Source organism: Neolamprologus multifasciatus, chromosome 13, assembly GCF_963576455.1.
Source record: "Neolamprologus multifasciatus chromosome 13, fNeoMul1.2, whole genome shotgun sequence".
NCBI classification, from domain to species: domain Eukaryota; kingdom Metazoa; phylum Chordata; class Actinopteri; order Cichliformes; family Cichlidae; genus Neolamprologus; species Neolamprologus multifasciatus.
The window spans coordinates 18,692,814-18,808,209 of NC_140451.1; the positions used below are offsets into that span (position 1 = coordinate 18,692,814).

General features: G+C 40.2%; 8 protein-coding genes and 1 long non-coding RNA gene across 13 annotated transcripts; 6 read left to right on the top strand and 3 right to left on the bottom strand.

The window, feature by feature from the left end:
• Positions 1–932: 932 nt before the first annotated feature.
• stox1 (storkhead box 1) lies at positions 933–27,059 on the top strand. The gene is made up of 4 exons (XM_085183083.1): positions 933–2,077; positions 20,508–20,660; positions 22,014–24,648; positions 25,193–27,059. The coding sequence occupies exons 1-4, from the start codon at positions 1,747–1,749 to the stop codon at positions 25,344–25,346; spliced, it is 3,273 nt and encodes a 1,090-aa protein (XP_085039209.1). The 5' UTR covers positions 933–1,746; the 3' UTR covers positions 25,347–27,059.
• Positions 26,834–30,323, bottom strand: LOC146505417 (uncharacterized). The gene has a single exon (XM_085183096.1). The coding sequence runs from the start codon at positions 30,321–30,323 to the stop codon at positions 28,668–28,670; it is 1,656 nt and encodes a 551-aa protein (XP_085039222.1). The 3' UTR covers positions 26,834–28,667.
• A 5,927-nt stretch (positions 30,324–36,250) lies between these two features.
• On the top strand, positions 36,251–40,623 carry ftr14l (finTRIM family, member 14-like). The gene is made up of 7 exons (XM_085183097.1): positions 36,251–36,891; positions 36,984–37,079; positions 37,208–37,441; positions 37,574–37,733; positions 37,843–37,959; positions 39,693–39,829; positions 39,953–40,623. The coding sequence occupies exons 1-7, from the start codon at positions 36,493–36,495 to the stop codon at positions 40,334–40,336; spliced, it is 1,527 nt and encodes a 508-aa protein (XP_085039223.1). The 5' UTR covers positions 36,251–36,492; the 3' UTR covers positions 40,337–40,623.
• Positions 40,624–43,260: 2,637 nt separating this feature from the next.
• LOC146505419 (transmembrane protein 150A) lies at positions 43,261–65,177 on the top strand. 2 transcript variants are annotated; one of them, XM_085183105.1, is made up of 8 exons: positions 43,261–43,741; positions 44,085–44,310; positions 49,028–49,075; positions 49,951–50,037; positions 51,058–51,125; positions 56,438–56,565; positions 60,534–60,711; positions 61,351–65,177. In XM_085183105.1, exons 2-8 carry the CDS (start codon positions 44,246–44,248, stop codon positions 61,611–61,613), a joined length of 837 nt encoding a protein of 278 aa, XP_085039231.1. In that variant the 5' UTR covers positions 43,261–43,741; positions 44,085–44,245; the 3' UTR covers positions 61,614–65,177. The 2 variants fall into 2 exon arrangements, with proteins under 2 accessions (XP_085039231.1, XP_085039232.1); XM_085183106.1 differs by having other exon boundaries at positions 43,261–43,597.
• Positions 64,330–71,936, bottom strand: mat1a (methionine adenosyltransferase 1A). Its single transcript, XM_085183098.1, has 10 exons — positions 71,711–71,936; positions 70,133–70,210; positions 69,755–69,877; positions 69,550–69,662; positions 68,335–68,478; positions 68,013–68,138; positions 67,822–67,914; positions 67,550–67,732; positions 67,325–67,458; positions 64,330–65,390 (listed from the first exon to the last, which is right to left on the bottom strand). The coding sequence occupies exons 1-10, from the start codon at positions 71,775–71,777 to the stop codon at positions 65,288–65,290; spliced, it is 1,164 nt and encodes a 387-aa protein (XP_085039224.1). The 5' UTR covers positions 71,778–71,936; the 3' UTR covers positions 64,330–65,287.
• Positions 71,937–80,719: 8,783 nt separating this feature from the next.
• LOC146505421 (peroxiredoxin-like 2A) lies at positions 80,720–81,980 on the top strand. The gene is made up of 5 exons (XM_085182459.1): positions 80,720–80,864; positions 81,237–81,295; positions 81,447–81,536; positions 81,632–81,796; positions 81,879–81,980. Exons 1-5 carry the CDS (start codon positions 80,720–80,722, stop codon positions 81,978–81,980), a joined length of 561 nt encoding a protein of 186 aa, XP_085038585.1.
• A 2,154-nt stretch (positions 81,981–84,134) lies between these two features.
• Positions 84,135–110,298, bottom strand: sfxn3 (sideroflexin 3). Of its 3 annotated transcripts, XM_085183100.1 has the most exons (12): positions 110,206–110,297; positions 109,714–109,868; positions 98,400–98,617; positions 97,234–97,404; positions 95,975–96,073; positions 95,334–95,409; positions 95,134–95,219; positions 94,908–95,035; positions 94,461–94,510; positions 94,206–94,255; positions 94,037–94,084; positions 84,135–93,942 (listed from the first exon to the last, which is right to left on the bottom strand). In XM_085183100.1, the coding sequence occupies exons 3-12, from the start codon at positions 98,561–98,563 to the stop codon at positions 93,846–93,848; spliced, it is 969 nt and encodes a 322-aa protein (XP_085039226.1). In that variant the 5' UTR covers positions 98,564–98,617; positions 109,714–109,868; positions 110,206–110,297; the 3' UTR covers positions 84,135–93,845. The 3 variants fall into 3 exon arrangements, with proteins under 3 accessions (XP_085039226.1, XP_085039225.1, XP_085039227.1); XM_085183099.1 differs by lacking the exon at positions 109,714–109,868 and having other exon boundaries at positions 110,206–110,298; XM_085183101.1 differs by lacking the exons at positions 109,714–109,868; positions 110,206–110,297 and adding an exon at positions 110,031–110,157.
• LOC146505423 (peroxiredoxin-like 2A) lies at positions 84,225–92,968 on the top strand. 2 transcript variants are annotated; one of them, XM_085183104.1, is made up of 6 exons: positions 84,225–84,355; positions 85,754–85,939; positions 86,383–86,474; positions 86,582–86,722; positions 88,183–88,347; positions 88,425–92,968. In XM_085183104.1, exons 1-6 carry the CDS (start codon positions 84,346–84,348, stop codon positions 88,518–88,520), a joined length of 690 nt encoding a protein of 229 aa, XP_085039230.1. In that variant the 5' UTR covers positions 84,225–84,345; the 3' UTR covers positions 88,521–92,968. The 2 variants fall into 2 exon arrangements, with proteins under 2 accessions (XP_085039230.1, XP_085039229.1); XM_085183103.1 differs by lacking the exon at positions 84,225–84,355 and adding an exon at positions 84,876–85,071.
• A 70-nt stretch (positions 110,299–110,368) lies between the features above and the next one.
• LOC146505424 (uncharacterized) lies at positions 110,369–111,933 on the top strand. The gene is made up of 2 exons (XR_014877649.1): positions 110,369–111,363; positions 111,404–111,933. It is a non-coding gene; the product is annotated as an uncharacterized LOC146505424 (long non-coding RNA).
• Positions 111,934–115,396: the final 3,463 nt, after the last annotated feature.

Consider the following 115,396-nt stretch of genomic DNA (forward strand, 5'->3'; position numbering starts at 1 on the left):
TTTTTGTCTAAATGCAGTTACACGTGGCTCAGAAAACCTCAGATGGTGAGGGCTAAAATCAGAAATTCAAGCTTTCAAAATGGGCAAGGTGACTATCTTTTATATACAGTCTAATGAGTGGAATATCTAAACCAAAGATTTTCAACGTTTTTATGGCATTAAATGTAGACGTTTTTCACATTTTTCCACAACAATCAGCCTCACACATTTTGTATTGTAAGGATTTCTACTAGAATTTAAAAGTTGGAAATAGACTGGTTTACATGGTGCCATTCTAGTCTTATTAACCCGTCAAAGTGCTTTATACAACAAGCCACATACACCCATGTGTTTGGACTGTGGGAGGAAGTTGGAGGAACAAGCACAGGGACCACATGCAAACTCCACACAGCCGACCAGGGGATTTAAACCACGAACCTTCCAGCTGTGAGGCGACAGTGTGTTTGAGCACACCTTTGCTGCATGTAATGACAGCAGAACCAAATCCAAACTACAAATGTTCAAACGATTATTAAGCTTGATTTCCCTCTGCTCTATTAGTTTCTTACTGAACGACATAAATCTTTAATCCCACACATAATTTAATAATTTGCTCGTTTGCTCTTCTAGCCTCCGACTTCACTCAACTCGGTTTCACCGAGACAGACTGCATATAATTCATCCTGTGCTGGCTGAGGCCATGTATTCTTTTCATGTACAGAGGAAGTGTAATATCCTGTTCCTGCATGAGCTCTAATACCACACTGAGGCAGAGTGGCCCCCGGCCTTTCAGGGGCCTGAATGCTCCTGAAAACTAAACTACAAGCCTTTTGAGACTGTGATATATGAGGTGGCTCTCTGTCTTAGAGCTTCAGTAAAAGTTGAGCCTAATGGGGTTTTTTTTTAGAGCACGGGAGGATATGGTTCTCGTTTCAGTGGCAAATGTACCCTGCAGCAGAGGCTCACGCACTTTAATCGGAGTCATTGTTATGAAACTCCGCTTTCAGTGAGAGCCACAGATTGTCTGCCAGTGTGCTCTGGGATCAGCGTCAGAGCTGTCTGTGTCACCAACTTGCAGTGAGGATGAAATTAAAGTAATGTAATACCAATAAGTAAGAAATCACACGGGATTTATCAAAACGCGTTCAAATTGTTTGCAAGTTTGTGAGCAGGAGACGACTCTGGCTTTCCGGGGAGGCTTTGTGCATGTTTTAAAGATGAAATAATAAAAAAAAATCTTGGTTGTTTAGGAATCACCAACTTTAACAATGAAAAACCAGAAAGTCAAATGGAAAGGTGAGGATAGAAAAACCCGCAAAGGTACAATGTAAAATAGCCCACACAGGGTTTTTGCAGGGGTGCCTCTGATACCCTGAGCTTCTTTCTCGTTGTAGGACTGCAGGTAAATCTTCCTCCTGCATAAATCTTGGGAGCACTCTGACGTATTATTTTGGTAAACTCTGTTTGGCAAGCAAAACACACGCACACACCTGCGAACAGTCGGTGGGAGGTCCACCTGTAGGTCCCAGCAGCGGCGGCGGAGGCAGGCTGATGAGTCCTCCTCCTTCTGCCACCGTCACCGAAGCCGAGAGAAACCAGTCGGACGTCCTCTGCGCCTCCGGTTCACACATTGCAGGATTCAGACGCGCAACCGGAGGAATGCGAGGCAAAAATCTGTGTTTATTTGGACTTTTGGATGAGAGAACTTCCTTTTAACGCGTGCGTTTTGGTTTCGAGAGTCTCCGGAGCCCATAAAAAGGCTTTAAAATGTCTCACCAGCAGCGACTTGTTCAGCTCTCAGCAGCTTCGCTGGCTGTAGTTTTCGGCCCGGACGAGGAGAGTGTGCGCGCCGGCGGAGGGAAACTCGGCGGCACCGGTGCGAGCGGTCAGGAGATTTTCGAAGACTTTAAAGCGCAAAACTCGCGAAGTTTCTGGAATAAGAGACTGGTCAAGGCTATAGCTGAGGTGTACTTTCACGGATGGATGGAAAACTTCGTGCTTTTCATTCAAGGCAACGCCAGCAACTTGGAGGTGCTGAGGGAAGCGTGGATGCGCAGGGCTTTGAGGTCACCGAAGGGATTTATCATTAAAGCTGTCGGTATGTGAGCGAAATGTCCACAAAACACACTTGAAAGTATTAAAGTAGAAGCAGCAGAACGTGTGTATACGCCACTGTCCCGTTTGCAATGCAAATAAGGTGATAGGACTCATTCAGCGCAGTGAACAGCTTCTATTCATGTAATGGCACAAGGTGTTTTTTCTTTAAAGGGGCTCTTTATTGTAATCACACCAACAACAACACGTTTACCACCCTGAGACAAATGTGTGAAAGCTGTAAAGTGTGACTGACAGAGCGGGCACAGTGGAACTCCACAAGTTGTAGAAGTTGTAGCAGTAAAAGTGGAGTTTACATTATTTTAGGTTTATTATTGTAGGTAGGAGGTAGGATCTCTAAAGAGACAACGTGTTGCCTGCTTCATCACTTTGATCTGTTCAGTTTGCTTGGAAGACTATGTTTCTAACTAGACCCCCACCCCACCCATCAAACCCCTCAAATGTCTGGTGTGTTTGGGAGAACTGCATCCCAAATCAGTCCTTCCTCTGTTACTGACACAGTCATATGTTTACCCTATCTTGTTAACAAACCTCCCTGTAATTGCTCCTGATTGCCCCCCTCTTCTCCGGCTGTGCTTTAAAGCAGCATATAGCGACACAGAAACAATGGAAATGGGGCAGAAACCTTTATGCAGCCTCCTATAGCATGATCTCACAGGCTGTAAATGTCTGACAGCACTGACCCCTGGAGAAAACGACAACCTTGTGTGGATTTTAAAGCTAATGACCTTATTCTTAACAGATACGTTCTTTTTTCCCTCCTTATTTTAATCTGTAGGTTTTTACAAATAAATGTGTAGGGACTAATACTTGTCCACTTTTAAAATGACACAATTATGACATGAAAGTTAAAATCTCCAAAGGGTGTAGAAGGTGTTTTTCCAAATCTTGGGTGTTCGGGCAGTGTCCCAGAGAGTTGCAGCTGCCTTCCAACGGCTTCCCGGCTGCTTGCAGTACTGACGTTTGTCTCCAGAGTAGTGCCTTTTGTCTGGATGTGTGCCTTCTGCTGTCTTACCTGCTGACTTTGTGTCAGTGTGTCAGCTCTGCGAGACTGAGCAGTTCACAGACAAGCAAATGAAGGAATGTGAAGGGGAGGAAGAGACCACACAGAGGGGGACCCCGGGAGGGCGTGGACTGACTGAGAGAGGGAGAGGGTGGAGGCTGACATGCCATCCCACTGAGCAACCCCTCCTGGCCCTGACAAACAAACACCACATGGGCCAAAGGTGATGTTGCACCTATTGTTATGCACGGCCCAAAAGGTGTGCACGTTCATGCGTGAGCTCGTGTTCGAATGTGTTCTCCACAGCAGAAGCAAACACATCTGCGTGTGGAAATACCACCTCCTTCTCATCCTTAACAAATCCTTCTCCTCACACCGCAAAAATTTGTATGGAAATAAGCTCTGGCAGGTTGTCAGAGCCTGGTTTACAGTCTTCTCGCTGAGAGCTGGTCAGCAGTGAATCACTGAGCGACTGCCTGCCGACCGCAGCCGCTTTTCTGTTACCCAGGATTAATGTCCCTCCGTTTCATGGCCAGTGTGGGACTGTGGAAGTCAGACTCGTAGATTGATATCAGACATGGACTTAAGGCCTTGACATTGTCTGATATAAATATGTCATCTCGAAAACACAAAATGTTATAAGTTATGGGCTACAGTGAATTTCAAATAGCCCTATTTCCTTTCTCAGGTCAGAGGAAGGTTCAGACTTTACTGCAGTGTGGAAGTTTTTTTGTGTGTAAGGAACTCCTAATTTAAGAGATCCTCAGCTGAAGCTAACCAGATGTAGGCAAAGTTAGTTACGATTGTCTAAAAAGAGACAAAGAAAGAGAGACGCAGGTGACATAGATGGTCCATCCATCCATCATCCATCCATCTTCATCCGCTTTATCCGGGGCCGGGTCGCGGGGGCAGCAGCCTAAGCAAAGAGGCCCAGACCTCCCTCTCCCCAGCCACCTCCTCCAGCTCATCCGGGGGAACACCAAGGCGTTCCCAGGCCAGCCGAGAGATATAATCTCTCCAGCGTGTCCTGGGTCTGCCCCGGGGCCTCCTCCCGGTGGGACATGCCTGGAACACCTCACCCAGGAGGCGCCCAGGGGGCATCCTTACCAGATGCCCAAACCACCTCAGCTGGCTCCTTTCGATGTGGAGAAGCAGCGGCTCTACTCTGAGCCCCTCCCGGATGGCCGAACTTCTCACCCTATCTCTAAGGGAGATGCCAGCCACCCTTCGGAGGAAGCTCATTTCCGCCGCTTGTATCCGCGATCTTGTCCTTTTGGTCACTACCCACAGCTCGTGGCCATAGGTGAGGGTAGGGACGTAGATCGACCGGTAAATTGAGAGCTTCGCTTTTACACTCAGCTCCCTCTTCACCACGACGGACCGGTGCAGCGTCTGCATTACTGCAGCTGCAGCCCCAATCCGTCTGTCGACCTCCGGCTCCCTTCTCCCATCACTCGCGAACAAGACCCCGAGATACTTGAACTCCTCCACTTGGGGCAGGACCTCATCCCCGACCCGGAGTGGGCACTCCACCCTTTTCCGGCTGAGAACCATGGCCTCAGATTTGGAGGTGCTGATCCTCATTCCCGCTGCTTCACACTCGGCTGCGAACCGCTCCAGTGCGAGCTGGAGGCCCTCACCCGATGAAGCCAACAGAACCACATCATCCGCAAAAATCAGAGATGAGATCCTGAGGCCACCAAAGCGAAAGCCCTCCGCCACTTGGCTGCGCCTAGAAATCCTGTCCATAAAAATTATGAACAGAACCGGTGACAAAGGGCAGCCCTGGCGGAGCCCATCACCCACCGGGAACGAGTCCGACTTATTGCCGGCAATGCGAACCAAGCTCTTGCAACGGTTGTATAGGGATCGAATGGCCCGTAGCAATGGGCCAGACACCCCATACTCCCGCAACACCTCCCACAGGACACCCCGAGGGACACGGTCGAATGCCTTCTCCAAGTCCACAAAACACATGTAGACTGGTTGGGCAAACTCCCATGCACCCTCAAGTATCCTCGAGAGGATGAAGAGCTGGTCCAGTGTTCCGCGACCAGGACGAAAACCGCATTGTTCCTCCTGCATCAGAGGTTCGACTAGCGGACGAACTCTCCTTTCCAGCACCCTGGCATAGACTTTCCCGGGGAGGCTGAGGAGTGTGATCCCCCTGTAGTTGGAACACACCCTCCGGTCCCCCTTCTTAAAGATGGGGACCACCACCCCGGTCTGCCAATCCACGGGTACTGCCCCTGATCTCCACGCAACATTGCAGAGGCGTGTCAACCAGGACAGCCCTACAACGTCCAGAGCCTTCAGGAACTCGGGGCGGACCTCATCAACACCAGGGGCTCTGCCACCAAGGAGTTGTTTAACTGCCTCAGTGACCTCGCCCCCAGAAATTGGCGGGTCATTCCCCTCATCCCCAGACTCTGCTTCCTCCTTGGAAGACGCGTCAGTGGGATTAAGGAGGTCCTCGAAGTATTCCTTCCACCGCCTGACAATTTTCTCAGTCGACGTCAGCAGCGCTCCGCCAGCACTATACACAGACATAGATGGTCCTGTCTGGTTATCTCTGCTGATAGTCTCAGAGTAGAGAGATTGGCTTGTGGTCCCATCACCCACTCACCCACTCCCAGGCTTCTTCTGAAGGAAGACACACTGGAAAGGTGGGGTTGAGGACGGGGATCGTGGTGAGGTTTGACTGAGGTAAACAATCAGTGTGAGAAGTTGGTATGGAGTGTTATTAACGTGGACAATGGACCCGGTGAAACTGAGGATCCCTGATTAAACTAACTCTTGTCTGCAGGGCATTCTCTCATTCTTCATCCAGTGTCCTTCTGCAGGATAATGGCACTGTAAAACCATCTCACTTATGACTAGTGTGAGGATTTAGTTTACTGGAAATGCAGCGCAGTTACAGTACCTCAAATTATCACCCATTTATGACATGTGCTATATTTACTACAATTTGTGTGGATAACATCTATTGAAATGGCTGCAGGTATTATGATGCTTAATATGTGGAGCTGGATAAAGCACCACAGCTGTAGTTTTTAAAGACTATTCCAGTAAAGGGTGAACTGGAACTACATCAAAATGGAGTTGTAATCAAGAGGGAAAAAAACAAGACTGTGGGATCTGGAGATTTTTTACACCACCTTAACAGCTTGTTTTTTTGTTAAAGGGACGGTTTATTTGCAATCTGTGATTTGCCTTAACGGAAAATGCCTGTTGTGGGTTAAACGTGCTTGAGCAAAGCATTCGATAATTAGCTCTATACTTTAACTGTGGAGCTAGAGTGGTTTATCTAGACTTGCATAAAGACTTAAAGCCTAAAACAGTCCAGATGAAACAAACAAGCACATCAGTTTGTGGGTACTTTTAAGAATCTTTTCAAACTTCAGGATGAGCAGGCTTGCTTGTCCTTACTCTTTCTCCATAATTAAATGAAAGTCAGTGTCATGAAATTCTCAGTAAGAGGGTAAAAAAAGTTTTTTTTTACTCCCCTAAAAAGTACAACTCTTAACTTAATCCAATTGTAGCTTCTTATTGCTCATTAAAATGCTCCAAACACTTTGTTGGCTTTGTTTAAATTTAAAAACACATAAAAAACAAAACAAAGAACCACAAATTTCCCCAAAGGCTTAATTCTCAGTGGTAAACCACTCCAGCTGTCCCTTTGAAACCAGAGGCTCGGTAATGACTTTTAGCTGGTTCTGCATTATTTAGCGTGTCACTATTGTCCCCCGCAGCAGGATGAGTGTGGAGACACAGGCTTAAACATTTATATGGAGTAAGCCACCGGTGTAATGAGGTGTTCTGTATCCTTTCTACTGTCAGTCTCTGCAAACCTTCTTTCCTTTGAACGCAGGCGTAAACAAGTCTTCTCACCTTTGTCAGTGAAATCGCTACTTTTCAGCACATCTGTGTCATTTTCTGAGCACTGTAAGGCATGACTAAGCTGCTCTTTTTAAGCCAAGTTTCTTTTTTTAAATGATATGTTTCATTTAACTTGCCAAACCATGAGGTGGTGATGCATTCCTGAAATGCTTCATTTACTCTTGAGATCATTTCCTGAGCTTGCAGCTATGCAAGTCTCATTTCTGCCCTTTACTTTTCACTTGAAAGTGTTGTATTTTCACACCAGGGGTTTCTCCTTTCATGGGGGTATTTTGTCAGAGTCTCAAAGCGCTCCACTAATAGTCATAACTCTTCCAGATGTTAGCTTATTAACCATGACACCCCCTTGCCCGCCCCTAAATGGCCCACCCTGTCCTAACTAAGCAGCACAGGTCAAAGTTTACAGCCTTCTTGCTAACAAGGTACCTCGGGGTTATTTAGTTTCAGAGGGTTTTATAGAAAGAAACATACATTTAAACAGTATCCAGGTGTTCTTTGCTCACTGCGTTTCTGCTTACGTCTCAGTATTTTACCCACCGGGTTACAAATGTGCACTTGTGAATGGACATGTCAGGCCTGCATTGATCAATATTACTGGTAACATTATTGCTATTCATTCACTATATTTTGCAGTTTAACGGTCTACTTTTAGATAACAATTTCAACCTCTTATTTAAGTTTATTCCTTTTTTTTTTTTAAATTAAAACTATTACTTTAAGCTTGCTATTTCAGTGTCAGGTGATCATTATTACTTCTATCCAGCGATTTAGTTTTTTATCCCTTCCTGCAACAGTGTCAATCATTGCCATAAGTTAACCATTAGTGTTGGCTAAAGCAAACTTCCTTTTGACCACCTATTGAAATTTGATCAGCTTATAACGAATAATCACATTTATCTTTGTTTTTCAAACTCAGTTTTATGACAGCGGCTGTGCTTTCAAAGAGGTCCTAAGGTATGAATTTAAAACTATTTGTATACCAATCAGCTGTGTGAATGTTTTAACATCTACCATAAATGTTGGTTTGGTAGGTCAGAAAACATCTCATTGCACTGCCAAGATGAGAGATGAGGCATGTTGTAGATGCAGTTTGCAGGATCTGTAACAAGTGCTGAACTGGAGTGTTAAGAAAGGAAAATTCCATTAAATTCTAGTGTTAAACTGAATCTTTTTCCCTAAAATTGCAAAATAGGGCAACGGTTTAGGTAGTATTTGCATGTTTGAAGTGCCTTCTTGCCTCGTTCATATCTATAAATAACCAGTTTAAAGGGAAATGAATTAAATTGTAACTTGAAAGGAGTCTCTGTGATTTTTGTGCATATTATTTAAGTTTCAAATTGCTTTTCAAATTGCATTATTAGTGTAAGATGATTAGGATGCAGCCTTTTACAATCACTTTTACTGTATTTTGCTTTTGGCAAGATATTTTTCTGCATTTATCTACAACATTTTTTTTAGTTCCTGTGGCTGCAAAAATAGCTTAGCAAATAATTCAAAAACCTTGACCTGTATTCTCAGATGTGACCCTCCGTGTGTGTGTATGAAGGACTCTGCATGTGCATGCAGTCCTGCCACATCATTTGTTTGCCACATCCTTTCCCATTAAGCAGGAAGCTAACCCCGGTGCGAATCAGGCATGTCGGCCTCTGCTTTGACCCAAACACTGGGCTCACCCGCAGCGGCTGAGTGGACCAATGCCAACAATAACAGTTAAGGAGTTTCCTCTTCATCCCTGAGCTTATGCACCCTGTCAGTAACAGCTTAGGTTTCCCTTGGTGGAGTTATCTTTATTCAGTCTCCGGTCAGACAAATGGGTCAGACTACATTGCATTAAACTCTGCATCACTATTAATGTTCAGTTTCCTGACAGGATGTTTTCTTTGCTTCATGTAGCAGTAATAAATGCAAAGGTATGCTAACATTGGTTCAGTAATAGCAAGGTGCTGTGTTATTGAATTTCAAGAGTGGAAGATACTTCCAAGAAACTACGACAGAGCTGATGATTTTAAGGGCATTGTGGAGTGATGGATCACATGGCGGATAGCGGATGGGAGCTGTGCTCCAAACGCTGGGATAATAAACACTGGAATCTGCTGCACCTTCAGCTCAGTTTAAACGAGAGGAAATGGGTTTCATCTGCAACCAATGACTACTATCACTCATGATTAATGTGTGGATCTGCTGAAAATACTCCTCGATGCTGGGTGTATATGTTTTTGTGGTGGGGTGTCAGTGGGGAAATGTCACATGTATGGAGTAGGAGTGAAAATACCCAGATCTTTCAGGAAGACAAGCTGGAGATTTAGGGCCTCCTGTCTTTGTCTGAGCTCCAAGCTTGGCAAAGTGTCAGAAAAATGCATAGCAATATACTGTACAGGTCTTTAAAACGGGCTATTAAGAGCAAATGCTGAATATAGAGGAATCCTAAGAAAGAACCTTGGGGTACACCATTTGTTAAACACACAAAAGACCTCATGTGGAACACTTCTTTCCACAGTGATAGTTGTATGCAAAATAGTTGCGAAACCATCCCCACACAGCTGGATCACAGTCTGAAAGTCTTGAAAACATCTGTGAATCAGTGACTGAATCAGTTGCTAGTTAAGTATCCGGAAACATCACAGCAGTGTCTTTGATTTTTTCCAGCAGAGGTCCAACATAAGGTAATGGGTGAGATGGTGCTATGTTTGTCTTGATCTGAAGCCAGACTGATACACCAAGAGGTTAGGATTTCCTTTCTGGATGCATGCCCTCGAATGCTGAACAAAAAATGTTAAATGATGTTATAAAATTTTGGAAATTGAACTGCCTCTTAGTTACATTACTACTTTAGGGTTAAACATGAAGTATTATTTAAACGTATCCTTATGCGTTCCTCACTGAGTGCATTTACTTTGAGGCCAAACATCTGGCTAAACCGTGACTTTTTGTCTTATCTTGAAGAAATCAGCTCTTTCATTGAAATATATGCATATATTTATCTTTTTTTATCAGTCTCAGAATTAAATTACAAAGTGATGCAATATTTTTTTTTCTTCCTTTTTGCACAAAGGCGTATTCAGTCAAGTGTTTTACATTTGCTTGTATTGTTTTGTGCTAGTCCTTATGGGTAACCTAATAACCATCAGGCTTAACAGGTTCATACTGAATACCAGGAGCACCAAGAGAATCAGTTGGGTACTTGATGCTAATCTTTTAACATAAAGAAATTAAAGCCTTTAAGGCTTTCGTGCCAAAAAATAGATCATAAACAAAAAACTAGAAAAAGTTGCATTAACTGCAAAAATGCCGGGTGAATGCCATGTAGTGGAAATCATGTGCTGAAAACAGCTGAAAAAGCGTAATTATCTGCTGAAAAAAGAAAACTGTCTGCTGAAGATGGCTTTATTTGAAAGGGTACACTAAAGAGTGTCAAGAAAGCAAAGGCAGCACGAGCAGGGAAGACATGAAGTAACAGCCATAGGTAGGATTCGAACCGGCGTTACTCGTTCTCAGGGAACTTGCTCATCTCAGTGAGGCAAACCGGCAGTCATCCCAGAGAGAGACATGATGAGAGAAAAATGTCTTCAATTACAGAGTTTGAAATCTGAGAGAAGGACAGATTTCTGAAACAAACGTAATTAATGGGAAAACGGTAAACTTAAAAAAAAAATTCTTTCACCGTGAGCATCAGGAGTGTCTGAAGATATATTGGCACAAGACTCATGTGTCTGGAGTCCATGGTTTAGGAGATATGACCAGTTGAAATGTTAAAAAGCATAATATTTTAAAAAGTATAAACGTCATGAGCACCAAAGGATATAGCTGGCATTAGCAGAAATAGCAGAACAGTTTAAAACTTGAGTGGTGAAAATAGCACCAAAACTGTGGGCATAGTTAAGCAGCAAAGAATAAAGAAACAAACTCAATAGGTTGCCTTCAGCATTCACCCAATAAAATTTGCAACAAGACGCAGTATAGGTATTTTTCTTTTTAAGTAAAATGGCTCTGCTCTAGTGCTTCAACTCTGGTGGTGTCATTTGCACCAGTGAGTATGTTAGCTTATGTGTAAATAATTGTAACCCTTCTTTTGAAATGGAAAAAAGTCCCCCTGAAAGTGCAACAATAATCTCTGGTATGCGTCTTTAACTGTGCATTTTCGGTAAAGAGGAAATATAATAGTTTTGCCTTGAACACTGCAGATGTGGGCTGGAACAAAGCCGAGATGAATAGTTTCTCAGGGTAATGGGACCAATTTGGCCAGAGACACTGCAGAGGACTAGTTTTTATACATTAAAGAACAAAGGAAAGGTACTGTGGCACAGAAATGGATCCGGCAGACTCAGAGGTAATGTTCAAGTTCATCAAAGCAGATGAGAACCAGAAACGTCGCGGTGTGGTCCACTTAGTCTGAAGAGGTATGAAGTGAAAGATTGAGAAAATAAATTGTCGGTAAAGCTGTGCTTTAACTCTGTCTGATGGCATTGGCATAAATTGAAATCATGCTACACTTAAGATGTTTTTGGTATAAAATACAGCCCTGTTTACCTGAGGTCTGCTGTTAAACACCTGGTCAGGTGTGTTTCCTATTTCACCAGGACGTGATGACGGGGTTCCTGCTCACTAGTTTAGTGCCAGGTCACTTTTATGAGCGGGATTGCTTTTCCAATTGTTCTTCTTGTGAATCAGACGGTAAAAGCATTATTTTATGCCATTACAGCTGCAGGGATTTGCAAGCAAGATTTGCGGTGACCCACTATAAACCACTAGATCTTTTGAGCTCGGTGAATGACAGTTTGAGAAGCTTAGTCACAGGCTCTTTGTGCTTACTTGCCAACATACATTAAATATCAAAGGCCCGCTTTGGCAAACTTTGTCTCGAGACTGTGGCTGTTACAGAAACGACACTTTTGCTGCTGTTTCTTCTTTTTCTTTGTTTTCGTATTGGACGTGGCAGGTCGTTGCCACAGTAAAGGTTTCTATGGTGATGTGGGACAACACAAACCCAGCCTGGGTTTTTCTTCGTTGCTCATGGTTTTAGCTCATAAATTTTCTTTAGTCGAGATGTTTTGACTTTTATCAGCTTTTATTCAGCTGTTTATTTTAAGATGTTGCAGTGCTTGTATGCCGATGAAGGGGCTAAATTGCCATTTTAATGTACCAACCCCCCCTCCCAAAGAAAACAAGCAAACACAGTCCAGATTTGACCTTTTTTCTCCCACCTTGATTCCTCTCTTGCACTGCACTCTCTGATTCTAAACCATGAATAGGTCAGATTAAATATTTACCTAATGCAGCTAAATGTTTGGGCTAAAATGCAGGTTTTATTGTGAGGAATCAATCAATAAAGCTGTAAAATGCCCAGTGGCTCAGGATTTATAGCTTATTGGTTATTGACGTGTTAGACACAGGAAGTTCATGGATGGTAGTTTTACGGCAAATTCTATAATAGATATTTATTTCATTGACGTTTTTGCTTAATGCTAGGCTTTTGGGGTGAAAGAGCAGTGTCGCCACACTGGGAGAGGTTTCATTGCTGGGATATTTGCTCTGTGATTGCTTTCTGAAGGGATCTTTTCACTCAGTTTATTGGGCCATTTAACTGCAACGCCCACGTCTGTGTTCTTATGTGAGTTAAAGACACAAACTCATAAAGCACTTTTAAAAAGTGCAGCACAGACACATGTATAGGAAGGCAAGGCAAGGGCGGGGTCACGGAGCCCTGCTTGTCCAAAATACCAAGGACAGAGGGACGGGTCGGAATTTAGCACATAAATTAGAAATCTGACAAAATGTTTGACATTGTGTCACCAAGGTTGACTGAATCTTGCATGTACAGTTAGCAGATTTACTGTAGCACATAGTTAAACTGACTTAGTGAGGAAGAGATAAGGAATGACTTTAGTCTGTTTGGGCAGGCTTTGAGATCTCGCTGAATGCCATGCTGTGTGTCTTTAATGAGGGAGAGAGAAGATTATCCTGTTTGCCTCCTGGAGCCTACAAGATTAGACGATAGCAGGATGAGATAAGACGGTGGGCATCTTTGAGTGGTATGTGTTCCTAGAGGGCTACTGAATGAGGGACTGTCTAAATCATACCTAAAATGTGAGTTAAATTTTACCTGCAGCAGTGCAAAGATGAAAGGTCAATAGTAGATTGCGTACAACACAGCTCTGAGTCAGGTGCTTCTCGGCTCAAGGACAGAAAACATTCAGGAAGCAAGGGACTGGTGCACACTGAGCAGCCTTCAATGATCCAAACTATGGGGTCATTCATTAAAGGCTGTATATAAAAGATTCATGTAGTAACTGTTATGTAACTCATTGGTGTGAATTGGTCAATTTGACATTTTTGGCTTTTGAAATCTTGATTTTTGAGCCAAAAGTTACCAAGAGGTTGGAGTGCTAAGTTAAGAGCTAATGCTTTCGAGCCTGGTTATAGGAAAACGGTAGTTGCGGTGCAACCAAAATGATTGCAAGTTCACTGCACACAGTTGCAGTCTTGTTGCCTCGAAATGGTTGCATCCACAGGGGATAGGAATCAGGTGTGTGACCTCTGGTACTCAGTTACCATCTTCAAAGTGACTTTGTGATAGCGATAGGACTGAGTTGGTCTGTTATCAGTTTGCAGTTGAGTCAACTTGGTAATTACATATGCTCTGTTTTCACATGAAAGAGTGACTGACTTTGATAAATCGCTAAAATCACAAATCTGTTGTCTTCTGTTCCATCTACATTCAAAGAAATTCACATTCATTACATACAATCAAAGTCCAACCAGAATCTCTGATGGAGAAATTCACAAATTCCTCAACAAACGTGCTCAGTAACCTTGCTTTCACGTAGGAATATAACCAGAGTACAGCCAGTTAAGTCCAGTCCTCTAATGGGAAGAGATGCTTTGCAGATGAGTAGCACTCATCTGCACTAACTCAAATTGATTGCAATGTACTGGCCAGCTGTTTGTGATTGTTAAATAGATGCAACAACTACTTGAAACAGAAAATTCAATTAGCAAGCTATAACTGTATGGCATATGATAGCATTGCGCAGAAACAGATAACAGTTTATTTACTATTTAAGTGCCAATGAAATTCAGACAAATTTTATTGTTTCAATTAAAGGTCAAATATATTTCTTTTACAAGGCTGTAAACACATTTAATTTCAGTGAAAATAATTGACATGCTAGGCTCTCAATACAGCTTTAAGTGGCCATTCAAGGGTTTACAGTTTTAGTGAATTTCAGGTTGTCTTTATTTTATTTTTGTGTTTGAGGTTAAACAAAGACCCTATGAGCCAGCTCTGTGAGGCAGAGCTAAATGTTATCAGTAGAAGTAGTACAGTAGAAAACAAAGCTTACGTGTTAATGTTAGCTAGCTGTTAGCTAGTTTAACTTACATGCTAACAACTACACATTAGCAGAAAACATAAAAATACCTGAGGCTGATTGGACTGCGGTTAGTTTTCGGGTATTTGGGCAAATAAAGACATGGACAAGCTAAAGTTTTAGTGTTGGAAGAAAAATTGTTGCTGTGACATTGTCTAACAAACCATCCAGTTGTTATTCAGACATTTTAGTAAAAGCTCCAGACTTTTGCTAAATGATGACACTAGAGAAAAATTCTCATAGTAAATGGTAAATGGCCTGTATTTATATAGCGCTTTACTAGTCCCTAAGCACCCCAAAGCGCTTTACATATCCAGTCATCCACCCATTCACGCACACATTCACACACTGGTGATGGCAAGCTACATTGTAGCCACAGCCACCCTGGGGCGCACTGACAGAGGCGAGGCATGCACTTTTAGCCTCAAATGTCATGGCAATCCATACAAATATTATTAAGATATTTCATATATTTATTGGTAGTCCAATAAACATTTCCATCATTACAACAGTGTGACTAATGGGCATACAGGATAATAACCAATATTTCACATTAATGCGCAGTCTGTTTATATTTACAGGAATCTTGTTGTACTTCTTCCAAGGCGTAACTTAAAGCCAGTACATCACATGTTTTTTGTTATCGAGGGCTGGTGATGATCAGGAACGGAAGACTTTGCTAGAGTTTCACTTCTTGCCAAAATATCATTAAATATCAAAATGTCAGCTAAATGGTTGAAATGTTAAATGATATACAAGCTGTTGTGAGACTTTTTTTTTTAATTAATTGTTTTAATTTTTCCTCTGTGTGTCTGAAAATGTATGGGCTCTATTGTCTGTGCATACTTGTGATGTTTTCTTTCTGCATTGTGCAGAAACTAACATGTTTGATCATATTAGTGAGTTTCATAAAGTTAGAGACTTCTAGTCTTTGAATATTGCTATTAATTTATGGCACGTCCACTGATTGAGAAGTCCATAAACAGAAGATTTTTGCCTTCTCTGCATTGAGTAAAGATCATTTAGAGATAGTTTGACAGTGGTGCAATTTATGGCAGGTCTGCAGCATGTGCTTTACGGTGTGGTGCAGTATTTTACTCCAAGAGACTTAAGGTAATGCAATCACGTATGAAATGAGACTCAAGAGGCTCTAAGGTCTGCTAACACCATGTGAGCCATGTGAATACATGTGGTATTGATTAGTGTCAGCAGCCAAAAGTATCTCAGTGGGGATCGAGGAGAGAAGGTCTCTGTCAGTCATTGCTGCAATATGAACAGTCGGCTTTAGATATTTTTCATTTTGTTCCCCAGGCAGCAGTTTATTCTCACATGGAAAACTTATGACACTGGAAGAATGTTTTTTAGGTCTGCAAGGGGCAGAAATCATAGTGTGGACTTTGTCGCTTTATTTTAATGTTGCGGTTAATGCTGTTCATGAAACAAAAATCAGGCTAGTTATATAAAATCACAATGATCTTTTAATTTCAAGTTATTTTAATACAAACCAGCATGTGATTTAAGCATTGCACCCCTGAGAAAGAAACTCATGCTCCTATTCCTGTAGGAACAAGATGGAAAGGATAACTATAACATTGCTTAAACTTTTTCTTTCTGCATAAATATATATGAGTATGTATCATAGCTCATTTCAATAAAATGGCAAGACGTAAGTATCACAGAGACTCCAGTGTCATGACCTGTAAGCCTTTAGTATGAGTCAAGCACCAAGTGCAGTGGAGCCAACTTTTGCCATATGCAATCTGGAAATCCTTTGGCTAGTCTGCTGACTTGCTCTTTTGCGGGTTAACCCAGCAGACCTCTATGGACTTTCTGTGCTGCCAGTGTAGTAAGTGGTCAAAGATTTCCATTTCAGCAGATAATGCAGATAAATTAAAGAGACTGCGAGGTGATGCATTTCAGCAGATTCTTACCCTCCTTTGTTCTCAGTTGTTTTCTTGCCTGTGGCTGGACTTCAAATGGAAATCAGAAAGTTTCCAGTACCAAAAACCCACTGCTTATAGATTGTGTATCGGCATGAACAATCGTGTGAAAAAGAGCTTTCTCAAGACTGTAAACATTCGAATAAATACATATTTTTTTCTGTCCGACTTTATCAGGCTCACGTTTTTATGGAGGAATTTTAGCATACTCTTCTTTCAATTCATTAATGTTTGCAGGCATTTGTTTATGCAAAGCTCTCTTAAGGTGTCAATCAAGTTGAGCTCCAGAGTTTAACTGGACTTTGACGGGACCATTGTGATTCTTTGTTTTGTTGTTGTTGTTGATTTCCTGCTGTGCTTGGGATCATTGTCCTACTAAACAATCAACAGCTCAACTGCTGGCAAGTTTCAGCCAGGTCAGCTTAAGCTGTCAGACATTACTTTGATATCCACAGGAGTTTATGTTACATCAGATTCTCAAGTCCTGTGGCTGCAAAACAAACCCAAATAATCACGCCACCACCTCCGCACATGACAACTGGTATTACGTGTTTGTGTTGATATGCTGTGTTTGGATTTTCACCAGATGGAATCCAGTTCATTATGGCCAAACATCTCCACTTTGGTCTAATCTGTTTAAATGTCTGTCTAAAGTCTTGTGGTTTGTTCAGATGCAACAAGCCTAAGTCATGCTGCCATGTTAATTTTTAGAAAGAAGAAGCTTTCTCCTGGCAAACTTCACAAACACACACCTGAATGCTGCAGCAAACTTTGAGGGCATTCGTATAGGTGCTCCATCCATAAATCAAGTGCATTTGATTAGTAGCACCTGGCTGCTATTTACCCTTTTAATGTATATGAAAACAGTGAGGGTGTTTTTCACAGGCATCTCTGCAGGTATGTGAAAACTTTCATTTTCACAGAAAAAGAATTAGCTCAGATTAGCTCAATTTAATTCATTCCCCCCCGAAAAAAATGTTTTTAAACTTGAAGGTTGCAGAGAGCTGCACAAACCAATATTCCATGTTTTATACAAGCTGAGAGCAGATAACCCTTTTACAAGGTTATATCGACTTGCTACTCCTTCTGTCCCTCCTGGCATTAACACAATGCTCGTCCCCGTTTTGATTCTCAAGCTGCTATTTTCCCTGTCTCGCCCTTATGACACAGGGTTCGGTTGCCATGGTGCCCAGCCGGGTATTCATGCTGTGTATGACAAAGGGTTTAATGTCGGTGGCCTGGTCTTGGATTACAGCAACACAGAGATCCGTTCCCCCTGGAGAGGAGGCGGTTACAACGCTGAACCTTTCCGACAGTCACGCCTGCTAATGTTAGACTCAATAAACACGGATCCTCAGCCGGCCCCATCCTTCCATTACAGCAATATTTCCCACATCTGAACTTCTACAGGTGTTTTTTGTCATGTCTTGCACCAACATTTCAATGTAGTTGGAATTCATTGCATGTAACAAACCTATTGCATGAATATATTTGCATTTAGCCTCTTTAGAAGAACAAATCGTAATAGCATGGGTCCTACAGGATATCATGCATTAAACCAGGACACGATCGAAGAGGATAACAATCAATCCACTGAAATTACCTCTGTGCAAAGAGAAGATTAGTTTGTCGATTCCCTCTGATTAGGATGTTAATTATTTGCCTCCCACTCTAACCTTGCTGACATTTTCACTGTTGACTGTGTTTGTATGTGGTTTCTATGCAGACAGCCTGCCAGACATTCCTATAGGAAGTTAACGACAATGAAGAGCTAAGTCAGCAGCACTAATTCACTGCCAGGGAGACCACTGTTGAGATATCCGCTCTGAGGTTTAGACAGCTTAATGTCTTGTCTCAGCTGGGGGAAGGCAGCTTTTATTTTCTTTTACAATCCCTCATAGGATCAGTTTTGCAAAGAAAGACCTCTGCCTGTGAACCTTACGAGCATTAAGTGAACCCCATGTGCTGATAATTGTTTTGTTACTTTTTTAGGTTCACATATTCCTTCCATTTATTTTGAATTAACTGAAATGCAGGACCATTTGTAGTGATTAAAATATTTAAAGCAGCACAGTTTTTAGTGTTAACAGTGCTTTTAGGCTACTTATTATTCATTTGTGTGGCTAAAAGCTGTTATGCAGAGTCTTTTTCCAACTTCTTTCCCTTTTTGTAAAAAGTTTAAGTCTTAACCCGATCTTAACCTTAGTTTTCATGTTTATATATGCAAAGAAGCCAAAATGTTTTAATTGTACCAATATGTAATTTCATATGACATATTTTAACACTGGATTACATTTATGGTCATGTGGTAGATTGTACACACTGATTAAGTCATTTTTTCCCATATAAAATTTGTCAAAACATTCTGTGGTTGTAATGTAAGCGCTGAGATGAAAAATAAGTGATTTTGACTAATGACACGTTGCTCTTGAAAGAATAGTTTTTTTTGCAAACTTGCCTGCATCTGTCATCATGTGTGTGATACGTATGCATGTTCTCATTCTTTACTATAGCAGATATTTGATTAGCTGTATATTTTCCCTGCCTCAGACAAAAGTGGTTCAAGTGTGAGGGTTGTAAATGTTTAGCTTACATCAAGTGGTGAGCTTGGCAGTGCTTTTGAATGAATGCCCCAGGGCTGATGAGGAAATCACTCACAGTCATACAAGTGGGACATTTATACACAAAACACTGTTGTCAACACAAGCAGTCTCCAAAAGTTCCAAGTGGTCACGTAGCTGAATTTAATTAGTTGTGTGTGTGTGTGTTTGTGTGTGTTAACTTTACACTCAAGTTTTCATGTTAGGACTCAAGTAGCATTTTTGATGGATTGCATTTTTTTCTTCCTGTTTATCATCTTTTGCACGCCTTTCTCTTGTGTGGTGTAGATGATTAACTAAAACCAATTTTCCACTCTGATGGGTAAGGTTCTGTCCATGACTTTGTACGTCTAATCATTCATCAGCAGTGGGTTTGAGACCCTTGGTCAGCTGGCTGATTGTAAGCTGTATGTTGGGATAACATTGTTGTTAGCATGTCAACATTGTAGATTATATTGCAAGCATTTCTTTCCCCCCTTTTATGTTAGTTTGCAAGACACAAGTTATCCACTGCAGCAAAACCCACATTCTCCTCGTAATCATTACTACATCAAATCCACCCACCACTACTGTTAACCTAACATATATATGTGAACTCTACTCTGTAATATATGCTCAGCACCCTCTAAAAGTAAACATTGCCAATATTATGCTATGTCTTCTGGTTTTGGCTGGCCTTTGCACCCTCTTTGGAGAAATCTTCTAGAAATTTTGCTGCTTTCCTTCCTGGAACCCAGATCAAGCTGCAAATGTCTGTCCCTATGATGTCCTCACTTTGTAGGAAAAAGAAGATTGCGTGTCGTGACACTGGTACTAGTAACTGCCTCTTGTCTCTGAACACAGTAACACATTAACCAAATGAGAAACTTTCATGTAACCAGCGAGGTGACCAATCTCCATTCATTTCCCCTTCATTCAGTCCACTCTTATAAATATGGTGTTAAAGAGTTCCCTCAATATGATCCCAACCCTCTAATCCCTGCTTCTCCGTGTGTGAAAGTTCATGTTGGTCTAAAGTTTCCTAAAATGCCTGGTTAGCTTCAGGTTTTATGATTGAAAGCTTTGTGGCTTTTTAATAGGCTCCCACAGTTTGTTTGCACGATAAACGAAGGTCTGTAAAGTTGTGCAGATTGCTGGGATATTGTGATATGAAGTGCACATTTAAAGAATCAATTTCATACTATTTTTGCAGAGACAAATGTTTCCAAGAGCCCTTTTCATAGTGTCTCTCAGGTTTAGTAACATGTTTGTCTAGGGGCAGCTCCTAGATGTGTAGGTCTCTATGGTATGGGGGCAGGATATCTGATCTGCCCAGCAGGCAGAGCTGTGGTCATTTCTGTGGGAGTAATGGAATTCTGTGGTCAGTCCCAGTACCCATGGAATTCCAAAAGCAGTCAGGCATGGTTCATATAACTCACATAAATAGACCACCTTGGTCATGATTTAGGAGGTGGTTGGGACAGGAATGTCAACTTCAGTACTTTGAGTTGTTTTCACTGGCAGCGCAAGTCAGAGAGAGACCCTCTGTCCCAGGTGTGTTTATATCTCCTGCAGCAGGCCCACCTGTTCCACGCAGTAATCTGCTGGTGTGTGTGTTTTTCAGGTGACCTGTCCCCAGTGCAGATGTCGCCTGTTCCTCAGTCCCAGTTCATTCCCCTGGCTGAGGTGTTATGCTCAGTCATCTCAGACATGAACTCTTCCCAGATCACCGTCAGTCAAGACTCACTTGTCAACTACATGAGCAAAGCTCATCCAGGTAATCCATGAAATACTGCCACAGCTTACTTGAGAAATGAATAGTTAGGCAAGAACATTGGACCTCGTTGTCTAACAGTGCACACACAAATCTGTGCGTATAAAAATTTCATGCACAAATGAGTGATTTATCAGTATTTTTGTAGCGGAGTTTGTTTGTACTCTATGAAAAAATGAGAAGTGCCTCTGACCGTGTGTAGAAATAATGAAGACTATAGAAAATGCTTAGAAAACGTTAAAACACACCTTTAAACTGAATATCAATACTACTACTACCAATAATAATAATAACAACAACAATAATAATAATAATGATAATGTTGCCTTTTGGTCATTATTTGCAGTTTTCCAAAAACACTGTGTTACAAAATGCACAGAATCACAATTAAATAAAAAATTGAATTAAAAAAAAAAAAACTATTTCAAGAAAACAAAAATTAAAAAATTATTAAGTTAATGGAAAAATCTAGGGTTTAACTTATAATCATATTTCAGTATTTTCTTATCTCATAATTAAATGATCTTGTATTTCATTAAAAGGGATTATATCATTGCTAGATGTCAACACTTATAGTCTTAATTTTTTTACCAGCTGAGTAGAAAGGCACTATATAAGTGGCAGTCCTTGAGCCACAGTGAGTGTTTAAGGGGAAATTATATTAAGAACCTCTGTTACTTCAGCTGAAGCATTACTTTATTTAGTTTTTCTTATTTTTTTCACCACTCTGGTGGAAACACAATTGTTTCTGCAGCGTTTCTGGCTTAGGAAAGCCGCAGCAACACCGTCACCACTTTCACATGGAGGTATATAGAAATGCAGCAGATTTTGTGTAGATTTATAAACCTGTTGGTTCAGCATGATTCTGTTTTACTAACATAGAAAAGATGGCAAGAACAAAATAGGCCAGTGCGCATGTTTCATAAATCTCATATACTAATATGGGAGCAGTATTTTCTTTTCTTTACAAGCAGTTAATTTTTTCATTTTATCGAGCATTTTATGACATATGCTGTTTTTGGACAGCGAGGCCTACATTTGTTTGTACGCTTGGTCAGTGGCACTACTAAATGTATTTGTATTTGTGAATTAAAAAATAATAATAAACCACTGATTTATGCGTGAAATGTTCACATGCACAATTAGTGCACAGATCAGCAGGTATGCACTATTGATCCTCAAGGTACTTATTGGCCAGAACAAAGAAAGCCATAGAACTGTTTTCAGCATTTGTTCGGGGCTAAGCTAAACAGCTGCTGGCTGTAGCTTCATAGTTTTCAGTTATGCATTAGAGATTTGTAATTATAAGTATTTCATCTCTTTTGGCCTTAATCGCATTCCCTTTTTGTGTCTCAGGGATAACCATCCCCACTCAGGACATCCTCTATAACGCTTTAGGCAATCTGATCAAGGAACGCAAGATTTACCACACAGGCGAGGGCTACTTCATCGTCACTCCACAGACTTATTTCATCACCAACAACATGGTCAGAGAGAAGAACTGGTTGACTTCTTCTTCGGCAGATGACGCTCCTTTACCTCCTCCCGTTACTTACCTGCTAAGTAACGACATCTGCGTCGAGAGCACACAAACGCCCCCAGTCGCCCACTGCAAGTCCTGTAGCTGTTTTAGCCCCCTCCAAATTTCCACTAATGCCATGACTGCTCCAGCAACTGTCCCTCCCTCCACCGTCCCAGATCAGCATTCCGTGTCCGTGTCCATAAGCGAATGCACGGGGAAAAGCTTAAAGTGGCCGCGACCTTTAGATCACAAACCCACCGTGCAACATCAGTCCACCTCCACTGCAGCAGATTGTCAGGCAAGCGAGATCAGCAAGACTACAGCCACTACTAACGCCACCAGCCGCAAAGAAAAAGATAAACCAGGGAGGAGGTTTGGGCTCAGTTTGTTCCGGAGGAATGGAGGAAAAAAGGAGAAACCGAAGAAGGAGTACACATCTTTTTCAGGCCAGTTCCCTCCAGAAGAGTGGCCTGTAAGAGACGAGGATGACCTGAACAACTTACCCCGTGATCTGGAGCATGCAATCATCAAACGCATCAACCCTGAGCTAACTGTGGACAATCTGACACGCCATACCGTCCTCATGAAGAAGCTGGAGGAGAGAAGGGAGAGAGGGATAGAAAAAGTGCTGGACAAGGGTGTTGATAAAGATGATAAGGGAGTTGACAAGGGAATGTCTACTGAGGTATTGGCATCTTCAAAACTGAGGCATCATCACTCATCCAAGGCAGGAGCAGGCAAAAGATCTGCTCAGAAAGCCTCTCGCAGCAAGAGGAGGAGCCACTCGTCCAAAGAGAAGCACAGGGAAAAGGAGAAGGACAAGGTTAAGAACAAAGCTTCCATATGTGCGGACAATTATCCAGAGGGGGAGGATTTGATCCCTACGCGGCTCAGAGTGGAAATCGCTGTTGATGAACCAGTTCAAGTGGAAGAATGTGGAACTGCTGAGGGAAAGTCTCTTTATAAGAAACGCATTGAAAACCCTTTCCAGACACATCCGCTGAAAGAAGCCGAGAACAGAATTCCCACTGCCAGAGAGCACAGAAGACGAGAGGTGAAAGAGCACAAGACTTCGGGATCAGGGAGGAAGGACCGAACGAGTCATCGCTCCAAATCTTGGGACCCACACCGAGCCAGACTGATGGCAGCAGATGGAGAGAATGAAGTGAAATTCACTACATCTGAAGAACAATACAACTGCAACCCTGAGAGGGACTTTACTGCTGATCTTCTTTTCCAATCGGACACGAAGCCCAGCAGAGAGCTGCCACTAAACTACAGCTCAGTCTACCCACAGAGCAGTACGCTTCGCATAGATGACAAGGTCAGACAGAGAGAGGACAGAGAGAGCAAACATTTTCAGGATGCCCCAGAATATGACAGTGTGCCAGATCGCAGCCAAAATATAGTTGGAAGTCTTCCTAACATCCAGCAGTATTCCAGTGCTAATGCCTCTCTCTCCACCCATCCCTATGAGCTTGCCATAATAAACAATGCATATGATCCAAATCTGCCATGGCCCAAGCCCTCTTTACAGCGGAAACATTCCCTCAGACTCTCCAACCCACAAAAAGACAGCACACAGAGGCCTAATGAACTCTCTGAAACTATAGACACCCAGAACCTGCAAGAGATCAGACTTGTCACTGTCAATAACAGAGAGCAAAGAGCCATGAGCCTGGGAGAAAGGCTGGAACTGACATCTAACAGCACTGCCTTGGTAACAGACACTGATGGCTTTACAGAGGACGACTGCAGACTCTATCAGAGAGCAGCCGATCAGGAGGATGATGATGCCTGCAGCTCATTGTGCCTGAATGACGATGAGGTTACAGAGGATGCAAGTAAGTACACAGCAGGTGGTGCGGACTATCAGGGTCACCAGCTGGTTTACCAAAACCTCGACTCTAATCTGAAGTATCAGGGACCTCACAGTCGCCATTTTAAATCCAACTTTCACCAGCCAGAAATCACCTTAATGCAGGCGTCAGCAGATCGAATTTCTCTGGCAGTCCAGAGGGAAGATTCCCTCAGCCCGTCCAGACTTGAAGACACCAGCTGGAGACTCCATCGTCAACACCAGAAGATCAGATCACCAAGAACCGAAAGCGAATCCAGCCCAAAACGGGATGCAGCATTCCAGGGAGAAAGACGGCACAAAGATGACCTTGATTTGGACTGTTCAGAAGCATGTGAAGTTGGAGACAGTAGCATCTTTGACTACTGCCAGACTAGCGAGATCGAATCGGACACAGAGACTGTGAGGAAGTCGGCTGATGAAGGTGACGGTGAGTCTGCTCACTGGGCAGCTGAGGTGGAGAAGAAGGAGGAGGAAGAGAAGCATGTACCCCAGGCCCACAGGGCTGCTCTGAGCATGCCCGATGGAGCTAGAGGGCCAGACGTTAGGGAAGCTGTGGAAACGGGAGAGAATCAGAGCATTACGGGAGACAGCGGTATAGATTCTCCAAGGTGAGTCTCTCTCTTTAAATAGTTTTTTATAAATAAGATAATGAGGTGATATTGAATCTTAACAAATCCACTGATCCCAACCCAGATGCACGATCTCTTGTGGTCAGAGTTTTGACTACTTTTCACACCTCTGACTCTTTCCTATTGTGAGCCCACACAAGACTGCATCCTCCACATATTTCTGGAGGGGTATGGGCAGAATAAACACCATACTGCGGTTAGTTAACCTCTGGGTTACGTGTCTGCGGTTGGCCATGCTCTCAAGTTGATGTTTTTTCTTATAGAGTAAATTGCAATAAAGCTGAACAAACACCTTGTGGCCACTTATAGCATCCAGTATTTGAACAGAAGGGAGTCATTTATGATAATTATGTATAATTGCTGTTCGGTACTTAAACACTGATGTTATAATCAAAGAGGAAGAAAGGAGTTTTTTTTTTTTTTTTGCCATTGAACTCGCTGTGCACCCTGGTGTGTAGGTACAAGCAGGGAGTGCACGACCACGTCACATACGTTACTGAAGTGGTGTATTTTTCCTCCACAGGACCCGGGTCAGCTTGGCGTCTAGCAACACCGTCATTCTTGAAGGCCTCAAGAGAAGAGGCTTTTTGCAGAACCTGGAGAAACTGCATTCGAAGAGCAGTGCCATTCGACCACAGAGCTCACTGCTGCAGCTGACTCCTGTCATGAACGTATAGCAGGCTTGAGCTTCACGTTGGACCTTCACAGGCCTCATCTGGAAGAGGCCTCAAACCTCGTAGTTATATACGACTGTAAGTAATATATCCGATATCACAGTTTTATGCATATCTTCACATAATGATAGCCATTGCTAAAGAGGTATGTGTACAGGTGTACAGTATATATTTTGTGTTTTTGTAAATAACTTTGTGATATGCCATGGTGCATGGTGTATTAGCAGCACTGTGTGTCATTTAAGTGTACAGTTTTCCTTCTCTACAGCTCTAATGTTGCCCTTTTTCTTTCTTATCATGTAGAAATTACTACAAATAAAACTGTATATATAAACCCACATTGTCTTGAAATGGATGTCTCCATATGAAACGTTTTACCAACACAATATGAGTGCCTGCAAGAATTCTTTTACGCTATGCTATCAGTGTAACTGGCCCCAATTCATCCATTCGTTTCTTCTACCTTTCCAACTCAGGATCGTGGGGCAGCTGGAGTTGGGTGAAACTGGGCTGGTTACCAGTCTGTGGCAGGGCTAACACAAAAGGAGAGACAAGCATTCACACACACGTTCACACATACAGCCAATTAACAACTAATTAGCCTAACATGCTTGTCCCTCAAATGTGGGAGGAAGCTGGAGAGACCGACGGCATGCACGTAAACTTCATACAGAAATACCCTCGGATTCAAAGCTAATCTTCTTGCTATCAGGCAATGGCACTGAGCAGCTCTGCTTTTATTAAACTGGTAGATATTGCTTAAAACAGACCGATTCTAATTTATTTTATTTTTGTGAATAAATGCATTAAAAAATATGTTGTTGGGTTTTAAGCAAGTAAATTTCGGGGGTTCACTATCTTGTCTAAGGATGGTTCAACCTGCAGGTTGGAGGAGCCGACGATCAAACCACCAATCTTCATAACAACGGATACCCTACTCTTCCTCTTGAACCACAGCCACCCCAGTCCAAATATCCATGTCTGCATAACCTCAGTATTTCTGAGGGTTACGTGACAATGAGTCCTCAGCCTTGAACGTCTGCCTCAGCAGACTTGGGTCACCCTGCAGTTGTGAATGAATATAAACCAGTGTAGTGGTGAGCGTGGGAGACATTGCGTGGATGTTTTTACAGAGGTCACAGGAAATTCCCAAAAGCTTTCTTTGTATAGCTTCAAAAGGGCTGTTCCTAGCCTTGAAGGCCAAACCAGTTTAGGTGAGGTTTCAGTTAAAAATGTTCAGCTGCAGGAAGGATAAAACTACTATTTAAACAGATGTTAAACTGAAGACAAGGACCTGCTTCACAGCAGGAATCTCCCTGTTCTTGGAGATGTTTCAAGGTGAAAGAGTGACACCATGTGGAGACACTGTGGAAATGCAACCTGAACCTTGTCTTGAGGTAAACATGCCAACACATTAAGCCACATAAACCCATCTAGAAAATAATGGACTTTGTCATAAATCTCTGTACTCCATTGACTGAACACCACAAGGTAGTCAACAACCTTTATTTATCCATATATGTGCCACTCAGAAACTGGGAAGAGGTGTTACAGGATTTGCCCTTAAGAGAAGTCTATATGGATCTTTTACATGTTTTCTCTCTACAGTGAGGCCATTGACAAAAATGAAGGGGCAAAAAAAATAGACAATATGGTAGTAACAGTGTAAACACATGGTAATATACACAAAAGCAAAAAAAAGCATAAAAATAGGTATCAGTGACATCAAATTAAAATGTAGGGTAAAGTTAGTATGAATAAGAACAAAAGACTCCTGGAACCCCTAACTTTTTTTTCTCAACAGCTCGGCATACATTTCTACATAGCATGCAATAAGGCACCTATCTAACACAAGGAAGAAACCTATGCTACAGTGAAGCACAACTGTTATTGAAATAAAAAGAAAATATTGCTCACCAAAATGTTCACTCTGATAAAAACTGTATCTCTCTCATTCCCTTTCATATAGCCCAAGCCGTATCTAAAAAAATACATCAGTTTGTAAAAGATATTTTACACAGAACAGTAAATAGAGCGCTATCCATTGGACATTGGAAAATCTTGTAAAAGTGAGATTTTCTCATGTAGTCTTTTAGTATACACAATCTTTTTTTCTCTCTCCATTTAGATCAAATTGTGATAGTTCGCAGATCAACATGAGTAAGAGTTACCTATATGCTATACACAGGTAATTGAATTAGTCTCCAAAGGAATAAAGTGTGATGTTGCATTTAATGTACATTTGGTGCTTGGGTACAGAGGAAACCGCACGGTAAATAATTAGGACACGGCTCATGTTGGAATATGCTACCCATTAGGTTTTTATTTTCTATTATGCATTTCTTTATGGCTAAACCGCAGGTCATAATAGACAGTGTTGTCAGCCAGCCAGTATTGCTCTCTGTACAGTCTATGCAGCAACGCTAACTCAACATAGACATACAAAATAACAACCTTATAAATATACAGGATGGCTCAAGTCTGGTGGAGCCCAATGTCAAGAACAAGCTGCAACTGAACACCTGCAACAATTTGATCTCCAGCACTTTAAAAAAAAAAAAAGTCATAAAAGAAAAAAAAAGTGGAGACAAAGTGGAGCTTACTATCAAAAATGTAATCTTTTGGAACATCACACTAGTCACCTATACATATATATAAAAGAAAATCAATAATATTTACATTGGATTTCTGATATTTGCTTCACATGGGTTGTGTGAGAGAAAACGAAATAGCTATTTAAATCGAAACAGTTCTCGTTCACCAATTGTGTCGGTAACCTTGGATAAAGTTGCAGCTGAAAAGCTTATTTGCCCACCTGAAGGTGCATGACTGAAAAACCAACCAGTGGGCGAAACACATTTCCCCCCCACCGCTCCCCCAGGTAACAAATTTATCATGTAGATCTTCAAATCACATTTTGTTTTCTTTAAAAGTGTTCAAAAAGAGGTCCTGGAGCATGTGAAGCATAATCACAAACAAGAATAGAGACTTCTTCAAGAATCTATTATTATACCCTCTTTAAACTGAGCACAAAGCCCCGGGTTCAGCTCTGAATTATAGGTTGCAGTCTTTCAGGCCAAGCCACGTCCTTTTGAAGACTTGTGTGTTACTGTCCATCCATTCTCAGCTGCTCCACTTCAGCGTCGTGTGCTTACCTGACCTCTCCTGTCTATAGAAGCCGGGCCTGGCATTTCCTGTCATGTGGTAATATCAATGAAGAGAACATTGGTAGAACATAAATGGAAGATAGGATAAGGGAGGGTTTCTTGGGGGCAGGGGGAGCCGCGTTGCATGGGACCACATATGAGGGTGGGAATAGGGTGCTCACTGGTCTACGTGGATCCTATGATGTCTGGAGAGGGAAGAAGAATGGTTAAAGCCTTTTCCACATTGGGAGCATCTGTATGGCTTTTCAACCGTCAGGATGCGCTGCTTTGGGAAGGTATTGTTGGGGAATCCCTTCCCTGTGGGGATGGTGGTGTACTGCTGCTGTTGTGCCTGCGGTGGTTGCGGCTGCTGCTGTTGTTGCTTGTTCTCCAAGTGAACTCTCTGATGCCTTGCAAGCGAGGAGGAGTGATTGAATCTTTTGCCACAGTGAGCACAGGTGTAGCTCTTTCCCTCAGAGTGGACTCTTTGGTGCCGCGACAAGGAAGAGGAATGATTGAAGCCCTTATCGCAGTGGTGACACATGTAGGGCTTTTCTCCCTGCTGGTGCACTCTCTGCTTTGGGGGAGTGCCGTAGGTCATAGGTTTCCCAGGCTGAGGTGGAGAAAACACTGGATTCTGCAGGTGTGTCTTGTGATGGCGGGAGAGCGAAGAGGAGTGATTAAAGCCCTTGTTGCAGTGTCTGCAGGTGTAGGGCTTGCCTCCGGCATGGACTTGCTGGTGCTTCTTCAGATGGCGCTTGCGGACAAAACTCTTCCTGCACATGTTGCATTTGTACGGCTTTTCGCCCGAGTGGATCCTCTGGTGCTCTCTCAGAGTGGCGGCTGCAGCAAAACACTTCCCGCACTGTGCGCATCGGTGGGGTTTGTCTCCAAGCACGACCGCAGCGTGGGTCTTCTGGTGCTGCTTCAGGTTTGAAGAAGTAGCAAAGCCTTTGCCACACTGCCCACAGGTATATGGCTTCTCACGTGCGTGCACCTCCTGGTGTTTTTTCAGATGCCTTCTGCGGACAAAGCTCTTCCGACACTGAGTGCACTTGTAGGGTTTGTCCTCTGAATGCATCTTCATGTGTTCCCTTAGGGTGATTGCAGCTGCAAAGCTCTTACCACACTCTGAGCATCTGTGGGGCTTGTCTGGCAAATGAATCATCTGATGAGACTTAAGGCTGAAGGCATCAATAACATCTTTGCCCATCATCTCAACTCCTGGGGAGACATAGGGCTTCTCTTTCATGTGAATCTTCATATGCTGCTTGAGACTGGCCTCTACAGCAAAGCTCTCACCACAGTGGACGCAGATGTAAGGGTTGAGGTCCTTGTGGATCTCAAAGTGCTGGTGAAGATCAGCTATGCTGCCAAAAATTTCCCCGCACTCATTGCACTGCAGGCCATGGGCTTCATGTATGATTACACCATTTTCAGACTCAACTGTCAGCTCCCCGCCATGATCAGACTCCACTTTTACCACATGTTCACTTTCCGTCTTAAGCAGCACCTCTCCCAGCAGAGCCTCGTTTCCCGTTGTCTTGATTTCAGCTCCAGTGAAACAGTGCATGTCACCATGTTCCACTTTAATGTAATCATGGTCTGTCTCGGCTACAATTGCATCCACACAGGCTACAGCTCCGAGCTCTGTCCCCAGTCCCTGGATCTTTAAGTCTGAACCGTGGATTTCCAGCTCTAATCCACGCTTTTCTTCTGTCATAATCTCAGTTTCTGCTCCATAGTGAAGGTCGACATGGCTGTGGGCTATGACACACTCCGACCCAAGTGTGTCAAGGCCGGGTGTGTCACATTCAGTCTCTGACTCGGCCATGAGAACACACTCCAACCCCACGACCTCCGTTTTCTTGCCGGATGATGACCTACTAAAGAATCGGGGGGAAAGACCTTTGTCTTGTGTTGTGCCGCGCTGTTGCTCTTGTTGTCAAGCAGACCTGTGAGAGTGGAAAATAAACAATTTTAGATAACTGTTCACAGCCAAAAGCATTTGGTAAAGAAAAACTTTTGCTTGACTGTCACTTATAAATGTAATGAAATTGTAAGTAGGAGTGCAAGTCTGGCTGACAGATCATTGCAAAGTTTACTAACTTTGGTAAAATCGTAGATTTGCTGAACTTGAAAACGGAGTCCTTAAAATGGTGGGTTTTCTGGAAACTTTTGGGCTTTCAGGGAGCACCAAAAGTTGGACTGAAAGACAAAATTAGAGCAATATTAATCAAAACATGGCGTTTGACCTTGATTACCTCGTTTTCATAATAACAACTGAAATCCAAAACAGTAACTGACACTAAAATTCAGTTAATTACACAGCACTAGCCCAGTTTCAGCCAACATAGTCGAGTCATTTGAGAAAAGAAAAAAACAAAACAAAAACAGGATAATTGAATAAAAGGAATATCAGCACTCACTAATAAGTATACTCTAAGTATTAATTGTTGAGCAAGACGTATACACTATGGGCAGACATCAGATCTATTATTTAACAAATAAAACAAGAGTAAAGTGAATAATTCATCCAGTTATTACAAGCACATGGCAATCACATGGGAAGTGTGAAAGTATGACCACTGTTCAGTTCTGTCCCTTCTACAAAAACGTGTTTTCTGTTACAGTTTACATTGGATAAGTGGAAGAAAATTGATGGATCCATCATTGGGAGGATTTAAAGCCATACCAAAAAAAAAAAAAAAGATTTAATACTGAATCAAACACAGACAGCCTCTCCACATTATAAGTTAAATAAGACAGTTTTCACACCAACAGTCAGGTTTAATCTAGTTAGACAAGGTAAGCAAAAGCAAATCTTGGTGAACATAATTTTGCCACCTAGTCTCCAGGTAAAGATCACTGTATGTCCAGGATATACAGTCATGACCTCCACAAACACAAAAAGAAGCACAAACAAACGATGGTGACTCGTTTGTTTAACCGATGATCGCAAGACAAGAAGGGCCACAATTGGATTTAACTGTATTTGTATACTGTACAACCACTGGCCTAAGGTAATAGGTTTTAAAACGGCTCATTCTTTAGCATTATGCTCAGAAACTGCATGAATAAAGTGGTGGGACAGGAGTATTATAAGGTTTTCATGCCTGCACTCATCTCACATAACCTGATCATTTCAAATACTACTAAGAAAGGTTTACCAACAATTTGCTAGCCAAGTTAGCGCAGACTTCCTCAGCTAACAAATGTTAAAATCCAACTGAACATCATAATCAGACTCGCAATTCTATCTTAATCCGCAAGCAAAAAACTTGGCTGGCCTACACTTGTCGCTTATCTGCGCAGTTCATTATGAGTCATAAATGAATACATCTCGAAATAAAAACGGGGCATCTAAACAGCAGGGTTTTGCTATTAAACATTTAACTGCTGGTTGCTAGCCTTCCAAATAAGCTACAAATAGCCAATATAGCCGCTAGTTAGCTGGCTACGGTCGATGGGAGACTGGTTAACGATAAAACAGCATTGTGTTAGCTGCTAATGTGTTCACGATTTAGCCAGCTAACTAGCTTCAAGGAAAACCTCACCAGAGTAATTGTAGTGAGAAGTCCATAAACAGCGAAATACTTACACCAAACCAGCACTGAATTTTGCGCTCAAGTGCAATTTATGACAACGACCGACGCGGAAATTCTCCTTGTGCGAGTATTAACAGGCCATCTTGTTGTGCCACACCAGCACTTCCAGGCTAGCCAAGATTACACACTCGCCTAAGATGGCTGCCGCTTGCTAATGGTAGCTGCACTAGCTTCCGCCATTCTAAACATTAAAATTAGAGCGATCTCGACAGCACTATGTTCACAAAGATTAACCAAGAGTGCTCAGGAAACCACAGAGACAACCATAAATCATAGTTTGAGCGCTAGTAACGTTATCGCACAACACCAACGCCGACGACGAGTTGGTTAGCACGCTAAGCGCCACACCGTGATTTCCAGTCAGGAGTGGGCTAGCTGAAACAAAGATGGCTAACCATGAAAGCCCGAAACGGTGTGCGAAAAGCCCGGGAAAGGACGTCTTTTAAGCAAACAAGAACTTCTCGAAACACAAATCCGCCACCATGTGCAGCTTGAAATGAATTATACGGACAAAAACAACCAAGAAAAGCAGTTTAATCACTACTTGAAAGGACACGATGAGTCTTGGCTACAAACCCGAAGCACTCCTTCACTGCGGCAGCAGTCGACAAACCGCACGCACGACTCCAATGGCGGCCTTGCTGATGTTAGCAGCTATCCAGCCGAGACATTATTAGCGTGCTGGCTAGATAGCCACGATGCCAAGCTAACCCCCAGCTAATCCAGTCTGCTAACACAGTTAGAGCCTGCACTCCAGTTTAGTTCTATAGCCTGTAGACAGTAAAACACTGGAGCGGAAGCTTTACTAAACCGCCCATCCGACCATGTTTAAGTGTGGTTTGGCATGCAAAGACAAACTGCAAGCAAATAGAAAGAAATACAGACGAGTTGAGTCTGCAGCAATCGCAAACAGCAATCAAAAAATAGCCTGGATAGGACTCGAACCTAAAATAGTCTTTTATACCAGTGTGTTGCTGTGCTTGCCTGCTGTTCTAGCAGCACATAATGTCACAAGCAGTGCCAGCCCGGGCCTGTATTTTTCCATCTCAAAGTTCAGAACCCGAGGCGCACAAGACACACCGCTGACTCAAATAACGATAAAAACTACGATGATATATTAAGCTGAACACAAACGACCCTCTGTGCCTCTCTGCCGCTGCTGCTATTGATGCCAGAGTATGCTGAATTTAAACGATATAACACATCATTAGGAATAAAGGATCACGGCTGTTTAAACGTGTAAATTCTTGCAGGCCCGCACCCACCTTTCTGTCCGCTTACTTTGTGACTGCTGAAAAGAGAATTTTAAAAAGAGAGAAGCGTTGCAAGCTGTATGTAGTAAGCCTGGGTAGACTGCTCAGTATCTTCCTCCCTCTCTAGCCCTCTCTCTCTCTTTCTCTATGCCTGTGTGTGTAGCTGGCGCCACAGCTCATCTGGCGCCAACGTTGGACAACCGACGCACTTTAGCGAAAGCAACCATTGTCCTTTCAACGCAGCACGGAAACCACAATCACCCCCTACAGGCTGGGAGTCGACAATGCACCACAGACACAAGCCTGGAGATTTCCATTACGGTTTTTAGTTTGCAGTGTTTATCCATAACAGTGGCTCTGACGTTATTTTACTGTATTGTAACAAAGGTGAATATGAGGTTTATATCAGTTCACCCGCTAATGTTCCTGCTTCTTATGCCCCCCCCAAAAAAGGCAGGCAGATCAATAAAATAAAATATAATGTGAAAAAAATTCTAACATGGCAAAAAACGTGCAATAAGTATAAATTCAAAAAAGTTTTTTTTTAAGCCTAAATAAATAATTGAATATATAAAGCTGTATTTGTGTGGTCCTCAAGCTCAGGGCCTTTACCATTGGCCTGAGAGTTTTATGCAGTATATTAGCTGTTCCTAGCACTGGACTCCTTTGGACAGATGCTGGAATCTGCTGCAGCCACTTTTCCAGTTTCCAGCTCCTTCCACATCTGCTCCAGTTGTTCCTTCAGTTCCTGGTCCCTGCTTTGTAATCATATTATGTGGATAGTGTAGTGGCAGCTTTACAGTCTCTGAAACAACAGGTTGGAGACCAAATTCTGGTCAGGGCATGTATCCAGTAAAGGTCCCCAGAGTAGATCCTCAATTATCCTAAATTCCCTCAGGGCACAAGCAAGGGACACATAACTAACAAGGTCAGAAGAACCACTGCAAACTAATAAGAAAAAGGCTACTGCTACACTGATAATATAGCACCGATTGAATGCTACTATGTCAGTCAACCAATATACAGACCAAAATGAGGGCAGGTGTTGGACTGAAAGCAAGCAAATGCAGATACATCTGTGTCTGGACGATATCTGCTCATAATTCTCGGTCTACCAGTTAAGGCTGTAATAGCTTCTTTGTAGGTGATCATATTCACTCAAAAACATAATCAGGACATAATACAGGGGGAAGAGTGGGCAGCTATGAAGAGAAAGAAGAGTTTAAAGGCAGTTGGTCCAGATGACTTACCTGTGGAGGTTGGAGGTGTACAGGAGAGAGGGTGGTGGACTTTGTAAACAGACTGTTTTGCACAGTATTGGAGAGTAAGAGGATGTCTGAGGAATGGAGAAGAACTGTGGTGGCACTAATTTTCAATACAGGTGATGTGTAGAGCTGTAGTAATTACAATAACTAAATTACTAATAACTAAATGAGTAAATTATTATTACTTTCTTATGGGTTTTATTAACATTTCCTTGTAATTTTTTGCAGCCAATCATTGCAACAGACATAAAGTAGCAAGACTTCAGGCAGCTATTTGATGCATAAAGTGACAAAGAAAAAAACCTAATTTACAGAGATGAGTCAGGACAAAATCATTTTCCCCATAAAAATGTCTGAAAATAATAATTAATTAGAAAATCAATCAGAGATAAAAAATCAATCAAACAAACAAAAACGAAATGGAGAAGTTTAAAAGGTTAATATAATATAAACATCATCATCAGGTCAGCAAGGTTCTTTAAGTCATCTGTGAATTGTAAATTATAATAGTCACCAATGACCCCTTTTGGACTTTTACATAGAAATGATTGTATGTATTCTGTCACTGATTACAACTGTTATTGCCAACATATTCCTAAACGATTATAATTCTTATTTGAATGTTCAATTTGCTGACTTCTACATTTACAAATATTTGCTTAAAACATACTGAATTAGTTTGTCACAGTGAAAAGATGATGGGTGGGGGAGTTGTTAGGCAAATTTAGCCTGAATATTAGCGCAAAATTCTGTAGGGAAAATATCAAAGCGAACACTTTCTTGCAAACTGTAGGAGATGTGAGACTACACTGTATACCTGTCACTCAAAAAATGCAGAAAGATGACAAAGGGTTAAAAAAATCAAAATGGCTTTTTGTTTATTTTTTTGTATGACACTAGTCTTTTTTTTAATGTAAATCCATCAACTTTGGGGGGAATTATCAACTACTGGCACAGCAGTCTAGATGCTTCTATTATATTTTCACAATGCACATGTCTTTAAATGGTAAATGGCCTGTATTTGTATAGTGCTTTTCTAGTCCCTAAGGACCCCAAAGCGCTTTACGCTACATTCAGTCTTCCACCCATTCACACACTGGTGATGGCAAGCTACATTGTAGCCATTGGGGCGCACTGACACCCTGAGGCTGCCGGACACTGGAGCCACCGGGCCCTCTGACCACCACCATTAGGCAATGGGTGAAGTGTCTTGCCCAAGGACACAAGGACCAAGCCTGTCCAAGCCGGGGCGCGAACCGGCAACCTTACGATTACAAGGCGAACTCCCAACTCTTGAGCCACGATCGCCACTTAAAGGTGTAAGCTATGTAGATTTGGTGTAGTAAAGAAGGAATCCCACAAGATGATGCTGTTGTCCCCTTCACATTGTTGATGAATGTTCTGTTAGTGAGAGTGGCATTAAGTATGGTTACATATAGAGGTCTATAAAACACAACCATAACAAATGAATTCTTCAACAGTCTAGCTAGTAATTCTGACACTTTTATGACATTTAGTTATTAAGTTCATCAGTAAGTACTCCTTTTTTTATTTCCTTTTCTCCATCTCACTTGTCTTTATTTCAGGCACCACCCATTCTTTGATTATTTAAAGTCCAACTAGGAATACTGGTTTTACGAAGAGAGCGTATTACATAGCAGACATTCTGTTACTCACAGCTTTTGTCACGCAGTTTCAGTGTAGCGATCAACTTCAGGAGCTCCTCGTAGATTCCTTGACTTGCTTACTTTCAATCAAGTCTTTTCTTTAGCTGCTCATCTCATCAGATTTCCTAAAAACTTCCCACAGCTGCTGAACTTTAATCACCTGTGGATTGTTTTTTTTTCTAAATATATTTTTTATCTCCTGGTAAGAAAATGTCTCACAGCGGGAGCCTGGATTTGGACAGATACACCAGCTTGGATAAATCTCGTCGACCCAACAGTCGCAGCCAAGCCAGGACCCTGGCCAGGAGCGGGGACGTCCTTTGCGACTTCTGCACAACAAAGAAGCAGAAAGCTGAGAAGTCCTGCTTGGTGTGCCTGGCATCCTACTGTGAGACTCACGTCCAGTCTCACTACAACTACCCTACCCTGATGAAGCACAAGCTGGTCAAAGCTACGGGTCAGATGAGAGAGAAGCTCTGCGCACAGCATGACAAGCTGCTGGAGGCTTTCTGTCGCACTGATGAGACATCGGTGTGCGTTTTGTGCATGATGGATGAACACAAACACCATGACATCGTCCCGGCTGGCACTGAGAGGACTGAGAAACAAGTAAGTGGCGAAACACTGTGAACACAGCAAATAAGTTATCGACAATCCACTAATGACTAGTGATGGCTTCTTTCTTGTCTTTGCTGCTATAGAAACAACTTAGTGTTACGCTGCACAAATCTCAACAAAGGATTGATCAGAGGGTTAAAAAGTGGCAAGACCTCCGACAGGCCGTCGAATCACTTAAAGTAAGCCAGAAAGTTGCCTCATGCAAGTCACACTAATCTAACTATAACAATTAAAATATTCTTTTTAAAAGTAACTGTTTTTAAATCATGATGTGAAAAAAATCTTCCTCTCCTTTGTATCTCACCAGCATTCTGCTCAAACAGTCTTAGAGGAAAATGAGCGCATATTCACTGAGCTTCTGCTTTCCATCGAGAGAAAGTATATTGAAGTCAAGGAAATGATCCGCACCCATGAAAGGACCACCGTGACCCAGGCCGAAACACTGCTGGATCGTTTAGAAGAGGAGATTACTCTACTGAAGAAGAAGCACAATGACCTGGAGTTGCTTTCACACACTGATGATCACATACACTTCCTACAGGTGAGGCTGGCGACCCCAACCAAGATAACATATGGTGCGAAAGTCAGGGGTCTTTGGAGAAAAGAGTAAAAACATTCACTGTCTAGGCTATTATGTCTCATGTGTCTTCTTCTTCTTTTTTTTTCCCGCCAGAGTTGGCAGTCCCTGTCAGGCCCCTCGGGATATGAAGATCTCAACAAAATCAGCGTCGCACCCTATTACTCCTTTGATGCTACCAAGAGAGCCATCTCTGCACTGAAATTACAAGTGGAAGAAGTCAGCAAAGTTGAAATGAGCAAAATCTCAGGAGCAGGTGAATAGACTTGCCTTTTTTCATCTCAGATAGCGCAGATGATATGTGCTTTTTTCTGTTGTTTCTTAATCTGCTGTTGTGTATGTGCATTTTTAATTTGCCTTCACAGTGAAGGAAGTCCACATCACAGAAGAAAATGAAGAAAGAAAGTCAAGAAGAGAATCCGTTCTGAGGGAGGAACCAAAGATAAGAGATGAACCAAGAGCAAGAGAAGATTTCTTGAGATGTGAGTTATTTATTTTTTGATATATTTTTGTCACCTTCCTTCAGCCTATCTGTAAACCTTCAGCACCAGCATTGCATTTACAGAAAATCCTACTTACATACTGTCATGGGAAGCACATTTTGTATTTTATCTAATGTTAAATAGCTCCAGTTACTGTTTTATGCATGGATATGCAGCTCTGTGTGTGAAATGACCGAAACTTGCAGTGGGAGGTATGCTGGTGGCAGAACTGGTTTGGTGAAACATAAGGAAGCAAAGTTACTTATGTAAATACAGGTGTTCCTGCTTTTATGGCACCTATAAAAACCTTTGAATGAGCTGATTCATGGGAGCTAGAAACCTTTTTTAAAGGTATAATCACAATTGTTACCATACTCAGGCACATATCTCTCAGGCACATATCTCTCATAGAGATATAACAAACAATAGATGCAAATATATGAAAAATAGGAAAGAATAATTAGATTATATGTAGTGAAACATTCTATATATGAGCTATAAATCGTAATATTTCTAAAGTATAGCCGGAGCACAAGGTTTTGAAGTTTTCATACTCTAACAGTATCTGAGGACAAAGGCCGGTATATCAACATATGTTACAGACCTGATGAACTGGTGTGTGTAGTGCTATGTGTGTGTGTGTGTCACCGCTTATAGGTCTTTGAAACTGTGCTTTGACGTGGCAAGGAGGAGTAAGATGTAGTCCAGGGAAAAAAGCTGTTCCTCAGTCAGTTGCTGTGATGATGTATTGTCCTGAACTATCCACAGGGAGTGTCAAGGGTGTGGTAGGACTTTGAAAATACTGCTGGCCTTCTTTGTCAGATAGCTAGCATAGATGTTATCCAGGATTGAGAGCTCTGTTCAGGTAGCTGCACAGGGTGGCACAGCTGGTGAGGATACTCTCCATGGTCCTCTTTAGTTAACTGTTTTAAAACAGAGACTCTGGCGAACTTTACTTTGCCTTTTCCACTGATTCTCCTTGTATGTGTTTTTGGAGATACTTTATTTCTTTTGTTCTCTTTAATGATCTCCTTCTTCTTCAATGGAGCTCCAGGTGATTGTCTATACATCACTCATCCACATTAACACTGTAGGCTGTCTCCTCATTGTTAGACATCAGCTAGAAGCACAGAATACTAATCATCTGCTAATCACTTAAATCTAAATAGTTTCCTGAAATAACATAAACATATCAAATGCTCAATCTGAGAATGCTGTTTGACACATTTTTAGATAGGATAGGGGAATATTAACTACTGTCCGCATCACCTATGGTTTTGTTAGCACTCTTTAAGCATTTGCTAAGTGAAGACAATTACTTTTGAAAGTGAAATGTTTTCCCATTCATGCTTCAGTCGTTCAGCAATTCAATGATATAAGGAAAACCTTGCCTGCGTAGACACTGTAGATATCAGCATATTTATCTATAGATGTTGTTTATGTCCCCTAGCATGCCTTTACCAATGTGCAGGTCACCTATGCTATGCACACTACTACTCTCATACTATGTCAGATGCTGGATTTTGAAGTGTGAGGTGGTAAAAAAACTACTATTGCATTTAATCCTAGAACATGCATCCATGATTTCCAAGAAGAATTTTTTATTTTGATCATCAGACCTGATGATAGTTTTCCACGTTGCTTGGGCCCAGAGAAGAGAAGAGTGTTCCAGTTCATCAAGTATTTTTTCTTTGCAGAATAGAGTTTTTGACTTGTTTTTCTGCCGTGTTCAGATGCTGGTCAGCTGATTCTGGATGTCAACACTGTTCACCCCAACCTTCACTTGTCTGAGGGTAACAGAGCTGCCACGATGAAGAATGAACCCAAGAACTACCCTGACCACCCTGACCGATTTGACCACTGGCAGCAGGTGAGGTTTCACATTAAACAGGATGAAAGAGAGAGTTGATCAAATTATTAGGGTAAAAAAAGTCATTTCTATAGTTTGTGAAATCATGCCTTTTAAGCTTTCATTTCATCCTTTCTCTTCCAGGTGTTGTGCAGGGATAGTGTGATTGGGACTCGTTGCTACTGGGAGGTGGACTGGAAGGGAACAGAGATAGATGTGGCCGTTACCTACAGAGGAATCCGTCGTAAAGGGAATGCCAATGAATGCAGCTTGGGCTGGAATGACAAGTCCTGGAGTCTGTACTGCTCTGACTCCAAATTCTCTTTTGTGCACAACAACAAAAGCACAGACATCACAGCTCCGGTGTCTTCTCGTATTGGTGTGTACCTGGACCATGCAGCAGGAACACTGGCATTTTACAGTGTCTCTGATGGCATGCGTCTTTTGCACAAGATCCAGACCACATTTAAAGAGCCACTGTACCCTGCATTCAGTGTGTGGGGCTTTGGTACGACTGTAAGACTGTAAGATATGCTTCAGACTTACATTCTCCTTAAATCTGTGACATCTAGCACGTGGTGTTTGAGTAATTTTTGCTGGTTTTATCTTCTTTTATTTAACTTTTTCCTGATAAGTCTTTTTATGAGTGTTTTGGTTACAGCTTGCTCTTTTAAGGGAAATTAAGATATAACGGGTGCCATTAGTAAGTAGAAAAACATTAAATCATTGATCAGGATGCTTTCTCACGTTTTCTTTTTTAATGTATTATATATTTACATCACTGACATGTTGCACATGTCTGTAAAATACATTTTTTTTAAATATTGCTACTGATTAATTTGTCATTTTCTGTAATCTTATTAAAAACACAATAAATAGAAAGTGACTCACATTACTGGGAATGACGTTGCTGTTGTTGTAAGGGCTGATGTTAATCAGTCTATTAGTACGTTATTCCTTCAACAACTTAGATTCAACAGTTTCTTTTCTTGTTCAAGTAAGTGACTAAAAAAATGTAATATAATAATACCATGTGATATTACTGACTATTTTAACTAATACTGGCCACTTATTAAACACTTTTGAATTTCATCGGCAATAACCAGGAATTGATGGGTCATCTAATCAGCTGATAACAGAGACATTTTAAAGCAGCCAAAATGGAATAAAGTTTCTACCCAGTTGATTTTTTAAATGTATAATAACTTTAGTATAAATTCATTCATGGTATGCTTGGTATAAAAATGTAGGTAAACATGTGACCTTCTATATGCTAAAACCAGGGGCTAAGTGGAGTTTTGTAGTTAAATCAGGTGTTGCAGTGCAATGTGGGGATGTGAATTACTTAAAAACAAGTCACATATGAATTTAGTTTGCAAGCTGCAGTAGATTTTTCTTAATGTACAGGCTGTGATCAGCTGATCTGTGTTGCTACTGTGTTTTCTGTTTTACTTGATGTAACTTAACACATCATGTACTGATCCAACATCTGACTGAAGAACTCTGATTAAAAAAAAATTTGGACATTAATGCAAGATTTAAATTTCCAGTTTATAAAATTGGAAAATTTTTCTTATTTTTAATTTATTCTGTATCTTAACTTTGTTTTGATTTATTTTTTACAACATTTCATTTTGTCATTTATTTTACTCTAATTTGTGTAAAATGCTTTTTGAGCATATGAAAGGTGCTTTATAAATAAGCATTACTTACCTACTTTTGAAAAAACGCTCTCATTTTCCTCTCCTCTCTTTCTTACATTTTTCACTACCTCTGTGTTGCACACTGATGTTTTTTCTTGCCCTGGGAAATAAAGCAACTGTACATTAGCTATTAGATACATTTTGTGATGCACTGCTTGAGTTGTGTGTGTGCTGATGTTTGTTGAACTTTGAAATTACCTGCAAAAAAAAATTACTCCATTTATGGTTGGGCCTCTTCTGTAACGTGAGCTAGATATCGAATATGCTCACATTTGCACCTTGAAGCCATCAAAGGGATGAGAAAAAAACAATGTGCTGAAAGGTGTAGTAAATGGACGGGGGGGGGGGGGGGGGGGGGGGGGGGGCGACATTATTTTCTTATTAATGAGAAAGCATCACTGGAGGTAGCAAAATCAAAAGAAACTCATTTGACAGCAATTTGCATTAATGTGCCGTTGTGGCGTTGTTCTGAGTTGTTCAACCCCAGTTGAAGCCGTTTCCAGGATTTTTTTACATGGAGGCCAAAGGGGAATCAAGAATATAGCAGGAAAACCAGAAAATTAATAAAAAAAACAAATCAATCAGAAATAGAAAAGTGATGTCGAAAACATAATTTCAGGTTTATGAAAATTGTGGCCTATTACACATTTTTTGTGAAATTATTAGGAACTGCCCAAGAATTTAAATATAGTCATCTATTGGACACTTGCAAAGTGGAAGAAAGTATTTAGATTTTTAACTCATTTAAAACATATAATCCTACCTTAAATAACTTAACAGCGAAAAGGTTGAACAATCAAAATTTAATTAAAGAACCTTAAGTAAACATATTCAGACATTTTTATGTCTATATGTTTATGATGTTGCAAAGAACGCCAATTTCACCGGTAGTGTTCTGTGGCTTGATCTACAATAATAAGTAGCTAAAGCTGTCAAATAAATACTATAGTGTGTGTCCTATCCATGCCCTCACATGTTGCTCATGTGTTGTACACCTCTGATTGAACCACTGGCTGTGATAAATTTTAACCAGCCATCTATTCCACGTGGTCATATAAGTCTGGAAAGCTCCAGTGAATGATCAGAAAACAGATAAAACATTTAGGGCACTGGTTCTCTTACTCTGTGTCATAGACATTATAATGGTGCAGTTTTTGCAATCTAAACTATGATATCACATTATATGAATATATTACATTATTGCTGTTTTAGATGGAAAGATACGTGGAGACGGTGTAAAAAGGATTTGTCTGCTGTTTTTAAAGGCGCTTTGATATGTTTTTTGGCCTTGATAAATTCCACGCGTCTATCTTTTGTACTAATGAAGTTATAGGAACTGATCAGAAAAGAATGGGGAAAAAGGTTTTGCATATTTTATTAAATATGCTGATTCGTAATTGATTTTTTTCACAGAAGGACCCACCACAGATTATTTATAGCTGACAAATGAAAATATTAATTCGTTAAAGCTGCAGAGGGCAGCAGAAACAAGTTTTGTTTAAGGGGCTCGGTGTCTCACGCTCATTCACACATGTTGTATATAAACAGAGAGTTACACGGTGCTGACGTAAAGACGAAGACGTGTGTCTTTACAATGAGATGAGAAAGCACGGGAGAAAAACACACACATGCACACAAAAAAGAAGAAATGCGAAAGCTTCCAGGTTGTACTCAGAGCCCTCTATTCTGGCCGTACCCTCTTCCTACCATTAACAGCGAAACAGTTCCGTTGCTAGGAAACGGACAGGTTCCAAGTGTAGTAGACCTACTCTCAGGGTCTCACGGTGAAAGGAACTGATTTAAAACAGTAATATTCAAATTACAACATGGTGTGGATGTAATTACTATTTTATAATTTAAAACTTTGTCCAAATACGGTAGGACAAACTTGTCTTCATGAGCTTCCTCCGCGCTATCCCGCCCACACGTGCGTAACCAAATGTGGGCGGAGTCAAACAGCTGGATACTCGTGGCGGCTGAGATACAGAGGGACTGGCTGCTGTGAAGCCAGCCTTACCCCCACTCATTTCAATGCGAACACGGCTAACCGAGGTCCCATATGCTCTGGAAAAATCTACATACTCAAGTAAAATTAAAGCTAAGTCGTGATAGGTTTTGGGGGGGGTTGGGGGTGCCAGAGTTGTGGAGGACACGCCGGCGTACTCAAAGTTTTCATTTTCCTAAAAAGAAAAAAACAATCTGTATATGCTAGCTTACAAGGAGGCAGAAGGTGAGTTGTCACAGATTTACCTTTGATGCTTGTTGTTGCTAGCTAGAAACAGGAAGGTGGACAAAAAAACCCGTCGCATTTGAAGTGTAAGCGATTAATGTGTCCACCCCGAACCCCCCCCCCCCCAAACTTATAAAATGTTGTTGAACATTTAAGAAAAGCAGAAAACTAAAGCTTTACGAAAGCAGGATTATGTAAGGTAATGCACCCTGCTGATCGATGTAAATTAAATTGCTGTGGTCACTTGTTCTTGATAGTTTACTTAACCATTTAATGCTGATCAGTAGGTGAATGCTCCTAATCAACCTCACGGAACAACCCTATCGATCCTCTCATTCACTAGCTGAAAAGAGACATCTGTCCTGCCGCTGTCCCATCTACCGTCCTCCATCTTCAGGAAAATGAATCGGTGCACATGTCAGTCACACTCAGATAAATGTTAATCCTACTTGAGAAGACATTGCTCAGCTGGCTGGAGAGGAAAAAGAAGAAAGGTGCTGGAAGATGTCTCTGTGGATGATACTACCTGTTAGCCTCCCTGTCCTGACCATCACTGGGATATGGGTTGTGTAAGTATTGTCTGTTTTTTCCCCTTTCTTTCTTTTTTTTTTTTTGACATCAGAAAAGTTTAAAATCTATGTAAATGTTCTAAGGTTTCACATCTGGATCTATACCCTGTCCATAACTTTAAAAATTACAAAATACAAATTAAGAATTGGAATCATGTTGTAATAAAAATACTCTTCGATACCCCGGCCTCCTCTCCTGCCTACAGGAGCACAGCACTACATATTTACCCTGAATTCCTGGGAGCCATGGCAATCGCATGTGGATTAACTCTTTCCAGTAATGATCTGGGATTATCACCATTTACCTAAAAATCAGACATGCAAGTTTGCAGTAAATCTTAATTATCTGTAGTACAGTGTCTGAGCAGATGTGCCGGAGAGAAACCCTCCTGGTTATACTTGGGCTGACAGCTCTTCTCTCTGTTCTATTATTTCGTTGGGACAAGGAATGCAAACCCCAGGGGGGAGAGAGACAGATGGCCCAATTCCAAATTGTTGTAGTTCTGAATCAAGGCTATGTGCTGCATCACTGATAAGTTGCATGGAGACTAAACAGCCTAATCAAGCACCAAACTTGAGACCATATGGCAATTAATGTTGTGGTGTGCGTGGCTACTCAACAGTCCAATCAGTAGAGTGTATCCAGGTATAGCGGCTTAATGTTTCCATGCTGATTTGAGAACATGAAGGTGAAAACCAATCTGTCTAGTTTGGGCATTTTTTTCTGAGCAGAAAGCTGATCTGAGTTCAGATGCTGAGAGCTGCAGACTGCCAGCCCCTTTACACCCATTTCCTTCCTGTTACCTTGACAAGGGCGCCTTGTTTCTAAGAGCAGTCAAGGGTCTTTTTCAGACTTGGGGAATGTCACAGAATGTGGCATGTTACATAACTCCTGCTTCCCAGTGTGGATGACTGGGTGGGAGTAAGGTAAATACTGGAAAGGGGTGGGAAAGAACGTAAGCAGAATTTTCACTCAGCATCTGGCGCCCATGCCAAGTGTTTTCTGTATCAAGTAGGACCACCAAGAAGTCTTGGCTTCTGTTTCTCAACTTTTATCAGTCAGTCAGTGTATTTGCATATGTGTCTTTTATGTTATCCAGCAACCATGCTGTAGAAGCAATGGGAGTTTAACTAGTACTTGCCAAATGTATCTATAGTTTATTGGCTCACACTTTTTTCTGAGGTTATTTTTGTAGAGCTTTTGGGACTTTTCATTGTTAAAAAAACACACAAAACCCCGACAAAAAAAAGATTTTTCCATCTAAGTCTTTCTTTATGTAGGACTTGCTCCTAAATAAAAAACAGGGTCTGTTCCATTTAAACATTGCTTAAAGGCACATGCAATTACAGCCATTGCTGAGCTTTGATAGGGGTCTAATTATATAAACAAACCTATTATTACTTAGCCTCTGCTGAGCACATAAAGCGCTGGTTTAGTTCCAGCTACAGCTAAATAAGTTCACTTTTAGAAGCACCCCAGAGCTGCAGATGCTGTTCTAGCTTTAGAAGCTGGCCAGATGTATAAAATACACCCCCAAATCAGGGAAAAATATAACGACCTAAGCTTTCTTTTTCCTGCATTTGTCAAATGTGGTCTAATGATTTTTTTCCCTAGATTTTTGATTTTTGTGTTGTTGGTACCATTTGTAGTGTTCAGCACATATGGAAAGGAAGCAGACAAAAATGAAAGGTGTGTGTTTGTTACTGTGTTTCTCAAAAGGCTTAAATGTCTATCACCGTCATTTACGCCTGAAGGTACACATTGGCACATTTTCCTTTGTAAGATAATCACAAGTTAATGTGGTATCGGAGAAGAAATTCTCGAGTAAATCGTAGCATTCATAGCAAGACTTTTAAGTCTTATCACACACTCAATAGATAAAAGGGAGGACATGGTGCACTTTTGTTTCTGTTCCTTTATCATAATCAAAAGCTGGAAGTCTTCTTTCACTCACAGTGATGATTTCCTCAGTGCTAGAGCAGCACTCTTTACACGGTGATTGATGTATTGATTTAACCCTCTGTGGTCTCTCTTGTTCTGTATACCTGGAATATACCTAAATGAGTCATTTGTTTGTTAGCTGAAATCTCGGCCTGCAATTTTGAAAGAAACGGTCAGACCTACATAGTTTTTGTGTGTTGTAGCTTGCTGACTTTCATCTACAGTGAGAGATCCATGGGAACAGTAAGATGCAACCAATGGAAAAAATCCCAGAGGGTTATTGCCCCCATCTAACCAGCCAGCCAAGTGTTGACAGCCTTTACAGCAGTCAAAACCAACTGTGCATTTCACTAAGCAAATGCAGTGTTAAAAAGCTGGTAGCAGGATTAATTTCACACTTGAAAGTTAACTAAAAATAGATTCTCCAGGCTTTCTTTTCTAACAACAGCTGGTGCCCTCAGATTATTTTTTAATGTTGTAGAAATTAATAGACACATTGTTTTAATAGTAATGATAGCTATGCTCAGACTAATATTTTTGCCTGTTATCTTGACCTTTTGGACAGTCACACCTACCTTGCGTGTGATCATTGGATAGGAGATGCTAGCTGGCGATTTCCAAGACAAAGATGTAAACAGACACTGGTGACAGAACTGCCATGTATGATACTGGGTTTCACTCTATGTCCAAGTTCTACATAGCTGTGCGTGCACACCCTGCATAAGAAAAAAACTGTCCACCTGCTCAGGTTGAACAGCCCGTGTTTTCTGAATCTGATATTGTGTCGACACATGAAATTGTAGCAGATACTGTGTAGTGGAAATAATTTAATACCGCTATTTTTAACGTTGTGAAATATGTCTTGCTTCTGATTTCTTGCTTGTGTCTTTGGGAAATATCTCTGTCCTTTAAAGACTGGCCTGTGAGTAGGATATTATCAGCCATGGAAACATTCCTGATTGATGCTTAACCTCTTGCTGAACTAGGACTGCATGCAAAAATGAGGAAAGACACTCTGTCTGTATGACTCTGTCTTCCTGTGGTTTTCTGGCTGTTACAAATAGTGTTTTCACTGTTGCATGTGAATAACAAGGTTATATGTGATTGTTGCACGTCCTTCCTGAAATGCCCACATAGAAATGTGGCTAAAACGATGCTTCAAAATTATACTATAGTTACAAGTAAAAATAAAGATGATGTGGGATATGTAAACACCTCAGAAACCTGAGTTTCCCATAATTTCTTTCTGCATGTGCATATTCGTCCTATCTGCATATGCAGTTGTGTAGGACTTGAGCAACAGAGCAGACACAGTTGAGCTGCACATGTTCGTGGTGAGGACTTAATCACAGGACTCACAGTTAAATAGCGTTTTCTTCAGCCATTCAAAACCACACGCTGGACATCTGGCCTTTTAATGTGGCCTCTGTATCATTAGCTGAAAATGGTTTGTTATGTGAAAAATATGTGTTTTAAGTATTCTCTTGCAGGGTCACAATGTCAGGTATAATAATGCAAGAGGTCAGTGCAGCCTAATTGAAGATGTTCAAGTTATAGAGTTTATCTGTAGCCTGTGCAAAAGGGGATTTTTGTGGCCAGCACTGGTCTCAATATTTTAAAATCTTAATTAGAAGATAATATAAAGTAAACGGTTAGCACTGTTGCCTCACATGAAGAAGGTCCTGGGTTCAAAGCAAGCTTTCTTTTTGGAGTTTGCAGATTCTCTTTGGGTACTTCTGACACCTCCTCCAACTTCCTCATACAGTCCAGTTGGGTTAACTGGTGATTCTAAATTGCCCACATGTGTGAATGTCAGTTCAAACGATTGTCTGTCTGTGTTGCCCCACAACAGACAGGCGGTCTGACCAGGGTCTACCCTGCTTCTCCTTTCACATCTCCTCCTGCATCCCTGAATTGATGACAAGCGGAAGAAAATGGATGGATCAATATATTTAACACTGGTGTTTGTGTTTAGTGCTGACATATACAGATATTATGTTACTTATGTTAGATTGTTGACCTCTGTATGGCCGCTGCTGGTCAGTATCCTCACCATAGTCATACCACTTTGACAAAAATGAGCCATCTGAGGTAAATGGTAAATGGAGGTTCTTTAATACTGCTTTTCTACTCTACATGAGCACCCAAAGTGCTTTATACAGCAGTTTCAGATAAAGGGTAAGAAATGGTGAAAAGTCAGCTCAACTGTTCCTGAAAGTTAAACAGGTGCAGGTACAGGATTTTAGGTCACCCTGAAAGTTCAATAAATGAAAAGACCTGAAATCATATGTAGGTCATTTTCAGTCATATAAAATCATCACTGTAAATAAGCGACCACACGAGAAATGCTACTGCAAAGACATGACAGATATGCAAAAGGGTTTTAGTAAGCTTAATAGTTGATGGCTACGTGGTTTTTTACATAAATCTGTTTAGGATTCATGTTACGTTTCCTTGCCTTTGTGGTCTGTCTCACCTCCTGACAGTCTAGCGTCACAGTAGTGTCAGGTTATTATGTTAGCTGTGGCTTTTGCATTGAACTCCCCTCTGCTTTTCACTTGAATTCAATGACCTAAAAAAACTTCCTATTCTGAGGCTGCATGTGAGAAGTATCTTTTTTTCCTACAACTACCACTCTAACGGCTTTTGCCGTATGAATGCTCATTGAGTCAGTTTAAAGTGACAGTGTATGCTAAAAATATAAAATAACCGTTTCCAAAAAAAAAAGTAACTGTTCCCTTTGATTTTGGCTGATCATTTCCTTTTCCTTTTTAGCTATGCCATGGCCCTTTACAACCAGCACGTCTGCCCTGTGGAAAACTGGTATGTTGACATCTATTCTGTATTTTGCTGATCCCTACAGTCAGTCTTGACCTTTGTAACCTTCCTTGCACCTCTTTTGCAACAAGAGCCAGTGAGAATAATTTCCTGCTCAGTTGGCTGAAAAATGTTTGAGAGACTCATTAAAATCCACTCACAGTTCAGTTCAATTCAGTGTTATTTACTTAGTGACAAGTCACAACAACAGTTACTGCAAGGCACTTTATATTGTAAAGTAAAGACCACTACAATAATACAGAGAAAACCCCAACAATCAGACAAACCCCCATGAGCAAGCACTTGATGACCGTGGGAAGAAAAAAACTCCCTTTTAATAAGAAGAAACCTCCAGCATAACCAGGCTCAGGGAGGGGCAGGCACCTGCTGCAACCAGATGTGGTTGAGGGGAGGGAGGTGGGAGAAAGACACACTGTAAGGCAGAGCCAGAGATGAATATTAATCTAGAAAATCAGCACAAATCTAAAGCTGTGATGCTTTGCTGCTCTGGATGCTGGGCTTGTTTCGGACAAGCTGAGGTTAATCTCCACGAGCAGAGCTACCATTTGATGACACAGTGGTTTTCTGCCTCTTTGACACACCAACCCTAAAAACAAAAGAAATCCTAGGTGTGATCGCACAAAATGGTCCTTAATATACAGTTACTGTACTGTGGTTTAACAACAGACTGTATTATACAGCTTCTCATATATTTTTACTAGACCCAGTGAAAAAAAAACAGGATTATGTCTTTGCTTTGTTAGCTATTTTCCACTGTGTGTCCACAGCCTAAAATAAACGCAATTTTCCTCAATTTTTTTAACATTTGCTTTTGCACTGCCACACATGTTTGGTGTTTGTTTGGTTGTTTTTTCTTTCAGGTTGTATAACCAGTCATGTGAGGAGGAGCTGTATTTGCAGAGCGGGCCATCCTTGTGCTGCACACTAGACAATGTACCTCTCATCAGGTCAGTGAGATGGAGTCGTACCTCCTGTCCGTCTCTTCTCTGCCCCTTTGCTTCTGCTGAGTCAGAACAGGAACACTGTCCCATTGTTTAGCGTGACCCCTGTCGGCACATTGTTGATTTAAAAAGAAAAAAAGCGAGTGAGGAGAAGGAGACGTTTCTTCTGTGTGTGTGTGTGTGTGTGTGTGTGTGTGTGTGCATTCTGAAAATAACTTGCGGCAGAAATATCCTGCCTGCCACCGTGGCAGTTTGGAGGCAAAACACGTTCAGCCATGTAAACACACATACGCACACGGAGGAGTCGGCTTACAGTCCAGAGGAAATCAAGACACTCCTGCTTCTTTGTTTGGGTTTTTGGCCCTTTCAGCTTTCAACATCAAAGACATGTTGTACCATATAGCCACAGTGGCTTTCATTTAACAAAAAAACAAAGCATAAAAAAAAAGGAAAACCAGAAAAGATAATATGCAACGATAATGACCCCACCACCACCACCACTACAAATCAAGTGTGCAGCTACAGTTTAACACAGAAAGTGAATCTTTAATATAGCAGCACTGTTGTTGCTAAGCAGTCGAAGCAGAGAAGGTGGAAGAAGCATTTTTCTTAATCTGTGTTAAATGCCGCGCTGTTGGGTAAAAATAAAACGGACCTTCGAACAAGCCATAGATGAAAGAATTGTTTAAAATGTATTCATGTCAGCTTTAGTCTAATGAATTGTGCGTTTTGATCCATGTAGTGAAGAATGTGTGTATGACTTGAGTCAGCTGAGAGGGCTTTGGCTTCAATGGGAGTCTGGGCACAGACAGCCAGTGTTGACTGTCTCTGAGTTTTCCCTCCTACAAACATTTCCCATTCGTAGAATAAAAGCAGCAAGCAGTAGGTGAAAAGTCAAACACTTGACTTCAGGATGTGAGGAACAGCCATAGAGTACCTCTGGATGTGTTGATGGTTGGAGTGTAGGCAGTGGTGCATTGTTTTGTGGTATTGTTCTGATTGTTTTCTTGTAATTGTTTCTTGCAGTAAATGTGGGACTCTTCCTCCCGAGAGCTGCTTCTTCAGCCTTATCTGCAGCACGGGCTCATTCATGGGTAAGGCATCCTAAGGCATGGCTCAGGACACATTAGACTGGCTTATATTAACTGTGTAAACCAGCACGCTAAAATTTCAAGACACACCTGCATTCACACTTATAGAAGATAGCCTATAATTTAAATGAATGTCATCTTTTAAGTATATATTGTCACATTTTGATAGCATATTTGTTGTAGCTGGCGCTAACATGACACCTGCAGTTGAGTTAGTTATAGTTTGCTCCTCACAAGAAAGCAATCAGACCCTTGGATACTTATTAATATAGTACACCTAATTCTTAGTCTTTACATTTTGTGCAACTGCAGTTATAATGTGTGCTTGCCACAGAATCCCAAGGCACACCTGAACATGCCTCTAGCCACAACAATGGAAACCATGTGGCGTAGACACATGCCAGAGGAAGGGCAGCCAGGTCAACAAATGAATGTACATAAGCATATTTATTGAAGTAGACACATTGTATTTCCCATTGTAGAAATAGAAAAAGGAAGGGGCTTGTTTGTCTAACAATGGTAAGATCCCCGGTTTGATTCCTGGAGATGACACAAATCCATTTGGGTTTGTTTCAGGAAGGGTGTAAAAGTCAGTCAGATTAAACATGTGAAGCTGCCCAATGTGGCGTCCCCCCCTGTGAATAAGAGAGAAGCTGAAAGCAAAAATTAGCTGTAATACAGAACAAGTCGGAACACAGATGCAAAGAAAACACTTGTGTCTGAAAGAAAGAATGAGCTCTCAATTGCTGGTCTGCATGTTTTCTGTGAGTCTCTACATGTGCTGCTGCCCTCCGTTCACTGGTGGCTCCGACTGGCCCGATCTTGATAATGTTTTCCAGCTGTGGTTAATTTTCTAGCTGTGTGTAAAAAGTTACTGTGCTTTGTTTTTATCCAAGCCTCTAGCAGCTATTTTTCTGTCTGACTGTGAGACTCTGGACATTGTAAGCTGTCTTTTTGAGATGCAAATTGTAGCTCTGGTCTTTGCTTGTGACAAGAATGGAGGAACTTTGCAGCATTGTATACTGTATGTGTATACAATGCTAAAAAAGGAGGCAGATGGTTGCATTTCAGGAGCTGCCCTTGTGTACGTACAGGCTGTTTCCAGGCTCTTAACAGACCCATTAGGTGGTGAATACACACCTGAGTACAACTGCTGCACACATAGTTAAAGAAGTATTTCTATTATCTGATAAAGAAAAGTATATTGTTTGCTTGAGTAAATAAGACCCCACTTTTGAAAATCTTGTAATCTTTTTCACCCTGGTCATGATGATTTTCCTTTAGAGGGAGGTCACATTTTTTATATGCATAAAAAACCACTGAGAATCTTTAAAATGGGTACATAATATTATTGGTGTAAGAGAACACACCTTGGCTAAACACTGCCCTTTGATTTTTGTGTTTTATTTCACACTTAAATTATGTGGCAGCGAGAAAATGTTGCAACCACTGTTGCTTCATCACGATGATGGTTTTTATCTGGCTTAGTTAAGATGTAGTTCTCTTGTAACTTTTGTTTGAAACATGCTTACCTAGAATGACTCTTTCATAATATGTATGCAGCATAAGTGTGAAATAATGATATGTGGTGGAGGTAATCCTGCACCACTTCCGCGCACAGTGACTGTTGAACAGTTTTTATCTAAATTTCTTAGTTCCTCTTCCTTGTGAATGAAGTTTCTCTTGCGCTCATTGTTAGTCAACCACCAAGCCATGAGTGACAGTGTCTTAGAAAGTACACAGTGAGTAAAAGAAACAAAACCCTTTTCATTGTGAAAGGATAAAAGCTTGTATCTCTGTCTTTATCATAAATGTGTTTTGAGATATTAGAGACGCACATTTTCCTCCCAGTTACATAAAATGTCAGCTAATATTTTGTTTTCATTAGAACACATAACTTGAGCTGAATCACTTAAGGAAGTGGGAAAATTAGCATTTCAACATGTTTCAGATTTTGATATTTGCTGTTTTCTTTGTTTTCCATGACAGTAAGCTGATTATATTTCTAATTAAGAGAATTTAATATGACCGCTCAATAAGTAATTTTAGTGAAACACTCCACCTTCATCCATTAAAGTGTTTTTTGGAGAGCTAATGACAGTTGGGAATTGAAATTCTGCATAATTCCTTCATAATTTTCTCTGCATTTCTATTCTTTTTTTAAAAACAACATAAAAAATTTAGATTTAATGACCCTCAACCTTGATGTTATTGTAAGTGATGTATCACGGCTGCATTTGATTCAAAATTATCCATCACATTGTTTTAACTGAGTTCAGTTGCACTTTCACCCACTCGGGTGAATCTGTGAGGTTTGGAAGGTTTAATTTTCAAATCTTTTTGGCTGCATTAAAGCTGCTTTTTCCCCCTTTGCAATCCCATCAGTCTGAACATGGTGTATGTTAATACTGTTTATAAAGCTACCTCTTTTGTCTATACATAACTATGTAAAGCTGATGTGGTATGTAGCTATACAACAGACTATTTTAAATATTGCGTGCTTAGCGAGTAGCTCATTGATTTATGTTTTACTTGGAAGGCTGTGTTTGCTATAGTTGGCTGCAGGTGTCACTTCCAAATGGAGTAACATGAACTTGGAGAATTTTATATCGACCTGTAATTGTTTTTTCTCCTTTTCAGTTCAGTTCCCACTTTTCTGCCAGTGTACACACAAAACATTTTAAAGACAATACATGCATTCTCTGTCTGCATACCTTCTGTGGGAGACGGTGAAATGTTGTGTTTGGGTTGAAATGTAGCCCCTTGTATGGGTGGCAAGGTTTTTTCTACTGTGAGGTGCGAGTGCCGCTGGGTAATAAGCACTTTATGAATGCCCATTAGTTTTAGTGTTAACTCAGCCCTGCGTATGTGAATGCAAAGGCACGTGCAGGGCTATGTATGCATGAGAGATTGTCCACCTTGTTGCAAGTATACATGCAAGATAGAAGCAGTGTGTGAGTCAGTGTCTGTGGGAGCACTTTACTTCCTGCACTGGGCTTCCTGACTTCAGAGCAAACAGCATGAACTTGTAAAGGGCAGCTCTGTGGAAGGTAACCAAGTATTGGAACAGTGTTAGGTGCTGTTGCATGGCATCCTTGGGTAAAATAAGCTGTCACACTGCAGCTTGTTGTGACCTTCGAGTCCAGGTGGCGCTGATGCATGGGACATGAAGCCCTTATGTTGGAGGAGGCCATGACTTTAGTAAACATGCATCATCAGATAAGGATACCAAAAAAAAAATGCCCACACAAATGTGCCCAGAATAGAAGAAGAAACACTGATTTCTTATAGAGAGAAGCTGCTTGTCCTTGTCTTTAACCTTCAGGCGTAGCTTTCATCATTCCAGGATGACTGCATAATGCCAACAAGTTTAAACACGCTCATTTGTTATGATGAAACACACATTTAGTTGAAACAGAAAAGAATCCACCAGCAGCCAGTCTGCAGCAGGGTGAACGAGGCGCTTTAATCTAATGAAAAAGCTGCAGTCGACTTTCCTTTCCCTTCAGCAATACAGCATGTTCTCCATTATAAAAAGGAGCCAATGAGCAGACTGTTTCCGTGCCCGGAGACACAGTTGTTTGTTTTTCCATGATTGTAATTGAAATCACTTTTGCCGAGTTGATTTGGGTACAGAAGGAAGAAACAGAAGAAAGCTCGCACTAACACAGATACACACTCACAAGTTAGAGCTAGTGAATATAAAACATAAATAAATCATTAATTAGGTTTTTTTTAATAGCATTACATAACCATGTCTTGGTCTTGCTTGTACGAATGTTTGCCTTTAAGGTTTAAACAAATGTTTTTATTATCAGATTTAATAGCAACATTTCAGTGAGCTCATAGTAAACTTTGCAGATCAGATGGACTTAAAATTAATTCTCCCTCCAAACATCACATTAAAACAGAATGGTTAACATAACGGTGGGAACTTTGCACTATTGTTCTAACAGGAAATTATGCAAGACATAATTTCTCAACATGTGATGCTGAACTCTCTCTATAAATCATATACATACCTAAGCTTTGTGGATGTGTAACTATGAAAAGATCGGCAAAAAAACAAACAAAAAAAAAGCTGAAGGCCTTTTTTTAAATCTTTTTTTCCCGTTTGGGCAGAACATTAATAAAATGTAGTACAACTATAATCATGAGTGACTTAGCTGTTGCAGTAGCGTATTATTTTGTGTGTGTTTTTTTAATGAAAAACATTCTTTTAATATCATCTTTTTATCTTTGCAGCTTGCTGGTGACTCATTTTTCACCCTAGTGTTGCGGCAATTGTGGTGTGGTGATTTCCCCTCAGTAATTTATCCTCAGCATGAGCCAAACAACTATCATCTGGAAGCTTTGCTGTTGTTGTCAAAATCAGAAAATGATGTGAAGTATGCATGGCTGACTTTTTTAACAGCTGCGAAGAAAAGGTCGCTTTAAAACAAAAGATCAGGCCACAGATCAATAACTGCTACTGCTTCATCCTGAGGTTGTGGCCGGGCTATAAAATGTGTCCGCTCAGTGAGACGCTACTTAAAGCCAGACACGTCACGGCATAGACAAACCCTGGAGACAAAGCTTCAGAGAGGAAGGAAAAATCTATCAATGTAAAGACTCTATGTGGAAATGTTTTTCTTTTCTAGCCATGACCACAGTCTCCATTTGTATTCCCTTTTGGCAGACACAGACCCTCTGAAAAGCTGCCTCTTACACAGACACAGTCACAGAGTTAACATAACACTTTAGTCCCTGGAACAATATATAAGCGTCAGGTCAAGACATGAGGGGCTCCTTGTCCTCACTAATTCTCCCACCCTCCACTTTTCACTCTCCCTATATGCCCCGCTTTCTCCAAGCCTAGTCAGCCTTCATCAGGCACCAGCCGTGAGGAGCCAACAAAGAGAACCCAAATGGGGGTCAGCTCCTCAGTGCTCCAACAATGCACCCAGTCAGAGCTTGTTAGCACATCGGCACTCATCTGTCCCATATACTGTACTTCTTTCCCCTTCACCTTTTAATCGTATGTAGGTTTGGATCGACCCCCACCAAGATATCCTTCTCACTTTCCCGCCATTTTCTGCTTCTCATAGTTTTGAGTCAGAGAAGCTGCTTAACATCTCTGATTTCCTGTAATATAGCTTTCAGGGAGTTCATGTATTTCTTGGCTAAGTGACGTGTGAGAGTGTTTGCGTTAAATTGAAGCCAGGCACTTTTGTATGATAGTCGTCCAAAAAAAGCCAGATGATGCCTTTTCTCCATTTGTTGCATGCAGTGACTTTTTAACATTGTGTAGCTGATTTTCATCTCCCTTCTTTTAGTGATGGTGATTGTGCTGCTTCGCTACGCCCACGTCATTGAGAAGCATCAAAACTGTGTCCTGAACACGGCGAGTCTTTGCACGGGCTGGATCTGTGGTGCTGGACTCATCATGGTGGGCAACTTCCAGGTACAGTCTTTTAGTTTTTTTTAACAATAAAACACAGAGAGGTAACTGTAAATGCTGATGAAGACAAAGATTTATGGATACCCAAAGAAATTGTATTCAGCATGGGAAATAGTGAAATTAAACACACAGAGACTGAGGCTTCTGTTGTGTAGTCCTAGAGACTGGCTGTGGTCACTCAGAAAAAATGTGTATTTCTTGACTGGTTGGTGATTGGTTGCTGGGTACAGTTTCTCACAAAGAGTCTGCTGCACCAAAAGCGTCCTTGTAATTACTTGGGTCGCTAATGTAGCTGCAATTATTTATAGTTGGAAGAAAAGTTGCCAACTTGTTCTCAAACAGTCACCAGCTATAGTCAAGCTATAGTCAAAAATGTGTTGCACTTTTTCATGTGAAAAGTGGGGTAAGTGTCACACTTTTCATAGCTTCATTACCGGTCTTAGAGTAGTTGGCGGATATATGAGGACAAGTCGGCATCTTCCATGCAAGTTGCGGGCAATAGCAGACACAATCTCAAGGAGGTTTTTTTGGTGCAGCAGACTCTTTGCTGGGTGAAATTGGTCACAGCCTCCAGCAACTACATGCCAGCTGGTTGTAAAAAAGCTTTGATGTTCAGATAAAATGTCCAAAATATCTTTGGTTCCTGTTTCATTAATATAATGAGTAATTTCTTTTTGCTAAATCGTGTGGCATGGCTTCATCTCTAGTAAATTCTTTTACACAGCAAAGAAAATAATCTGCTGTATAATCTTTAACATGTCTTTGTTTAACCTGGCTCTTTTTAGGAGTCTTTCTCTTTGCTTCTTTCTGTCAATCCTTTCATTTGAGATTAATATCAAATTAATTCCTCAATGTTTGTAATGTTAACTTCTTCCTTCATCAGCACAATACTGTTCACAATAATCCTCTTTCTTTGGTCCTAAAACTTCAAGTGAAGAAACCCAACATGAATTCCTTCTTCAGTTCTCTGGGAAAGAATTTCTTGAAGTTTAAATATTTAGAGCTCTGGCTGGATGCCTAGACAGTGTGTGTGTGTATGTGTGTATTAGTACTACCTTTGCTGCGTGGACAGAACTCTGTTTAGACAGTAACATTGTTGCGACCGCTTCAAAGAAAGCGTGCATAATGTCAACTGTTGAATTTTTGGTTAAAAGTCAGCGTACGTGTCAGATTCAGGAAGTGGTCACGGTTAGGGTAAGAAAAGTAAGATCATTTAACGTCCTCTGAGGGGAGGTTATTTTGGTGTTTGACGCTGGGCTGGATATCACGGCAAAATCTTGTTACCATGCTTTAAAAAGGCCGAAATAGTTCATGGGAAAATAAAGAGAGAGCAGCAGCCACGGAGAAGGCATTTGATGCTATATTCAGAGTAAAGAGAGGAGCAAACATTTTGAAAGAAAATTTGGGTTGTGTTGAAGTAAAGTAAAGTTTCTTAGAGTGTAATATTTCTACAGATGTGACTATTTGGTTAAATTTGATTGTTTGACATGTTAGAGTCTCGGCTCTTTTTACATACTCCTCTTACGAGAGTCGTGTATGTGCGTATTGGAGCAGATTTGCAGATTTGGCAGTTCAATCGAGGGTGTAGTAATGGCAACCTCACCTTCTTCCCGCTTTTCCTATGAGGCTCAAGCTCTGCAGAACAGGGAGGAATTTTACGAGAAGAGCCAGGGGGAAGTGAGTCATCAAGTCTGGCCATGCATGGAGGGGAGCTAGGCAGACAGGGTGTGTGTAACAGATGCCCCATCTATAACCAATCACGAGCCTGATCCCTGCGGCCTGCCTCACACACTGCCCTCTCTTGAAGTTCAGGACATTACACAAACCCCCATTTTTAGCATCGAAAACACGTGTACTCAGGATCCACTGGCAAACGCCACAAACAAGTTTGACTCAGAGAAGAGGGAGCAGAGCAGGACTCTGTCAGTCAAAATTGAAACAGATCAAAGAAAGCACAAGAAACACAACACATGGCAGCGTAATCAGCCGCATCAACTGCTTGAGCGCATAGTTGTGTGTTACATAAGCCTTTGGCAGTACAGCTGTGGTGTGGTGGAGCCACGGGGACTTTTCCCGTCAAGCGATCTGATGATCTGGGAAGAGAAGTACATGAATTGTTGACGGAGAAGCACATTACTGCCACACAGAGGTGCCTGAGTGTGACACAGCTGCATGGAAAGCAGCAGTCAGACAAAACAAAGAGGAAAGAAAAAGGAGTAGAAAAGTTTGTTGGACTGCTAATCCCACTGAATTTTGGATGAAAAAGACTGATACCACCTACAGTCTCAAGGTATTTCCAATCTTATTTGGCTGGAAGATATCACGCAAATCAGGAACATTGTCTGAAGTCGCACACCAGTTCCTCACTTAAAACACGCTGGTGTTTCGTTCTTCTCTGTTTTTTTCTAAAAGCTCTGGTCTTCAGGTGATGTCGAAAGGGCCGTTGTAATCAGTGGTGGTGCCACTTTCAGTTACAGATTTTCACAGCCATTGTGTATGCCCCGCACAACGGAGGCGAGTCGGTAAAGTCGGTAAAGTCGGTATGTTTCAGTTCATCTCATTTAGTTCTGTTTCCAGAAAATGAAAATAGAGAAAAAAACAACGTTAGGCTTGTTCCCACAGAAACATCGTCACAGCGTTTATCTACCTCAGTCCTTTGAACACTATTACTGCTCATTCCTCAATGTCTCAGGATTATGCATGGGAACATAAAAGAAACAGTAAAAAGATCTGACTGCTACTTTGTGAAATATCACAGATGCAGCTCAGTAGTGTGCTGAATTTAGCTGCGGAAAACTCACTAATGAAGGCAGGAGCTCAGAGTGGTTTCAGATAAATATGTGTAGCTATAATAAGAGCTGTTGCTGTTAAGTGCTGCCCAGTCTTCTCTTTATTCTCATTTCCTTCCGTATGCTTTCCCTGTTTGATGTTACACTGCTTTTCACTGCCACACTTTGCTCACTTCAGTGTGCTCACAATCTGCTAATTTTGCACCTATATATAAGCGGCATACATTACCTGGCTGTGATTAGCAGTGATCAGTTGATAGCATACCAAATGATAAAAAACGTGCCGTCACAAAGTCAAAGTGATTTTCTCATTAAATAACATAAACCATTATTTAACTTCACAATACATTGGATCAGAATCCTTATCGATACTGATTTAGTGATTAAACTTTTGCAGCTGTAGCGTGGAAAATAGATTAGTCAGAAGAAAATGAAGAAGATGGAGAACAAAGCATTGGTTGTTGTGTGTCCAGAGGTGGAGGTGCCACACTAGAGAAGAAGAAATTGGATTTATTTTACTGTGTGAGATACAAAATTCTGGCTCAGGAGAGCTTTACAGCAGATGTCAACTGTTCAAAACTTTTCTTATGCAAGTCTTACGTTGCCACTTCAAGGATCAGCCTACTACACAAGAATGTTCAGCATGTACTAACCAGGCCAATGGACAAATGGCTTAGATACCAAACTTTGAGGCTATTGCTGTAATGATCCTGGACAATGATAACAAATAGCAGAATTTATACATCTGGCATTAACCATGAAACTATTGTTTTTTTTATCTGAGCAAATCAGTCAAGTCGTTTAATGTGTCTCTAGCTCAAGTTAATGTACCTCAAGATCTCTTATCTACTCAGATACATCCTGAGCGGCTCTTTTGTGTATTGTTTCTTGTTGTTCTTGTGACCAGCAGGGAAAAGGAGGCATTCTGTCGTGTTTCTTGCTGCTGTTGCCTCCTGTGCACTTGCCTTTTGTGTTTCTTTTTTTCTTTTCCCTTTTTACTTAAAGAATCGTAAGAAGCTTCGACCCGAGTTTTAAATACTACCGAAACTGGGCAATGGGGCCACTTCCTGAATTTTCCCACATCACATTCACTAGATGTTTTTATTTTGTGTTATATCTTTACTTCAATCCTTTAAATGGCTCCCTTACCTTCTCTTCCTGTTTTCTGTCCTTATATCACAGGTGGATAATGCCAAAATTCTCCACTATGTTGGAGCAGGCATTGCCTTTCCCACCAGTATGCTGTTTGTGTGCCTGCAGTCAGCGCTGACGTACCGACTGGCCAAAACCCAAGGGGAGTACAACTTGGCCCACCTCCGGCTCTGCATGACCCTGCTGGCCTTCGTAGCCTTGGTGCTCAGTATCCTTTCCAGCCTCTACAGATGGCTGCCCTGAAGCTTAAGGGACTAAGCATCCTCTTTTCATCAGATATTTTTATTTATTATTTCATGCAATTAGTCCCTGGCACCTCTTTAGCAATGACATAAAACAGCAAGAGTTTTTAACTCTATAATTGCGTGATACAGTGACCTTTTTACCAGATATTAATGTAGTGCATTAACGCCAGTCTTGTGTCTGCTTCAGACAGTTTTGGAAGCACGCAGCAGGAAATCTTGGCGCTCTCCAGCATATTTCATAGTAGGAGGTGGAAGATTAAAGACCGACTTAAGTCCGATCCAATATCTCTGTCAGCTGATATCCATCTAGAGAAGTTACAGTGCATGTGGGAAAAACATATTAGCCTGACCTACAGTACAGATATACAGTAGCTGTAGCCTGGGCCTGTCTCTTCATGGGTAACATAATCAACATGTGAGCACTTGTAAAGGTCACTAATTAACTCATTGTATCTTGTTTACTTAACCTGGACAAAAACTGAGTGTTTAATCTGCATCGTGCAGGTGAGTGGGGCCGTGTCCACGACTGCTTCCTGTTGGGGCATTTCGGCTTTAGGTCTTCGCATTGCTTTGCTGCTGTTTTCCTTAACCGTGTGTTTTAGGTGGTGTTTTTTTCTGTCAGGAGAGCTTCGTCCTGCAACACGCCTCGGCCATCTTCGAATGGGTGTTCTGCATCATCATCATGCTTTTTTATGGGACTTTTGCCTTCGAGTTTTCCGGCATGTCAGGAGATACAATGGTGGTGCTGGCGAGAGGAGGCTCCCTGGGACCTGCTGGGAGAGAACACAAGATGGATGCGCTGGGAGGGCCCGGTTTGCACTCACAACCACATCCACACCAACCTGAAAGCATGTCCATGCTGTAGCCTCCTGGCACACGTTGATGCCACACAGTTGCCTCATTTTATTCCTTTCCAACTCTAGTCTGAATTATTCATTTCCAGCCGTGTTCGTCTGAAGGTTTGAAATGAACCAGGCCAGTGCAGCAGCCGTTCAGAGCGGGCGTAGCTCTGCTGCAGTTTATACTTGCGTCAAACTTTGTGTCTCCGAAGAACTTGTTTGCATTTTGCACATTGCACAGGCGTGCAAAACCAAATTTTCTCCCTGCTCATGGCTGTGCTCAATGACTATCAGAGGAGCGTTTTGGGAATCAGATCATGGAGTTCTTGTGAATCCGATGGCCTCGGATTTAGATGACTGCCGCGATGCGTTCAGAGTGTGTAAGAAGTGAAGGCTGCTGGACAGCCCAGCTGACAGTATTACAGTGGGAAGGTGTCACAGTGTTTTCAAACAGGGCGGCAGTTTGCATTTTTCATCACGTAAACCTCTGTTAAGCAATAATTTTGATGTTAAGTCACGTCTTTGTAATTAACACCCTACACTGTATAGATCTTCTTTTGTTTTTACTGTTTTGGTTATTCTTTCTGCATACTCATCTGCACATTACCTCCCTTCCAAAGCCACGTGTAAAGCTAAAATATTTCTGTGGAGCTGGTTGACCAAAGCTAATCAGAAATAATATTATCTGGTGGACATCAGAGTAGTTCTGAGCTCTGCTGTGCATCTCATGAGCTTCCATTTAGATACGAGTGTCATTTTGTTTAAAATGCTTATTGCAGCATTAAAGTTTGTGCCATATATGCAAGCCTAATATTGCTGTTGAAGTATCAGACCGCATTGACTTATTGTTTCCGGACTATTTGGGTGATGTTTCATATTTATTTAAACTGTGTTAAAAAATTCAGTGAGCTCTGAGTCACATAAATCTTCTAATTAAGACTGAAAAAATACACCCTTCCCCATTCTTCTTGGGATCCATAGACTCAGCTCTTAAATAATGCTGGATTGAACTCCTTCTCTGTAAAAGAATATGAGGGAGAGGTGACACAGTGTCGAGAGGCCAAATATGTACCAGCTAATTCAATCCAGAGCACTGGCTTTATTGAGTTTAGTGACGGGGCATTACACGTGTTTTCAGGTCCTGTAGGCAGAGGTCTGCATCTTATTATTCCCACATGCAGGAGGAGGAGAACATGTTCTTATTGCTTTAGCTGTTTCCTTTTTTTGTGAAGCTCGAAACTTCGCACAGGTGGAGATGCTTCAGCACGTCAAGCTGGTGTAGTGGGATAAAGGGAAAAGGATTTGTATAATGTAAGACATGGTGGAGATGGACTGTCCTGCTTCAGTGTTAACGTGTTATTTTGTATGTGCCAAATACAAGTCTGCCTATGGCATTGGTGCTAATACACAAATAGGCCTTACCTTGTTGTTTTCTCTTACTTCAGCTGTGATTACAGCAAAGCAATAAGAAGAGACATGAGGTAAATCGGTGACTCTGAGAGTGAGAGCAGGGACAGAAGGTTAGCAATACCAGCACGTGGAGAAATGCTCCATGCTTGCTAACATCTGTGCATAATTTTCTCAAGCTTTGAGGAGGCAGAGGCTTTACAACAGTAGTACTTTATGTAATTGGCCATCAGCACATCTGGCCACATGTCGAGCTGAGATGTTGTTTGTGTAATTTGTCCGCAAATTCACAGTATGTTACTGAAAGTAGTTATTCACTATCAGGCTGAATGTATCAGACTAACTGAACTAGAGTGATGGGGAAGCCTGCGCACGCTGCTCTGAGGACGGAGCTGAAAGCGACACCAGCTGCAACACTGAGCACTTGCTGCTCTCTGCTGGTCACACTGCTTATTGCATGTGTTAAGCTCACATGAGGGTTTTTTTTTTCTACTTAAAAAATTGTCAGTTTTTTCTGCCCACAGTCCGAATACTAAGACCAACTAATGTTTTTATCCTTTTATTTCATAAAGGTGGAGGCTCAACTCCAGCCTGAGTTTCTGCCTGCGACAGTATGAGGTTCTTCTGAGAAACCACATTAAACATTCAATACATTTGAAACGTTCACTAAAATAATGGTGCTAAGCATTTCGCATTTACTTAAAGTACTTAATCCGACGTCATGGTTTGTGAATATTCCCTATTTCTAGCTGACCACTACAAAAAAAAGAAACATTTCTTTTAAATCTTCACATTCGCCATCATTCTCTTCATTTCATAACTCATTCTTCCTCATTTATGGATCTATCTGATCTCTACACTCAGGAAAACATTACCACACCAGCTGTGTTCTTTGATTCAAGGCCTTTGGCTTTCTGCCGTCTTTGTTTAAATTTCATTTTTGTCGATGGGATTCCTTGTGTACATTTGTTTCTTTGTGAAGTATAGGTGCAGCTGGCATTTTTTGTTTTTTTTTACCCAGCTGTAAGACTGGTGATTAGCCATGACGTAATAGATTATTTTTGCTAATCAAGACTCTGTTAAATGTGCGAGAAAACTGAGCTCACTCGTGCAATCGAGATCATTGGTGAGAGCTTTCTGACTAACAAGAACCCAACAATCCTCACAGCACCCCACTCTCAGTTACACAGCTCCCTGTGCCTTTTGTGCTGTTTTGATCATGGAAACCAAAGAGGTCACAGTTGTAAATTCTATTTTGATGAAGAGTCATATGATTGTATCCATTTACGCCTTAATATTCAACAAATAAAAAAAATAAATAAAAAAAAAACAGCAAACGTTGAATCCCAGTGGCTTCATTACACAACATGAGTACAAAGAACCAGAAAACGGTTCTCTAATCTTTTTTTTTTTATTGTTTAATTATTTACATTATCCAGTTTCATTGAGAGAAGGTGACACTCATAGATAAGACATTAAACAGAGGAAAACTCCTATAACAAAACAGTGTCAGCTGTAGGTGAACTTACAGGTTTGGTACACTCGCCACCAAAACGTCCTGAAGCTCTACAGACTAAGTTTTTTGTTTCTCTCTTAAGACTTTCTTAATCCCATCAGAAGTGCTTCTCAAGGATCTAATTACATACTCTGTCATTAATAAATGCCAAAAAGCTGGGCCAAAATGAAATATTCTTAAACGTATTTTTTAAAGAAGTGTGATATGTGCTAGCATGTGCTTCTAAAGTTGTAAAACACAGCAAATTTAAGACATCGGTGGTCTGCTAAATGCTAACGGATTCAGACTAAGATTCACACTTCTAATTATTTGCTAAGTTGAGCCACATTTACAGCAGAAAGCCCGCAGGTACTAAAGAAAAAAACGAAAGGCTGAAATAGCCGCAAGGCCATTTTACATTTTGACTTATAATTTATTCCTCCAGAGATCCAAACTTGACCTGTTATCTCACACAGTGGGAATGGTAGTAGTGCAAACAACTTCCTGTGGCACGTTTACAACAGGTTTTTATAGTCATGACAATACGGTTTCTTAAGCCACGTTTTTGGTTGAGCAGTAATTATACCTCTTACAATAATATGGCAGCCACTGAGGGAGTAAACATTTTGTAATAGCACCTTTTAAGAATAAAGCACTGAGCTTGTGTAAGTATACTGCCCCCCCCCCCCCCCCCCAAAAAAAGGGGGGGGGCAGTTGTATTGGTGCTGGAAGTTGTAGTCCATGAAGAGGAGTCTTGTTCAGCATCCAGGTGGAGATCAGGACAGGCTGGTGGAGTATTTACAAGACAAGCTTTTTGGGCACTTCCCAAGAAAACTCCGGTCGGCCAAAGTGGCCGTAAGAGGCTGTCTGCTGGTAAATTGGCCTCTTCAGGTTCAGATCCCTAAGAAGAACACACAAGAGATGAGACATCGCTGGTGAGAAAGGACTGTGAAGATTTTGATCAAAACTATTTGAAGCCATAAATTTTTATACAGAGTAGAAAAAAAACATAAAGGTGAAACATGTTGTGCAATGAGCTGTAAGCACTGATTGTTTGCATGTCCTCTTGTGAACTTGGAGTTTTTTGTTTGTATTTGGCGTACATGGGTGGCAAAGTTTGTCTGTGCGTCAGAATGACTTGTACTGCACTTTGGATCAACCTCCAACATTTATCGATTACAGAACTCTTAAACACTTGAACCAAAATGAAGTCTTTGGTTATGCAGCTCTTAACAATTAGCGATTTTGGTAAATCGATTAAAAGTAGTTGATTGTTGAAGTTGAGTACTTTACATTGGGCCTATTGTGCTTTAAGTTACTTTCTGTTATATATATACCGTTACAATGATGAATGTTCATATTGGTAAAACATCTCAAAACACAACTTTCTTCTTGTTTTTCTCTGTACTATATCAGTTAGAGTGGATGCTGTGTTCCTGTTGGAGGGGCAGCCAATCAAAAGAAAGAGGGTTACGTTTGATTTCATACGGAGGATGAACTAAAGGGCTGCACCAAAGCTTATTATCAAATAAATCATTATTTTTATATGTGAATCATGCAAAGCTACATTAGTAGAGTGAAGATGGAAAAAACAAACAAACAGCATAATAGATCCACTTTAAAATGAAATGCTCACCTATAACACTGCATCTCAACAAGAACATTATAATAGATAAGGGAAATCTAGGGCTAGGTTTAAATAGAGGGAAATTATCCTAAAAGGATCAGCTAAAAGTGGAAGAATCTTAATGTAAAAGGACAGCAAAAAGGATATCATGTCACAGACATAACCTGCCGGGTGTCTGTGAAGCCACCCGGCAGGTTATGTGTCCGCCACGATTCCCTCTCCAATGGATAGTATTAAAAAAAAAGAAAAGAAAAGAGGAAGAATTTTCTGTATCTAACTATACTTCAACAATTTCAACTTTGATTTTTGGTGTGATTCTCTCTTAGTTTGCTTCTCTTTCCCCTCTTCCCCTGCCAAATGCATCAGCGTGGCAGATGGCTGCCCCTCCCTGAGCCTGGTTCTACTGGAGGTTTCTTCCTGTTAAAAGGGAGTTCTTCCTTCACCCTGTCGCCAAATGCTTGGTCATTGTTAGGGGTCTTTCTAATATTGTATTGTCTTTAACTTACAGAATAAAGGACCTTGAGGCAACTGTTGTTGTGAATTGGGGCTATATGAATAAAGTTGAACTGAAGTTTGAACTTAAATATTTACTTATATATTAAATTCATGTAAATGTTGCTGAACTGCAGAGCTCCTTCAGTGACAGACTGCTGCATCCTCGATGCATGAAGGAGCGTTTCCACAGGTCCTTCCTCCCTGCAGCTTTCAGACTGTACAATCAAAACTGCTCCCAACAATCATAGATGTTTACATCTGCGCTGTAACTGCAATAATTTAATCAACCGATTCGCACTACAACCTGGGTTTGCCTTTTATCTGTAGTTAATTTTATTTTATTTAATAACTGTACATTACTCTGTTTATAGTAAGCATTGTCCTTGATATAAATATGTAAGAAAAAAATTGTGTATATTTCTGTTCTGTGTCCTGTGTACTGTTTGTTTGTATATGTGTCTTTCTGGCTGCTGTTACAACCAAACTTCCCCTTGTGGGACAATTAAAGGATTATTTTATTCTATTCTATTCTATATTCTAAATTCATCAAGATATATGATGAATCTGATTTTTGATCAGTTATTTAATCCTCAAAATGCCAAAAGTAGTTCCTAATTTTTAAACTCATATTTAGAAAGCAAGCAGAACATCTTCATGTTTGAGTAAATATTCATATTTCATCTTATGCAAAAGTCATGTTTATGTGTTTTTACCTGACAATGACTCCTGGCCTGAGATCAAAGTTCTTGTTGACAATCTTGAGCAATTCTGACTCTGACTTCTGAGAGGACCCGTAGGTGAACAAGGAGATGGAAAGAGGTTGGGCCACTCCGATTGCATAAGACACCTGGAGCACACACAGAGATGTGGTTTGCATATTTGTACTCCAGTCATCTGTCATCTATGCACAGCTTTGGAGGGTTAAGCTGTAACCTCACCTGAACCAGAACTCTCCTGCACAGTTTGGCTTTAACCAGAGACTTGGCCACCCAGCGAGCAGCATAGGCAGCAGAGCGATCAACCTTTGAGAAATCTTTGCCAGAGAAAGCTCCGCCACCGTGAGCTCCCCAGCCACCGTATGTGTCTACAATAATCTTCCTTCCTGTTACACCAGCATCACCCTGTTTGCAAAAAAAGGAAGAAGATGAGCAAAAACCAGTGATGACTTTCTAGTTTGCTTTAATATTTTCCCCCAGTATGTGATGATTACCTGTGGTCCTCCAATGACAAAGCGACCACTTGGCTGGAGATGGTAGACAGTTTTGCTGTCCAAATATTTTGCAGGGACCACGGGTTTGATCACCTGACAGAAACAAGCCAGCATTAAAACCAAACATGTGACTTTATTTCCCACACAACACATTACACAGAGCCCAGTCAGGTGTGTCCATGAGGATCTACCATTTCCATTAGGACTCTCTGTTGTTCCTCCAGAGTGACGCCGTCATCGTGCTGGACAGAGATCACAATGGTGTGAACTCTCTTGGGGATCACAGCTCCATCCTTCTGGTCATAATGCACGGTCACCTGTGGGATTAACAAGAATTGGTACACTCGCTGAAGCTGTAGTTAGCTGTTTTATGGTGCCTGTGACAACACAGCTTCAGACAGGTTATCAAATTTTCTAATGAAATATATCCAAGCTTGAAAGACAAAATTCCCAAACTGCTGTGGTGTTGTGTTTTGCGTAAGTAAAAAATGTGCACATGTTGCACGACCTCACCTGTGTTTTAGAGTCGGGACGCAGCCAGGGAACGATGCCATTGCGTCTAAGTTCAGACATCTTTTCATTGAGTTTGTGAGCTACGACGATGGTGAGCGGCATGCACTCCTCCGTCTCATCTGTGGCATAGCCGAACATCAGACCCTACAGAGGAGAGAACGAGTCAGAAAATCAGTGAAGGCAAAACAAAGAAGTAAACAAGGAATATCAAAATACTGATATTCAGCATGCTCTTTTATCAGTAATAACTTCAGCACTTTCTATTATCATATGACACAAAATACATAAAATATAAGCTATGAAAAGAACATTTTAAAAATAATACTTATACATAATGGCTAATGGTCATACAGGCATTTATAGAAGACAAAATAGAAGTAGACGTTGAAATGATAAAAACAAATATCAGGTTATACCGTGTATGGTTATGGGACTTTATATATAATATAGTCAAATTACTCCATATTTCATTGATTAGTCTTAAGCATAGGATAATTTTTTTCAACCAGAAGTCTCTTATAGAAATAATGATCCTGAGCCGTGAGTTTGTCTCTTACTGAGATATCTGCAGGTAATGCAGAGAAAGCATCAATTTCATCTAAACATGTTATTTCTTTATCTTTTGTCCAAACTATTAAGGATGATGATGGTTTTACTGACTAAACTACACTGATTCACTCAAGTACTGCACTCATATACAATTGTATAATTTAATTATTTCCTTTCTCTGCTGCATTACACTTCGACTCCACGACATACTGGACATATTTTTAATCATGCTTCAGATTACTTAAAGACTGTGAGCAATTTCATGAAAAGGAAGTTTCCCCTCTACACATCAAAGTTTTATCCTCAAATTTGTGACCCTTTAAAGAGCCACAAACCCTTGGCTGGGGACCCTATTTACTATACTACAATAAATTTATTTGCAAAAGTAACATAAACACTTATCGAATCTAATAATGATATATCAGCCACGAAGCACATTTTTCTGCCTTACAATCAGCTTGTAACATTTAGTATTTTAAATATTGGACTAGATAAAACAACTTTTTCCACCTCTACTGAACTGATAAACCTGAACACACCAACACTATTGCACCAGATCTCGTCTGTATTCTCTACTGTTGAAGTAAAGAGTCAAACAAACTGTGTTCGGTCAGGGTCACTCACTTGTCAAGCCAAAGTGACCCAGTGACACTGCTGTGGCCCTACCTGGTCTCCAGCTCCAATGTCTTCTTCTTTCCGGTCAACATGGACCCCCTGAGCAATGTCTGGACTCTGCTGCTCCAGGGCCACCAGTACATTACATGTCTTGTAGTCGAAACCTTCAGAAGGGAAGTGAATTGGATTGAGATGGTTAAGAGGGAAACACTAAATACAGAGAACAGAAATAATGTCTATTTTTTTGCTTTCTCACCTTTCTCCGAGTTGTCATAGCCAATGTGCTTGATGGTGTCCCTCACCACCCTCTGATAGTCCACGACGGCCCGGGATGTGATCTCTCCGCAGAGCAACACCATGCCAGTCTTACACACCGTCTCTGCCAACACAAACTTTAATTACAAAGCTGTTTTGCCATCACCAGCAAGTTGTCAACACTGAAATACAATAAACAGTATCAACACTGCATACGACATAAAATCCAGGTGAAATTCAGACCAGTGGGTTAGTTGGCTTATACTCTGCCTTCATCATGTAGTCCCTTTTTTTGCTAAGACAAACTGATTCATTAGACTGTGCTTCGTCTTGGTTTTGCCATTTTTTTTAACGGAAAAAGAGACAAATTCTGGCTCACCACAGGCCACTTTGGCATCAGGATCCTGCTTCAGATGTGCATCCAGGACAGCATCACTGATCTGGTCACAAATCTTGTCTGTGGACACATAACAGGTAAAAACATCAGATTCCGAAGATTTTTTACAAATGCATTGGAAAAAACGACATATTGCATTTTAAATTGCACGCTTAACCTAACACTAATAATAGAAGATGTCAATTTTGTAATTTATATGAAAGTATGAAAGGTTACATCCTAATATCTCACATAACAGTAGTTGAATGTTTTACTTTAGCATGGCAGCAGGACAATGCCTCACTATACATCCCATTCATCTGTCTGTGTCGTCCTGCTGAAGCAATGCAGGAGACCGGTTACATCAGAAAGCCCATCAGCATCTGACTACTCTGCTGGTGAAAAAAGTGCATCTTAGGAAAAGCCACTAAAATGGCCACTATCTGTGGGAACAGCCCAGACTTTGAGTTGTGTTATCAAATTCTAAAGTGTGTACTGCAATGTTCTGCCAAGGCCACCCAACTCTGTTACTGCACAAACAGTAGAAGTAAAACTTCAAACCTGTGAAGTTTATCATTAAAATTGGCTTCAGGAGTGCTACGCGCTTCCAAAATGTAATTTTTTTTTTTTTAAAGAACCTCCTTAAATGATAAATACAGGGACACCATGATGTGACACATGGATCTACATCACTTGCTGTTTCAGAGGACAGTTTGAAAGAGATTTTGAATTAAGGCGCATTGGTATTACCTTTTGTATTCTTCATTCTCTCATAAGCACTTTGTCAGATTAGCATACTTTTACTTCAGAACTACATTAATATGAATCCAGATTAAAAGAGCAGTTTCATTTTTTAATTATTTTATTTATTTAATTTTTTAACAGTCAGCATTTATGTAATACTGCCACTATCTGTGAAGCTGCACAACTCTTACTCATTATCGATTTAGCACATGGGACTTTGAAAGGTTACATATTTGTGAAAGGATTACAACACATTGACGGGGCACCGTGGGGTTTAAAGGCAACATGGAGGACAGAGTACAACTACAAGTTAAGCAAGGTTTGTGTGGAACATCTGGGAATAATTTTTACTGAGTATTTGATATAATTTAACTAGATTAAAGTATAACATAGTCAAACTAATTTTACCACATTGTCACTTTTTATCTTATTGTGTACTTGAGACATTGTTCTTGAAGAGCATTTTGCGTGTCTTTAGATCTCTTCTTTTGCACACTACATTAAACTTGTGTGTCTGCCCTCTTCTTGGACATTTTTTAAGCATGTAACTGTGCACCAGTCAGACACACATTTGCTTCCAGCTGCCTACAAGTGAGAGTGAAGGCCACTAAACACATGTTGCTGTGAATGGAATACCATCCATGCCTGGCGGGTAAACACGCAGCACTGTGGAGTTACTTTGGACATAGTGTCCAGCTTGCATCAAGTTTATTTATATGCATGCTATTTCTGCAAGATAACACTGCAATATCAATGGAAGTGTTGAGCTTATAATTGAATGCATTAAAATTTAATGTCACTGTAACAGAGGTGGCTAGACTTGGTAAAAAGACTCACCTGGATGTCCCTCTCCAACGGACTCTGAAGTGAACATGAAAGAACCATCTTCCAGATGATCACTCATTTTTTCTGTGGGATAAGGTTATTCAATTTCCAGTGCAGAGAGATCCTAAGGTGGCTTTATATTCCTACTGGCTTTCTTTACCAGAAAGATAAAAGAAAGGGAGGCCAACAGCCCTGCAGCCAAAGCGAAATCTGTCCTGCAAACTTCACATCTGTGTCCACATGGCCCAATATATATGGCTAAGGGGACACACACGCATTCTCTAACTCATTTACACACACACACACACACACGCACACACACGCACACACGCACACACGCACACACACACACACACACCATGTGAATCCATGGGACAGTCCATTCCAGGGGGAGTGGATGATGGGAGGGAATTTCAGCTCAAACTGCTTGTTTGTCTTTGTAAACATTATAATGTTCAATAGTGTGTTTTCAATCTCCACCAGCTCTGACTGCTCTGCTTCAGGGCGTGACGTTTCCGTGTCCAAGGAGAAACATCTTTGAGAAGGAGTTCCCCTACCCCCCACAACACACAGGTGGGACAGCCAAGTTAGGGTAGCCTATGGACACAGAGAGAAAGGTAGCTGCTGTTAGCAGGAAAATGATGCAATTACTTGTGTTTACATCATTCAAGTAAATCAGTTTACACTGCTGTGGTGAAAAGACACAAAAAATTACTAGAAAGGACTTATGAATAAGAGAAACTTTAAAAGTTAAACAGTAAAACTAAATCAATAAATAAAATAGAAAAAAAATTAATCTGTGGTTTCAAAAATATGGAAATAAATTAAAAACAGAACACTGTACTACATTTTAATGTTTCCTTTTACAGTGTAGTTCATTATTTGGTGTACTGACCAAAATGATTTTATATTCATTCATTTGAATTTGATACGTTTTCCTGATTTTACATTTTATTAAACTGCAGCTGGAAATTGACCAACATTTCTTCAAATACACTTGAGCTGCTTATGAATTTTATACTTCTTTTTTATACTTCTTTAAGCTTCTTTAAGCTTTATACTTCAAGCTTACGATTCATTTCATCGTGTAGACATTTGCCAGTAGTTTAATAACTACAAATACCAACACCAAAAATGTACCATATAAAGACACATTTGATTTAAAGGGCACAAAACAGTCACCTTCATCATAACTGTCCTATTTATAACATCTGATTTGAATTATTAGTGCAATTCAAATAGAAATTAAATTAAAGGGAAAATTAAGGTTAAAAAATACGGCCTCAAAACTCCACTCCACTACATGAGCAAACATACCTGTTTTTTATGACTGTATTCTCTAATTGAAATCTCCAAGTCCCAATAAAGTCACAACTTTAAAGAAAAAACACTCTAAAAGCAAAAGACATTTTAAAAAGAAGAAATACTTGAAATTTGTACTTTGGTTCAGTTCTATATAATTAGTTTATTTCATTGCCAATAATTAGGTTTAGAGAAGACAGTCACTGTTGCCTGAATGCACTTTTCCATCCAAGTCCCAGCCTGGGGCTCTTGTCGTTGTATACAACTGCAGAAAATATCAAACCATGTCCGGAGAGAAGATCAAATTAATGAAGATATGTCTCTTAGATACCTGGTGACCTTTACGTGATTCACCATGTCTGTGTTTTTGCAAAATATTAGGAGCTATAAAGGGATGCTTAGGAAAAGATCCTCACTATCCTCACACATATAAATACAAACACAATACATGCTTGCACAAACATTAACATACAGAAAAATGGCTCTGACTCTGTTTCTTGTCCCATTAAATGCAACAAGAGTGCAGTGGGCCAATCCTTTTTCTCTACGTCTTTCCATCATCTGGCTCTAATTTCAGTCAGTGTTGAGTTGGCCTTGAGAAATGAGACGAGAATTTTAACTAGCTTCCTGTAGTGAATAAAATACCACTCTTCCTGACAGCTTTGGGACTTTTAAAGCAGATTTGATGTATGTATTATGCATTGTGGAACTTATAGCTGAAAACAAGAGCTCTGCAATAATAATCAGCTTGATGAAATTAGTGAAAACAACTGATAATCAGGAATGCACACAAGAGAGGAATTTGGAATTTTTAGGAAATACAGGGGGGTAGGCGAAAATGAGAAACAGCTGTGTTGACTTACAAATAAATACCACTCACATAAGTAGCATGCTCACCTAACCTCTGCAGAGCTATCTAGCTAAGATATCTGAACTATCTATTATATAGTTTATAGTTAAAATATTTAAAGGTAATATAAATTAGTATAGTGCAGCTAGAAAATTTTACAAAGGGGGCAAAGGAGGGACAAGAGGTCTTGGCAGGGTGGCACATACCTCTTCAGCGAAGTATGTGAAAGTCCCCTATATGTAAATCAAAGTCAACAAAATATCTACGAAACATTTATTGTATCGTTATCATAGAGAAAAATATAAATAGTAGATTAACATAATGGACAAAGAGTTAATAGCTTAAGATTGTTAGCTAAGATATTAAAAGCTATAAAAGTACTGTTTTTAACTGATGTACTGTTAAATATTAAGCCAAAGGTAAAAACAAAAACAAGAAATATAAAAAACAAACAGTCAAACAACCTCCCACTCCCACCCCTGGCTAATTAGAGATATTTAGCTAAAAGTAATGTTGTAATATAAATGTAAAGAAAAAAAATAGATGAAACCATTATCAGGCAATCTGAAATTATTAAAATACTTGATAACTAAAGAAAACAGCTAACAGTTAACAACGATATCCTAACTGTTAAGAAACAGCTACAAATTTAGACATTTAGCTAAAACTATAGATAGTAAAAAAACAAAACAAAAACAAAACCATTTGTTTATGGCTAAATCATTTGTTTTTCAACTCTAATTCATCATATAAGCTGAAAACCTTAAACAGTTGACAAATGCATCAATAGCTGATTTGAAATAGTTAATTTGAAATAGTAGGCACGTGTTAATTATATATATTTAGCTGAAAGCAACAGTTAAAATGTCACTAGCAACGCACAGTTAGCTAATATTTAGCTAAAAAATAGCCTAATATTCAAACATAAATTAGCTTAGTGCTAACTAAAACATTTTTCAACTGTAGAAATTAGCCAGAAATAATTTATCTACCTGTGTTGTTTTAGTAATAATTACATGAAAAACAATGAAACCTGATTTGACATTATAAATAACACAAATTAAAAAATGGATAATCTAAATTCCTAGTTGAAAGAGTGAACTGTATACATGAAATGCAAAATAACAGCAACCAAACTGTTTTTATGGGTTGATCTAAAATACCTAATTTCCTTTGTACGTTGCTATCTCAGATTTTAAAGCATGACTTAGCAAACATGTCGGGCAATAACAACATAGTAGGAGATTGTTAGTAGACACGCCTTATTTAGTCATGTCTCCTGCTGTAAAAAATAAACCCAGAACCTGGTTAGATTTAGAGTGTACTGAGTATCCTACCACAGGGACACTGCGCTGCCTTCAAAATCTAATAATAAGTTATCTAATAGGAGACAGGGGTCAGAGGGGATTTAACATAACAAAACGTGAACTACATCAAACCAGAGAAGATGTGAATGTCCTGTTTGATGCCAAAGAAAGTGGAGAACCACTCTGGTATCATAACTGATTGACCTCTGGATCATACACCCCTGTATGTTTTGGTCTAAAAATGCTCAACACAAGCGCATGTTGCTGTGTGTACATGTGAACTCACAAAAAGAGAGTATTTGTTAATGATTGACTAAGAAAAAGTTCTTGGGGTTTTTTTTCAAAGCCAACAAGATTGCTTTGGTTGTGCTCAAAGATAACTGCTATCAGAGGACCAGCCTGGTACATGATGAAGGTTCATACATGGTGGGGACCACTCTGAGTGCTTAAACTGATTTTCATATTAATTCAAGCTAATTAGAAATTATTAGTATAATCTCCATACAGTGAAGATGATCGTTACTATTTTGTTTCTATAAAGAAACTCCATGTAGAGCTGTCTTATTTTTCTTCTGTTTAATTGATGTCGAAGAACATTTGGGTATACACTAAAAATGTGCCATGTAACCATGAATTGTTTGATATCTTCTAATTAGTCATTGTGTGTTTGAAATCTACCAAAGACACACACACATACACTAGATAGGGTCTAAAGTTCAAATCTTCTTGAACTTTCATCTACCAAGAGCCTGTCAGAAAATGAAAAGCACAAAAGATAGTAGACTTATGAACTTTGTATTTATTAATTTTAACATTAACATTAATTACCAAGTTCCATTTCTTTTTAATCGTCATTTAAGCTGCAATATTTCCCAATGTTGCCCCTCCAATCCGAAACCACTTTGACAAGATCAAGCCACGTGACAGTGTAACCTCCTCCTGTTTGATTGGCTACCTGAAAGTGTGTCTTTTAAAGCTGGGTCATGGTTTCTGGGTCACCTCGGGCTTGAGGGTCAGTCAGAGTCAAACTTGACAGAACAAGATATGTTAAGCAAACCCCGAGGGCCTCAGAGGGAGTGGGTGTTAACACCTGTTTGTCTTTCCTCAGGTTCAAGGACGTGCATTTTACCTCTGCAGCTCACCTCTCCTAACCTGAGCTCATCTAGTCACCAACCAGTTTCATCTGGATGGTAGTGAGAGCAGGCAGGAAAAGTCGGATCTCTCCTGGCTTGGACTTTTATTGCACAGTTGAGAGATTGCAGAGGGCTTAGTGTGTACGCTACAACTTGTTATATAAGCAGCAGCAGTCAGTAAACAGCAGATAATGCACACAGTTTGTCACCAGATTTAATTTACTATATGCTCAGATACATAGTGATTTCTTATCAAAAGTTTGTGGTTTTGCAGACTTTTACTACCTACTGGCTTGTTGTTTGTAGTCATCTGAATTATTGGCTTGAAAATCCTTTAATATCAAAAATAGCTAAATCTATCTCCACCATCAAGGTACCAAGCACAGATTACAATTGCTATCATTCTCACTGATTGGCTTCACTAGTACAATAAGAACTATAAGAAGAACAATAAGAAGTAACATGTCAACCAATGCAAATGAGCAACAACACCACACAGGAGGTGGGGCGCAGTTCTTCAGCTTTGATTGGCTGTCTGTCCCACACACTCCCAGCAGCATTGGTCCCAGATAACAGTGTTCTACATTTGTTTATATGTTTGCATTTGTGTGTTAGTGTGACGGGAACACCAGCAGCGAAACAAAGCCAAGACGTCACTTGAACCTCACAGATGAGTGTTACACAATGGTTAAAGCACATTAAATCATCACAAATGGATGAGTTTTTTCTAATATAAACGAAAACAAAAACAGACCATCTGTTACATTACCAAGTAAAGGACCTATAATCATTTACAGCAACAAAAAGACGCCTCCGGGCAGATTAACCCAGCACATGGCTGAGCCAGAGGGAGTGCAGCAGCTGGGCTGGTGGAGAGTCACGCTGCCCATTTGGGACTCTCAGCACATTCCTCGGTGAAGCTGACGCCAATGAGTGAAATATTACCCTCAATACCACTCTAGCAATCCACTTTCCTCATAGAAATCATGGAGCAAGGCATGATATTCGTTTGACTTGCCTCTGTGTAATGTTACGAAATTAGTTTTACCCCTGTTCTTTTATTCGTCGAAACTTCCAGAGATGGCACCGGAACTCAGTAGTCATTTTCACAAAACTTTTATTCATCTTTATTCATCTTCATTTAAGCATGCACTTCTAGAAGGGAAGACGAGGCCGGTGTGTCCCTCTGCAAAATCTTCAAATTACCAAATTAAACCCCCCCAATTGACTTCACAGTTTGCAACAATTCGCGACACGGCCTCCTGCCGCAATTTCTACACACCACAAACACACACTTTTAGACACAAATTCTTTTTGTTACTTTAATTGACTCCCGTACTTCAGACGAGACGCTGACTCTAACGGCGCTTTCACACAACTACACAGTCTACACACACTGCAGTCAGTGGGCTGAGCCAAGCAGTCGTTCTCTCACTAACGAAGCAACTTGCCCCCACTCTCATGCAGGTTATCAACCGTGACTAGGATCCAACACCTAGCTTTAGTTATTTAAGGCGCTCCCGGTGCCCAGGTCACCACCCCGGCTCCTGTCCCACAGGTCCCAACGACGCGTCCGAAGGAGGGTGGAGTTGCCAAACTCGGAGCACACACGGCCCTCAGCCGGTGACGAGGCCTTAAACCCCGCTTTCTAACTAATAGTAACACAAGTTTCCTGCTTTAACGCATGAGGACGGATCACCGCCACTTTTTCCTAATAACTCAGACGGATGAAACACCGATTCTACTAATCCGTAACAAACGTCTCCTGCTTTAACGCACTGAGATGTTCTTACGGGGCGCTAAACATCAACTTGGAGTTCTTAGAAAAGTCTCTTGCTTTAGTCGCTCACAGTACGCTAAACATCAACTTGGAGTTCTTACAAAAGTCTCTTGCTTTAACGCACTGAGACGGACGCTAGCCGCCTTTTTTTTTTCTACTGAGTGAATTTACACTGCGATACGTTCAACTTAGCGAACAGATAATTTAGGCTTTAAACAATATGCACGGTTCGAAAATAAACAGGTCGTGCTTACCTCATGTGAGCTAGCTCTCTGTTCGCCTCGTTTCACGATCTCAGCTCTGCCAATTCATCCTCTCTGGGCCTCGAGCGAATCCCAGGGTTTCGGCACCAAAACTGTTACGAAATCAGTTTTACCCCTGTTCTTTTATTCGTCGAAACTTCCAGAGACGGCACCGGAACTCAGTAGTCATTTTCACAAAACTTTTATTCATCTTTATTCATCTTCATTTAAGCATGCACTTCTAGAAGGGAAGACGAGGCCGATGTGTCCCTCTGCAAAATCTTCACCCCTTTGTCAGTTACAGCCAGCTTTATAGAAGCGTCCCCATCATAAAAACCCCCTACGGTGTGCTGCAAACTCTGTGTCTATGTGAGTGCTCTTGTGTGACTGTGTAGCATACCTGTGTGTATGTGTGTGTGCACGTAAGTGAGTGTGCGTGACAGTTAAAACACTGTGGGTGTAGGTGACTCCCTAGAGGTCATAAAAAACCCATTTCCCTTCCAGACCACAGTTATCCAGGTCAAATGTTGAGACCCCCACCCAAACATTCTCTGGGGAATTTCCTCTCAGGATTAACTCCTCTCTGTTTTACTTTCACAGTTCAACTGGGGAGGGTCTCCTACCATCTACTCCTAAGTTCATGACAGTCAGGCCTTTATCACCTTGAGGGCAGTGTCAGTATGTCTACAATAATTCTACATTCTATGTTAACACATTTCTAAACTCTAAAATAAGCTAAACATTTCTACAGTAATTAAATCTTTCCTCAGTATCTTCTACTACCACCAGTTTTTCTAACATTAATAGCAATTCCCTCAATATCAGGAAATATCCACCTGCAAAACCACTACATTTAAACGATTATTTATTTACTGGCCCACTCTATTTTACTGCATTATTAGGTAATAAAGTAGTAAACTGCAATGTCATTGTAATGGGAATGCTGATTTTAAGCATATATCAGTTGTTTTATTGCTACAGACAGGGACAAGGAGAAAAGGATACAAGGTTAGAAATAAACTAATGGGCAGCATTTAGCTTTTCAAGAAAAATTTGTTTACAAAAAAATAAGTCAAAATCAAGGTCAAATGTGAGAATTTGACTGATTTTGCATTTTAAATAGATTAAAATTTGTAATTTCATTAATCTGATTAAGGGAAAACAACAACCATTACGCTCATGATACTCAAATATATCTGACACTGAAACCAGACACCAACTCCTTAACCTGTAGTTTATCTGAGGTTAAATCTGGGCTTTCACAAAATTTCCAATTTAACAAAAATAAAACAGAAATTTCAGCAGATCATTGCACTCAACGACAGACAGTTACACTTTGCATTAGTCCTTCACAACAAATCTAAAAAGTACAAAAAAAAAAAAAAAGCCGAACAAAAAAATTCATCAATTCAGTTCTGAAAGAGAGTGTTTTTCAATTAAAAAGTTTAAGTAAAGTTAAAACATTTCTTTTTAACATTACTTTTTTTAACACCCAGAATGAATTAATGAAATTCGTTATATGTGGAACTGAGCAAAACTTGAATATCACAACTGCAGATGGCTCAGCATGTCTAATAGACTAATGTGTGGTACACAGAGGCATGTTTAATCAATTCTTGACTTGGCTATAACTGGAAAACTGATTAAAATGTGGGATTGATGAATGAGCAAAACAATAATAAACAATGCTATTTGTATCATGGAAGTCAGCTACTGCAGACTTTGTAATGTCGCTAACCTCCTGCAGGTGTCAGCGTTGGTCTCAGCTGATCACAAGAGATGTCCAGTTACTTTCAGCTTGTTTTGTTGGCAAGTAATGAAGAATCACAGAAGAGTGCTACATCCATAAGCAACCTCTGAGTTCCTGTCTAGTTTTATTTATTAATGTTAGCAGCTTAATTGTAATTAGAACAACATAACTCATTGAATAAATATCCAAAAATGCTGTTGCACCACCGAGTCTGCATTGCTGCTTGATAAGCTGTCTGTGCTGCACCTGGTACTGAGAATTCAGCTCATCGTAATCCCTGTTTAACAGCAGATTTTGAGGAATTCCTTGCATGTTTCCTTCATATGAGTAAGGATTTGACTGTTATTGGACTGATCTGAGGGTTGAGAGATTACCAGGCTGCTTGAAAACATAAGATTTTTCCACATTTCTCCGTGAAGCACAGCCTGGTAAGAGTTGCTTTACAGATTCTAGTTCAGTTACGTGCTTAGACATTATTAATGAGACTATTTTATGTTGTTTAGTTTGGTGACATTCAGAGGGACTGTCCCATGAAAAGACTTTGAGATCATCTTGATTCCCAGCATGCATGAGCGTGCGATAAAGACAGAAACATATCTGAAAGTTAATCTTTGTGCTTGCTTTCTGTGCAGGTCCTCATAGAGCCAGTTTAGGACCATGGTGACTGTTACCACTGTCCTGAAGGCAGTGAGTCTGTTTGTTGCAGAGGTCATAAGCGCCATTACAGACTGGTTCCAGACCAAACCAGTATGGGCCGACCTAAAAATATTGCAGGACACAGAACTGAAGACAACTAGAGGGGGTAAGTCAAAGAACAGTATTAAAATTATAACAACTTAGAGATCTGAACATTTGAAATGCAAATTGTATTTTTTATTTGTGGTGGGAAAATGTACACACACACACACACACACACATATGTGTGTGTATTAACACAGGAACTTGTCTATAAGACTGATAAACAGAGAGAGTAGTTAAATTATGTGAAAAATTGTAAAATTGTAGATTTGTAAAATTATCCAACACAATTCACCATTCAAACTTTCATTAACATTTAGAAGAGAGAAGATTTTTAAGACACATAAATATGGTTCATTTTAAGGATGTGAGTTCTCTTTCTTTAAGGGAAACTCTGTGGCATTTAGATTCAGTAATGCTCTGATTTCTCTTTTAGTCCACGAGAGACACAAGGCCAAAACTCTGTGGGAGAAGACTGGAGCTGTAGTCACGGTCGTACGCCGACCCGGATGATTACTGTGCAGAGAGGTATGAAGTGAGATACCCATGTGTGTAAAAACAACTGCTTATCTTTCACTCATGCTTTTGATTCTCTCTTTCCTTGTCCCTCTATGACGCTGCTGAGCTGTCCTCTCTGAACTCCCAGCTCCAGGACCTTGAAGTTCCCCTCATTGCGGTGGTGAAAGATGACCTTGGCAAGGAGCTGGACTGCTTTAAGAAATACTTTTTGGGGAAGGTCTTATGTTGCTCCTCTATGCAATGTTTTGGGATATTCAAAAAAAGAGGAAGGTTTATAGTTAAAGCCAATAAGCTTTATATTCACTCTCACAGAAAAACTTCTATGGCCCACAAGTGAGGTGGATGTGTCTCTCCATGTTTCTGCGCATCGGTGTGTGGAGAAACATCTGGAGGGCCTACAGGAGGGGCTTCTGGGGAAACCTAAGAGGTGAAGGACTAGTGCTGGGAGGAGTGTTTGTCATTGGGCCTGGAGATCAGGTAGAGCACAAGTGATGTTTAAAAAAAATACCTGTATCTGGATATTTTCATTGGTTATGATTGATTATATTTCTTCTCCCAGGGTATTCTACTGGAGCACCGGGAAACGGAATTTGGGGATAAAGTGAATATACTGGCAGTGCTCAGAACAGCCCGCAAAATGCGAGAAGACATGAAAGGATAGATGCCAGAATTATTATTAGCTTGTGTGATAGTGATAGATAACATGTTCCTAAAAGCATGTCCTCTAGCAAATAAGAATGAACAAGCTGAGATGTCATGCGATGTGGTTAAAATGTGACACTTTAACTGTGTAATAACTCAATGTCTGGTTATATGAGCTCGACTGTGTAATGATGTTTTGTGTGTTTTTAATGATGGGTTGTTTCTAAACTAATAAAGACAGAACAGCTCTGATCCCAAAGCGCACAAAACCAACACCTTAATCTGGGCCTAATATGATGAAAATTTAATGTAAACTGCATTCCTAGTAGTTAACAATAAAACGATACATCAGCGATGCTCATAGAGAGCCCGCACATTTACCTGTTTCTCAGTCTTGCTTTGACTTTTCTCAATTACGTCAAACGATCTTAAATCTTGCTCGATTAGTTTCCCCTGCGCTTAGAATCGGTTAGTACGCCTGCGCAGAAGTCCGAAGACAAGCCGTTTAGTGAGAGGCGTTACTGGTGGCTGAATTGATTTTGGTAAGTGTGTATTTTTTTGCAAAACTACTTCATTATCTTCGTTACGGTGACATTTTCGGAGCAAGCACAGATGCATTGGCAGGCCCGGCTGGCTCAGGTTGCAGACTCGGTAACGAGTATTCATTTTAGATGCTAATTTACGGGAGACGGTTTATCTATGAGGCGGCGACGCTGTGATACACCACAGTAACCTCTCTGGACTTTGACAGTATCTTTCACGCAGTTGCAATCACTCCTTTTCATTTACACTTTTAAAGTTTGGTCTCCCTAGACAGTTGTCATCGTAAACAAACAGCTTACACAATTACCAGTATCAAGGTCATTATTTGTATCGTGTGATCTGTGGGCGGCTGTTAGTTAGTTTTTGCCATCTCATCATCTGATTCACATGTATGCTAAATGTCAAAGGTGGAGGAACTATTAATGCGTTTATACATGGGTTTTTGAGACCTCTACTTCGTCAGTGAAGTGGTTTTATTTTTCTTTTCTACGGTGGCCCTGAGAGGCCAAATGGACTGCAACTTAAAAAAAACCCCCACTATTACTACTACTACTACTACTACTACTAGTAATAAGAAAAGTGCTGCAAAAGCACACAAAACACAACGGGAAGTCCGTTTGGCCTCTCAGGGCCGCCGTACTTTTCCTTGAAAACCTGAATAAAGTGAACAATACATTTTTAAGCAATAAACTGTATAAAAATGCCAGATGTAGCATAAACTATACAAATTAAAACTCATACATGCATCATAATTATTCAGAAATTGACAACACATTTTATAATAATTATAATAATAATTATTATATTAATTTCAATAAACAAAGAATTGGTTTTTTGCATTTATTTCATGGTTCAGGCCTTACAGGGTTAAAATTACACATAATTATTTCTTCTTTCCTGTACAAACAAAGGCATTACCCCCTTATTCTAGTGTCTCATCCGCTACGTATTTCTAGGTATTCTAGCCAAATACAATTGCATTGTAATTTCAGATTTAAAAACAAACAAACATGGAAATTAGATTTAATTCTAGGATAATTACACCCTTAGTCGTGGGGTATAATATGAAAATATTTATGCAATAACAAAGAGTAGACAATACTAATGCCATACATCTACTCATAGCTGCTTTATAGAAATCAGCTCATAATTACATTGAGTTATCAATTGTGATAATGAGTGACACGCTAGTTCTCCAGGTAAAAGCCACAGATTGAGCCAAGAAAAGCTTATGAATACTTTAACACAAGTGACAATAAAATAAAAAAGTTATTTTAATGTTGTAGCAGGTTACTTTTTTACTGTAGCTGTCAAATATTTTATTCAAACGTCTACTTTAGAAAAAGTATAAAGTTGCACGGTATTCTCATCAACATGCACTTGAGGTGTAAATGAGTTAAATGACTCACTCTACAGCAAGATGACAGATGAAAGAAGTGAAAAGCAAAGCAAAAAAACATTCAAATAAAGTGTAGATAAATCAACTAATTTACTTTATACCACAGGGTTTGTTGCGCTATCACCAGTGAAGCATTTTATTTTTTTAGGAAACTTGTAATTTACTAGTTGTGCTCATTGTTTACATGTTTTGTGGAAGACTAGATTCTGATCAGCAGTCAGTGTTGACAGATTCTTCTTTTTTTCACTTCTGGCTCTGCAGATGTAGAAAGTCAGACTCTTGTGTGCGTTGCACAGATGATTGGCTGCTGTGGTTATATATATTTTTTGGTTCTTCATTTTCTGAGTAATAAGGAGTCAGAACTCAAATGCTTTTGGGTGATTCAGTTTTAAACCAGATGGGCTGAGCCACAGGAGGGGAAGCATTCACTCATTCTTTGGCAATGGAGACAAGTTAGTATTTTCTGATCTTACTTTAAAGTTGACTATATAGAAAAGCCAGATTTGATCCCACTGTGTAGCATGCTGTAAACTGGCAACAGTGTTTTGGTTTTCAGTGTAATTTCTGTCTTGATTGCTACACAGAAGAGAACTTAAGGGGCAAAAGTAGGAACTTGAAAAATAGTTACACAGTAGACTTTGCAAGGAAGATCAAGCATTTTGTACGTTATGCTTTTGTTACATTTGATTGCACCGTCTGCAGTGTGAGCATAACTGAAGCCTGGCTAACTTGTTTAACAGGTGGTAAAACCTGATAATTGGATCACAATGAAAGCAAAAGTTTGAAATTCTTTTCCTTTAAACCTGTCAAGTCGATCCTTGACTTTAGCTTTCGATAAAGGTGGATTATGTTGTTGTTTGTTTATAGCATTGCACTGCACTATGCTTTAACCTGCTTAGAAACGACTTGTGTTTCTGTCTTCCAGCGAAATCTTAAGAGTGTGTGTAGTCAGATCATCAGACTTTATCCACCATGCTGGCTCTGTCCAGATGTTCCACAGCTTTGAGCTGGAGGCTTGCCCTCCGCTGCTCTGCCCTCTCCGTGAGGGGCTCTAACCCAGGCAGCCAGCCCTCCACCACAGCCAGGCCTCAGTTTCTAAGGACCCAAGCTGCCCCGTTTCACCAAAGTAATGCCAAAGCCAGTCCAGACCCAAACAAGATCCTTTCAGGCAAGGACACATTTGACTGCTCCCTACACAGTTAGCCAATCTCTGTCACAGCCCAGACTTCAGGTTTGTTCACCTGTGCGTAGCGACTCTTTTTTTTTTTTTTTTTTTTTCCCACTTACCGTACACTGGAATGACTCCAGGTTGAAATGTTACAAAAACAAACAAGTTAAACGAGTCATTTAATAACTCAATTTGCATCAGATTGGAGTTCCATACGCAGAGTTTACCAACCCTTCGGCAATTAATTGATAAACCTGTTCTCAGAAAATGAAATGACAAAAAAACCCTAAAACAAACCATATTTAAAGATTTTCAGTTCTGGGAAATGGTGATAGATAATGTTTTAAATAATTAAAAGCTGATGTTATGCTGCGATATTTTCTAAAAGACACCGTCAACAAAAAACAAACTCTGCGGTTAGCTGTGCTTTATCGAGAAGCACATTTGCTCTAGTCAAAATTTGCCTGCAGATCTTTGTGTGTGAGGAATTTAATCGCATGTGTGAGTTTTAGATAAGAGTTGCAAAAACAAACGCACACTCAGACTACAGTCTGCACCAGATTCAAATAAAATGGGCATGCTGAGCCTTGTTGAGATGCAATCTCAGTTGAGATGTGATGTCTGCACTAGCACTGTGAAATTCTTCTTCTTCTCAACATGCTTTTGCTTTTTTGTGTTGCAGTTTTGTCCTCTGCTTCTGGGCTGGAGGGCGAGCTCTTTGGAATGGGGATGTGGGCTGTGGGTCTGGGTGCCGTCGGAGCTGCGCTAACTGGGATCTTCCTGGCCAACACGGATCTGTGTCTTACTAAAGCTGCCAATGCAACGCTGCAGTACCTTGAAGATGCTGATCTGCACTCCACCACGGGTGGTAAGAAAGCGTTCTGATACGGTACAATATTGGAGTGTACCAGACTAACAGCAGATGTAGTTAAGGCTATTAAAAGGAAATATAAAGTTACATAAGCACTAGAATCGGCCACATGTGGTTTCCTTTCCTCATGCGCGTTTACGACACATTACACATGCAGCGAATGAGGTTTTGTGTAGTATGTAAAGTGAAGCCACTTTCTAGAATTTTCTGGCAGATTAAATCATTGTAAACTTTGGTCAAATTCCTATACTGTGTATTTAATGAACATCGTGAAAGAGATGCACCATGTGACCGTGAACATTTAGTTGTTTTCTCTATCTTGCAAACTCTGTTAGATTCTTTTGACTGTGGCATTCGTAATCTTTGCGACTTGCATTTAATCGCTAACGCGTGAGGTCAAAGATTTGATAAGAAATAGTACAACGTGGGTTTGTCTGCAGATGAGAAGGTCATCAAAGCAAAGAGCCTGTGGGAGACGAATGGGGCTGTGGTCATGGCTGTAAGAAGACCTGGATGATTTTTGTGCAGAGAGGTGACGTCAAAAGTCTCTGTGAATGAACATAGTCTGTTTCCACTCAACTCTAAGTGCATGTGATGTGATTTTTTTTTTCTCTTTTTGGTATTTTTGTCTCGCTGCAGGAGGCCTCTGCGCTGTCCTCTCTGAAGCCCCAGCTGGAAGAGCTCGGGGTCCCTCTGGTTGCTGTTGTGAAAGAGGACATCGGCACAGAGATCCGGGACTTCAGACCGCACTTTGCTGGGGACATCTATATAGATGAACAGGTTAGCAGCTGTAGATAACAAGTAGGCATGCTCAGAAAAATTGTGAGAATAATCTGAGAGTTCCTGGCTGAGCTGAAAAACCTCTAGCATAGATTTCCGGTTTAGGCTTCAGCAGGAAATCACCATCGTAGCTACCTCGTAACTGAAACCGTATGGTGTACTGAAATGCATGTCGAGTCCTCCTGTGCATTTCAGGTGAATTTAATATTTGAGAGAATAATAATAACTGCCATAGCATCCAAAAAAAGTAATCATAGCATCAGTATAAACACTCACAAATGTCACATTGCTGCAGGGTGATTGCTGAAATGATCGGAATTGAAATGAAGGAATGTACAAAGAAATGGGAAAACTCGAGGGACAAATATGTTTACCCCAGAGGAAAAAAAAACAAATCAAAAAACCAACTGACCACAACAAAGAGTGAAGACGCAGGAGGGGAAAAAGTCGGCGCATCTTTTTGTTTTTATTGGCCGATACCGCATATAAAACAGGACACTGTCACACTGGCATGCAATGAACCAGAAAAACCTTAAACGCTGGCAACAACGTTGGCCACTCACTTCACTTGGTGGCTGTGGCTACAATGTAGCTTGCCATCACCAGTGTGTGAATGGGTGGATGACTGGTTGTGTAAAGCGCTTTGGGATCCTTAGGGACTAGTAAGACGCTATACAAATACAGGCCATTTACCATTCACTTACATTGTAGGCTCTGCAGAGATTGACTGCAAAAGTCTAAATCAACATGCTCATAGTCGTTATGATCACTTGGTTATGTTTATTTGCCATGATGGTAACATGAGTACTGTTATCTGTCAGTTATTAATGCTGATAAATTGTTTGGCTTTTAAATATTCACACCCACAACAGCAGGGGAGGCCTGTTTGAAAGGAAGGTAATCGTTCATGTGAAAGGCTGAAGTCATCGCCGCTGCACTCTTTGGAGTTTTTTTTCTCAGCGATATCTTTTTCATTCTCGGCATGAGTGCGTCTCTAATGGTATCCACCACACACATTATCCACGCACGATCTAATCTGTCGCGTTTCATTAGCTCGTTGCTATTAAGCTTTAAGCATATATCTCCTCTTTGTCTTTCTGACATTGCCTCTGCTGCTTAAAAAGCTCTTAAATGCCCTCCTCCTTCCTCCTAATGGTTTTTCTAATGGGAGCTCTGTGAAGAAATTAATCCTGACCTGCATCTTGTCTTAACTGCAAGGGGCCGTTTTACTGAATGTCCTGCCAGAACCACAGTTACAAGTACCCCTGTCTTTTGTATGATCTTTAATCTCAAATCAAGCAGCAGTGCAAACTGTCAGGGATTGCTTGTTGACAGTAAGATTGTTGGGTCATGAGAATGCAGTGATAAATCAGTTTTAGAGTAGCAGTCAAATAATGCTACTATAATTGCTGTATGCTGTGTATAAATGAGGCGGACTGAAACTAAAATGTGCATTGCAGAAATGTTTTTATGGGCCGGTGAAGAGAAGGATGGGAGGCCTGGGGTTCATTCGCCTGGGAGTGTGGCAGAACTTCATGCGAGCCTGGAGGTCTGGGTACCAGGGCAACATGAATGGAGAGGGCTTTGTCCTCGGAGGGGTGTTTGTCATCGGACCAGCAGAACAGGTAGCTTCCACAGATTTGGCTCAGTGATGCTTCACAAAATTCGTCTCTATTTTTAAGCGCGTTTTGTTTTTTGGCAGGGCATCCTCCTGGAACACCGCGAGAAGGAGTTTGGCGATAAGGTGGACACGGCCGATGTTCTAGAGGCCGTTAAAAAAATTGTACCAGTGAAATAATCTTCGTAGCACGCTTTTATTAGATCAAAACTAGAATAGCAAATTTAATACTTTTAACCTCATGCAGAGTTTCCGTCAAAATCTAATAGAATTATTTCAGTAATGTTCTGGTACTTATGAAGTCTGTGTTGTTTAATATCATAAGATGCCGCTGACTTTTGCACATGTAATTTGCTGTTGATTATGAAAATCAAGCCACCTACAAGCTAGATTCTTGACATGGGTATGAAAATGTTAGGGAATTAAAGGCATCACTTCCTTTTAGGTGCAGCGGCCATTTATTTAAGGTCACTTGAAAATCAAATGCTTCTAATCTAATGGCTGAATTTTACATCTGAATACAACTGTGAAACATTTGAAATGTTGACTCTGTGTAAAAGCTTAATTTGCTTCTACTGGTCAAGCTCTCAAACACTCCTTTGACATAACAAGAGCGTGCGGTCTGTGTGTGATAATGACAACTTCACTCTAAACTCTTGGTCGAGGGGAGCAAGTTTGATGCCTAAACACACACACACACAGCTGCTGTCGTCATGTTGAGGACTGTTTGTGGTGCCTGATGCAGGTGTTGCTCGCTTTTGTATGACTGTGCGTATGAGAGAATTTTATGCATCTGCACATTTGCATACCAGCTGCAGAACAGTGAATAAAGAAGACCTCCTCCAATATCTGTGCTTTTCTTTCTTTAAATGTAATTTGTATATTGGTTAAAACTTGGTCTAATAAAACAACTTACACAGCTCTTATGAGTTTTCAGAGAACTTCAGTATTTTTTTTTTTTTTGAGTTTTGAACATTTAAAACTTAATCCTTGAAAACACAACAACAAAAACAAACCAAAAAATTCCTCTGCATGAGTCTGGTTTTATTATGTTCTACCATTTCACCTTTAGACACAACAAATACTCTTGTCAGGAACCTTGGTATTATTACATCAGTAAGGTCATCAGAACGGCTCTCTCCCTCTTGCAAATATATCAAAGGTTAGAAAATTCTTATCTCAAACTTGCACCGAGAAACTGGTCCATGCTTTATTAAGCAGGTTATATTGTAATGGTCCATTTGCGGGAGTCTCCATCAGTATGATGACTTCAACTGTTTCAAAATGCAACAGCTAAGATCCCTACAGGTACATGAAAATCTAACCATATTACCCCATTGAAGTCATAGCAGGATGAACTCATGCTACCCATTCTTGTAATTTGGCAGGTTATTTTAACCATGTCTACATGATGAAATGCACTGAGCCATCAAAGATTTACATTAAACAGCAGTTGAATGGTGTACTTAACAAAGTGGCCAGTGTATAAACTCGAGGCAAAGTCCTTTATATATAGGAGCTATCACAAGGACAATTTACACATACACTTGTGTATCGATAGCTCTCTATATGAATCAGTAGTAATGCAGAGGAGCTTTTTACCACTAGGTAAGGCAAGCAACTGCTCGGGCCCCCAGGTCAGTGGGGTGGGATCCAGAGGGCTGCCAAACTTTAAGTTACAGCAGTGGCAAATTCAGCAGGGACACAGGGAGAGACGTGATCACATTTACTTTGTTTTCTCTTATATTCATCAGTTAACTCATCTAACAGCAACCTAATCCGTCCTGCTCTGCTGACTGTGACGTGACCACGTCATAGAGTGTGAAATTTTTTTGTTTGACGGTGTCAGATTAAAGTTGTGAATGTTCCAACCACCAAGATTCAGTGGTTTTTAAGTTATGAGGGTAAACATTTAACCTATCTGAACTGTTCTGCTGAAATATTCACTTATATGGTCTGTTGGTTTATAATATTATTTTATGCCATGTTAGACCCCTAATTAAAGATTGTGAATTATTATGTAGTTTTAGTTTGCATTATTCTCCTGAATTAGAAGAAGGTGATAACTATTACATTTGTTAAACTGATTTGCATTACATTAGACTGCTGATTTATTGTGAATAAATGATATTATTTTATGATGCATTATACTGCTGAGTTATAAGAAATACGGTTCCAGAAAGTCATCGCCTTATTTGTCTGATTGGAAGAGAACAGAGCATTCTGCCCCATCAGCAGGAGCAGATAAACAGGGAGCCAAGGTCGTAGCTTAGGCGCTGTGTGAGAGAAAGAATGTGAATGTTTAGGCTTTTATGATTAGGTGGGGGCCACTAGAGGCTATAAGAGTTTGATCAAGACTCCACCATTTTGAGATCTGATGCTGTCTGCTGTATGGTGTCCATCTCCCACGCGTGTGTTCATTAAATCATCGTTTGACTCAACCCGGCCGACCAGTGTTGTTATTTTGGTTTTCCTCTTGTATCCATCCCCAATATTTGAATCCGTAACAGGTGATAATAACCCGTGTTAAATATTACTGCATGAAACAGGCATGCTTGGGCATTGATGTTACACATTTTATTCTATTGCTCAGATTAAAATACATCTCACGTCCAGGAAATATACATTTCAAAACAATACAAACAGAGGGAGAAAACACAAATACTTATAAGTCTACATGTATGTGAGTTGTATGTATATAAAATAACCAAACATTCATGGAGTGTAGCATGACATGACTTTTCCATGCATGCCTTCAGTATGCAAAGTTGTAAAACACTGAAAGAACTCTGTGATCTAAAATGTTACTGTCAATAAAATCAATGGCAAAAAAATGAATTCCAAAAATAAAGTGTGTGTTGGACTTTCTTTACATTTTCAAACTTGTAGCTTTGTATTCAAGACAATGGATTTGGTGGAGAGGACAACTTGTGTTAAAATACATAAAAAACAAACTGTTTTTGCACAAGTATGGCAAAAGGTCCATTTGCTAAAGCTGAAACAAAAACTTTTAAAAAGCTACACACTTCCTCAGTCCTTTACCCGTTTCATCTTTGGCTGGCTCTACAGGTGTGACATGATACGGTGGTAGAACACAGTCACAAGCTGGGACGATGAAAGTTTCCAAACGTGTCTGAATGCCGACTCAAACCCCTCAGTTTTGTTCTTAAACGTTTGTGCACCAAAACGCGAGTAGAAAAGGAGAAAGATGGGAACAAAGCAACTTGGTTACGAGCAACGAAAGCTAGCAGACCACAAATGATTAAAAATTAGCAGATGCGAAGCCACGATTTAGTCAGCATTATCCAGCATGATGAAGACTCAGTCATCAATGCACACTTGTAAAAGCTCCTTTAAAACAGCAACACAAATCCAGTTAACTCCTACAGCAGCACAGCAAACACATCACACAGTAGCTGCAGTCAGCATCGTAGCAAAAAGCTCTTCAGTGGGCACTGCAAACACTTCTACATATAGACTATAGTAGTGATGCCAAGTGTGAAACACTGTCCTGCAGTGCATGTGACCCCATGTCGGTGTCTAATTCAAGCAGGGGACTCAAACAGAAGCCTTCTGTTCACATGGATGAGATGAAAGGGAGTGAAGTGTTCATATGAAAACCCAATTTCTCTCCAAAACAAGAGAGCCAATAGTTAAAAAAAACCACTACGTACACTTTCAAGTAGCAACACTCTCCTAACGTTTGGTGATTAAAGCTACTGAATGTTGGAATCGCACATTAACACAATCACTGCGCATTGGTATCTGTACAAAAAGTCCATTCACAAAAATGCAAATGCTGTGCGGTTACTACAGTCCCTTAACGCCCAACATCTGTCCACAATTACATCTAAGTGTCTTAATGGAGATGAATTTTGGTGATCTATACAATCTTACTGTGGTCACATTTTTAACCAACATACACAAAACATCACTTTATACTAACACTGAATCCGAGCTGGTAATTTGCAACAGTGATAAATCAAACTTTAGGAACACTCCTCTAATCTGAGAACTGATTGGTCTTGAAGCAGGAGAAGCTCCTAGTCATTTGCAATAAGTTACACTATATATATGTACACTCCTGTATCAAGAGGAGAGGACATTGTTTCCAAGTGCATATGTGGGGCCATCTGATGCTTTCACTAACAGAGGCATACATTTTAATTAAAATCTCTAAAATCCCTCAAAAATGTGCTTTGTAGCTTCTACATTATATGTGCTTTGTACATAAATATATCCAAGAAAAATATAATTATTTTTACACCACTAAGACACCATCATCACTATCTAACCACACTGGAGACACTGCGTTTGGAGAGCTTGGTCAACAATGTGAATCACTGTTGATCAAAGATGCTCAAACTCGGCCAAGCTGTCCACATTAACAAAGCAGCAACAAACACTGTGCGCACAGCTACGATGACCTATAACCAGGAGTTTACTATTTTGACCTATTACACAACATTTATTACTGTCCTTTGGTTCAACAGGACATCAGTGGCTCTCGCGCTTTTGACAATCTGTGTGTTTTGATGTCTCCCAGCCCACTTCAGGTCAGGTGCAAACACTAAAAAAAAAAAAAAAACCCTCCAAACTGCGAGTTAGTATTCACATAACAGCAGCAATACATTTAAGATAATTTAAAATCCTTATCAACGATATCAACAGCATTTCTACCTCCTCATGTACACACAACACACTATCCTCTTTCCACCGGATGCCACTACTTAAAAGTGCCATCACCTTTAAGAAGAAAAAAAAAACCCCAGGCTGCCACAGTACATATTTATGCTGATGAGAACCACAGTTTGTAGTGTTGACTGATATAGGATGAGCGATTTGCTATATAAAGATCTTTGCCACAGGTACTGAGCACCTCATTACTTTGACTAAGAATATGAAGGGCATAAGTACACTTAGAGGAGAGTAGACGAGGGTACGAAGCTGCACTGGGTAACAACAGGCATGGTACAACAAAACAGGAACTTCAACAGGAGTCGGGCTATTTAGAGCGACTTAATATACAGTTTTCTTGGGGCAACTGAGTTGGTGGCCTCAAGCTTTAACAAAACTGTCAGTGTGAAATATATGACACTGGAATATACACTGGAAAAAGTGGGAGCACAAGGCAGAAAAGACTGTTACATTCAGTAGAAGTTACACACACGAGTCTTCATTTTAACTGAATCAGAAATGAACCTGAATGCAACGCAAGATATTGGCGGGTTGAGGACAAATCAGTAACTTCATGAATAGCCATCCAAAAGTTCAGCTGTGACCAGCGGAAGACAAAAACACACCACAAAACAATAAACTGTAAATAGATGGCGCTCTTCTCTCAAGAGAGAAAAAAAGAGCCTTAACAAAACAAAACAAAACAACAACCCCTGCAAATATATTTTATTTCACCCTTCCAACTGAATCCAGAGCACTATGTGTATGAGTGTTTATGTGTGTGCGTGTGTGTGTCTCAACATATGCATGGAAATGTGCTTGCTGCTCCTACAGGCCTTTGTTGAAGTAGACAGTGGTGATGTGAGGACTGGTCTTTCGTATCCTTTCTTGCAGATCTTCTTCCAGCCCGCTAACACTCATAGAGCTACAAAGAGATGGTCCAGCATCATTAAAAGGCAGCTAAGTTAAACAACGCTAGATATAGACTGAATGAGTGAGGTGAAAGTGGCTACTGGTACCTTTTCTGAGGGAACAGGGCGCAGCACAGAGGAGTTGCAAACACCAGGCTGAAATCAAGAGATGAAAACAGGAATGTTTTAGATGTTGTTGCAGGTACTTTCTAGGTGAAGTTAAAAATATCATTTGATAAAAAGATACTCTCACTGATAACAAGTCTACTTTACTCACCACAAACCGACAAGTCCCACCTGGACTGGAGCGTTAAGAATTGGGAACCGCTGCAGAGAAAACAGATAAAAATCAGGGACACGTACATATCAGATGAGTTTGTCTTTACAGAGCATCTACAGACACAAGCATTCAGTGTATGTGCAACATGTGGAATGCGGTGCAGCTCTTTAACCTCATAAAATACCAGCATGTCTGGTAAATCCACTCAGTAGAAACAAAATAGTACAGCAAACACGGATGCAATTCGCTTACCTTCATGAAAGCTCTCTTCTCCAGAGCATTCATTATGACAGGAGGAATGGCTGTGAACAGAACAACAAGTCAGGTGGGGGTTTCTGCTTCAATAGCAAAACAGGAAACTGTTAGTAAGGCTCAGAATGTGTGAGGTGAAGATACATTTTCTAATATATTTTTGGTGAGTGACGATCATAATGTTTTCTTGAATATTTCAGGGGAAACAAAGTCAACATATATTCTCTTAACTTTGTGTTTGCTGTCTAGCGGCTCTTGAGATAAATATCTGGGTCATAGGCTGTTAAACGATGAACACTATACAGAACAGGCAGAAAAACGGGGAACCTAACCAGCCAGAAAACTCCATAAAGCAGAGAGGAGCTGCAGTTTCAGCTGATACTTCTTTGCAGGTTTGTCACTAATGCATGCAAGGTAATGACCAAGCAGAGAAAAGGTCGACGTTACCCATTGCAGGCATCGCCATCCCAATCCTCGACACCACCACCTGCACGATGGCTTGTCTGGCAGCATTTGGAGACTCTCCTAACCGGTTTCCATTCTCATCAGTTACAGGGATACCGTACTTTAACTCCCTGATAGTGGGGAAAAACAAACATCATGTAAAGCTGTCATACCAGCTGTTAAAATATTAATCAGTGGCCTATTATAATTAATACTTTAGTGACCTCACCTCTGCCTCATGAAGGGAATGTTGATACAGTTAGCAGCAGCAACAGCAGCAAAAGGGACAAACCGGCTGATGATTGGAGGGAGACGCTGCAAAGACACAACAAAATCAAGCAATCAGGATCACATCTCAGAGCAGGGCATGTGTGTTTGTTTTATCTTTGGTTTACTTCATGTTTGTTGCACTTGAAACAAACGTAGTACCGTAGCTAGAGACTTGAGTCCCAGTGCAGTGACTACGGCTCCAGTTGTTGCACTGACGTAGGCTGCACCGAGCTGGCTGCGAGAACAAAATTATCACAGGTCACACACTGAGAACCCACATCCCTTTTCAGCATTTTCATAAGTGAAACAGAGCCAATTATGCATCACCACATGAAGACAGCAGCTCAGAGTCTACAATTTAAGCTAAGGTGAATCAATGCAAAGTTTATGTGGACCAAGAAATGTGTGAAGTCATGTATGAATATTTAAAAATGAACGAAAACATCCTCGCAAATAATTGCAAAACAGAACATTACAATATGTGTTTCACTGACTGCATGCTTGATCCATAAATATGCATTCGCATGTTGCTGTTCTTCATAAATGCATGCATTCAATGCATTTTTGCAGCATCTGGAAGGGGCAATTTATTGCAAATACGCTGACCTGTTGTCAACAAGGAGCACGTAATCAAAGTCAGCATGAAATCATGGTGACACGAGGCCGAACATGCTTAACAGTGGAACGTAATACCGCTGTGAGGGAGAGGACAGCCGCTCCCACAGCCTCCTCACAGAGACTAGTTTAGACGTGGGACAGGAATGATCAAGAGAGGAAGGGAAATGAGAAGTCCTCCATACTTCACGGTCATGGGTGCGTCTCCACTGCGGTTGGTGTAGTTGACGACGGCGTTAAAGGACTGGTTAACCCACTGCCAAAACACCACTGCTGGAGTAGTCCTGCAAAAAACATGAAGGAACAGCAACAGTGTGTTTGAGGAAGTGAGATTTCACGCTGCGTGTTCAGAGCCCCTTTGCGCTGTGGCAAAGAAGTGACACTACTTGAGAAAGTAGCTGCTAGCGACAAACACTTAAAAAAATAATTAAAAAAAAAAAGAGGATGCAAGCAAAACTACCAAGTAACCTACAGATTAAGAAACCCCCCAAAGCACTCGCTCTCTTCTTTATTATACCAATTTTACTATATAAAGCTATAATATATAGACTTTAAAATGTCACCATATGGTGCCCTCAAGTGGTAGGATGCAAAAACAACATTGTGGTTGATGGTAGTGCACGATACAGCCAACCTGAACCTGAGTAATAAACATAAACATAATATGACAAAAATTATAGACTTAATTGTTAAATAATAAATTAACAAAAATGTGGAAAAAATACTTAAAATAAAATGTGAACTATTAACATAAAATTTTAAAATAAATCAGTTTTAAACACTACAGCCAATAATCTATTATTTAGTTAGTTTAGTTTCACCGTCTATTTCTGTAATTACAAAGAGTATTAAAAGTCATCTCAGCTTTACTTTTTATCATATTGTGTATACTTTTATTGCAGATCAAACTGTTTCTCCCACACCCATAAACATAAACTACACTCTTCTTACACTACTGACACTTTATTCACTTTTAGTCACTTGCAGTTATTTATTCACCTTCAGTCACTTTAATTTTAAAACTGTGTAATTTTAAAACTGTATATACTGTGTATTTATTATTTCACTCCTATTGCCTGTTCCCATTGTCCTTATCTTTAACGTATGCTGCTCGGTTGTTTGTTATTTGCCTCTTGGGGATAAATAAAGTCTTCTGATTCTGAACATGAATTGATCACATAGCTTATTAAATGGTCACAGCATAGCGAGTTATCAGTAGAATTAAGAGCAACATTTTTTATTCTTTAAGAGGATTTTCCCTCTGCACAGGGATTAACATTTCTATTTTTGCTGCTGTATTAAGGCTGACTTTTGGTCACACAGAAACTGTATCAAATTCAGTCTTTCATTTATTAGATACTCATTTTTCCATTTCTAGATTCTCTTTAGGGAATCATTTTAGAAGCAGATTATAGTGAATCGTGTGTTTAAACCTGAGCTGTACCTGTAGAAGGTGAGCATGCAGCCTGTGATGGACATGTTCATTGGCACCTGAGCAGACATCCGGCCAATCACAAACATCTTCTCCCCTGTGTCGGGGTGGAAGGCAGAGTCATAGATGTATTTGGCTCTCCAGAGCTCATCCTCCGTCAGACCAGGCTTCACGATCCCAGCTCTGAAAAAGTCATAACAGTACAGAGCTACAGTACGAACTCTGCTTTTTTTGTTATATGTAAAAAAAAAACCCCCCCGGAGAAAACAAGTCAGCATATAATCTCTTTCAAAGCTCATTCCTATCCATGCCTTACTCAGATCCGACATACTACCCCGCTTCCCAAAAGGTTGGGACGTTGTTGTAATATGCAAATAAAAACAAAATGCAATGATTAGCAAATCTCATAAAACGATATTCTATTTACAAAAAACAACATCAACAAAAAACACATGTCAAATATTTAAACTGAGAAAATGTACAACTATAAGAAAACTATTAGCTCATTTTGAATTTGATGGAAGTAACATTTGAGGAATGGGTCTTTTGTGTATGTAGAAAATGTTTCAGATTTTTGACTTCAGCTCATGGAAAATGGGAGCAAAAACAAAAGTGTTGCATTTATATTTTTGTTCAATGTATGAAATTGCCAGGTAGCACACCTGGAAAGGTATCACCATAAAGATACATACGGGTTTAAGAGCAACGCATGCTCCCATCCACATGACTTCTTTTAACCCTAACCCTTGCATATTTCAGCAAGACAATGCAAAACCACACACCGCGTCCACATACTTAACCTTTCACCAACTGAAAACAGCACGAGATGAAAAATATGACAAATATGACCCCAAAATGTAGAGCAGTTCAAATCCTACGTGAGCCAAGAATAGGACAGCATTCCTCCCCCAAAATCCATAACTGGTCTCCTCAGTTCCCAGAAGAGAGGACTCAACACAATGGTAAACATGGCCCTTTTACAACATTTTTGAGACATTTTGCTGCCAGTAAATTCAAAATGAGCTAATAATTTTCTTAAAATTGTACACTTTCTCAGTTTAAACATTTGATATGTTTTCTATATCCTATTGTAATTAAAATATGGGTTTTTACACAGTGTCTTTTGGAATAAGGGTTATACATTCCTACTCCCTTCTTTATATCTTGACCTTCTCTACCTGTAGTTCTCCACAGTCACTCTGGCCTCCTCCAGAGTCTTAGAGGACAGCAGGACGTTCCTGGGGTCCGTGACCATGAAGAAGTGCTTGGCGCGGCCCGTGAACGTGCCTTGGTCCCATCTTGGCTCCTTGATGTTTATGTTGCGGGACACCTCTTCTGACATCCTGGCTTCTTCACTCAGAAATGTTGATTAGTGCTCAGGCACAAACGTACAACACTGCAGAAAACATCAAGTCAGAAGAAAAAAAAGAACCGTATGAGTTGGATTAACTAATGCATTTCTCACAGAAAAGACTTGCCAAAACATTTCATAGACAAGAAAAAAAACCCCAAAAAATAACAAACATACCCTGAAGGTAATTTTAAAATTTTATGCATGCTCAAATATCACAAACAGAGATCAAAGTTTGAAACAACATAAGTATGGCGACCTGATTCCTAGCCCTACAAGTGTAATTATTGTAATGAAAAACGCTGGAGGCAGAGATAAGCGCTCATCCGCGTTTCACTAAAAGCTGTGCTGCATTCCAGAGATACATTGTGCTAATGAAACCCTCCACCTTTACTGTACAGGACACCACCCTGTACAATCTTTGTGGAAACAACCCTTCGAGTCATTTGAGTTTTACTGCATTCTTCATCACTCAGTGCTTTCTGAAGCCTAAATAACACTTTCTGTTTGCTGTATTAAATTAAAACCACAATAAACTGTTGTTTTGTCCATTTGTGGGTTCCTTATAAGCAGCTTTTCGCTTTCAGTGCAGTCCAAATTAAAATGTGAGCTGTGTCTGTGAGTAAAGGATAAAGTAAAATTAAGATGATGTTTTTATCCATTAAATGCCCACACCACACCAAAAAGCCCACAGTCACTTAAAAATCGAAGTTGGACTGTACAATTTCAAATAAAACAATACCTCACTTATAACTATTGACCTCCTTTGGATCCAACTCTTTATCTCTGTGCTGTTCACATTATGGCTTTTCAGCACAGTGTTAACTGGATAGCTTCATCCAGCACTTGGGCCATAATTGAGTAAGAAACTGGGGGACACAGCAGTGTGGAGACCTTGGTTTGTTCTTACTGGCAAGGTCACAACTACCAATTTGATTTAAAAACAAAAAAAACACCTTAAAGAGCGAGATAACACCTGATAGCGTGGATAAATAGATAACAGAGGAGTTGGCTATTGGTTACCGCGGTAAAGTGAGCCGTCATTTGTGAGCCGCGGTCAAGCCAGCCGCCTCTTATCCGCCGCATAAATTTCCTTGCGCTTTTACACCAGTCTTTACGGTAGCGCCTTTTCGCTTTATATCCCGATTGAGAGCCTAGACCCGCGCACACGCGCGCACACATTACGATGGAACAGCCCAATACAGTCAATACAATTATGTCTATTACAAAAATTCATTAAAAATCATCCTTAGTAGTTGAGGTCCAACTTTCAACACATCCCTCCTCTGGGACACCTACTGTACCTGTGTGCCAAGTTTCATCCAGATTTACTGTAGAATTCCTCAGAAATTAAAGGAAACTTATATTCAATGCAATACAGTCAATACACTACAATTATGTCAAATTTCAAAAATTCATTAAAAATCATCCTTAGTAGTTGAGGTCCAACTTTCAACACATCCCTCCTCTGGGACACCTACTGTACCTGTGTGCCAAGTTTCATCCAGATTTACTGTAAAATTCCTCAGAAATTAAAGGACATTTATATTCAATGCAGTACAGTCAATACACTACAATTATGTACATTTCAAAAATTCATTAAAAATCATCCTTAGTAGTTGAGGTCCAACTTTCAACACATCCCTCCTCTGGGACACCTACTGTACCTGTGTGCCAAGTTTCATCCAGATTTACTGTAGAATTCCTCAGAAATTAAAGGACATTTATATTCAATGCAATACAGTCAATACACTACAATTATGTCAAATTTCAAAAATTCATTAAAAATCATCCTTAGTAGTTGAGGTCCAACTTTCAACACATCCCTCCTCTGGGACACCTACTGTACCTGTGTGCCAAGTTTCATCCAGATTTACTGTAGAATTCCTCAGAAATTAAAGGAAACTTATATTCAATGCAATACAGTCAATACACTACAATTATGTCAAATTTCAAAAATTCATTAAAAATCATCCTTAGTAGTTGAGGTCCAACTTTCAACACATCCCTCCTCTGGGACACCTACTGTACCTGTGTGCCAAGTTTCATCCAGATTTACTGTAGAATTCCTCAGAAATTAAAGGACATTTATATTCAATGCAATACAGTCAATACACTACAATTATGTCAAATTTCAAAAATTCATTAAAAATCATCCTTAGTAGTTGAGGTCCAACTTTCAACACATCCCTCCTCTGGGACATCTACTGTACCTGTGTGCCAAGTGTCATCCAGATTTACTGTAAAATTCCTCAGAAATTAAAGGACATTTATATTCAATGCAATACAGTCAATACACTACAATTATGTACATTTCAAAAATTCATTAAAAATCATCCTTAGTAGTTGAGGTTCAACTTTCAACACATTCCTTCTCTGGGACACCTACTGTACCTGTGTGCCAAGGTTCATCCAGATTTACTGTAAAATTCCTCAGAAAATAAAGGACATTTATATTCAATGCAATACAGTCAATACACTACAATTATGTCAAATTTCAAAAATTCATTAAAAATCATCCTTAGTAGTTGAGGTCCAACTTTCAACACATCCCTCCTCTGGGACACGTACTGTACCTGTGTGCCAAGTTTCATCCAGATTTACTGTAAAATTCCTCAGAAATTAAAGGACATTTATATTCAATGCAATACAGTCAATACACTACAATTATGTACATTTCAAAAATTCATTAAAAATCATCCTTAGTAGTTGAGGTCCAACTTTCAACACATCCCTCCTCTGGGACACCTACTGTACCTGTGTGCCAAGTTTCATCCAGATTTACTGTAGAATTCCTCAGAAATTAAAGGACATTTATATTCAATGCAATACAGTCAATACACTACAATTATGTCAAATTTCAAAAATTCATTAAAAATCATCCTTAGTAGTTGAGGTCCACCTTTCAACAGATTCCGTCTCTGGGACACCTACTGTACCTGTGTGCCAAGTTTCATCCAGATTTACTGTAGAATTCCTCAGAAATTAAAGGAAACTTATATTCAATGCAATACAGTCAATACACTACAATTATGTCAAATTTCAAAAATTCATTAAAAATCATCCTTAGTAGTTGAGGTCCAACTTTCAACACATTCCTTCTCTGGGACACCTACTGTACCTGTGTGCCAAGGTTCATCCAGATTTACTGTAAAATTCCTCAGAAAATAAAGGACATTTATATTCAATGCAATACAGTCAATACACTACAATTATGTCAAATTTCAAAAATTCATTAAAAATCATCCTTAGTAGTTGAGGTCCACCTTTCAACAGATTCCGTCTCTGGGACACCTACTGTACCTGTGTGCCAAGTTTCATCCAGATTTACTGTAGAATTCCTCAGAAATTAAAGGAAACTTATATTCAATGCAATACAGTCAATACACTACAATTATGTCAAATTTCAAAAATTCATTAAAAATCATCCTTAGTAGTTGAGGTCCAACTTTCAACAGATTCCTTCTCTGGGACACCTACTGTACCTGTGTGCCAAGTTTCATCCAGATTTACTGTCGAATTCCTCAGAAATGAAAGGAAACTTATATTCAATGCAATACAGTCAATACACTACAATTATGTCTATTACAAAAAATCATTAAAAATCATCATTAGTAGTTGAGGTCCAACTTTCAACACATCCCTCCTCTGGGACACCTACTGTACCTGTGTGCCAAGTTTCATCCAGATTTACTGTAGAATTCCTCAGAAATTAAAGGAAACTTATATTCAATGCAATACAGTCAATACACTACAATTATGTCAAATTTCAAAAATTCATTAAAAATCATCCTTAGTAGTTGAGGTCCAACTTTCAACAGATTCCTTCTCTGGGACACCTACTGTACCTGTGTGCCAAGTTTCATCCAGATTTACTGTAAGATTCCTCAGAAATTAAAGGACATGTATATTGAATTCAATACACTTACTTAAATATTGCATCATATTCAAAAATTCATTAAAAATCATCCATAATAGTTGATGTCCAACTTTCAACACCGTCTTACTCTGGGCGACCTACGGTATCTCTGGGCCAAGTTACATCTCAATTCACTGTAATCTTTATCAAAAATTGAAAGAACAATTATATGTCAATGCTGGCTGTGTGCCTTTCAAAGTGACACTAAATAACAGAACTCAGGCACATCAGGGAATAATCCAAAAGGCGGATTTATTAAACAAAAACAACATACAAAATATCCCTAACCCATACTACATAACCTAAAAAGAAACAAAGGGACACTTAGAAGCACAAGAAAACAATACTATACTGAAAGGGCAAGAGACACAGCCCAAACATAATCCACAACTAAAACGCCAAAAGAACAAGTCATCCCACATAGCAGACGGGTGTTGCCTGGATCTGGTGTGAAGCCGGCACTGCTGGCTGACTTCTGGCATGGTAAGATGGCACTGTTTATGTGATGGCATGCTACATCTGGCCTGATTGGGTGAATGTGACATGTTGTATAGAGCACTTTGAGTAATATGGGTGAGTAAAAAGGCGCTATATAAGAATCAGTCCATTCACTGTCTGAACAGAGTTTTGTCATGACAGCATATTTGATTGTCTTCACTGACTCGCTATCCGCCTTAGTGCAGCTGCCGTACCATCCTCGGATGCAGTAAGTTAGTAGGCTCTCAATGGGCGAGTGGTGGAAGGTCAGCAGAGGATGTCTGGGATGATTGCATTAAAGGCTGAGCTGTAGTCCACAAAGAGCATTCTGGCGTAGCTCTGCCGCTTTTCTGACACAACGACCGAGACTGTGGGAGCTGGGGCTCGAACCAGCAACCTTCCGGTGACAAGACGAACTGCCAACTCTCATTATGCAATGTACTGTTTAAAAGAAAAATCTTTTTTTTTGCCTTGACAACATACATTCATCTTCATTTCAAATAAGTAGTTATTTTTCACACAGAGAGCAATACCATTCTCCAGCCTCTGCTGTCCAAAACTACTCTGTATTCATCTGGAGGCACTTTGTGTGAAACCATTTTAAATAGCTCTCATGCAGGAACAAAGCAATTGTATAAAATGAAGTGAGGGAATGGAGCTATAAATAGATTAATATAGAGATATGAAAATAAACTTATATATAGACATAGGAACACAAGTTTTAAGATTAATGTTTCTGGGATATAATAAACAATATAAGCATACAGGTGTCTAAGCAAACATTGTGGCATACAAAGTGAGAGAGTGCAGTGAGTCATGTTTATTCCTGTTCAATATGTGTCTGACACAAGTGGATGAATTAAAAAGTCTGACAGCAGCAGCAACAACAGGCAATGCCTTCCTGATGACTTTCTATCTGGTTACATCTTTGTCTTTGATGCCTGTATCCCAGCTTGAAGAGTCCTGGACCTTTTTTCTAGTCAGTGGGTGTGTAGGCAAACAACTCTGGCTTGTCACCCAGTTGGATTTCCTGGTAATTGTCAGGTGGCACTATCTACAAATCAGGACACATTAACTATGATATTAAAAAATTGACATGATGACATAGTCCTTGGTCAGTTTACCAAGCATTTCTCAGTTTTGTTCTTTATAGTTCTGTTCATCATATCATTGTTTGTGAGTCCTGGATTATTTGATGATATGTTTACATTATGTATTCTTTTGTTTTCAGTTCCATATTGCTTTTAAGTGTAGTTCTTTTTAAGCATTCCACAAGTGGATGGAACACTTGTGAAAACACTCTAGTGTTAAAGCCAGTCTTGTCTTCATGTCTGTTTCTGGTTTTGTCTGTGTCAAGCTCGTGTGTCTTAGTCTGTGTTTTAGTTTGGTGGCCTCTTGTCTCTTTCTTGTGTTGAGTCTTACTTCCATTGTCTTCTTATTCCCAATGTATCCCTGCTGTGTTACACAGCTGTCTCCAATTCCCCTAATCACCATCCTATTTATACATTTTGCCAATCTCCCGGTCTGAAGTACATTATTCTATTCGATTCTATTCTATTATATTTATACAGCACCAAACCACAACAACAGTCACCTAAAGACACTTTATGTTGCTGGTTAAAAACACAACAATAATACAAAGAAAGCCCCAACAATTTAAGTACCCCATATGAGCTAACATTTAGTGTGAGTGGGAAGGAAAAACTCCATTTGAAGAGGTAGAGACATCTGGCAGAAACAGGCTCAAGGAGAGACAGCCATCTACTGTGACTGGCTGAGGTTGATGAAAAGGAGACAGAACAACATACTGTGCAAGAGATACATACTAACTAATGATTAAATGCAGAGAGGTGTATAAACACAGAAAGAGCAAAGAAGGAAAAAATTCATACATGATGGGAAGCCCACAAGAGCCTAGGCTTATTGCAGCACAAATAAGGGAAGATTCAGGGTCACCTGATCCACTCTAACTGTATTATTTGTCAAAACTGAGGGTTTTAATGCTAATCTCAAAAGCAGAGACGGGTGTTTGTCTTCTGAATTAATATAGAATAGAATAGAATTCAACCTTATTGTCATTGCACATGTCACAGGTACAAGGCAACGAAATGCAGTTTGCATCCATCAAGAAGTGCTTTAGCCATGATATAGATATATTACAATATATATTAGCAATAATATAGGTATGTAAGTATATTACAGAAATGGGTCTATTATGGTATGTTATAATGTACACGGTATGAAGGTATGTTATGAATATGCTATAACTATAAGTATGTACAGGCTATGAACAGGATATAAACATGAAAAACTATACAGAATATGAAATTAAAAAAACTATACAGAAATATGAGATATACAGCTATACACAAATGTGAAATATGCAGGTTATAAACAGTTGTAGAATTAAAAATTATCGTATTGTACAGAATGATGTGAGCTGCATCCACAGAAGAGAGGCCTGAGAGATGATTCCTGTTCAACCTTAAAATTCTATAGGAACCACAAGTACACTTAATATTCCAAAATTAAAATCTGGATTTCAAAGCGAGTCAGTGAAGACAATCAAATAAACTGTCATGACAAAACTCTGTTCAGACAGTGAATGGACTGATTCTTATATAGCGCCTTTTTACTCACCCATATTACTCAAAGTGCTCTATACAACATGTCACATTCACCCAATCAGGCCAGATGTAGCATGCCATCACATAAACAGTGCCATCTTACCATGCCAGAAGTCAGCCAGCAGTGCCGGCTTCACACTAGATCCAGGCAACACCCGTCTGCTATGTGGGATGACTTGTTCTTTTGGCGTTTTAGTTGTGGATTATGTTTGGGCTGTGTCTCTTGCCCTTTCAGTATAGTATTGTTTTCTTGTGCTTCTAAGTGTCCCTTTGTTTCTTTTTAGGTTATGTAGTATGGGTTAGGGATATTTTGTATGTTGTTTTTGTTTAATAAATCCGCCTTTTGGATTATTCCCTGATGTGCCTGAGTTCTGTTATTTAGTGTCACTTTGAAAGGCACACAGCCAGCATTGACATATAATTGTTCTTTCAATTTTTGATAAAGATTACAGTGAAGATGTAACTTGGCCCAGAGATACCGTAGGTCGCCCAGAGTAAGACGGTGTTGAAAGTTGGACATCAACTATTATCGATGATTTTTAATGAATTTTTGAATATGATGCAATATTTAAGTAAGTGTATTGAATTCAATATACATGTCCTTTAATTTCTGAGGAATCTTACAGTAAATCTGGATGAAACTTGGCACACAGGTACAGTAGGTGTCCCAGAGAAGGAATCTGTTGAAAGTTGGACCTCAACTACTAAGGATGATTTTTAATGAATTTTTGAAATAGACATAATTGTAGTGTATTGACTGTATTGCATTGAATATAAGTTTCCTTTAATTTCTGAGGAATTTTACAGTAAATCTGGATGAACCTTGGCACACAGGTACAGTAGGTGTCCCAGAGAAGGAATCTGTTGAAAGTTGGACCTCAACTACTAAGGATGATTTTTAATGAATTTTGAAATTTGACATAATTGTAGTGTATTGACTGTATTGCATTGAATATAAGTTTCCTTTAATTTCTGAGGAATTTTACAGTAAATCTGGATGAACCTTGGCACACAGGTACAGTAGGTGTCCCAGAGAAGGAATCTGTTGAAAGTTGGACCTCAACTACTAAGGATGATTTTTAATGAATTTTGAAATTTGACATAATTGTAGTGTATTGACTGTATTGCATTGAATATAAGTTTCCTTTAATTTCTGAGGAATTCTACAGTAAATCTGGATGAAACTTGGCACACAGGTACAGTAGGTGTCCCAGAGGAGGGATGTGTTGAAAGTTGGACCTCAACTACTAAGGATGATTTTTAATGATTTTTTGTAATAGACATAATTGTAGTGTATTGACTGTATTGCATTGAATATAAGTTTCCTTTCATTTCTGAGGAATTCGACAGTAAATCTGGATGAAACTTGGGACACAGGTACAGTAGGCTTCCCAGAGAAGGAATCTGTTGAAAGTTGGACCTCAACTACTAAGGATGATTTTTAATGAATTTTTGAAATTTGACATAATTGTAGTGTATTGACTGTATTGCATTGAATATAAGTTTCCTTTAATTTCTGAGGAATTCTACAGTAAATCTGGATGAAACTTGGCACACAGGTACAGTAGGTGTCCCAGAGGAGGGATGTGTTGACAGTTGGACCTCAACTACTAAGGATGATTTTTAATGAATTTTTGTAATAGACATAATTGTAGTGTATTGACTGTATTGCATTGAATATAAATGCCCTTTAATTTCTGAGGAATTCGACAGTAAATCTGGATGAAACTTGGGACACAGGTACAGTAGGCTTCCCAGAGAAGGAATCTGTTGAAAGTTGGACCTCAACTACTAAGGATGATTTTTAATGAATTTTTGAAATTTGACATAATTGTAGTGTATTGACTGTATTGCATTGAATATAAGTTTCCTTTAATTTCTGAGGAATTTTACAGTAAATCTGGATGAACCTTGGCACACAGGTACAGTAGGTGTCCCAGAGAAGGAATCTGTTGAAAGTTGGACCTCAACTACTAAGGATGATTTTTAATGAATTTTGAAATTTGACATAATTGTAGTGTATTGACTGTATTGCATTGAATATAAGTTTCCTTTAATTTCTGAGGAATTCTACAGTAAATCTGGATGAAACTTGGCACACAGGTACAGTAGGTGTCCCAGAGGAGGGATGTGTTGAAAGTTGGACCTCAACTACTAAGGATGATTTTTAATGATTTTTTGTAATAGACATAATTGTAGTGTATTGACTGTATTGCATTGAATATAAGTTTCCTTTCATTTCTGAGGAATTCGACAGTAAATCTGGATGAAACTTGGGACACAGGTACAGTAGGCTTCCCAGAGAAGGAATCTGTTGAAAGTTGGACCTCAACTACTAAGGATGATTTTTAATGAATTTTTGAAATTTGACATAATTGTAGTGTATTGACTGTATTGCATTGAATATAAGTTTCCTTTAATTTCTGAGGAATTCTACAGTAAATCTGGATGAAACTTGGCACACAGGTACAGTAGGTGTCCCAGAGGAGGGATGTGTTGACAGTTGGACCTCAACTACTAAGGATGATTTTTAATGAATTTTTGTAATAGACATAATTGTAGTGTATTGACTGTATTGCATTGAATATAAATGTCCTTTAATTTCTGAGGAATTTTACAGTAAATCTGGATGAAACTTGGCACACAGGTACAGTAGGCTTCCCAGAGAAGGAATCTGTTGAAAGTTGGACCTCAACTACTAAGGATGATTTTTAATGAATTTTTGTAATTGACATAATTGTAGTGTATTGACTGTATTGCATTGAATATAAATGTCCTTTAATTTCTGAGGAATTTTACAGTAAATCTGGATGAAACTTGGCACACAGGTACAGTAGGCTTCCCAGAGAAGGAATCTGTTGAAAGTTGGACCTCAACTACTAAGGATGATTTTTAATGAATTTTTGAAATTTGACATAATTGTAGTGTATTGACTGTATTGCATTGAATATTAGTTTCCTTTAATTTCTGAGGAATTCTACAGTAAATCTGGATGAAACTTGGCACACAGGTACAGTAGGTGTCCCAGAGGAGGGATGTGTTGACAGTTGGACCTCAACTACTAAGGATGATTTTTAATGAATTTTTGTAATAGACATAATTGTAGTGTATTGACTGTATTGCATTGAATATAAATGCCCTTTAATTTCTGAGGAATTCTACAGTAAATCTGGATGAAACTTGGCACACAGGTACAGTAGGCTTCCCAGAGAAGGAATCTGTTGAAAGTTGGACCTCAACTACTAAGGATGATTTTTAATGAATCTTTGAAATTTGACATAATTGTAGTGTATTGAATGTATTGCATTGAATATAAGTTTCCTTTAATTTCTGAGGAATTCTACAGTAAATCTGGATGAAACTTGGGACACAGGTACAGTAGGCTTCCCAGAGAAGGAATCTGTTGAAAGTTGGACCTCAACTACTAAGGATGATTTTTAATGAATTTTTGAAATTTGACATAATTGTAGTGTATTGACTGTATTGCATTGAATATAAGTTTCCTTTAATTTCTGAGGAATTCTACAGTAAATCTGGATGAAACTTGGCACACAGGTACAGTAGGTGTCCCAGAGGAGGGATGTGTTGACAGTTGGACCTCAACTACTAAGGATGATTTTTAATGAATTTTTGTAATAGACATAATTGTAGTGTATTGACTGTATTGCATTGAATATAAATGTCCTTTAATTTCTGAGGAATTCTACAGTAAATCTGGATGAAACTTGGCACACAGGTACAGTAGGCTTCCCAGAGAAGGAATCTGTTGAAAGTTGGACCTCAACTACTAAGGATGATTTTTAATGAATTTTTGTAATAGACATAATTGTATTGACTGTATTGGGCTGTTCCATCGTAATGTGTGCGCGCGCGTGCGCGCGTGCGCGGGTCTAGGCTCTCAATCGGGATATAAAGCGAAAAGGCGCTACCGTAAAGACTGGTGTAAAAGCGCAAGGAAATTTATGCGGCGGATAAGAGGCGGCTGGCTTGACCGCGGCTCACAAATGACGGCTCACTTTACCGCGGTTATTGGTTTGCTCCTTCAAACTATGTGTAAAGTACATGAGCCTCCAATCGCCTCACTAGCGAGACAACCACATGAATGATGTTTGTCATACCGAAATAGCTGATTAAAGAAAACCGCGACAGACACAGTGGCAGATGGGTTTGGGGTTGTCACGACAGGTGCCCCAGTTCCTGTCACCAAGCTGGCTGCTAAACGGCTAGCGAACACGCTAGCAAGGTAGCTGACAGCAGCACTGCAAATCACGAACTGGAGAACAGAAATACCCACTGTTGTTAATAAAACTGAGTTAAATGTAAAAAAACAAAACAAAACAAAACACCCCCACCCCCCCCCCCCAAAAAAAAAACAAAAACATTAAATGTTCGGACAGATGGGAGAACAAACAGATTTCTAATGTCATCAAAATACCTGCTAACTAACGTCCCCTAACCAGCTAGTTTACAAGCTAGCAAGCACATTAGCGCCTCAGTTAGCCCTCAGTTAGCGTTGTAAGGACAAATATGGAAATAGAGTGAGCGCCAACATAATCAGGATCTGATCATTATTAATCAGTGAAGTGAATTCAGCAATCACGGAAACATACCTGCTCTTAACTCCCTGGTTTTTGAAAATGTATGACCTCTCAATATCACAGCACCGCCGGGAAGACATATGCTGCCTTCGCGTACTTATTGAAATATAGTAACATAGCATTTTGAAAAAAAGGATGGGTCGGTAAATAATATGTGGAGAAAGTAACTATCAATAATGTTCTGTCTATGTTCTGTGTTACTCATATGAGGTTTCGTTACAGATGTAATGCCTACAATGATAAAATAATGGGAATTAAAATGCGTGCCAGACGGTATGTGGACGGTCAAAGACTTCTTCGATTTGTTTGCTCAGTTGCAGTATGATGAATGTCTATTCTAGTCCATTGTTTTTTATTAAATACAACAGTAGAAAATGTAAACGTGTGAGGTTTAACTTGATCAAAAATATAGAATAAATCGTTTAAATGTAGTCAAACTGTTCGCATGAAGCTGAGGGTAAAAAAAAAACGAGCTTCTAAGCTGCCCGTTAAGGCAGCGCCATGCGACGAAACAGGAGGGGCGGTGTTTGTGGTGAAAAACTTCTGGGCGTGGGAGGAAGATCACGCAGGATTGGCTAAAAGCTGACGGGACAGGGGAGGAGTCCACTTTCCAGAAGTCCTTAGTTTATTAAGTGTGCCTATTAGTGATGGGATTTCCGACTCTTTTTAGAGAACCGGCTCTTTCAGCTCGACTCACTAAAAAGACCCGGCTCTTTTGGCTCTGAACCGTCTCTTCAGGTTGTTTTGTTGCTTTAATTAATTTATTATTAACAATAATATAAAATTATGCACAAAAGGAATTACTAATGTAAAAAAAAGTGGTTTTATTTATATATGTTTATATATAAATATATGCGGTGGCACCTAAAGACGAAACACGTATAAACTCCAAAAAGCACGTACAAATTCCAAAACACATTTCTAGCGTTAACTGAACTTCCAAAACAGAGCTACCTAGATCACTTAAATTACACAACTGAAAGCATATGTGTATTGTTTGTGTATTTATACACAAGCACACATATATATTCAAATAATTAAAAAAAAAAAAGAAGTTCATTTACCTGTTACTACCACACACCAAATCCGGTCGTTGGTACTTGCTGGCTTGTGTAGCCACTGGGTAACAAAAGCTCAACACTGCGCCTAGCATTCTGGAGCACTTCTGTTGTGTTTTGTACGTGTTTTGGACTTTTTACGTGTTTTGGAGTTTGTACGTGTTTTGAAGTTTGTACGTGCTTTGTCTCTAGGGGCCACCGTAAATATACTTTTATTTATTCACTCCACATAAAATGTAATAAATAAATCATATAATACAAAAACCAACTATTCACATTTCAACTTTTAACTATTTATTCAGCTTTTTCCTTTTAAACAAATTTAAAGTGAAACAACACAAAACACTGCAAACCACAACACAATTAAATATAAATTAAAATAGGAAAACAAAAAGAAGATGCATATTCTCTGTCAGGCCTGTCTGGCCTGCATGAATAAACTTTCTGAATCCTTTATCATCTGCAACTGAAAATAGTTGTGGATGATTACTATACCTTTCTAATGTGACGTCGTTGTCCCTGGCTCTCTTTCTCTGTCTTTCCCTCCGGCTCTGTTCCTGTGCTACTGCGAGTGTAACTACCGCCCCTCCCCCCTCTTCCCAGCGCAAAGCACAAGGCTTGCATGCAGAGTGAAGCAGAAAAAAGTGTGAGAGAGAGGGTGAGAGAAAGAAAAAAAAAAACACCCCACGGCTCACGATAAGGAGCCGGCTTGCATCGTTCACGTCAAAGATCCGGCTCTAAGAGCTGTTTCGTTCGCGACTGACACATCACTAGTGCCTATGCCAAGAGGCACACTTATTACTATTCGTCAGATTTATTATTATTCTTCTTATTATTCTTCTCAATCTTCCGCCTGAAATTTCGGCACGTAACTTGCCACACAGTTTTGAGACAACTTCACATATGTTATATCATTTTGTGCGGCTGGATCGGGAATGGTGTGCTATGACTTTTGGTGTTGTGACTTTTATAGTTTTTTAAATATTAATATTTTAGTGCAACTTTTGGCCCATTTTTTTGGCCCATTGAAATGAATGGGAAAGATTCATTTGTGGTGTGTTGGCTCCATCTTTTGGTCCCATTGAAACGAAAGTTAAACTTAATTTGTGGTGTGTTGGCTCTCTCTAGTGGTATGCCGGGAGTGGTACGGCCTGTCTACCCTTATTTGGATTACCGTATTGATGGTAATATCAACAGTGCACACAGTGTCGCTGCTTTCAGGAACCATTGGAATTTTTAAGGTTGTGCAAACCATTCATTAGTTACAGTAATCGAAAGGGCAGTGGCGGTCCTAGCCTGTTAGGCGCCCTGGGCGAACACCCCCTCTGGCGCCCCCCCCCCCCCCCACACACACACACACACACAGATATATGAAGAGGGAGAGAGTATGCATAGTATGCAAACGGCTACTAAACAGACATCATACTTCGTCATACAATGAGAACAGGACAAATCAACAATTGACACTGACTAATTAATATTATATTATTGTATATATTGTTTGGAGTTTAGTCTGTTACTGTTACTATTTGTACCATTTCTTCTTGGAGGAACTGTAACCCACATAATTTCCTTAGGGATTAAGAAAGTATTCTGATTCTTAATGTTTTAGGATACATGACCTGCCATTATCCAATGACACATCTGCTTACCTGTGTCTTTTGCTCGTTCCTCCTTGTAGGAGCCATAATTAAATGTATTGAATTTTAAGGATCACTGGGTTTTTATTTGTTTGGTTGCTATGGTAATGTGTAACAGGAGTCACGTGGGTGCTAGCGGTGACATTAATAGGGCGTTGTCAGTCTGTCATTCACTGGTTTGCTTTTGACAGAGAGGAGGGCTGGGTAGCCGTAGTTTTTGTTGACCGCAGCACAACGAGTTTCCCCTTGTTGCATTAGAGCCTGTGATGTTTTAAGAGTTTGAATCGCGAGCCGATCACATTGCTCTGTAAACTTTTCAAGCACTTTAATAAACAAGCAAGCAATTCCACCTCTCGCATTACTGCGTAAAGTTGACAGCGCGTCAGGCAAATGGGCAGGCTCCATCCCCAGCCTCTAGCGACTGTGGAAGTCGCTACACTCCTCTTCTTTTCTCTTTTTTTAAACTTTAAAAACGGGTTGTGTGTGAGACTTTAAATAAACAAAATATAAAATATACATTTTAAATTGTTATTGATCCCTTTACCCCGAGTCCTAAAGTGTATATTTATTTTTTTTACTCTTAAATATTTATTGTTTGTTTTCTTGCACTGCTGTAACTGGAGCCTCGTCGTCTCGTCTCTCTATATACTGGACTGTATGTAGCGGAGATGACAATAAAGTTTACTTTGACTTCAGCAGCAAGCAGGCGCACCGAGGGCTCTCTCGCTCACTTGCATACAGAATTTCGAAAAAACATCAGTGCAAATTATAAGTCTGTATCATGATGTCTGGTGTTTTCGTGTTTGTTAGTTTGTTTTTATTTAGTTTTATTTTGCGAGCTGGTTATTAGATGCTGCTCCAGCCAGCCAGAGAATTCCCCCGCTGCCCCGCCCTCTCCTCCCTGAGCTGCAAGCAGCAGGCGCACCTCGCAAACGGAGGGCGCCCTTACTCCCATGGGCGATAGAAAATCGATCGGTGCCTGTGCCATTCCCAATATGGGCTCGCATGATGTCGGGGCAGCATGAGTACAAGCATTTTTTTTTTTTTACCGATGCCCATAATGCCGCCCCCCACCACGATGCCGCCCCGGGCAACTGCCCGTGTCGCCTGTATCTAAAACCGCTACTGCGAAAGGGTGTATGCTTGGTGGAAAACGCCATATCCCACAATTCATAGCACGTCTCTGCTGTGTCAAACAATGGCGGCTACCACTTAGTTTTAATATTGCTCTTATTACTGTTTCTAGGTCACAAATTAAGCTTTTAGGATATTTTCAGGTGAGAATGTAGGTGTGTAAACTTCAAATATCTGCTCGTTTTATCAAGACATCCCATATTAGCAACAGTGCTCTGACGTAGGTGCCGCCTGACTCGCTAGCTAGCTCGGCTTGGCTGACAAGCAACCTGGGCTGGATGACAGTGAGCGCGGCTCACTCTCGTTTCACCCCCCGGTCTTTCGCAAAGACTCGGGGTCACAGCTGGACTCTTTTTTTGTTTATATGGGCCGATGATTTATGTATTCATTTTAGTAACGGTATAAACGGTGGAAGGTGGTGGATTGTAATAACTCAGTTGTTTGGTGTTGGCGGAGCTCAAACAGAGGGCAGCCAGTGGATGAGGGAAACCGAAGGCAGAAGAAGCAGACCCGAGGCGGCTGCGGCCAGAGCATCAGGTGAACTGAATTTCAGGTAAGAAGTTATGAACTGCAGTCTATCTGGGTCAGATATAAACCAAGTTTAGGTGTAGTTTATTTTTGTTGTGCTGACTTTTTACAATCGGTGACAATAACTGGTACTGCGTGCTAGCTAGCATGACGGAGTTTCTATACAGCTGGGTGGGTGCTTTGATGTTACTGATACCATAGTGAACTTTATTTTATTCATAAGGTTAGTTAGTAGAATTGCCTACCGTCCAGTAAAAACGTAATCGTTCGGCATTCAGAGAAAATATTAGCGTTTGGTATTGAGCTGAAAAAGAACACAGTTTGTCCTGTACTTCAGCTAGAATGTTTGTTTATCGCCCACTTTGCACCAGAACGGGGAAACTGGCGGATGTCGAGCTAAACAACAGCAGCACATTTAAGCTTGATCAGCTGTTGTTAGAATTTATTTGATATTAATTTCTAGTATCAGGTGATGTTTGCTGGAGCCCCAGCTGTAAAAGCTGCTGGTCATTATATCAGTTTGGATATCTGGTGAGAGGGAAACATGAAGATGAAACCAGGAGATGTCCTTACTGAATCATCAGAGCTGAACAGGTGATGGAAAAACAGGTTTACCTTTTAGGTGACATGATTGAGTTGAAGGGAAGTTATGAACCGTTTCTGAGAGACAAGTGACACCAGAATCTTTTTCTGTGTAGCTGGCAACTGGTAACTGTGCAGGGGCGGATCTAGGAAAGTTTTTGCCAGGTGGGCCATTAACAGGGAGAGGGGGGCACAAAGAAATACTTTTCTTTCTTATTTTCATTTAAAATATCTAGCTTTTACTAAATAGTTATCTGAATC

Coding starts and splice junctions, on each gene's coding strand:
- LOC146505417 (XM_085183096.1), bottom strand. CDS start 30,323: ATGGCCGAGTCAGAGACTGAATGTGACACACCCGGCCTTGACACACTT.
- sfxn3 (XM_085183099.1), bottom strand. CDS start 98,563: ATGTCAGAAGAGGTGTCCCGCAACATAAACATCAAGGAGCCAAGATGG. Junction 96,074..97,233: donor TGCATGCTCACCTTCTACAG/GTACAGCTCAGG, acceptor TGTTTTTTGCAG/GACTACTCCAGCAGTGGTGT. Junction 95,410..95,974: donor GACGCACCCATGACCGTGAA/GTATGGAGGACT, acceptor TTGTTCTCGCAG/CCAGCTCGGTGCAGCCTACG.
- LOC146505421 (XM_085182459.1), top strand. CDS start 80,720: ATGGTGACTGTTACCACTGTCCTGAAGGCAGTGAGTCTGTTTGTTGCA. Junction 80,865..81,236: donor ACTGAAGACAACTAGAGGGG/GTAAGTCAAAGA, acceptor TTTCTCTTTTAG/TCCACGAGAGACACAAGGCC. Junction 81,797..81,878: donor TCATTGGGCCTGGAGATCAG/GTAGAGCACAAG, acceptor TTCTTCTCCCAG/GGTATTCTACTGGAGCACCG.
- mat1a (XM_085183098.1), bottom strand. CDS start 71,777: ATGAGTGATCATCTGGAAGATGGTTCTTTCATGTTCACTTCAGAGTCC. Junction 68,479..69,549: donor ACATTGGAGCTGGAGACCAG/GTAGGGCCACAG, acceptor TCTCCTCTGTAG/GGTCTGATGTTCGGCTATGC. Junction 65,391..67,324: donor AGGCCAGGAGTCATTGTCAG/GTAAAAACACAT, acceptor TGTTCTTCTTAG/GGATCTGAACCTGAAGAGGC.
- ftr14l (XM_085183097.1), top strand. CDS start 36,493: ATGTCTCACAGCGGGAGCCTGGATTTGGACAGATACACCAGCTTGGAT. Junction 36,892..36,983: donor CTGAGAGGACTGAGAAACAA/GTAAGTGGCGAA, acceptor TTGCTGCTATAG/AAACAACTTAGTGTTACGCT. Junction 37,080..37,207: donor AGGCCGTCGAATCACTTAAA/GTAAGCCAGAAA, acceptor GTATCTCACCAG/CATTCTGCTCAAACAGTCTT.
- LOC146505419 (XM_085183105.1), top strand. CDS start 44,246: ATGTCTCTGTGGATGATACTACCTGTTAGCCTCCCTGTCCTGACCATC. Junction 49,076..49,950: donor GTCTGCCCTGTGGAAAACTG/GTATGTTGACAT, acceptor TTTTTCTTTCAG/GTTGTATAACCAGTCATGTG. Junction 50,038..51,057: donor GACAATGTACCTCTCATCAG/GTCAGTGAGATG, acceptor TGTTTCTTGCAG/TAAATGTGGGACTCTTCCTC.
- stox1 (XM_085183083.1), top strand. CDS start 1,747: ATGTCTCACCAGCAGCGACTTGTTCAGCTCTCAGCAGCTTCGCTGGCT. Junction 20,661..22,013: donor CATGAGCAAAGCTCATCCAG/GTAATCCATGAA, acceptor TTTGTGTCTCAG/GGATAACCATCCCCACTCAG. Junction 24,649..25,192: donor AGCGGTATAGATTCTCCAAG/GTGAGTCTCTCT, acceptor TTTCCTCCACAG/GACCCGGGTCAGCTTGGCGT.